This window comes from Vigna unguiculata, chromosome 3 (genome assembly GCF_004118075.2).
Source record: "Vigna unguiculata cultivar IT97K-499-35 chromosome 3, ASM411807v1, whole genome shotgun sequence".
In the NCBI taxonomy this organism is placed as follows: Eukaryota; Viridiplantae; Streptophyta; class Magnoliopsida; order Fabales; family Fabaceae; genus Vigna; species Vigna unguiculata.
The window spans coordinates 4232547-4358414 of NC_040281.1; the positions used below are offsets into that span (position 1 = coordinate 4232547).

Consider the following 125868-nt stretch of genomic DNA (forward strand, 5'->3'; position numbering starts at 1 on the left):
AAATCGAAACCGTTTGAAACCACTAATCTGATATCACGAGTTTATGATCAATTTTAGGAAAAACACATATCTATACCAACTACTTAACTTTACCATTATTTATGTGATGAGAGAGAGAGATTATGACGCTAATCATGGTTCCTCTCACAAACCTTGATTACTTAGGATATCTATTATGTCAAGTCATGATTAGTATAATAATAATTCTATCGTCCGAAACATGCCTCTCATAATTGTGAGTTAAGATCATTTTTTTATTACTTAATTGCTTCCTCATAAATTTCTTAAGCCTCCCGAGTCTTAAGTATAAAACTTAACACCACCTTAAAGTGAGAATTCTATGAAAATGAGTCAATTAGTTGGTGCTTAGTAGGTTTATAATCCCTTCAATTCCAAGTTTAGGATAAGGGTAGGGTTTTTTTTTTTTTTTGTCTGTGAGTATGTTGCAATTGGTTGGTCTGGGTGAGCTTATCATTAACTTAATTTAATGATGGTACTAATTATTCATTAACTTTGTTTAATCAAAATAATGTTGCGTGTACAAAGGCTAAGGAGCGTCATTAATATGTTCCGTCTAATACTTTTTTCTTAAATATTGATAAAAATTTATTAACAGATCGATATATAAAAAAACCATTAGTAAGTTTCATTAAGTAAAAAATTATTTTTGATTGTTTGTATTTTTTTAATACATTTTATTAAATAAAATAATTATAAGAAAATGTGTTAAACATCATTCCTTCCAAATAATAAACAAGTTAAAAGACTTGGTAAACCAAACTGTATTTAAGTTTAGGATAAAATTGTATTGCATTGTTTTTGTGAAAATTATTTATGCCATTGCATATTTACGAAACACCATGAAGGTTTGTTAAGTATTTGAATGAGATGACAACTATGAGTAGTATGAGTATGAATTGTAAATTTTGTGTTGTATTTATGACACGTGATGAAAAAAAAGACTTGAATATCTATTTATGAGAATTATTGGTATGATTCCTAAGAGAATGAGTTATTGGAAAATAACCCTACTTCATGCGAGTATAAAGTAAGTATTAAGTTATAAAACTTATAAACGAGATATCTAAATTTTATTGATAACCTTAATCATATAACTAAGTAGTGAAAAATTGATGAAAATTTCTACTAAAAACTAAAGAGATACACAAGAAGTTACCTATTATATGTTAGCTATGATATGAGTTTAATTGTTTCTAAATGACATGTTAATTTTAAAATTATGAGGAATTTTATGTCTAAACACTTGTTTTAAGTTCCGGTTAAACTTGTTTAATATTAAATAATACTCTATATTTTTTTGAAGTAGATCTTATAAATATTTTTATCTTAATTAAACAATAAATATATTTTATCTATTTCTTTTTATGATGTGATTTGAAGTAGATCTTATAAATATTTTTTTATCTTAATTAAACAATAAATATATTTTATCTATTTCTTTTTATGATGTGAAGTGTTGTATAACTATTAAACAAGTTAGTAGTTAGTATATAGTGTTTTAAAGGCTTCAAATTTTACTATCATCTTTTTAAATATTTTATTAATTATATTATTTTATTTGATTTTGTAGTTTATATGTATTAAATAATTATATATATATATATATATATATATAATTCGAATATCATCATCCTTACATCATCTTTTACATCTCTTTCCTTAATTATCATCGTTATGTTTGTTATTGTCTCGTCGTCATCGTCGTGTTAGTCATCTCTGACTCCTCTTCATTCTTTTTTTCTCTTCCTCTCTTCTTCCAACTAAGATCTCAACTCTTATTGTTATTGTGTCTTCACCATTCTTGTCACCACCATCTACTTTGACTTCTTCTCCCCCTCTTCATTCTCTTTTTTTTTCTCATCCTTTTCTTTGTATAAGAATTTTTATCAAATTAGGTGAAAAATTTGTTGCTCATTTTACCCATAAATTTATTAATAGATAAATTATTTATTTAGTAAAAAGAATTATAAATTATCAATGTAATTTATTAATAAAATCAATTGTTCGATACATCGATGCCGAAAAAAATATTCGTTAAATACATAATTGAATAAAATACTCACCGATAATACAAATTTTAATTTATTAATGAAACTTACCGTCCATCATCGGTAATTAGAATTCTACTATAAATTTAATTTTATAACAAAACTATTTCTATGTATAATTAGCAAAATCATTGTAGTGAAAATTCATGAAGACTTATAATATATATATATATATATGGAATTGCATGTATGGAATTGCATGTTGTATTGTATGTGTTACATACTACACGAGTCGGTGTTTACATTTGTTTTCAAGATTTACCTTTTAAAGAATATTTTTAAATTCAAATAATTATTTTATGATTTTTACTGTTTTTTAAATTTAATATTTTTTCAATTTGACTAATTTTTTAAATTTAATCATTTTTTTTTCATTAATGAAATTATAAAAATTATTTATATTTTATTTTGTAATCATAAAAAAAGTGAACGTTAAGTACATGTATTTTCATCAAATATTAAATTAAATGAATGTACTTTTAATATGTTCAACGAGGTTAATGTTATCACTCAACTAATTAAAGGGAAATATTTATATTTTCTTGTTAGATGGCATAAAAAGGGAAATTTATGCTGCCTCTAAAACCTTAAATGAGGAGGAAAAATATGTTTAGCTAAGTTAACACTTTGAAAAGAAAAAAACAGTGATTTTTACACTGGATTAAATGAATTATTTTCTGATAAAAAGAAATGGTGAATAACATGTTTAAAATTTTTAAATGTAGTATAAAAAATTAGATTAGAAGTTGCAATTTGTGAAGGTAGCTAGCTCCATGACGTGACTTACCTGAGACACAAACGTGCACGTGTTTAAACTGCTTATTTTTTTTGTGGACTGAAAGAGAAGATAGAAGCATGAAATGAAATGGTAGATAGAAAAAGAAAAGAAGAAGAGAGAGAATGAAAAATGAGAAATTAAATGTTTAGAAAGTGTGAGAAGAGGAAGAAGAAAGAAACAGAAGCAGAGCTATTTTTAGACCAACGAATTAAAAGCAGAGACGTACAATTTTGGGAATTTCAAGTCACGCACTCTTTATTACTTAGCTGCAACATTGTTATCACTATTCTTTTTCATCACTCTTCTTTCTTCCATCACTCTTCACAACTTTCTATTTTTTCACTCACCATTTGCTTCATGCACCTTTAGCTTTTTTCAATCCAAATAACATTACTCTTACTTCTGTTTTATTTTTAAATCATAATAATATCAGGGAATTCGAACATGTCATGTCTATTCATGTCTCACTAGATTTTTTTTTTCTTGGAAATAATTTGTATGGTAGATGTGACACGATCAACTTATATTTGAATAATATTTTTTGGTGTAACAATTTACGGAGGTGATGATTGAAAATTGGAAAAGAAAAATATTAGATAGTATAATGTTTGCTTCGTTTGTTTTTAGGTCATAAGTTTGAACTATTAAGATATTAATAAAGGTGGTAATGTAAGTGGGTTCAATTTTAGTTTGTTAAAACTAGGTTTACTTGTCTACGTTAAAAATAGGTTTACTTGTGTACTTTTTATACTTGTAAAAAAAAAATTGGATAAAATGACATGAATAGTTATTTGACATGTTTTATACAATTGTAGTCGCGTTCCATGAGTTTAAGGTGTTGTAAATTTATGTTTTGCCAAATGTGCAGCAGCCAAAGAACAAAACCATATTCAAACAATTAAACCACATGCACACTATCACAGTTAGAAAAACAAAACCACACACTACCATAAATTGTTTTTTTTGTTTATATGAATCCTAATTTTCTTTACCTTCCGATCACACTTAACTTCAATGACCAAAATTTATGCACATGCTGAATTACATCTATACTAAATAAATCATGTCAAAAGTTTAAGAAAGTTCATATTAAAAGTTGTGGAATAGGTATTCCACTCGTATCAATATGTTTAAATAATTGATTAATATAGGTGATTTGGCATGATTTTTTTTCAAGTAAGCATATTTTGCTTCGATTAAAATCCTAATAGTAATTACTTTTTCTTTTCATGATGAATTTTAGCTTTAAAAAAAATAGCTTAAGCAAAAATCCTAGTAAGAGAAGTATAGTGGAAATTCCTTATGTGCTCGAAATCCTATACAAATAGCGATATTGAACACACATTGACTATGAATTTGAAGATGATCCAAATTTTATATTAGATTAGATATTATCGATAATAATATTCATCTACGATCACATCTCATTAAAACCAACGTCACCATATACATCTTATCATGCTTAACATTATGTATTAATCCATACACAATTAATCATAATCCATACGTATATACTTGTTAATTTTTTAAGAATCTAAAACTTATTAAATAAGAGAATACATTTTTTCATGATTAATTATAAAATTCTTAATTTTATTTAATAAACATTTAGTTCCTTATCAAACATGGTTTTAGACAATATTTATTCATCAAATTTATATCTCTTCTTTCTACTATTTAAACCAGTTTTTAGTTATAAAAACAACATAAATATAAATGTTACATTTTTCTCCAATTATAAACTAGGAGTTTTAATTTTATAGAATAATAATTAATATTTTAGAAATAGTCCGGATATAATATAAGCACTCCTCCTATTTTATATAATATTTTTATAGATTGTTGACTTCAAAAAGAAGCAGTCGACATTGCATTAAATAGGTTGACGTATTTACCCTCGGAATGGGTCAACATTTATAAGTTCCTAGGAAACGTAGCATATGTAGAATTTAAATGTATATAGTTTTTTTATTTACGAGTATATATATATATATATATATATATATATATATATATATATATATATTTAACTTTTTTTTAATTGTTCCGATGCGTTTTGTGCATGATCTGAAGCAATGATGAAACATTAATATGAGTTTTTGATTAGGGTAAAAAATAAAATCATTTTGAGAAGCAGTGGGTTGTTTGGATAATAAAGTAATTATAATTAAAAAAAGAAAAAGGTAGGTAGGTAGGTGTGGATAGAAATAAAGTGGGAGCGGAGTGGTTGTCTCATATTTGGATTACACCTAATCTAAGTTGTGGGCCCATTTAGGTTATGCCTCCTCTCTCCTTGGCAATACCAATTCAACCATCCCCAACTTCCACCCTTTGACCCCTAACCCACAGACCAAACTTTCCACTAATTAATTCCATTTTCATTCTAATCCATCTTTAATCTCACTCCACCATACCTTATGCACATTAATTAATTATTTATTACCTTCATATTGCGTTTAATCACAACACATCATGCCACTCCTTATTATTCCTATTTTCCTTATTTTCTTTATTATTATTTTTTAATTTTATGTATAAAAATTATAATTTATTTCTGTCCAAAATTTTAATACATTATTTGTTTTTAAATTTTGAAAATTAAATTATTTAAAAAATTGAGAAGGAAATGAGTTTTTTAAAGTTTAGAAATTAAAAATATATTTGATTCTAATAATAATAATAATGATTTTAATAAAATATTTCTTATGGGGAAAATTGAAATATCTGTTCTCTTAAAAAAGTAACAAATATTAACTTAAGCATTTTAACTAGTTATTTATATCTTCTTCGGTCAAACATAAGATATGTAGGTTTGAAATTGTGAATGAGTTTAATGTAACTTCAATTAATTAGTTGTTGTTTTCTTGGAAGTATATAGATGTAGGGTTAATACTCATATCCAAAGTGATAACTAGGAGTGATGACAACGCTTACTTTTGAATGGAGTAACACCCCTAAAGCATTGGTGCTAAAGCATTTGATACTAAATTAAGCACACGTTCTTGTTTTCTTTCTCAAATTATATCGCGATAATACCATAACAAGAAACTAATAAAATTGAAAAAAAAAATATTTGTAAGACTTTCCAATAACTTAGCGAATATTAGATTTTATAAATAAAATGACGTTACCAAAATTAAAATTATTATATTAAAAATGTAAAGTATTATTATTTATATATGTTAACGTTGATTTTAATATCTATATTTTAAATAATTAAAATAGTTTAAGAGATTTAAAATGTTAGAATGTGATCCATTGACATTGGATAGAGTAGTTAAAAATTGAGCAGAGAAATAAAAAAGAAGAATGTGAGCGATTGTAGTATTGTTGTGGTTGAGATTGGGTCCGTAACGGAAGTAAGGATAAGAAGGTTACGGACATGAAACGGGGTTTGAATAGAGTTAATTAAAATAGTATTTATTTAAGATAAGAGTGAGTGAGTGAGTGCAGTTATTTTGGGAGAAGTGAGTGAAGAAAAGAAAAGGCAAAAATGTGTTGCGTGGCGATTGAATCACGCAGGTTGCGTGAGGACGGTTGGGTAGAGATGGAGCACCGTTACGTCATCATCCACTACGCTGTTCCCCCTTTCTCTCACCTACTATCATTTTATTATTTTTTATTTATTATTAATAACTACCTTAAAAGCATCTTCTCAGACCAATCTATATGTACATCTGTATTTTTATTATTACATTGAAATACTGCACCTTTAAAAAAATAAATTATACTTTTGTATATGCTGTTTTCTTTTTTTAAATATACAACAGTTATGACAGTGATTTATATTAGGTCACAAAATATGTTAGGTTCGATGGTCATTTCTGTTAGACGGGTTAATTTATTGTGATTCGATGAATTGTTTTTAAAATTAAAAAAATTAAAAAATTAAAAATTTTATATTGTATCTTTTAAAAAATGTAAGTATATAATAATATTATAATTTAAATAATTGGTATTTATAAATTAAGTTTGAATTATTAATTATAATACGATAATATAAATAATAATTTTTAATTTATTTAATTAAAAAATTAATTAATCAATTAAATATTTAAAAAATATTTTATATGATTAAAGATGTTTTTAATATTAATTTATATGAATATATATATATATATAAACAAATTTTAAAAATAAAAAAAAATTGAAAAAATTGAAAACAGATAAAAAAGATTAAAACAAATGATGGGTCAGCCTATTCCGATCCATTTGCATTATTTTTCTATTTCTGTTTAATGGGTCAGTTCAACTTGACCCATTTTTGATGGGTCACAGACAAATTTGATCAAAATGGACCAAATTTACCCATTTGGTCACACATAATTTATATATAAAATTTGGATGTTTGGAAAATTATAAAAATACTATAGACTTCTGAAGTGAGGACTAGTTAATTAAGTGTTAGTGAAATTATGAACAAGTTCTAAAATTTGTTAGAAAATTTTTAATATTTATGTTTCACTTAAATAGGTTAATGTTTATATATATATATATATATATATTATATTGACACTTAAATGAGAGAAAGATAAAATTTGATTTTGGTTTTTGAAGTATCTTCTTCAAAAGACATAATAAGTGACAACTATATCTCTGGCTTGTGAGAAATAATGTCCCTTAAACGAGAAAAATTCTCTTTAACTGTGTTTAAAATTTATGTATGAATTATGATTAATATTAATTGTACATGAACTATGTATGTTAAGCATGATAAAATGTAGATGATGATGTTGATTCTAATGTGATGTGATCGTGTGTGGATGAATGTATTTATGTGTGGGATGAGATATATGATGATGATATTTTGGGTGATATGTAATTTCATGGACATGTGAACTTTGGTGTGGGGTTCATGTGTTGATATTCTGAATGGTAATTTGTGTGACAAAATATTAAATATGTTAACTTATTAAGTATGACATATTTAAATTTTATCACATAGATTATATAGATTATTTGTGAGAAATTAAAGGAAACTTAAGCATAGACTTGAACAAGTACAAGTAGGTGCATGAACTAACCTAGTTGAAACATGTTTAATTTTAAAGTGTATTCCAAAAAATATTGTATGACAATTACAATATACATAGAAAATATACATAGAAGATGTGATTAAAGATTCTAAATTTTGACAATGTTTTTCCATATATATTTTGTTGAAGATATTGTCAAAAGATAGAATTGTAAACAATGTAATAAGTATTATATATATATATATATATATATATATATATATATATATATTTTATTTTTATATTTTATTTTTTTTTGAATATTATAACCTTACGTACTACACAAATAAATGATATTGTAAAAGGACAATGATACTTTAACCCACTTTTTTTGACCCACTTTTAACCCACCATTTCAATCACCATTAGATCATATATCACATCACTAAAAAGAATAAAAAAAGATGATCTAATGGTGATTAAAGCAATGGGTTAAAAGTGGGTTAAAATATCATTTTCCATTATAAAATAACAGTTGGATTACCAAATAAATAAGAAATATTATTTATATATAAAAATATATGATATGTATATAAATTCTTTTAAAGGCTTAAAAATAAATTTTTTATTGTATAATAATATAACCACTTTTTTAATTGTGTAATATGTTTATTTATAGATAATATTTCATATATTTTATATCAGTATTTTCAATTAATACATATAATTACAGATAAATTATATACTCTAGTAATTAAATGTTTTTTATATTTACTACTGGATAAATTTGTGTAATTGAAAGTTATTAAAAAATTATATCCACTTCATATAATATTATAGATAATAATAATAATAACTTTTTTACAAAAAATTATCTCATTATTTCAAATATTTTAATTTGATTTTGATTTTAAAAAACTAGTCAAATATAATTATTTAGGTGAAATTGATAATATCAACTTACTTTAGTGAAACATAACATGAATAAGCAACGAGGCCTCACTACCTAAAATTAAATTGTTGACAAAAATAACATATCACACCAACCACTAATGGCACACATTAATATGGCTACGATATATTAATTTGACACCATTAGAGAAAAAGTTAAACGATATTATTCATAAATGAGTTTGATTTAGTTGATATTTTCATTAGGGTTAGTTTTTGATTGAAATCGTCGTATTAATATACTCAGTTTGTAATAAAAATCAAAATAATTTTTTAAGAACAATGATATTTTGACAAATAAATTTTGGCAACTTTTACACTTTTTTTTTATAATCTGATATAATATTTTTTAAGTGATTTTAGAATAAATAAAAAAGGAAGCCAATTAGAAAATGAGAAACATTCGCTTAAGTCCACATTCATTTAAGTGTGTAGCCCTCCTATATCTGCATTTGGAAAAGAAAAATTTTCAGATCAATAATTTTGTGGCTTTATTTTCAGAAAAAATCATCTAAAGTCAATTGACAACTATTTTCAATTTGTTTAGCTTCATTTAACTGATCCGATGATAAATACGGAGAATCTTTCAACTCACTCATATGAATACAATAAAATAACAAGTTCATCCTTCAACATATCTCTTATATCTCATATCTATCATATTTTCACAACTCTTACAAATTTTTGACACTTATAATATTTGATATTGTAATTATATGACCCTAATATATCATATTGTAACATACCTCATAAAATTTCTTAAGTCCGCATCCCAATTAAGTCCACATCAAATTCTCAAGATCAAAATGCAGACTTAAGTGAATGTATACTATATTATAAGAGAAAATTATTAAAAAATTTAGTTGTTAAATTTCTTTTTTTATGTAAACTTTGATTAAATTGAACTCAACTTGAAACCCAATATTGTACTAGGTTAATAAATAAATATTGTGTTGACGTACATGCATGTTTTTGAGGCTAAATGTAGCAATAATCTTTTACCCATCTCATTGAAGTTATTTGATTTTTACGAAGTGAATGGAACAGTGGAATCTTTTTTCCCGAGTCAGAACTCCACTGAAGAACACCAACCACAAGAGTTCTTACCAACTCCATGCTTCGTAAATGTGAAATTTAAGAGAGAGTGATGTCACTTACTGTGATTTCGAAAATCATTTTTTTTATTCAGAATTAAAAAATAAATAAATACAATGTATTCATAGGAAAAAGTTGATGACATGAGAAGAAAGAAACAATAAGTAGGATCCAATAATGTAAGAACATGCAGCATGGTTTATTATTTTATTTAAGGTACAAAGATGCACGAGGGTTTTTGTCTATGTTTTTATTTTACCGACCGAATGTGGAATTTAAGATTGTGAGAATATAAAATAGAAGAAGTTTGAAGCACAAATATCACACTACCAGCCATGGGAAGCAGGTGGCTATCTTCTGTCGCATACCTCTCAATAAAAAATTATTTCTATAAAGTAAAAAAAAAAAGCTTTCATTATCATTATTCATTTTGAGAAAAGAATTTAGTGTATATTAATTATCTACAATGAAGAGTAATATTTTAATAATGAAACATTATCAGGTATTGTTTATAGTTAGTGACATGATTATTGGCCACCATGTTCATCATCTCTGTGAAACTCAACTTTTCAACTTTGTTATCACCTATGCATGACACCAAATAATAAATTGAAAAAAAAAATGTTGTGGGATGGGTGAGATTTTGAGACTTTAGGTGACACTTTCAACTTTCTCTTTCTTTTATATATGTTACCATTGTTATCACTTTCTACGTGATGGCCACAACACACTTTTTTTCTTTTATATTTATACATAAGAATGGACATAATCAACTAGAAGTGATGAAATGTTAAAAAATAAAAGTGGAGAAATATAAAACACAAACATTAATTAATTAACCTGCACTCAATTCTTTCTTCAAATATTTATTTAATTGAAATGAAGATATTCTTAGAAATCTTATACCAACTAAAAATAAGACAGATGTATAATATATAAGTGAGTGTAATTTTCATATTGTTATTGATTGAGTTGGATTTAAAATTCATTTTTTAAAATGATATTATAATTGTTTAAAAGTCTATTTTAGTAATATTTATTATTTGTTGAGTCTATCGCATCTGTTATTCAATTGTTATTAAACCATACATAAATATCTAGTATCAAGTTCAAAATATATATACCTAGAAACTAATTTTATAATATTAGATTATTGTTGTAATTATTTGTTTTGAGGTTTTAAATGATAGTTTATGATTAAAGATAGTTAATTAGATTAAGAAAAATAATGTCCATCTTTTCAATTACCATGCTTGATCATCAAAGTTGATTAGGACACGTAAACAGGCATATAATAAAGACTAAGATAATTATCCTAATTATATATAGTGTTTTCTTAATTTATTATACTAAAGAAGTGATTATGAGATGTTGATGAGACGAAGATAATGGATAATAAAAAATGAGAAGAGTACGTAGTGACGATAATAATTTTGTTTGGTGGGTTATTTAAAAGTGATGTCTACAATGTGTAGGTATAGCTGCTATGCTACTTTTTCCTCTTCTTTGGTAATGCATACATGCCTTGTTTGGTACCAAACATCAAATTTCAAAAAATAAAAGAAGAAGGCTATCACTTTTTTTTAATGTAAAGTTTGTCAGATATCATAAAAATGTCTAAAAAATCTCATTAGAATAGATTTTTTTTAAATAGTGACTCTAATATCATGTTAGAAGTGGATTTTAAGTCTAATTTAACTCTATAAACCAATTTGTAAAATAAGATTTGCACCTCATTTATATATTATGAAATTATCTTATCTCTAATCGATACGAGATTTCTAACCATTATTTATATGATATTAGGAAATATTCAACCTAACTTGTCATACTATAATATATTTCATCTATCATAATTTTTACATATAGATCGTTTCTTTCTCACTGAATTAAATATCAAAGATATTTTTTTATTGTTATAGATATTAACAATCTAGTACTCAAAAGCGACAACTCTTCCTCAAAGACTCAACAAATTCCTGAAAAAACAATAAATATATTTGAATTTAAATAATTTATGAAAAATAAGATAGTTAACGTGGTACCTAGAAAATTGATTGTGACTGTACAGGAAGAAGTGTTATGGCACATTTTAACCACGCATACACACTTGGTGCCACATTTTTCACGTGTGTTTGAATTACTCTGCATATGTGAACTGCACCACATATGTTCTTATTAATATATGGCCTCTCTCCACTGTTGAAAAGTTGAAAGTTGATCAATTTTTTGTAATTATATACATTCATACACGCTACCAAAGAAAATATGGGTTTCGTTTTTTTCTGAGTTTCCAAGAAAAATACATAAATGAAATAAATATATGGAAAAAAAACCCAGAAAAGACGTAAAAGTGATGCTACTTTTCTTTCGGCTTTAAAAGACCAAATTCAACGTAGCTTGATAATAGGTTGAGAAATTATTAGTTTTTACACAGGGTAAATCTCAAATCACACAATACCAATATATATATATATATATATATATATATATATATATATATATATATATATATATATAACAATTTTTTTTTTCAATGGAAGAACGTGTTTAATTATTTGTGTCTCACAAATTTCTGAGTCCGCGATCTTATAGTATTATAAATATAATCATTTTTTATATTTAATATACTCTTGAAAGATATTTTCCTCTGCTTGAAAGTGTCCATTTGAGATGTGACCTATGAGAATAATGAAGATGATTAATTAGGTGCAAAGCTTTATTAGCATAAAAGCTCATTTTTTAATGCACTTAGTATATAATGTGTGTGTCTATATATATAATTAATATTTCAAAGTATTGATTGGCTGCCTTATTACTGTTATATATGTATGTCTAGATAACTGACATAAACATTTATGAGATATTTTAAAAGAAAACTTAATACATGAATAAGTTCTTGACTTCTTTTTTTCAGGAAATTTAATTATATCTATACTTTTTTTAAAATATAATTAGACCCTTATTTTTTTTCTATAATTTTTATTAATTGAATCCTAAATGTTAGTTTAGAGTGACTTGAAACGGCTAGAAATTAAAATAACATTTTGTGACATTTTCATCTCAAGATATCCAATTACAAAATTATAAAAATCAATATATATATATATATATATATATATATATATATATATATATATATATATATATTCTCCAATAACATATTTAAAAAAGATACACAAAGGACACTTAATTTTCTTGGATTTATAATAGTATGGTTTTCATCTCAATTCCTTTCCTGTTAATAAATAAATTTGGGTAATATGTTTATTTACGTGCTTTCCCGAATACATTACTTATAATAATGTTTAAAAAAAAGAAAATATAAAAATATAGTAATTTCATATAAGTTAAAATTAATTTACATTCGTTAATTCTTTTTAAAGAAGCTAATTAACGATACAGTTTCTACAAATTATATATACATAAACTAATTTTACCTCATAAAAATATTTATATTTTTTTATTCTCCTATGTTCACTTAATTAATCATCACTTGTATGAATAATAAAAGTTATAGTTTTGCTAGTTGTAAGTACTAAACATGGAATAGAATGCCAAATATCACATGGCTAAAATCTTGTTTTCACTATTGAAGAGAAATTAAAATTGTATTTTTAATAATTGTTTAGGTTATAATTTCAGGAGAATGAAACTTGTAATAATTAAGTGATTAGAAAGACAATGAGGAACACATCAATTTCTTATTTTCATTAAGACAGTTACTCTCCTATAGGTTAAATCAAGTGTTGAACATTGTTCCATACGATAGTTAATTTTTTTTTTTCCTTTTTCTTTTCATTCCATACTAAATAGTTAGGAATATGATAACCAAATATACTTAATTCGTGATTTGAGTTGTAAATCAAAAAAATTGTTAAAACTTAAAAGTCAAACAAATGATTTAATATAGGTATTTTATAAGCAAGTCATATCAAACAAGGATAACTATTTTACGTGGAACAATGTATTGTATTTATTCATGCATATGCACACATAAAGTCACATCATCCATTTTGACAATTCTTGTTTTTGGGTCAAGAAAATTACAGCCTATTCGATTAAATGAAGAATTGTAACAAAATTTTGTAAAAGTAGTTGTCAGAAAAAAGAAGAAGCAAGAATTTGTTGAATTTAAAGTAACTTATGGAAATTAAAAACTGTTTTTGGGTGTTAAGAGCATTCTGAAAGAAGAACATTGTTTTTATGTTTTAGTCTGAAAATAGATTTAAAATAAGAGCAATCTTCGATGTTAATGTTGGTTTGAAGTAATTGATAGTTGATATTTTTGAAGAAGGGTGAAACAGGTCACATCAGATTTATGTTGTATCCATTTGTGTGGGCATCTATCACCTAAATTCTTGATATAGATCGGGAGGAAACAAAACTGAGAAAAGAATTTCATGCCATGAGCTGTTTTGCTTTAGATAAGGAATTGGGGTTAATTAATGAACTATTGAGGTATATTTTTTTTTTTGAAGTACTTAATTTTGTCTCTATCATCTAAAGTCCAAATACACTATATTAATTAATAATAATCGTGTATTATGAAGATACAGTAAAACAATAATACAAATAAATATGAACAGAGAACCTAAATTCCTCTATTGATTATCATTAGAGATTTTTGTTCTTATCTTGGGTTTCCCTTAAATTACTTATTTAGACTTTTTCATTTTCATTTTTTAGTTCAACTTATAAACAGAGAATTAAGACTTTTTATTTTATAATACAATGAAAATCCTACGTTCTACTTTGGTCTTAATCTTTTGTACAATGAAAACAATTATTTCCCTCCTATTTTCTACTCCAATGATGAAAAAGGGTTTTTCAACTAATTGGTAGAAAAACGTTTGTATGGAAGAAACATTTACAGGAACTATGCTTGGTGCTGTTTGGATGAAACATGTAAAACGATTGTCACATGAACCTCTCAAACTGTTAACACATAATTGAAAATGAAAGAAGATAGTTTTAATTATTTATTTAAGTATGGGAAAGGCATATTGTAATTAAAAAGTGATTAAAATTTTATGCTACGTGATGGAACATTGAACCTAACAATTCTGTCATAATCAGCACTTAATTAAGATTCACGTTTTGGGAAGGTCGTCCCTCCCATTTCTCTTGTGTAACTGGGCCATACTTAATTAAGATCCATGCATTAGCCTCTTTTTTTCTGTCTCTTCGCCTTCTTGTTTTTTTTTTTTTTTTTTTTTTTTTTTTTTTTTCTTTCAAGAACTTTTACATCTGGTTTAATAATAATTTAAGTAACTTATATACAGTCCTGTGTTAGAATAAATTAGAATGATTGGAGTTCCTAATTAAAATAGAGTTGAAACCCCAGAATATGAGCCCATCACATCCTTGAATTATGAAGATGGCCCAATAAAGCTAAAGCAGTTGGTCCAGGCCCCTTTGTGGTTGCATGCGTTGCTTGTGGAGAAGTGACAAAAATAGTGATGTTGTATCCGAAACATTTAGTTTAGTAATGAGTGTTTTTAGTAAGAGTTTGGGCATGTTATCTGCTTGTCAAGAGATTGATAATTTCTTTGTCAAGAGTTTGGGATTCTGTTGCAAGCTTAATAGGAGTGTTGCCTTCTTTATCTGCCACATATGTATTCGCTCCCCTGCAAATGTCCGCAAACTGCCTCAATTTTCCAAACTAAACCAAACTATATAAAGAAAATTAAACACCACATACAACCCAAAAACAGAAATAAGAATAAACAAACAAAATTAAAATTAAAATAAAAAACATACAATAATTGAACATGGTTTAATTAGATTATTGATAAGTTTTAATCTACATTTAGAGAAACGAAATCATAAGAGACTATTCATCCCTTAACTTATAATGCTAACTAGGAGTAATTATTGAGATCAACACGCCTCATTAATCTTCTCGCACAATTGACATCACTCTTTATTCTTATATAATGTCCTGTTTTACTTTCTCATTTGACATGCTAAAAACTTGTCAAAGAAAGGAATTGTTTAGAAGCTCGCTGTGAGCTACTAAAGTGTGAGAAAGTAACAAATGATCACTGGAAATCAACATGAACAAAAGTCCATAGTTCCCTTCATTCTATGTTATCCAACATGGAATTTGACCCTGCAAGCTTTGCAATAGATGCATTGCTCATAACATTTTGATTACATAACCAAACCTTATGTGTCTTGCTTCTTGCTTCTATAAATCAACCAAGTACTTTTCCCTTTACATATACTACAGCCCTCATCATCTTCAACATCCTTTTCTCACATTTGAATACATATCTCTTCTTCTCAAATTACCAAGGGTATTATATTCCTTTTCAATTTGCATACATACCTAACTTCATCTAGTAGCTTTTCAGTTCCCTCTTGCAATCTAATTCACATTGTAATACTAGTGACATTAAAGGACTTGTTATTTCCAAGGAGAACATATATCCTCCTTCATGTTCTGTGGACTCCTAGAACCACAAATGATCAGAGGTCATGTGGGGTGAACACCTTGAGTTCGTTATCCACATAACATCATCAATACCATTAGACACTATAAGAATCTTCAATGATTTTTAACCTTCTTCAACAAAAATTGTTTAACTAGACCCAAACGATTTATTAGACACAGTGATTTGTCAAGGTTAACCTTCTTCTTCGTATGAGGATAGGTGTGACCTTATAATGATAGCATCTAATGTTTGAAACATGACCACCATTCTTCTGTCTAAACTTATATCTTCTCCTATTCCTGTTCATTCTTGGATGTTCTACCTTTTATTGTCAACCCATCTCCACTTTGATATGACTTCATCTTAAAATTCTTGTTTTGTTCTTTCAAATTAAGAGTATAGTTTGAACTGTTGAAGAGAGAGAATCTCCATTCCACACAACAAAGTTTCCCTAAAGTGATGACGTCTCTTAGACAAGATACATACTAACATTTCTTTATGTTCATCTTCAATTTGCACATCAATATTCTCCAATACAAGAATTAGTTTGTTGAACTCATCTAGTTGTTCACGAATTGCTTTTCACTAAATTTTGATACACATCAAATTCTCCAAATCAAGAATTAGTTCATTGATTGGCAAATTATCTAGTCATCAAAATCAGCAAAGTCTATGCTAATTTTGTATCATAACTGTTATTCTCTTTTATTAGGATACACTGCTGTAGAATAATTGTAGATCTAGCAGTTTAGCTAATTTAAACGGCAACATATATGTATGTATTAAATATATATGTGAGAGAATTCTCAAGAGGAGAACACAGTGTTTTACCCACAATCGAAGTGTTTACTAATTACCTTTTCTCACTACTTATTTTTTTGAGAACAATGTTTACTTCAAATACAAATGATTGACCAGACACTTCGTCATGTACAAACTTTCTACCTTAGTCCATAACCCCGCAACAATCTTCTTCTACGATACCTATATCAACATCTTGTCACCAAAATGAAGAAAAAACTAAGAACAACATTGTCAACCATTTTGCTTAGAGTAAGTGTTCCTTAGAGAGTGTAAAAAACAATGTTTTTGCTTATACGAAAAACAACTAAAAGTCATTTATATACCAACCTAAACAATGTTAATCTTTGTTTTCCTTTTAAAATATTTATTTTGACAACTTGAACAAACCATTTAAAACTAACTTTCTTTCAACATATTTAAATTTTGAAGTTATAAAATTATTTATTCCATAAAATAATTGCGGATAAATGACATAATATTTAAAGACAATAATGTAAAATATAAATATTTAATGTAAAACAATTTATGGCCAAATATGTAAACTATGCCTGTTATTTGACCTTTTTTATTCTTAATATTTGGTATTTGATTTTTTTGGTCCTGTTGTCTCACCACCATTATTAAAAAATGACATGACAAATGGAATGTGAGATCATCTTTTAACAAATAATACTAATGATGGGGACAAACAAAATAAAATTTTATATTATGAAAACTAATAAACTATTTTTTATGAAAATAAAATAATAAAATAGATATATTATATAGACATAATATTGAAACCGTTTGTTTATATATTTAAGCCATGTTCTTCCTATGCAATAAATAAATTTAAGTATTTTATGAAATAAAGAACTAAATAAGTATATGCAGAAGATATGATGCGGTAGAGAATGCTTTTTTAGTATCGCTATAGGTTGTAACTTCTTCCTGTAGGCAGAGTAAACGGGAATTTAGGATATAGAATTTTATGACTAAAAATCTTTGGATATATAAGAAAATGTCCAATTAATTACCTCGAGATAAGAACTTTTGCAGCTGCAGTCTTCCCTCCAATAATACAACAATGAAGTGGTGTCCGACCTCTGGAATCAGAAGCATTTATATCTGCCCCAAGCTGTAGGAGTAGCTCCACCATGCCATTGTCACTATTTAGGCAAGCCAGGTGAAGCGCGCTAGAGCCATCTTTTACGTCCTCAACGACCTGATTTTCACTTTGAGATGCAATGTTTAAATTACTTGAAGCCATGTCCAAAGTGTCACCTGCACAGCACCACATTACTTGTTTTTTCCACTACAAAAACTTTGCTGGAGTTGAGACTTCTGAACCAGAAGACATACCAGACAATGCTTGACAACCGATGGTATTCACGTCAACATTCAACTTAACAATAAGCTGGTACACTGCTTTCTTGTCATTTGCACAGATGCTTTCCTGCAACTTTTGCGCTAGTGAATGGATAGGGTGGCTTTCCGTGATCCGGGGAATAAATATTTTCTCAGAATACTGCAATATTAAACTTCAGTCAAGTAATACTTCAAGAATAAGATTGCCACTAAATGCTAAAAGTTTTGTACATGTGTGACAACTAACCCAAATCCTTTTGGTAATATCGCATTTATAAGCAATTTTAAAATCACTTTCCAACCAAAGAGATTACTCTTGAGTTATCTTTCTAAATATAAAACTCATTCTTCCAGTAATAATTGTTTTCAGAAGTAATTCTACCAAATTATCCAGATGCACCCACTCCAGTGCATCTCTCTAACAATCACGTAATGATTCATTTAATCCATGAACTCATAAGCTAACCAAGATTTTTGTAAAATTTCATCTTAAAATCAATTGGAATTAAGTGAAGTTGCATAAAGATATATTGATCTCCAAGAATAGTGAACGAATGGGTTGAGTGAAGACAAGGAGATATTGGATTTAATTTGAGGCTTGACCAATCCGGAAGTTGGTGAAAGAGAAGAGGAAAGGGACATTTGATGTTAGTTCCAAACACCCCCTTCCACACATGACTGCCTAAAGTGGCAAGCTTCCTAGAATAGGCAATTAATAAGATAAGCTATAGGCTCTCATACTATATCATATTTCATCTTAAAACTAATTCACATTAGGTGAAGTTGTCCAATAGATATCTGCGAATGCAATATGATGCCCAATTCTTCGTACTGGAAGCCCAACTTTCAACTTCCAAGAAAAGTCAATATCTTAACATATAAAGGGTATGTTTCTAGATCACCAAGCTATTTCTCAAGTCCTTTGAAACTTTTTAGGTACTAAAATAAAATACGCTTATTAAAGTCGAAAAAGACAAGCTTTACTTAAAGTTGAGGGGTTCGAGTTCCACCCATCTTTCTAACAATATGAAATAGCAAAGGAAACTAGAAATTTTCTTGGAATACCTTTGCATGAATGAACCTTTCCTTTACTAAAATCGGATCGTCATGTTTTGGCTTTCTTGCATGGAAGATCTCCTCTTCATTTTCCTTGGATGAACTACATTGCAGGTGCTTGTTAGCACAAGCCAAGTCAGATAATCCCATCAACTTTAGGAGTACTTACCTAGCAAGGGTGTCAACAGTTTGCAAATTACCCTGTGAATGCAACAACTCCTCCCAAACTGAGTTTGCAAAAAGATTGCCTAGTGATTTAAGCATACTTAAGACAGAGGAATCCCAAACTTTAACATCAAGTGTCAGCGATCTTACCTGCCAAACAATATTTCCCAACTTAGTTGCAAAAGTGAGAATCAAAACAAAAGGAATTCTTTTTTTCCCTTGTACAGATAAAGAAGAAAGTAATGTTAGATTCAGATGTTGAAAATAAATCTATAGCCTAAAAATAAATATTTAAATATTTATGGATTGATTGTAAATTGATAATCATCCAAAACCCGTAGTAGTTTAATATTAAAATTTGAATCTACAAACCCTAATATGTTAACCTATTCTATCTATTCCTTTAGAGAGTGATTTTATTGAATTGGGTATTTTATTTAGACTTGCTTATTAAACTTTTTAAAAAGATTAATTTTATTTAGACTAATATTTTGAGTGCTATTTATTTAGACTTATGTTTTAAGTATTATCTATTTGGGATTATACTGAGTGTAATTTTATTTGAATTTATAGTTTTGGAGTGCAATATATTTAGTTTATACTTTTAGAGTAATTTTAGATAACTTTTATATAAATTTATTTAAAAACAGATAAAATAATCCTTGTAAAAAGGTATCTACTAGTATTAATGGATACCCACAAATATGAAAACTTTGGTTTTTCTTTAGCGGGTACATGGCAGGAAGGTATGTCATATAGGTACTATCTTTACCCGTTATCATTCCTAACTTTGGATTTTTTTTTTTTTAAATTTGACAAACATATTTATCAAGAAGGTATCACATGATTCAATAGTTCACTTAGAACAAGTTGATTGCTTTGCAAATAGGTTCTGATTTGACAAAAGTTTCTCCATAAAGACTTCTAATAGACAGAAATAAAAAGAAAAAAATGAGATTAATTTCTTCATAAATTAAAATTAGCTTATAAGCAAATTTGTAGAAGGTCGTATATAACTTCTCTAAAGTTTTATTTTTTAAGTTGTGATGTTAGGATTGGTAATTCAATATCTCTCACTAATACCATGAACTTTGTTGGTGTAACCACTGAGACAATTGAGGTGACCTCACAAGACTCAACTGAGGTCCCAACACATGAACGAAGATCATAGAGAGCATCACGTCTGCCCCAACAATTTTCTGATTTTGTTGTGACGTGTCCTGGTCCCAGCACGGTGAAATTCGGTTATGAGGGAATGATTGGAAAATAATCTTGCTTATATGCTCTTTTGTTTTTTTCCCTGTACGACGCTTACGCCAAAAAGTGCATGTTATATAGCACATTGTTAATGAAAGGACGAGGAATTTTATGCAGAAAATTACTTCTTCTCTGAAAATTCTCTACTTTCCTCTGTACCCCTGCTTTTTTCTTCTGCTGACTTTGCCTTTCATTGGTGCTTTCATTCGGCTTACTCACTCCATGGCTCTCCTTCTTCTCACACGGAAGAACTCTCTAAAATAAACAAATAGCTCGAGCAACTTCTCTTATCCCAAGCAAATTTTGCTAATGCCCTCCATGATATCTCAGCACGCACTACTCTACTTGAATCTAAATCCACCTCACAATCACACCACCACACCACCCCACGACCCATCAAATTCGATCTCCCAACTTTTGATGGATCTGACGCATTAGGGTGGATATTCAAGGTGAACCAATTCTTTGAATATCACCAAACACCCCCTGAACAGTGTATACAGGTCTCCTCCTTCTATCTTGAAGGCCCAGCCTTGGCATGGTTCCAATGGATGTTTAACAATGGTCTCCTCATTTCATGGGAGGTTTTTTTGCGAGCATTGGAATTGCGCTTTGCCCCATCCAAGTATGAAGACCCCATAGCTGCCATATGTAAGCTTTCACAAACCAAGGGACTCCATGAATATCTCTGAGTTTGAGACTTTTGCAAATCGTATCTCTGATTTTCCTCCTTCCTTTTACCTCAGTTGTTTTATTTCTGGCCTCAAACCACATATACGTTGTGAGATCACAGCCCTCCAACCGACAAACCTTCCCCAAGCCATTGCTTTAGCCAAACTTCAAGATGACAAATCCAAACCCACACCAACCACATCCCCCAGATTCTTCCGCCCTCCATCCACGTCACCCACCTCATCCACCATGCCCACACCCAAACCGCTTCTACCTCTTCTCCCTACACCACCCACAAAACTACCCATTCGGAGACTCTCTGAAGCTGAGACGCAGGCTCGGAGGGACAAAACCTTTGTTTCAATTGCGATGAGCGATATACTAGAGGTCATCGTTGCAAACCTCAATTCTTCTTATTTACTTGTTTCGACACTGAAGACCCACCGGAGGAACAACCCATCGATGAGTCCGTTCCTGAACCACACGAACCAGAGGCAGGCCTCATTAGCCTTCATGCGATCTCAGACCAGTGGAGTCCTCGCACTTTTCGGGTCACAGGGGCCATAAATGGGTACAATGTTCAAATCTTGGTGGATAGTGGGGCTACCCACAATTTTATTCAAAATCGAGTGGCCCAATTTTTACAATTGTCTAGGGAACCAACACCAAGCCCATTACGAGTAATGGTGGGAAATGGTGATTTCTTACCTTGTTTGATCTTCTGTCCCAATGTTAACCTTCACTTAGCCCAACACCAATTCCCCATTGATCTATACCCTTTAGAACTATCATGTACACTGGTTGCAATTGATTAGTCCTTTCCATATGGACTACAACAACCCATTTATGCGTTTCATGTGGAACAATTCCTTGGTGGAGTTACAAGGCAACCCGGGCCCAAATCCCACACTATCTCAACCCATCAACTCAAGAGACTGCACACCACCACTATCTCGGATTTCCGAACCAACCCACACCGCCCCACTGCTACCCAACGCCTCTGAACCTCAATTACAAAACCTTATTTCCAAATATTCCTCCATGTTCACCATCCCTACCGCTCTCCCCCCTTCACGCCTCACCCCAAATTCATCCCCCATCTCTGTTCGCCTATATCGATACCCTCATTTTCAGAAGCATGAAATCGAATATCAGGTTCAAAAGATTCTTGATTCCGGTTTTATTGTGCCCAGTACCAGCCCATTCCTCCTTGTTAAAAAGAAGGACGACACTTGGCGCTTTTGCGTTGATTACAGAGCATTAAACTCCATCACCATAAAGGATAAATTTCCATCAGATTTTAATGGTGCTTGAGGACTCAAGGAAAACTGCTTTTCCTACTCATAATGGTCACTTTGAGTTCAGAGTTATGCCTTTCGGGCTCTTTAACGCCCCTTCAACCTTCCAGGTAACGATGAATGATCTCTTTCGCCCTCACTTGCGTAAGTTCATCATTGTATTTTTTGATGATATTCTGGTGTATAGTCCCTCTTTCGATTCTCAGATTACACATCTTGACATCACCTTTGGTCTATTGCACTCAAATCATTTTAAGTTGAAAAGTAGCAAGTGTTTGATTGGTCGACATTCCATTAAGTACTTGGGGCACATTGTTTCTCATCACCAAGTTCAGCCAGACCCTGATAAACTTGAAGCAGTTCACAATTGGCCTAAACCTACTACGATCAAATCGCTTCGCGGCTTCTTTGGCCTTACGGGATTCTACAAAAAATTCGTCCAAGGATACGCCTCCATCGCTCATCCGTTGACCCAGTTGTTAAAAAAGGACACATTCCTATGGACCGAGGAGGCCCAATCTGCTTTTGAAAAGCTCAAGCAAATACTCTTGCAGGAACCTGTCCTAGCGATCCCTAATTTTGAATCCACATTTGTTATTCAAACTGATGCTTATTTCAGCAGGGTCACCCGGTGGCTTATTTCAGCAAGCAGTTTTGTCCCAAATTGCGCAACTCATCCACATATGTGAGAGAATTATGTGCAATAACATCTGCTACCCAAGAGTGGCATCAATACTTGCTTGGTTGCCATTTCATAATCCAAACAGATTAGCGCTCCATCAAGGAGCTTATGCATGAGACTGTTCTCACCCCAGAGCAACAAAAGTATCTTTTTAAATTGTTTGGCTATGACTTCGAAATCCAGTATCGTGCATGCAAATCTAATAATGCTGTTGATGCCCTCTCACGTACTGATGTTACTGCGAGTTCCTTGTTGGTCATGACCATTCCTCAGCTTGACTTCCTGGATGCCCTTAAATCATCCCTTACTGCAAATGATGAATTTCAGGATCTTAAGGGTAAAATCTCTGCTGCACCAAGTGATTTTCCTCACTACACAGTTCATCAGGATTTCATCACCTTCAAGGACAAGCTATGGCTTCCTTCATCCAATACTTTTATTCCCTTCTCCATGAATTCCACTCAACACCAATGGTTGGGCATACGGGTGTTGCTCGCACACTTAGCAGGCTGTTAGCTCATTTCTATTGGAAGACTATTCGTAAGGATGTTCAAGATTTTATAGCCAAGTGTTCAGTTTGCCAACAAACAATGATACCTACTCAGTGACCTCCGGAACTTTTGCAACCCATACCACTACCTTTTCGTTGCTGGGAGGACCTCTCCTTGGATTTTATTGTGGGTCTTCCATCATATAAAGGTTTCACAACAATCTTAGTGGTGGTTGACCTCTTCTCCAAAGAGGCCCATTTTGGTATTCTTCCCCAACCTTCACAGCCCTGACAGTTGCTGAGTTGTTCATTAATATTGTCTGTAAACATAATGGCATCCCTCATAGCCTCATTTCAGATCGCGATCCGATTTTTCTCAGCCAATTTTGGCGAGAACTCTTTCGTTTGAGTGGCATTAAGCTTGTCAACAGCTTACCACCATCAAACAGACGGACAAACCGAGGAGGCAAACAAAGTGTTGCAACAGTACTTACGTTGCTTCGTTCATCACAAACCATCTCAATGGGGCAAATTCCTATCTTGGGCAAAGTGGAATTTCAATACGTCTGTCAACTCCTATACGGGATTCACTCCGTTTGAGATTATGTTCGGCTTTCCACCACCAACGATGCCTTAAATCATCACTCAGGACACCTCTAATGCTGCAGTTCAGTATGAACTCTCTTCTCGTGAAGAGATATTACGCAAGCTCCATTCCAACTTACAGAAAGCCCAAGAATCAATGAAGCATTGGGCTGACTCCTCCAAACGTGACCTCCATTTCAATGTTGATGAATGGGTCTATGTTCATTTGCGAACTCGCCGCAAAGTCTCTGTCACTGGCCCATTTTCGAGTAAATTGCAGAAGCGATATTTTGGGCCATTCCAAATTACCAACAAGATCGATGAGATAGCTTATGACTTGGCGTTGCCCACAACAACAAAAATACACAATGTATTCCATGTCTGTTTGTTTCGACCTCACAAGGGACCCCTTCCCTCTTCCCCTCTCCAATTACCATCAGAGATTCATGATAACCAACCAGTTCTAGAGCCCACTGCCATTATTGATTGGAAACGGGATTCATCTTCTATGGACTCGCCTATTCTAGTCCTCGTCCAATGGCACAACATGCCTCTCGAAGAAGCCAGTTGGGAACCATGGTCCCAGTTCAAAGACCAATTCCAACTTGAGGACAAGGTGTTATTCAAACCAGGTGAGATGTTAGCATTGGTAATCCAATATCTCTCACTAATACCATGAACTTTGTTGGTGTAACCACTGAGACAATTGAGGTGACCCCACAAGACTCAGCTGAGGTCCCAACACATGAAGGAAGACCACAGAGAGCATCACGTCTGCCCCAACGATTTTCTGATTTTGTTGTGACGTGTCCTGGTCCCAGCAAAAAGTGAAATTCTGTTATGAGGGAATGATTGGGAAAGAATCTTGCTTATATGCTGTTTTGTTTTTTTCCCTGTACGACCCTTACGCCAAAAATTGCATGTTATATAGCACATTGTTAATGAAAAGACGGGAAATTTTATGCAGAAAATTACTTCTTCTCTGAAAATTCTCTACTTTCCTTTGTACCCCTGCTTTTTCCTTCTCCTGACTTTGCCTTTCATTGTGCGTAAGCTAATTTTAGCTTATGGAAAAATTCATTTCATTTTTTTTTCTAATTTTTCCCTTAAGTGCTTATTTTTTTCCTAAACAGAATACACGCAATATATATGCTGCATTCTTGGTTTAGATTGGCTAAGTGTTGTCAATTTCTCTTGGAACTTGTTAGATGTTAACCTTAGAGTAATAAATTTAGTCCCAAACTATTCTGCCATTGGTACATGTACTTATTTCCTCCTAGAATAACTTGACTAAATAACACGACCATTCTCCATACATATGTAGACAATAGAAATTAAAGTAAGGGCTGAGGTAGTAGATCTTCTAACCTTGTCAAAATTCACTGAATTTTGACAACGCATGAACCATATACAACATTAAATTGTAAGATAAAATGTGCGGTCTCAAATACTTACTTTTGATATATGTACACCAAGATTACGATGAACACCAGAACACTCAATGCATATGAGGATGCCAAGGTTTAAGGATGCCCAGTCCGGTTCAGGTTTACCACAATCAGCACATTTATCATTTCCGCTTACACTTCTAAGAACATCAATTGGCTTTTCAGTTCTCATAGTGTGTGTATGTAAGTGCATACTTCTAGATGAACGTAAGTGCTTATTACGGGTGGGTTTATCTAATGCAGACTTCGCTTTCAAAGCATGATCATCATCTGGATAACTTTCTGACTTATCAATATTGTCATCAGAGTTAGAGTCGTCGTTTTCTGAGTCAGCTGACGGAGGCTGTCACATAATTGTTTTACAATTGTATTAAAATTGAAATGGGCATCAAAAGATGCATTTAAAAAGAAAATATCCATTATGTACCGTTCCCAGTGTTTGGACAGTCAACAAGGTAGCAATTACTCCATTTATCTTTTGCATCCAATCCATCTGGTCCACTGCATTTTCTGCCTGCAGTTCCCCTTAGTAACATTATAGGTAATAACTAATGCCAAACTATAAACTAAAAGCTTTGGAATAGGTACCTGCAACGTATAGTTCTTTGTAGGCGAAATAATTCTGAAGCAGAATCTCAAATCTGACTGATCAGCATCAATCTTGATTGTTGATGTTAGCAGGTTAACTGTATGACGTGCTATAGATCTTTCATCATGGACGCCTCCATGGTAATGAGAAGAAAGCCATCGACTTAGAATCCCAGAACCATTTTCAATGCCACTATTCTTCTTTGGAGATGGTTGATTGCTGCCCTGAAACGGAATGCTCAGCATTTATTTAAAAGAATGAGCATTACCTAGTTTACTGTACTAAAAGTGCAGTTCTAGTTGGTGACTTACATATGACCCGTTCCATGGTTTGCGGTAGTAGTATAACATTCCCCGACTGTCAAGAACAAAATACCTTCTTTTCCAATCAGCTCTCAAATTGGAGGATCGTTTTGAAAGATGTCCTTGTCGAATGATTTGAACCTATTATTGTGACTTTAAAGTGTCAGCATAGCTGAGATATCAAAGTTCATAAAGATACTTAGCATAAACTTATTTAGAAAGGGATGAACAAACAAAAAAAAGGATGGGACTTGGACTAAAAAACGTTTCTTTTGGCCAACATCAAGACAAATTGAGAAGTTGAAAAATGAAGTGGAAAATAATCTTATGAAAAGAAATGTCATGTTCTAAAATACCTTTCCATTTGCTGCAGATTCCATTACTACATCTGCAGCCTCATTTGATATCCTAGAAAATGGATGTGCAGAGTCTCCAAGAGGAGAACCATAGGGACCACTCAAGGACAACCTACTTTCTTCATAAGCTTGTTTCTTGTAGTCTTGCATTCTTTGATAAAGTTGAATCTGCTCGTTATTGAAATTTTCTCTTGACTGATGTACATAATCCATAATCTGCAAGTAAAATATTTTGGCATTTTAACCCTCCCTCTTAAGCAAAAAGTTAAGAAAAAGGTTCTGTTTTCTTAGCAACCATAAGCAATGTGCACCCTTTGTGCAAAATATCTTGCCTCACAAGAAGGACTATTAGATCTCAGTTTCTTATTCTAGCCACTAAATTTAGCCAAATCATTTCAATAATAAAAAAATACACCTCAGATACAGGACAAAAAACCTACCATTTAGTAAAAATTTCAGGAACACGAATTATAATTCAAAAAAAAAGTTTTGTTTTTTACTTGAAAGCAAATGTGTCACTCTGGTTAACTGGTGCACTTCAAGTCTGGATGACCCTTCAAATTATACTAGCAATTCCATGAGTTAAGCTAACCTAATAGTCAAATGATAGATACATCAATTATGTATTTCGGCCTGCTTGCTCCTCATTGGCTTTCAGTTCTAGAAAAATCAAAAAACAAAATGGCATCTATTTATCTGTGGAAAAGAACCACATGTACTATTAGCAGTCAAGTTAAAATAAAAACAGGGAACTAATAACATCTCGCTATCTGTGAAAAGAACTATGCCTACTACTATCAGCAGTCAAGTTAAAATAAGAAATAGGGAACTCAGCAAAACCTCATTGATGAAAGGTTCCATCTGATGCAATAGCTGATACCCCTGCAAGAGAAGTGTTTTCAGATTCAGTATACGTGCAATATTAATACTTGTGGAGAAAGTTCCATATATGTGACTATGCCATACACCTGTTGAAAGTATCGAAAATGAGCATCCATAATTCCAGTTACAGCCTCTAAAAACTCGAATCTCTTCTTCACCTCAACGTTATTAAGAGTGCTAACCTAGACAAGTAAGTACATCATGTGGTTAATACCTAACAATGTATCTTTCATTTTCTAAGCAACATCTCTCCAGTGCTGCTTAAATTACCAAATTGAAACGGGCCTCCTCAAATGATGCTCTTGCCTCTTGCAGTTCCTGGAATGTCTCTACCAAATTAGATTCAAAAGGATAACAGTAACTCATGACATGTAATTTGATTAATTTCAAAATCAAACATTCCAAAGAAAAGTTGTTGGAAATACCTCTTCAATGACAGTGGCAATGTCAATCTTAGTACTTTTTCTGAGTGACATAAATTTTTCACGTGCCTGTAACACATCCATATTGTTTGCAGGTTATGACCAAGATAAATGTAAGTAACCTTTCCACAGCACTACATACACACAAATTTACATGCTCCTTCAAAAGTACTACAAAATCTATTTGAACTTTTGAGATTTAATTCTCCAGTTAAAATACAAGTACTTCCCGAGGGTTGTATCCCAAGGAATTGTGTGGATTGATCATGCAAAAATAATAAATTAAAATGCATGTACTTCGAGGTTCTATGAAATGGCAATTACTAAATGATAGCACTTGAAATAATGGCTTTTGATTTAAGAAAAATTGAAAACTTCTAATATGAAACTGCAAGGTCAATTTCCAAAATTCATTTAATTATACCCATTATAATATGAACGCTTTCTCTCTCGAGAATCAAATCTTGATGCATCAAGATAAAATTTCAACAAGTAAAAAAGAATTTAAAAGTATTAAACCCTGATGGTCATTTACTAGGAAGCATCAAGACAATACAAATATTCTGTGAATTGTGAAAAAAGAATTATATTTATTATTATCATACTCCTGGATCGGTTAAAAGGAGAAGCAATTAGGTTTCTTATTTAGTACATTGTATATATCACAGAGATAGACAGGTGGCGGAAACAAAAGTATAAGGTAAAATGTATTTTAGATCCATCGTGATTTAGTTTTAGTCCTTCGATTTTAAAATAAGTGGTTTCATTCTTCGTTTCTCGATAAAGAGGATTTTGCCACCAAATCCTCCTCATTTCAAAAAACAGAAGGACCAAACCCACCAGTTTTAAGTGTAGGGTCTAAAACTAATTTTGACCCAAACTCAAGAGACTTAAAACACATTTTACCCAAAATGTATAGATGCAGAGTTCACAACACTGTAACCTTAGTAGGAAAATGAGGACCTGATCATATACAAGGGAGGATTTATCAAAACGTTTTCGAGCTTCCTGCAAGCAATGCTTGAAGTGTTAGTTTTATAAAAATAAGTAAAAACTATACTAGTAGTCAAGTGGATGCAGAAAAATATGAATGTATTCTCATATAGAAAGCAAACCTCAGGTCAAAAAGTGTTTACTTTAAAATTGAACATTGATAAATTTACCATGAATAGTTTTGATTGACATTCTTCTTATGAAGTTATTTAATCACACATTCTATAGTAGTTATAGCTTCAACTCCATTTTTTCCGTGTATCAAATAAATTGCAGCTAGATGCAAAAAAAGAGGTTACAATTAAATGAACAAAAGTCCGTCTAGCTCAGTTGGTAGAGCGCAAGGCTCTTAACCTTGTGGTCGTGGGTTCGAGCCCCACGGTGGGCGTTTTTAATTTTTTCCTGATAAAAACATTTAAATGAACAAAAGCACTAAAAGTTGGTACCAATTGAATTTTGGTCAATAATACAGTGTTCCGGTTTTTTTCTTCATTTAAAAGTCATTGTAGCTTCAGTTAGTTTGTTGATGTAAGACACTGTAGCTGTATGTCTTGGTGAGCTTCAACACTATAAATACTGGTTATGAGCAGAAGCTTATCTAATATTGCATTTCAACACAGAAATTTTTTTATACATCAATATACCAGTCCGTTTCCTTTCAACTATATTACTCATAGCAACTACCAATTAATAACTGTCCAACAACAAATAAAACTCTAACTGACACACCAATTGCACAGTCTCTATAACATTTTAAATAATGAATCAAGCCTTACTAAGATTGAATTGCCTTTGATTCCTCCTAACATACACCATTAATGATTTCCCGACTAAAAATTCTGTCTTGGTACCAAATAAGAAAAAAAAAAAAAACAGAAATCCAATTCTTAAATATTCCACAAAAAGAAAGCTAACAGAATTAAAACATAAAATAAAACTACACTACAGTGTGTGCGCGTGTGTATTTGTAACAAATTGAAAGCTAAATAGATTCATATTCAAAAGGAGTTGGAGTACTAAATGTTATTATTCAATAATTCATGTTAGAGTTTATAATCATCTGTAGCTATAATGATTAGTCAATATTAGGCTACAAGTTAGCAAGTGATTATTAATCTCTATGTTAGGCTCTAATTCACCCCTAATTACTCCCTTGATGGCTCCACTAAATTACTTTGTCCACTCTTTTCCCTGTGTATACGCTCCTGATTTTATTGATTATTTAAGGAGTTCTTTCATTGCTGCACAAATTAGTTAAAAAATATTAAACTATCCCATTTTGATATTAGTTCAAATATAAATATATAAAACAGAACTGGACAACTGAAGTCAACATACAAAGAATTGGACAATATCACATTTCATTATATTTCATATTGTGAAGTAGAATTTACGTTTTGTCACATACAAAAGAGTTGAACATAACTTGAGAGAGGAAAGCCAATATCATATTGTTTAACAAATATTGAGAGAGAAACTAGTGGAGCTAAGCCATATCATTAAGTATGAATTCCTACTGTTCCATCTATTAATGTATAATAATCGACGCTATTGTGTAAGAACATTACAAAAACTAAGGTTTAAATATGATTTTAGTCTATATAATTTTTTTTAATCCATAACCCTTCCCAAAGGTTTTGTTAAGATGAGAACTTTAGGTCTATCTTAACCTTAGAAAACTGGCTTGTAACGTTAGGTTGCACCTATTTATATACTTTAAATTGACTTTATCTCTGATCGACGTAAGATTTTCAACAAATTTCATTTTTTTTTTTTCTTCAGTCACGGTTCCTTACAAAAAACATGAAAGATATTGTCATCATGTGCCACGTACGCAAAAGATAACATCATCACAGATCATGTCACTATAAATGCCACATCAATATTGCATGTCAACAATGTCATGTATTCATGATGTTAGAGGGGTTAAAAGATGAATCGGTAGGAACGAAAAGAAATTACAAGAATAAAAATAAAAGGAATACGTGAACAAAAATAAAAAGGTTACGTTTTCAGATATATAAAACTAAATATTAAATAAATAATAAATAAATCAACAATATGATATATCACTGAGCCATAGTTTTTGTGCCTAAATTTTGTTCTTTTAATCTTTGTATTTTCTTTTCACTTTTAGTACTTGGAATACTTTATTATTAGTCTATCTTGTTAGAACAAAAATTGAAACAATTAGAAAAATGAAAAAGAAAAAAATAATGTTAAATTACATGGACTAGAATCTTATTCGCACTATACCTTGACTTCATGGATGTCAACATTGACAATCGGTTGTAACCGATGATTGAAAATGTAATCTACCTGAGAAGAAAAATCAATTTAATCAGTATAGTAATATCAATTACTGTAATGCCTTAAATATAACAGAAAGCGGGAGGGGGTGCCGGGTGGAGAGAGAGTTTTGAACAAAAATAAGTAATAATAGAAGCATAAAAATACTTAAGGCACAAGTTTCCTAGGTTAATTGTTTATCTTACCATCATTGGTCAAACTTTATTACAAAACCATAGGATTTGGGCACGTAATAGGTGTTTATTTTATGAAAAAGCCCTCGATGCTGTGTGAAAGAGCCAAAATGATTTAGCATTTTAGCATGGAAAGAGGACTTACGTTAGGGTGAACAAACAATTTCAGATGCTGCGACCATGGCCTGATTTAAGGAGTTGCGTATATGGATTCTGACAAGTGAATTGAATCCATAAAGCTCTATGATGGGAATCTATCACGTTAGGTTTGGAGAGAGATCAGACTTATTATTCTATGAAATAGGGAGAGTTGTACCAAGTTTTGCTCCTAGTTTTTAAATGCGCTTCAGACCTGAGTACAATAAATTCTTTATCTTCAATGACGCAAAAGTAAAGCTAACAAGAACATCTCTATTCGAATTTAATCAAGATGCTAGAACTAAAAAACCAAGATAAATACCTAGGAAAAACAAGATGCTTTTTTTCTTTCTTAGACTCCAATCTAGGTTATTTGCATTGCTTCTAACAAAAAACCTTAGGTTATGTCCACTCTTAGGAACTTTGGGACAAATTCCACAACTTCAATGCTTACATCCAAGACAAGAGGCACGGCAATTACATGTTGAATTGTGAAATGCAAAGAAAGGAGGTAAAATCATTCCTAAATGTCGTCTTCATTTTTAGGCCTTAATTTCTCTTGTTTCCATTAGTGACCTTATATCCTATCAAGATCATTACGATGCAATTCTTGCAGTCCTACCTTGGGTGAATATGAAACAACCATTTATCTTATTGCAAGTAAATTTGATATATTTGCAGTGGATGAGATTGACACTCTTTTGCTGCTCGAAGAATTAGAAAATTTACAGCAAGAACTTATTGATTCAGTATCAATAAACCTTAGTCCGGTTAGAAGACTACTGTTTAGAATATGAGTTTGGGCCTAATGTTCACGGTCTTCATGCTTCCAAGATTATTTTCATTTTAAAATTACAGCTGTACACAGACAAATCTGTCTGTTAGACTATCGATAGTATTTCATTGGATGTTACATTTTTATTATTACCATTTAGGTAGATGTTTCAATTTCTTGCAAATGTTCTGTAAATATTAGTATGGTATCATCTATTGTGAAACTTCTATTGGCTATGGTTAGTGTTTTTCTAACAAAATATCAAAGCTTCAACTCTGTTGTAACTTCAATTATAGTATGTTAATGAGCTGTTAACTAAGTACTTGTAACATTACTATTTATACTAATGTTGCAATCTGATACATATGTGTGAGAAATAAAATTTCAGATTCAACAATAATATATCTTGTTCTCGTATGTGTGTGTGTGTTTAGTTTGTGTTCTAACAAGAGGCATCCAAAGCTATCTTGATTGTGGACCTCCGTGTGATGCCCACTAGCAAGTAATGTTTTCTGCTAAGAGGAACATTTTCTTGCCTAAGTTTACTATATGTTTTGCAGATCTTTTTCATGTGGAATCCTGCAAAGTTCAAAAGTGTCAATCATGGTCTGTTCTAATGCGCCTTTACCAACTTGTCTATTCTTGATGGCAACAACTTTAACCAATCGTGTATCTAGAAGGGTTCAATTTTTGTTTTCCAAGAAGTGTAGGAAATTACAAAGAATGATATTCAAAAAGTGGACGAAGGTGCTACCGAGTAACAGAGAGAAGTTTACAAGGAGTCCAAGAAGGAAGATAGTAAAACTCTCTTCTTGATCCACCTATACGTGCACCACGTCAATTTTAAGAAGATATCTTTAGCCAATTCAGCAAAGGTTATCCGCGTTCTGGATAAGTCACATGGCAGTGCTGATAAAATCAAGAAAGTGAAGCTTCAATCCTTTTGCAAACAAGTTGTTCATGACTGATCAAGAGTAAGTAGGAGACTACTTCAACCAAATTCAAGTGTTAGTCAACTAAATGAAGGCTTGTAGAGAGAAGTTTTTAGATCAACAAATAGTGAATAATGTTTTCAGAACTTTGACACATTAGTCAGACCACATTGTGGTGGCAATTAAGGAATCAAAAGATCTTGAAAAGATGAAGGTGGAGGAACTACAACATTCCCTTGAAGCTCATGAACAAAGGCTTTTTGAGAGAGTTTTGGTTCAGGATTTGTAGGCACAAGCTTCTCAAAAAAAATGATGGTGGGGTCAGCAAAACACAAGAAGGGAAAGCAGAAGAAAAAAGTGGAAGATTTTGGTAAAGATCCAAATAGATTCTTGAATAAGAACTTTCATATCACAAATGAAGATCAATCTATTAAGCCTTGGGTAGTTAATGAGCAAGGCTATGTCATGTATCAAGCAAAATAAGATGAAGGTTTATGACTAAGAAAGTGTTATCTAAATGTTGTGTCTAATGCAGACCACGTGGTATGTATTTATTACCAATTTATAGAATCAAATACCATAAATTCTTACCTGATAATCAATAATCAATGATCCTAATTTCCTAGAATCTGTAACAGTTGATGACGAATTATATTTTAACAACAAAGAAACAATATCACAAATAGTAAGATAAAATGGCCGGAATGGTTGGGTTGGAAAAGCATGTTGATTGATCATTGCTTAGGGTATAGAAATAGCATTGCTTGAAGAACAAATTTCCTATTAGGGTTTTGCACAATCCGAAGAAGTAAAATGAAGATCTTCTTGAAGAAGGTGACCACTCGCTAAGGTTTTGGGTTCTCGCCTCTTCTGGTGAGATAGAGCAGCTAGGGTTATGGGAGTAAGAAAAATGGTAACTGATTTCCCTGTGGTTTAAGTCCTGCGAGTGACTGGACAATGATCATCTGGAGCCATCATCTGGAGTCTCTGGTTTGGGTCTCCTGCTTGTGGAGGTTGTGCTGGATGGTGACCTTAGTTTTTATTGTGGTTTGGTTAGGTTAATCTGACGTGGGGGCTCAGTTTTTGGTTGTGAGAGGTTTGTTTGTCCTTCAACTGGTCATGGTGGCTTAGGTTGTCAGATAAATAGACTTTGATGATTCAGCCAAAAGATGAGTATCGCAGTTTGGCCATGACAGTTACTGAGATTCTTAGAGTGTAATATCTACTTATTGAGCTTTAAATTTTATTCTCCATTCCAACTGTCTTTTGTGATGATCAAACCACAGTTGTACTGTTTCACAATCCAGTTCTTCACTAAACATGTGCAGCTTAACATCTTTTTTCACTCGAGAGAAAAACCTTACTGTGTCTCCTTGTTTCTTACATCACTGTAGAGTATCAGGTCGATGATATATCAACCAAACTCCTCTTCAAGTTCCAATTCAATGCCCTAAAAGACAAACTCAAAGTGGCCTCCAGTTCACCACTGCATCCACCATGAGTTTGAAGGGTGGATGATAGGGTGTAAGTGTATTATACATTTGCAGGGAGCTTAGTCTACTTTCTAGTTAGTGATGACAACTATTGAGTTCGTTACAATAGTTGTCAGTTAGTTCACTTTGTCAGTTATTGATCTCCATAAATACTCACGTAATTAGAACTCATTAGAACGAAAAGGTTATTAAGCATATTCTCTGAATGCATATTGCATTTTCCGCACAACATTACTTTTCATTTGTGGGGAAATAATTTTGGCAAAGGAAATTATATAAAAACATTCTATATTCTCCACTTGATTTCACTCATCTTCCTCGGTATATGTGCACCTTCTACCTCATCTTCTAAAATTACTGTTCTCATTGTTTTGTTTTTGAACACTGATACCATGGTTATCAAATTCATGAGTTAACTCGTTCGTTCGAGTTTACATTCCCACTCACCCCGTGGGAGTTGACTCTGAAACAAACTCGTTTTTGAAGCAAACTCGGTAAACTCATGATAAACTCGGTCGATATTGCAAGTCTGCAACCGAGTTGGCGAGTCAAGGGGGTTTTTTCTTTAAACCCAGAACGAACCCGATTTTACTCGTGTTACGGTTCATGTTGATGTTCTTGTTGGTCGTGGTTGCCTTGCTCTAGTAGCTTGTGCCTTGTCTTTGGTGGTCAATGTTGCAATTGCGTTTGTGGGTAGTCTCCGCGTGCTCGCGTTTGTCGTGGTCTGCTTACTTCCTCTATTGCGGTGCTGGTGAACATGGTATTGGGAGAAGATAAAATTTAAATTAGGGTAGGGTTTCTACTGGGCTTTTGGGCCTTAAATTTTTAGTTCTAAGTCCAGTCACTTTTTTCCTTTTGTTACATAAGTTTAGGGACTTTTAGTATTATATTAAATATTAAATATCATAGGTATAATTAACTAAACTATTAAAAAATAGGTTTAATCATGTCCTTGGTCCCCATTTTGGAGGCAAAATATCAATTTTGTACCCTTATTTATTAAAGTCTCAATTTTGTCCCATATTTTGTTAAAATGTCTCAAATGTGCCATTTCTATTAAGTTGTGCTAGATGCCTTTAACTGAACAGTGACATGGCAAGGTTGACCAATGGTGGAACTGTGACAAGGAACAAAGCATAGTAACGTGGAAGGGGAATTTTTTTTTTTTAAATAATAGTGAAATTAATTTAGGATTAGGAATCAGATGCAATGCACGAAACTGTTCACGCTTAATATCATCATTACTCCAGGAAAAAGAGCTTCCAAGGAAATATTGATTTTCAATATAGATGAAATTCTTGGCACGTCGAATCGCGTGAATATAAGCATCTTGAATGCTATGATCAATGATGTTATCCTTCCCACTAACAAACCCTGCTTTGGCAGCATCTTCAGAAGTATCTGGGAACCGAAAAGCAGCCCCACCATCAATAGATCTAAATAATTCACATTCCAAGTCTCATGATCATCAGGAAAAGTTACTGGCGATGGGGAATAATGACATCTTCAAGCTCTCTTAGTGGAGCAAGTATATCCTTCCCACCTTGCTTTCTCCATCTCTGCTCAAAGTTGAACAAAACATCCCAAGCTATCGGTCCTTCAACCCGTGAGTGAATGTCATGCCATGGTTCCCTGGGACCACTTTTTGTGATTGTAGCACCAGGAAAGTTAAGCTGATGAAAATCATCATGGTGTGTTGTGTCCAGGGTTCTAAAAAGTGAGTGGAAGACAGTGTCATATCTTCCATCACAAAGGTCAAGACCCCCAACAAAACTCACAATTCTTCGCTTCATCTACATTGAAAATCAATATTTCCTTGGAAGCTCTTTTTCCTGGAGCAATGATGATATTAAGCGTGAAGAGATTGGTGCATTGCATATGATTCCTAATCCTAATTTAACTACACTATTATTTAAAAAAAAAGTTATCCCTTTCACGTTATTGTGCTCTGTTCCTTATCACAATTCCACCACTAGTCAACCTTGCCATGTCACTGTTGAGTTAACGGCATTTAGCCCAACTTAACATAAGTGACACATTTGAGACATTTTAACAAAAAAACGGACTAAATTGAGACTTCTCTAAATAAGGGTACCAAATTGAGATTTTACCTCCAAAATAGGGACCACGAACATGATTAAACCTAAAAAATAGTTAGAAACATATTTAAAAATGTATAATATTATAAACTAATAATAATAATAATATTTCAATAAATAAATAGAAAATGTATTTATAATATCATATACTAATACATTATTATATTATTTATAAATATTTTAATTTTTTTTGTCAAAAGTAAACTCCTAATACGATCCGAGTTTACGAAGCTCTTACGAGTTTACATAAACTCTCGAGTTTAACAACCTTAACTGATACAATGGATAGAAGTTCTCCAAAGTTCAAAATCAGTCCACTCTTGACAGGTTAAACGACTTAATCCTTTATTTTATCCTTCACTCTGATTTTGTTCATCTGTTTTGTCTCCTACTTCTGTCACATAAGGATATTGTCCAATCCAAGGTTGTTAAACTCGAGAGTTTACGTAAACTCGTGAGTCTCGTAAACTCGAATCATAAACTCGTAAGAGTTTACTTTTGACAAAAAAAATTGTAATATTTATAAATAATATAATAATGTATTATTATATGATATTATAAATAAATTTTTTATTTATTTATTGAAATATTATTATTATTATTATTAGTTTATAATATTATACATTTTTAAATATGTTTCTAACTATTTTTTAATAGTTTAGTTAATTATACCTATGATATTTAATATTTAATATGATACTAAAAGTCTCTAAACTTATGTAATAGAAGGAAAAAAGTGATTGGACTTTAAGAACTAAAAATTTAAGGCCCAAAAGCCTAGCAGAAACCCTAGGCTAATTTAAATTTTATCTTCTTCCAATCCCACGTTCACAGAGGAAGTAAGCAAACCACGGCAAACGCGAGCACGCGACGGAGACTACCCACAAACGCGATTGCAACAGTGACCACCAAAGACAAGGCACAGGAGACCAGAGCAAGGCAACCACGACCAACAAGAACATCAACATGAACCATAACACGAGTAAAATTGGGTTAGTTCTAGGTTTAAAGAAAAAAACCCCTTGACACGCCAACTCGGTTGCAAACTCGCGCGATTTCGACCGAGTTCACTGAGTTTATCGTGAGTTTACCTTGTTTGCTTCAAAAACGAGTTTGTTTCCAAGTCAACTCGCACAGGGTGAGTGGGAATGTAAACTCGAACGAGTTAAACTCACGAGTTTGATAACCATGGTCCAATCTAATTTTACTAGTTTATTTGCAGCTTCAAAGAAACTAAACACCTGCTCTTAATGTGACTTTCACTGCCTCCAGATCTCATCTTGTATGTATTACTTAGTAACAAAATTTAGACTTGAATGTATAGACTCTATGGTTAGGTTAGGTTAGGTTAGGTCACGAACCACCCAAAAAATACCCTAGATGTTCTTGTTAGAGGTGGGACATACTAACAGTTCTTCTAACATCGTTTCAACTTAGGCAGAAAAATATTTGAACATCTCCATATACTACCATCACTTAATTCTTGTTCCAATTCTGCCAATTCTTGATAAAGATTTTCAAAGTATTAAGGACCTATACATAATAAATTTGGCTGAACACGGTCTTCACATCTGAAATATTCCAAACTTCAAAATAAGTTCAGCCTGAGTAATTCATCCTATGGGATCTTCTCCACTCAACCTGAGCAATTTTATCTTCTTGACTAACATGATTGCTAAAATTTCCTTCCTTTTGGCTGCAACTCTCTTCTTCCTGCACCAACAACGGTCTCTACATCTCAGACAGAAGCCTCTCTTTGCATCTCACTCTCTCCTCCATATGCCCCATGGTAGCTAAAAATTATTTCCCTTGTATCCACCCACCCATCTATACATCTTAGCCATTATAAGACCATTGACCTCAATAAATTCACTTTCTTTTTGCTGGCAACTCTACAACATCTAGAAATATAACCAAATTATACTACATAAATCAGCGCAAACCTTATCTTACATATCAGTTTTATAAAGTCAAATTAGACTTAAAATTCATCTTCTAAGATAGTATCAGAATCTATCCTATTGAGGTTTGCTGGTTCTATCATGTCACGCGCTATCAAACCATTTGTTGTCAATATAAGGGAGCGTTGGAGATCTCACATCTCATATATATTGCCAAAAGTCTATCTTGACAATTTAATGGGTTTATCATACTACTCATTATAGGACCTCCCACAACTTTCTAACCTCGCACTCAAGATACTCAAACCTTGGTGTAAAAGGGTGTGTTAGAAAATTCACATCATTTAAAGATATGATCAAATTATGTCATATAAGTACAAACTTCACTTTATAAATTAGTTTCATAAGGTTCAATTAGGTTTAAAGTCCTCTTTCTAAAACTGTTGATCTAACAAGTTATATCATAAAGTAATAGAACACCAATAACCAGTTGAATATTGAAAAACAAAAGAACTGATACAACAAAATAGAGCGATGATATTGTTTTGAACTATATATATATATATATATATATATATATATATATATAACCACAGTTGTTCACTTGCATAGTTATCCTAAATTGAACAATATGCAGTAATTGCCATTCTACAAACTATAACTGTCCACTCACTGTTATTAAATTAAATACTGTAAGGCATAAATGCCATTACATGCCCTCTTCTGGAATAAAATTTCCAACTAGGAGTTTCTCGGAGCAGTGTTTCCAATTAATTAAAAGATAAAAACCTACCCTTACAATGCAATACACTGGTAAAGAAAAAGAAAAACGATTACAGATAAATCATTACTTGTAACCGGAGCAGTTCCTTGTATGTACTGATTTCTCTCAACGCTAGAGTAAATTTGGTCAAAACAGGTCCTGGGAATACCAAACAAATTTATCAAAATCAATAGCCAAAGATAAAATTTCATTCAATGAGACTTGAGGCAGTATTACCTATTTTCATAGGAAGTACATGGGTCAAAAAATCATGGCAGAGAGTAAATTAATCAAACATGCTTTAGAATACTTAAGCAACTTCAACCATAACTCCTAGCTCATTTACTGGTTTAAAAGTTAAAAGTATTTTGCAAACAACAGAGCATACAAAGTAACGATATGACTTGTTATACTCAACCTAATTTTCATTTGGTTCTATAAGACAAGGCAAGTGGGAGGGAAAGACCCACAAGGCTTACCTCCCAAAGCAATAAAATGAGGATCATTCTGCCCGCCTCCGAAGCTTTCTATGGCACTGGCAAATGCGATGTCCCCATCATATGCCTCTCCAAGACCTTCCCTAAAAAGTGTTAAGAATACCAAGGAATAAGTTTTAGAATGCAAGAACTGTGGCTATATAATCAGCCATAGGTGTCAAAATTATTCCTTGATCAGATCAAGTGTCATGAAACAAACTGTAATGGTTGCAATAAATGTAGGTAGTATCCAAAAAAACAAACATTTTTTAGAATCTCACAGTTCACACAAAGCAAGAAAACCATTTGGCATTAACTTTCTTTCTACTAGTTCCAGCTCTATTTTCTAATACAGCTTGAGATCTAAAGACCTTATGCTGTCACTCTGTTTGGTCATACTTTTACACGTACGTCCAAAAGTTGAAAACTTGCCAAAGTTATATTGAGCTAAAAAAAAGTTTAGATATGCTTTAAAATATCTTGGTTAAACCATGAAACAACTAATACAAGATAGAGTTTTTAGCTACTTGGTTGTTTAAAACTTTTAGGGTAGAACCATGATGTAAGAATCACAGTATAAGGTAATTCTTCACTCTTGGCAGATTTGCTTGATTGGTGTCATACTTATCACAACTTCAACCAACCAAGACAAAAAACTAGTGTGGTTTGAATAACGGCATCTATTAAATAAAAGATAGAAACATGACAGAATTTAAACAACCATACCCTTTCTCTAAATTATGTTAAACTGTTTAGTGGCTTACAACACTTAACGTTAAGGGCCTCTGATGAAAAAAGGAAGTAACTGTTGTGCTATCATGAGGCCTTGCAGGTTTCAAGTTTCAACATGCAGTTCCCAGAGTGGAAATGAGTTAAAGGAAGCTTATCATGAGAGCAAATGAGGGTAGTTTGCACTTTCTTAATTTATTTTTTAATTTTATATTTATTGAGGTAGATGCCTTATTAGGTAGGAGTATAATGATTACCTGAAAACTTCACTTACTTTACTTCTAACCGTCATTCCGATGTTATTCAAAGATAAAACCTAGAGGAACTAAAGTTATGTTTGAGTAAACTTCTCTATGATAATTTATTATAATGTATGGTTGCAGAAAAATGGAACGAATGAAAATTATTTTTTTAAAAACTGTGTTATTTGATATGATTTTGAAGAGGGAAGAAAGGTAAAATTTCTTCTCGTCTAATTCTTCTTCCTCATCGATGTTGGGAAATTTTAAAAAGTGAGGAAGATGAGTTAAAATATCATAACTATAATAATTAAAATACTCTTATTTATGTTTTGAACTTTAAAATTAAAGACACTAAAGTAAATTAGTTGTTGAAACTCCTTCTCTGTCCACCAAACAAGAAAATGGTTACCTCTCCATTAAAATACTATTTCTCAACACCTTCCCCTGACCTCCGTCCCATTCAAATCTCTCTCCTTCTTTCTATTCTTTTAAACCAAGAAATCCCTATAAGAAAATAAAATGTATTGAACTACTCCTATGAACTAAAATCAATTTACGGACCTTAGTTTTTAAACAAATAGGGCAAGACAAGCCTTTATAAAATTTAAGTAAATAAATTTATTATAGTTAATTTTAGCCCATGGAAGAAGCTAAATTCATCTTAGCTTATCTACTTTTTTCTACAAGAAAATAAATAAAAGGTTTATCCAAACATTATACAAACGTCCAAATTCAAATTAACAACGAGATGAATGCGAATAAAACTCACGTATACTTTCGACATCCTTTATAGAACTTGCAGCATCTCACGCGCAACGATTCTGCACTTTCCTCCAAACACTGCATCTGCATCCACAACCAGCCACACGATTTATCAATTCACCACCCTATTTTTCTCTACCAACCACGAAACACGTTCTCGACACTTTCAACAATCAACACAACACAACACGTCTTCATTAGTTTAAATAAAAAGGGTTAAATATGTGTCCTTCGAAACTTCTCACCAATTTAATCCTTCACTTTAATCCTTCACTTTTGTAAATGTACGGATTTAGTCCTTTTAACGATATTTTACTAAATTTATCTAAAGTTTCAGGTGATCTTAAGATGATATCTGAATTATTTATATCTTTTAACTTTTTGTTTAAATGTTAATTCAAATATTATAATAAAATACATTTAAAATTTTAAAAAAAATTAACAAAATTTGATTTAAATAATTGAATCATGCAATTTTTAAAGATAAAAGATTAAATTTATCAAAAAATTTCAATAAGAGACTAATTCTGAGACGCAGAATGCGTATTAGCTACCAAACCAACGAAGACGCCACGAAAAAACAACAAAAGCAATCAACGAAACGGAAGAACAAAAGAATAACCTGTTGGCGGAACATCGGAGTGTCATCCAGATTCGCGAAATGCATTTTTTTAGAAATCGTGCTCGAATTTGGCAGAGAAGGGGATAGCTGTAACGGTTGGTTTCCAAGAGAGAAAGAAAAAAGGAGAATGAGAGAGAACGCGAAAGTTAAAAAAAAATAATGAATATTATTTATATTAACATTTGGAGGGAAAGAAAGAAAAAGGAAAGAAGACCGTTAATAGGGTTCGCTTTGCGATATTTTATCTCTGTCGTTCACTTGAAATTCACGCGCCCTCTTTTCGTTTTCCCATATCGATTGTTGCAATAAAAACGACGTCTTTTTTCTGTGGATTGAAGTGGTACAAAACGACGTTGCATAGGAGACACGTGTCGCTTTCAGCCATGGGTTTAGGTGGTGCGTGCGTGCCACGTGCATGCATCCACCGTTTTTATGCTTTGGTTGTCTGCTCCGGCTACTGGTGCATTAAAAATGGATTCATTTCATCTTTCATAATATACATTCATTATTTAATGTTACATGTGAAATTCGGAGGAGCATCTACAAATTGATCAAACAGTAGAAAAAGACTACACATATTTACCTTATCTTAATTATATTATTATATTATATATGTATCTCAATTATAAATAAAGTTGCATCTCATTATTATTAATTGTACATCCACCATAATGAGAAAATACTGAAATATTTTCTCCTCAGTATACCACATCACTACTATTCTCATCACTATTGTTATAATTATCTTCGATGTACAAGAAGAAGAGAAGAAACGCTTTAAAAAAATAATTTCATAATATATTTCATGAGTTTTAAAAAAATTGTTTTGAAAAAATTGTTTTTGAAAAACTTATTAATAAAGTTATTACATATATAAATAAAGTTATTATATTTGAAATACATTTGACATGTATTTCAAATGCAATAAAAAGTTTATCTAAAATATTTATTTTTTCAGGTAAACCTGACCTAGAAATCATGTTCTACAAAATTTCTGAAAACTTATTCTATAATTTTTCTAGAACAGTTAGTCCAAATAAAAAACTTTTATGAAGTGTAAAAAGTAATCGTTTTAAAATTTATAGAAGTGTAGAAAGAAATAGTATTAAATTAGTGAGAGTATTATATAACATATGAGAAAGCGATGCAAAAAAATATCTCAACTACTTATTAGTGTCAATGTTAACGCACATGTAAAACTTCAGGTCTACCTAAAATGTCAATCCAATTAGTTCCTCAAGAAACAATATTGTGCTATTGTTTTGTAATTTTTTTTATAATGTTAGTTTTGTTATTTTTATTCGATATAAAATTTAAATTTACACTTATATTACACTCAATAACATTATTTTTAATTACAAATTTTAAGATAATGAATTTATTTTCAATTGATTTGAAGATGCCAAGCTAAATGTCATAATTCTCGATCATACTAAGACCTCTAACAGTAGATTAGAAATTCATTTCACAGATAAAAAATATGTCTATAACAATATATAAAGAAGATACATTATTTTGTGTCCATATTTCGATATTTCCGTTTTACTCTTAATTATTATTTTTAAAATTAATTATTATTTTAAAACCTCTTTTGTCTTTAACTGTTATGTTCAAAAAAAATTTTGTATACATGTTTTATTTTTTCAAATTTTACATTTAAAAACTATTTTAATAAGTAATTATATATTTTTTATTCATCTTAACTCAAATTTTTTAAAAAATTAAGAAAATAGACACGATATGGCTGGGTGTTCACTAGCTATGCATAACCAGAATTTAAAACCAAAACTTAATATCACCGACAATAGCTTTTCGTTGAAGAATACCATGGTTAAGAACAGAGTTGCTTCTTTTCGTGGCTAAATATGACAACACTCTATTATGTCGAACATATTTCAACCTCAAATTTTGATGTTCCCAATCTCCGCATTACCAAAAATGACTTGTCAATGTTCCACTTGAGAAACAAATACTTTGGGAATATCCATGACAAACATATTACATTATGTAACTTCTAAAAGAAATAGAAATATTTTAACAATGATCTGAGAAAGCCTATGCGAATTAGATTTACTACTCATTCCACTTGAATGCTTTTCCATACAAAGCTACAACATATTCACTCCGAACATTTATTGCATATATCTAGAATAAATAAAGAACACTCGTACTTACGCTGAAATATGAAGCATTCAGACTAGAGGTAAAAATATATTCAGCACAGCCTTTGCTTGATACAGGAAACGTGCACGCGAGACGGTTCCGTTTCTGTTTGACCTACGCTGAGCGTACGCGAAAGTTCTAAGCACGGCAAATGTAAAATCAACCTGGATATGCCGCAACGTCCCGTTTAGCCAAATTACGTGCCCGACACCAACTAACATACATATATATATGTATGTATTGTGTAGTACATAAAAACAATGGCATGCGGTATGGAATAGGCAAGTACTTTCAGATTTCTTAGATATTGGTACAGAAGTGCCCAAAAAATACAGGAGTTGTCGATGCTATCACTGTCTTTTCAGAAGTCAACAACCTAGTACAGATTATGCAACAGACTGATAGGAGCTCAGTTTTTTCTCACCATTTTCTAGCTTAGTTGAAAAGGACTTTTATTGTGCTATCACCTCATCAACAGTTTCACATACAATTCCAGAAGACCTGCCTCCTAAAATATTGCACTTTCACGAATAGGTTGTGCTGAATAAGGCAACTCTGATATCTTTAGTTTGCATTTCTAAAAAAAGAATGGTATAGTAAATTTTAGGTTTAAATGTTTCCCTCAAAATCTGAGTCAAGTCTCCACTTCCAAATGTTTAGACCTCCCAAAATTTGTACAAGATATCTCAAAATTCACAATATTCAACAAAAGAATCCACCAGATCAGTTGTCAATAACTAATCAGTTTGAAGAACAAAAAACCTAATCAAATACACCTATCCAAATATTCTACTCATAAAGCTGCCCATGGCTTTCCTATCCTTCTTCATCCTATTTTCAATAGCTGGGAATTCAATCATGTTATAAGCCAGATCCAGCACAATAGGATTTCGGGAAATTGCCTCGAAAGATGGGGGGAAGCCTGTAATGCGTGGTGTACACTTCACATTTGAATCACCCACAGCAGATTCATAAACTTCAAGTTTCTCAAGAAGGAATTTCTCCAACTGTAACAAGCATACAACATATATATCAATAAATGCTCAAGCAGATACTCCTGAGATATTACAAATTCAATAGGATCAAAATACCTCGTCGTATGATAATGCATGAACAGAAAGAAAAAAAAAACAAAGGGATTATTGTATAAGTAGAAACATATGTACCCGCTCAGTTCCGGTCAATGATATATTGGAGACCTTTTCAGATAGATTTTCTTGAGTCTTTTTTTCCTCTATGATCCCCAACGCATGCTCAATACAAGTGTTAGATCGGCACTCGTTGCACAAGTCCTCCAACTCTTTAATCATAGTCTGGGAAACCGAACAAACAATGAAAAAAGTAAAGAAAATACACAGCCATTCAAATCAAATGTGGGGGCAACAGTAACACAGAGGCTTTGTGTATAATGATTCGATCATTATACAAGATACCTATGTTTACTTGATTAATTATTTCCCGTTAATAATATTTTATTTCACTCAACTTCATGGTCTAACAAGTGTTTAAAAGTTAAGTTAAGAATTAAATGAGCCAAAGAAAACTTTAGCACCCAACTAGATAAAAGTTGTCCTCCTGAAAAATTATTGTAGCGCAAACAATAATGCTAGCATTCATCAGTGAGGTGTCCAAGTTACCCAATCTGATCCGGGAAAACAAAAGATTAAAATTACCTTATTATCACCATCTAACATTTGAAACTTTTTTAAAGTATCATCAGCCAAATTGCGAGCACGACAGTACAATGCATATGCTTCAGCCCTCATCCCAGCCACACTGTACGACTTTGCAACATAAAAGCACCTGCATGTAAGTTGCAAGCACATATTAATACATCAAGTTAAAAGCATTAAGAAGATAGATCATCAAAAAGTATATTTGTCAAGGGGATTGTTAAGATCCAACATCAAGTACAAATATAGGCAAAACAATACATATTGAGTTTGGGCAATCGTCAAAAGCTTGTAAATTTGTCCTTATTTTCTTTCCTTAGAAGTATATGAACAGTTTTCTAATAAGGCATAAGAGGCTATTCAGTTTTAACATTGGACTACCTATAGATGCTCTATCTCACAAACATTGTACTTCATGTGTCTAATTCCGGGGACAGGGGAGGGGGAAGCCGTTGGTGGTATTAGTTAGGAATGTGGCCAAAATACTCGTTGTAAAATATAGGCAATCCTTCTCTCTTATGCTAGCTCTTGACATTGAATTGAGTGAAGCTCAACTCACTTGCCGAAGAAATGAACTTAGGTCCACCGATATAGGCCCAGAACAAATTTAAAAGGGATGAACAGCACGGATGTTTGGATGAAGAGTAATTAGTGTTATCTATTTACAAAATCCCAAATACTTTGGGGTACGTATTTATTCTAAAAATAATACTTGAAAATCCTAGCTATCCAAAAAATGAAATATTGTGTGTACCCATGTGTGCATTTAATAAGCAATTAACTAAAGCAGTACGAAAATATTTGCTCCAAGAAGGAAACCTCTGAGCTCGAAAAGCCAAACTTTTGCCTGAACACACTTCAGCAAAACTAACTTCTTCTGGTTTTTTATCCCTTCCAGAACTGACTAAATCAGATAGATCAGCTGTATTCTGCCAAATGGATGATTGATATTAGCATTGAATTTCAAATTGATGAGCACGTAAAACAAAAATGCAGCAGCCTGAAAGTCGTTGTGCAAAGAAGTATTTGTTCAATTCATGCAAGTTTACAACAAAAAATGGATATCAACCTGTAGCAAGAGATCGTATAAGCGAACAAGCTCTTCAGGTTTAGTGACTTTTTCATTTTTATCGTCATGCCGCTTTGCTAGTTTGCTTTTTGCAACCTTAACCAACAAGAGGTTGCGTTCAATGGTTCTTTCTCCAAGCACAGCACTCACAGCCTTATCCAGACCATTCAAATCATCTTTCACATTTTCTGCACTTCCTGTAGTGGCCTAAGACGAAAAGAAAGTCAATACTAATGAGTAAAAACACTTTTATGATGATTCTTAGTTAACAGCAAGTAAGTTCCCATACCAAATCAGCACGAATATAGCCCCGGGCTTCATGATATGCAGAAAAGATTTTGTCAAAAATAACTAGTCTTTTGTCTGCTGGAATTGAGTCCGCCGATGGACCATGTATATCTTTCTCCAACTCCTGAGCTGAGAAATATATGCAGATAGGAAAATTACTTGATATAGGCATATAGCTAAGAAAAATATTCAGATAGTAGCATTACATGATATCGACATAGATCAATAAGGAGAAAACACCATATTTTAAATCAAACAACAGGCTACATTTTCAAAAAATGAAAAAAAAAATGTTGCCTATTCATGAATCACCATTATACAATCGAATGCATTTTACATGAAAATAAAAATCATGAATTCAGCTCCCCAAATACACACTGTTAGGTAAAATGTAATGTTTTTGAATTGATAAATACACTTATCAAATCATGGACAAGAGAAAGAAAATAACCCAATAGTTATTCCAATAAAATTTTTGCAATATGAAATGAAGCCTTGGAAGAAAGGATTGCAATTCAATGTTAGTTCCCAAATAAATTAACATAACTGGTATTCACATTGGGAGAAAGGCCATCTAGTGTGGGCAACAGTGCAATAACATCATCACAGCACATGATGAAAGAACACAACAAAAAGGAAAGAATCTCACACAGGGTAGTTATGCCATTTTGCAGAATGGAAAAAGAGATGGGACAAAGCTGAGGTTAAGACACAGTAAAATCAACAGAAAACTTTGTTTTCAAATTACAAGACTATTAATTTGTAGTAGAAAAAAGAAACCAACCTTTCAGGATGGAAACCCTTGTTTTGGCATTTGATATAGGAAATCTGTGGCCAAGCCACAGGAATTCTGTCATGGAGGCAGCTTGTTGAGATCTTGCCTCAGCCATTACAGCCTGAAACAAACATTATTCAATTCAGTACTTTTATCATAGGAAATAAATGAATGAATTCAAAAAGTACCCTACCCGATTCAAGTAATAGAATTGGATAATCATAAAATGGTGTACCATGAAATAATAGCAAAAGGTGGCTACTATGATACATTTAAAGTATGGATGGGCGAGACGGGGAACAGAGGGGTTTTAATCAAGGGAAGGATAGGTCCCCTTGTTTGGTTTGGTTCACAAGAAACAGAAGATAAACCATATTTGGTTCACAAAGGGAGGGAACAGAAAATATAGATGATAGAGTGTTCTACTGTCATAAATAGTAATGGAGATGAGGATTAAAATAGAATTGCAGAGAAATTTAGTCTACATGATTCAACATCTATAAAATGCTTTCAGTGCCCTCCAAATCACACTAATATTGGAGACAGAACACGTAGGGAATGACTTTAACCCATCATTTCCCTCCAACCAAACAATTACAGGAAAGCATGATGCACGGGAAATACAAAAACTTTCTACCTAAGGACTCTGAAGTAAAGCGACCAAGCATCAAGCTAAATTTTCTGGTGAAAAATTAGGACTTCAGAAGTTCTTAAGTGTGAAGGTAGATAATTTCAGAAAGTTTATCAAAAGTTAAAAGATCAGCATATGTGGACATGATTGTGTCCCTCCACTGGACAAGAAAAAATTGAATAGTCTATCTTGTCTCGATGCAACATTTCCATATGAATGTACTGATTTGCATATATATTACTTGTTTCCTTTTTCCCATTCATATAAAAGAAATTTATACCAACCTCTAGTTTCGCTTTAAAAAGGTCTAATGCAGGACCTTCCACGTCACCAATTTGTAAAAGTTCAGAGGCCGGTAGATTTGAATGGCCAATTTTGTGAAGGCAGTATCGGATACTAGGTTCTAGCTCCTCAACTCGTTCACGACACAAAACTTGGTTATCCAGATCTCCATATTTCCCTAATTCCTCATATACAGCCCTATTAAATGAGGAGAAAGTTAAAAACTTAAGCAGTGTGAGCTAGAAAAACAGAAGCATCCCAAAACCTAGTATGCTAGATCAATTGGTCACAAATTAAACAGGTGTCTGCTGAAAGAAAACATATAATAGCAAATCATTAACAAAATTGTCTCCTTCCAGCAAATATAAGATTGTTCCATTTTTTTATCTTGTCTACTAAAAAGAGTATCTATTTATCTTTTCTTCTAGGCAATATGTATGAATCATGGAAGCAGAATCAATGTACCTAGCACTTTTGAAGTTCTTTAAAGCCACGTCCCAATTCTGATCTTGCTCAAACAACAAACTCCCTTTCATATAGGACTCGTAAGCCTAAAATTCAGAGGACAAAAAGGAAATGAATGTTCATTTTTTATCAACAGAATATAATATTTACATTTAAAAAGCATAAGTCACCAAAAAAAAAATTAAAAAATGATTAATAATCATCAAACAAGAACACAATAGGACAAACACATGAAATTTGAATTAACCATTATACTGCAGATGTCTTGATGGATAAAATATATTTTATTTCCTGTAAATTACTGCAGGTTTTGATACGATTACTAATATACTTCTTTTGATTTTAAATTATCATGAAACTTCCAAACTAGCGTCAATATTGTTGCTCCCTAGAAATAAGTGGCAGAAATTCCCAATTTGGAACAATGTTATTCATGTAAAACCAATGATATCAAATTTCTTATCTATTCAAAATTGTACATACATTTTAACATTGCTTAAATTTATTTATTTCATTCCAATAAAATCTGGCTTAACTGTTCTACAGTTTATAACACTGCTTAATGCATATTATTAAGGATAATTCCTAGCACATACCTTAATGTGTAAGTTCAATTTGTTTAAGGGAGCAAAATTTGCAAAATTTTATAGTGTTAAAAAATGAAGAAAAAAAATGCTAAACTGTAATTTTAAGGACAACATTGACAAATAAATGTAATTGGTGGATGAAATGAGTTAAGCCTACCATGTTAAAAAAACTTAAGCAATATTTTTCTTTTTTTTATGACTGTGTATTGATATCTTATATTTTTTCTACTTACTACTACCTATTAAGATCAAAACAAACGTTTAAAAATTTTAAATAAAATATAAAGAAAATGCATATAATTCCATAAATAAAAGGAAATCATAGACATTTGAAATGCTCGCTTGTTGACCACCTCCGAAACGGTGGAGCATAACAAAACTGCACCAAGAAGATAGGGGAACAAAATACTGCAGTAAACTAATCATAACCAGATGGGGAAATAGAGACACACCTCAGCTTCCAAAGATGTTCTAGAATCTGCCTTGACCGCACACAATTGTGAAAACAAAGTAGCCCATTTTACTGCTTTCCGCAACCTACCAATCAAATATATACGTTGACTCGCATTTGGACCATTTGGAAGCTGCCTTTTCTCCATGGCATGACTCCAAGCTCTCTCTGCTGTATACAGAATTAGATGAAGAAACCTGATTTGAAACCATAACACTTCCAATGTTAGAAATAAATGTCCAATTAAAAATGTAGCCACAGATTGATTTATTTTCTTTCTTTTTTCCATAAATTACAGAAAAACATTCTAAGAACGGCAAGACAAAGAAAAGGTTTAAATGATGGTTTTGTATAAAAATTTAGGTATTTGTGATGGCTCCACTCATGGACATATCCCATCGGAAGAAGGGGGACAGGGGCGGGATGGGAGGGGGGATGGGAAGTGACAAGGAAGATAGTGGAGAATTTTCCATTAAACTAGATCCTAACAAACATGCCTCGTGGGGCACAGGAGTGTGAATGTGAGTGAAGAGAATATTTTGCAATTACTAGGGTTGCTTGGGTATTTCCTAGTCAGTTTTATAATAAATTCAATTCTTACTGCAGATTGTTTTAGGCTCAGGTAACAACTTGCATATAATCTTAGCAACAGAAAGCTGATAGAGATATCTATGCAATTCAAGAGTGCAACAACCCCAGGGAATTATCAATAGCAATTAAGATAGTAAAGCCTAACAACTAACATCCAATTAGAGCCCTTTTAATATTCTTTGCCTTCCATAAAAATTTCAAATCAACTACAAAAAGGTGCCAAAACTTGTGTCAGGAGAGAAATACCATAAGTGAAGCATACCTTACTTCAGAGACAGTGGATTCAGTTATGGTCCTTTTAGCATATTTGCCACGACCATGGGTAAACTTTAACGACTTATACAACCTCCTCAAACGAGCTGTGCAATACCTCCTACAATGTTGAGCAAAAAAGTAGATTTATTACCAATCTATACATATTTCAGCATCTTAGTTAAGGCAACAGATTGGATAAGTGGTTTTGATAAGGTGATTGCATAACTAAAATGGAAAATCCTCAAATGCTAGAACACTCGAAGTCTAGAGCACCAAGGAGCACAAACCATAAAGGAAAAATGTTCTACACAGCAATCAGGATAAAAGCAAAGATGAAAAATCAACGGACACTGTGTCTCCCAAATGAATCATTCTTAGGGATACAAACAAGGTTTTAAAAAGCATCCGCAACCGGCCACTAAGTCAAGGTCTCTTGACTTACTGTAACAGTAATTGCAGCCGCTTGACGCGTTTACACGAAATGTCAAGGAGCAACGAAACTCCTCCCTCAACTTAAAACCTTTGATACAGATTTATAATACATCTACAGACAGAAATTAAATAAAATAAAATGCCATTTGATTGACATCGTGGTAGCAACTACACAAGTACATACCTATAACGAGTGTAATCTCCGTGGCGCAAACCATGCTGCATTTGCGCCGATTTCAACAGCTGCAGCACTGATAAATTTTTAAAACAAAAATATCAATTACACCAATCATCAAAGTTCCACTACTAAACGCGGTATTTTCGCTTAATTGGTAAAATAAAGACCGTAGGAACATGAATTGAGCAGCATTGGACAGCGAAGGAAAAGACAAACCGTTAACGGAGAATTTGGGAACGATCTGATCGGAATTATCCGGTTTCGAAACGTCGATTTCCATAGCGGACACTTGGCTCTCCTTGCCCATTGAGTCTTGATTAGTTCAAATGGATCACACAACCAATGAGCAAATGATAGAGAAATAGAATTGAAGGCTCGATCGATTAACAATCACAACGCTGCAACAGATCTTGAAATAAGGATATCTGGAAATGAGACAAACCTGGCTCGCGAGGGTTTTTGGTGTCGTGAAAGGGTTGAGGTTGAAGCAGAGAGGAGCCCCTGCGAACGTTACTTGCATACACTGACAAAAGAAAAGGTTCCGAAATGAACGAAACTGTGGGTGAAGGAAATAAGTGAAGACCGCGGCCAGTTACCAAAAAAGTGTAGTATACCCGTATGTTTAAAAGGGCCGGGCCAGCCAACTCCGGCCCAGTTAGCCTGAGGGACGGTTTGGACCGGTGATTAACCCGAATTTTACTTTCCTAAACTAAAGTAGTAATAAAAGAATAATAATAAGAAAATACATATTTAAAAAACTGTTTAAAGACAATATGTAATATGATCAACTCATGATAATAAAAATACAGCGAAAAGGTGTTAAAAATCATTTCTAACATTTAAAGTATTATGCTTTTTACATATTTTAATATATTTATTTTCTTACAATAGTTTGATTAGCTATCTTTGCCATTTTCTTTCTTTCTTTTGTAAATTGTAGACATAGGGACAATAGAATCTTAAATATTATAATTTAATTAATTTATGTTTTAAGAGTAACCATTATAACGTTTTTTTTACAGTAACGTATTTTTAAACAACTTTGGTATATTTTTGCGTAGAGTGTGCGTAAATAAAAATACAGTGTATGTAATCATTCAACAAATAGTATTGTCCATTGAATTAAGTATGATAATTGTCACAAAAATCATCAAATTAACACTCATAGGTTATGCAATCCTTCAAATTAGTATTTTGCAAATTTTAGTAATTGCATTAATTAACTATCTACTATTTGCAATGTACACTGCAATTTAAAAATGGATGGAACAATCATCTTCCTGGGTACATACATCGGTTTAATGACTTTAATTTTAGTGTAAATATCTATAAAATTTAATTTTAATATTTGATCTAATACTATCTTTTATTCAACGGACATAAAATTTGCGTTGAAGTTCTTAGGAATCTTAAGCATGACATGTTTGTAATCTTATGTAATGAAGTTGTTTGTGATTTACATGTCTTTTAATATATTTGTTTGACAAATTATAAATGACGTGGTTTGTAATAAATGTTTGAGGTTTTTGTTAACAAGGATACTTTAATGTATTAATTATCATTGTCATGTTAAAAAATGTGTGCTTAGGATTATAGAATTCCGTTAATATAAATATAAAACTGAGTTATGTTAAGGACAATCACAATGGGGAAACACATGTAGTTAGGTTTTGAAATATGGTCATACCAAGTAATTCAAAATCGAAATACTCATAGTCTGACAAATTGGAAGTTGGGTATTATACAAACATTAAATAATAAAAATAAAGTTATTAGTATAATAAACATTACCGGTTGAATAATCATTTAAAATTTAATTTTATAAAAATATGTTTTTATATATTTTTTAAAAAGATTATTGCTTTTTAAAACATGTACTTTGTAGTATAATTTATTTGAATTTATTTTTATAGATACTAAATTTATCATATAACTTTTTTTTGGATGATATTTTAAGATCAAATTGTATATATCAAGTAAAAATGGATCATGTCCGTTTTAACTTAACTTATTATTTATTATCCTTGCATAAAATTATTAATATTGCCTTTGCGTATGCACAACTACTGTACTAGAATAAAAGAAATAACTTATCAACAAAATATAAGATCCTAACTTGTTTTATTAATTATAGACTAAAATTTAATTTAATTTTATATCTAAAGTAGACATATCAATTTGGCCTACCTAACAAAATCCTAAATTAGGTTAAAGGCCAAAAACGTTCACATGAAAAAAATGTTTTATTGAATTCACAAGATCAAAATGTTCATAAAAAGTCATATGTAATAAGATCAGTCATGTATTTCTTTTAAAACATGAAAAAATAATAATTTTTCAAAATATATTATTGGACATTCGACCTAGACCGAATCGTCTCGACTTTTTGTTATGGTCAACCTGTTTCGACCATTAGATCGAATTGTCCTATTTTGACCATAGACCAAGATCGACATGTATCGACCTTTAAATTGATCCAACCAATTTCAATACCCGGTCTAATTTGGTTTGTGTCGTCATGTAGCCACCACCAATCCTAATCTTCCACTCGAGCAAGCCTATATTAGAATTCAAGCCTATGTGGCATGTTTCGACCTTCAACCCATAACAATTCATCTTAACCTTCGGCACGAGCTGACTTGTGTTGACCTTCAATTCAAGATGACTTGTCTTGATCTAGCCTGACCTGATTTGTCTCGACTTTTGACTCGAGTTTGTCAATCTCGACCTTCAACTTAGATTGGTTTGTTTTGACCTTTAGCATGAGTTGACTCGTATTAACATTCAATTTGAGCTTGCATGTCTCGACATTAACCTTGGCAGTCTTTCTTGACATTTGATTGTGGTTAACCCCCTCTACCTTGCACGAGCAAACATATATTGTTATTTCGTTTGTGTTGGACTTTAGCTCTAGTCAGCACATCTCAACCTTTATCTTGGTTTGGTCTCGACCTTCGGCCTAACGATCTTGTCATGACCTTTAACTTAGCAGTCTTGTCACGTCTTTTAGCTTGGATGTCTCTGCTTGACCTTTGTCTCAACCCGGTGTCTAGACTAACTTGATTGAACTTTAAATTTGAACGAACTCGACTCAAAATTTGGTTTAGATAAACTCGAGCTAAGCTTCAAATTAGGATGATTTGATTATACCTTTAACTTAGACTGAAAAGATTATTTTAAAAAATTAATACAAATCTTATAGTCGAGAAAACTGACCCAACCCACTTTAATATCTATTTTATAGGACGACTACAAAATATTTATTATATATTTACTTCTACAAATAAGTCCTTTTATCTCAATATCTCAATTCTATAAATTACCTTTGTTTTTGGCTCTTACAAATATACCATTATTTAGTTTAATTCTTAGAAATATATTATTTTAATTTTAGTCCTCATAAATATGTAGCCTTTTTATATTTTTACAAACATGTTACTTTTAGCATTTCAATCCTTATAAATACGGTATTTTGTATTTTAGTTTCTAATAAATGTATATAACTATGTATATGTATATAACCTAACTCGTCGATTATATTATTATAGTTAATTTGACCACTTTACTAACATGATATGTTTACTAACATGATATGCAATGAGGTAACTATCATATCGTTACCATTAAGTATAGTTAAAATTATATTTCAATATTAATATGAATTATTTTCTTATAAAAACTTGTATTTTAAAAAAATATGTTAAATTTGTGTGTTAGTTCATGTTATTTTGTTATCCCACTCTAATTTCAACCCTTGATATTTCTTTATTAAATAAACAAACGGTGGAAAGTTTAGGTGCAGATAGTAGAACCGGAATTGTGAAGTAGGGACCCACGAGAATCAGCAAAGACATGGAAACTCGAATGCTATCTTATCCTGGATAACATTTCAGCTACTTCCTCCACTCTTCGGTCCTTCATGCTCCACGCTGTCACCGCCCGGTAACCTCACACAAACCCAAAATGGCGTTCTCGTCGTCGCTATGGTCTTCCCTCATTGTTCCAAACCCTAACAGAACCACCATTTCCCCTCGATTCTCTCACAAACCGCACAAACTGCCGCTGTCGCCGGCATTTGCCATCCCGCCGCTCTCGACGGCAACCGCGGCCGATGTCGCGGGTGCTATCGACGGGACCACAGTGGCGGTGGTGAGCGGGGGGTTCGTGGCGGCACTGGCGGCGGTGCTGTCGCTGACGGACCCCGAGCGGCGGCGGCAGATGCAGGCGGAGGAGGTGGGGGGAGGAGACAAGGAGGTGGTGAGGGAGTACTTCAACAACTCCGGGTTCCAGCGGTGGAAGAAAATCTACGGCGACACGGACGAGGTGAACCGGGTTCAGCGCGACATTCGGTTGGGACACTCGAAGACCGTAGAGAGCACGCTGAACATGTTGAAGGACGAAGGGTCGCTTCAGGGCGTCACGGTTTGCGACGCCGGTTGTGGGACCGGTTCGCTCTCAATTCCTCTCGCGAAAGAGGGTGCTGTCGTGTACGCCAGTGATATCTCCGCAGCTATGGTTGCTGAAGCTGAGCAACAGGTTACCCTGCATTCCTGTTTTCTTCTTCATGATAACGGCGCTTAGTTTGTTTGATTAGTATTTATTCATACTTTAATATTTTTTATATATGTTAATTCTGAAGCTGATAATTTAATATCTTAATAGTGTTTCATGTGCACAGCGAAGAATTAAAGGCATTTGTTAACATGACATGGAAATTTTTCAAAATTGATAAATATCCAATAAATTAGTGAAATCTGATAAATACCTGTATAGTGGATGTGAATATGGGTATAATACAGGTCCTAGGTACAGACAAAAGCCTTTCTAACTAAGACTTTGAGCACGTGACACGTATAAGGTTCGGGATTGTGCTTTGTGCTCTGTTCTAGCAAACTATTAAAAATTGTAACCTCGAGCTTAGTGTCATGTTTGACTCATTTATGTACTTGAGTTTGATATTAAGCTTAAATTTACCTGTTTGATAACCTAAACGAGCTTGATGAAGGAGTTAACAAATTAAATAGTCGATGAACATTAGTAAGATGAATAGCTGAGGTACCCCCTTCCCCCTGATGAACACGTCGGAGAGATGAGGTCAAGTAATAAGCCATTGCTGAAGTAAAACAATGACTTTCCATTTGGTGCAGGCAAAAGAACAACTTGTAGCCAGTGAGAATGGATCCGCCCCTGTGTTGCCAAAGTTTGTAGTGAAGGATTTAGAGAGTTTGGATGGGAAGTATGACACGGTGGTCTGCCTTGATGTTTTGATTCACTACCCTCAAAGTAAAGCTGATGGGATGATCGGCCACCTTGCTTCACTGGCCAACAACCGATTGATTCTGAGTTTTGCTCCGAAGACGTTTTATTATGATATACTAAAGAGGATTGGAGAGTTGTTCCCTGGTCCTTCAAAGGCAACAAGGGCATATCTTCATTCCGAAGCAGATGTTGAAAGAGCATTGAAAAAGGTTGGCTGGACCATAAGGAAGAAAGGCTTAATCACTACTCAATTTTACTTTGCTAGGCTTATTGAGGCTGTTCCTATGTAGTGGGACTGAAAGGTAAGTTTTGTATAATTGGAGGAAAATGTAAGCCATTATATGTTGTGATTTTGTATGCTATTATTCTCCGCATATAATTCTATCATGTATATTTCTTCTTAGTGTAGAAGATGCTGATGAATTGAGGCTATGTTTAGTATATTGTATATCTCAGAGATAAACCCGCAGCAGAAACAAAACCTATGGTAAAATATAGATCCCCCAAGATTCGGTCATGTTTGGTTCTAGTCCTTCCATTTTAAAATAAGTGGTTTTTCAGTTTTTTTTTTCTGAGATATAGTGGATTTCATCCACTATCCTATCCTTCATTTCAACCTAGCGAGGGAGCAATTCCTCCACATTTCAGAAAATACAAGAATCAAAACCACCATTTTTAAAATATAGGGACTAATACTAACTTTGAACTAAACTTAAGAGACTTAAAACACATTTTACCTAAAATCTATGGATACAGAGTTCACCACACTGTAACCTTACTAGGAAAATAAGGACCTGGTCATACAAGGGAGGATGTATCAAGCTTATGAGCTTTCTGCAAACAATGCTTGGTTTGGAGCACTACAATTATAAAAATAAATAAAAACTATACTAGTCATATGGAGGCAGCAAAATACGATTGGGTTATCAGATACAGATACCGAAAGCAAACTTTGGGTCAAGATTTGTTCACTTTATAATGGAACCTTGGTATGAGTAGTTTTAATTGACTTTCTTCTTTTGAATCTATTTAGTCACACTTTTTACAGTAGTTATAATTTCAACTCCATGTTTCCAATAACCTTGATAGTTTCACCATGAGTAGTCACACACCAAATTCATAAGCTGCCAGTAACATTTTAAATAATGAATAAAGCCTTACTAGATTGAATCTGCCTTTGATTCTTCCTGACATACACCTTTAATGATTTCCCAACTAAAACTGCTGTTTTGGTACTAAATCAAAACAAAAGACATAACAGAAATCCAATTCATAAATATTACGAATAGAAAGCATAGATTTTGTCATAATAAATACTATTAGAGTCCTAATATCTCTTGCAACAAATTTAGATTGGCTACTCCTCCATCTCATTGTAAAAAACGCATTCCACCATGGATATGTTGAAGAATATGCTTATACAGATATCGTTCCGAGTTAGGTGTCCTCTTCCGGAACTAAGATGGTATGCAAGTCACAGCAAGCATTATGTGGATTGGACTCTGTTTGGAAGATTTAACTCGGCTATGAGAAGGTATGGTTTTGACCAAAGCAATGTAAACCATATTGTATTATTAAAGCTGTGTAGAGCACTGAAAGGTTTGTTTTGTATAGTTAGAGGAATTTCTTCGTGTAAATTGTAAGGAGTTCTGTGTCGTTATTTTATATCCTATTATTCTCCACATATAATTCTATCATGTATATTTCTTCAGTGTAGAAAATGCTGATAAATTGAGGCTATGTTGTTTTCTGGGGGAAAATGGAGTGAAGTGGTTCACTGTAAATTTGTGTGCAGCTGGTGAGTAATTGGTCCATTAGGTTGGTGGAATGGAGGCAAGCTACTCATATGCTGTCCATACAGAAGTAATAACTACTATCACCGAAGGGGAATAGTTAGCTCCTTTATTACATTTTCGGTAATAATAATAATAATAATAACAACAAAATCAGAGATGTAAGTCAATTAATTGACATGTTGGAGAAAAATTCAAGTAGAGCACCTTTTTTATTCTGTCTTTAATAGTATCTTAATTGTTGATAGATATCTCATACCACTCTCCTCAGCAAGGACTCGAACCATATCTTGCATTAATATTTTAATTTATATTAAATTTACTGTAAACGTGTTGGCAAGGACTCGAACCATTTTTCATTAGAGTAGAATATTTATCGGTTTTATTAATGGCTAATTTCACGAAAAAAAAATGGCCTTTATGGAAAAACATAATAACTTAAGTTAAAATTGCAAACTACTTCTGTACTAGTTAGTAGTAATAAGAAAAAGGTAACAGTATTTGCAACAATTCTTACATGCACACATATAACACCCATTTTTATTTAATCAATTAAAATTATTTAATGTTTGTTTTTATTTTGTCTTATTTTCATTTTAGTGAGTATGCAAATAAGAGCAGTTAGATGATATGTGTCCACCTAAGAATAACGGATTTGCAATCTGCATTTAGAGTTAAAAGAATAAACTTTCAACTTCATGAAAACAAATGATCTGAAGAATAATTCTCCCAAAAAGCAAATCGGTAAAAGAAGGTACAATAATGATGATTAAATCTAGTGCAATAATTAGCAGTAATATGCATATCCTTTGTGATGTGAATTCATTTACAGCTTATCAGCAATCTTTGTGAGAGCATCGGTGAGCTTGCCAAGGGCTGCAACTAAGATATCAGTTTGCTGCTTCTGCTGGTTCCTGGCCAATTCATAATTTATGTTCTGAGTTCCAAGATGAGCTTTCAGTATCTCACTGTTTCTCCTAAGCAATTTCGTAACACTGTTGTCGAAATCTGTGTTGTCCTCACTACTGTCCGATGATAACTTTCTCTTGTATCCATGCTTGAATGCAGGTTCCCTCTGAAAGCCTGAACCAAAATACTTTCGTTCAGATTGCAAAAAGCAAAGGTCATTAATTCTGGAGCAAAATTTACTGTAGTTGGACTCTCCATCATTCGATCAATCACCATCGTCCACATAAAATGAGTGATCAAACATAGCATGATTTCGATTGGCTGACCAAGTCAATGTACGACAAATACGCGAAAAAAATTATTTCAACAACTACAGCAATATTTTCACGTGCAGTTGATAGTTTCCAATTCACAGCAACAGTTGCATTTAAAGAGCCTTTCAGGGACAAAAAAGTTCTTTGAAAAAGGATTCAAAAATGTGGACCAAACTCTACTATAAACACTAACATTGCATGAAAGTCGAACAAAACTGATAATCATATACTACTCAGCAGAAGTGAATTGGTTTTGGTTTTACAAGGATCATAGTTCCCTTGGCAAGATGGCGGTTGCTGCTGCTGCTGCTTCTTCTTCTCTGCTTATTAGTTGAAAGCAACAAGAAAAGAATTACTCCATACGAAAAGGGTACACGACAGGTTAATCATTGCAAACTAAAATGGTCAATATTCTGAGCATGAAACAACATAAAAAGGAACATATATTGTAACTCTTCAAATTCACAAACAAAAACGACAGTGTAACATGTTACTTGGTACCTTGAGTAGGCAGTGAGAGTAACGTGGTGTTTCTGAGACTCCCAGTGATCCCTTTCTCCTTGAAACCTGGTGGCACTTTCAAAACACCATTGGCCATATTTGCAGCTACGCTGGTCTCCACATTCTCCTCTTCGGTGCTCCAACTCATTTTCTCACTATCAACGATTGCTTCATCATCCTCCTCCTCATTCTCCTTGCACTGTTCCGGACCCACCACCTCCGCAAAACCATTCTCCACTTTGGGCACCATCTTCACCAGTGTCAAGGGAAATGCAACAGTGGTGCACACCCCTCCATCCAGCACATTGTACACCACCGAGTCAAAGAACCCCGGAAGCTTCTTTTCCTTCCTCACATCATTTCTCATGATCCAAAACGACTCACTCTCCTCCTTCACCCCCGATTCCCACTTTTTTATCTTCCTGAAATCGGTGAGGAGATTGCCCCACCGTTTCCTGCACTGAACCGCTCCTCTCTTCACCCCACGTTGCTGACAAAACGACGACACCATCTCCCATTTGGGGTCGGTTTGGATGAACCCCGAACCTGATCTCAACCGACAAACTTGTTCCCCACTTTCCACCATTTTCTTAGACTCTATCAGAACAAGAGTTTCTTGTCTTGTCCACCGAGGATGTCTCGTGGCTTTGATTCTTCGTGTCTTGGAGTCACCCTCTGGGGGTGTCTCTCCTCCAACTGGGGTAGTAGTTGGAGACTCAGACACACCTTCGCAGATTTTCTCTGCTGATTCTTCTGCCATCATCACACCCTTTGTTTCAGTGAAACACTCTGAGAATTAAGATAACAATAGGGTGATACATATAATAAAGACGTGCTTTTATTCTACTCAATGAACTTCCAAAGAGGTACGATATTTTTCGCTTACGAAATTTCTTTCCACGTCAGATTATTTTTTCACATAAAAAAATTGTAATACCTGCAGTATTTTATTTAGAAAATTAAAAAATTATAGTTTGAAATTGGATAATATTGTAAAATTCAATTCAAAAATTACTTGTTCTACGCAAAAATGTTACAACATATATAATAGTCGTCATTGATCAAAATTTCTTGAAAATTATAATGTTTAAATTCTGATTACTTTTTATTTTATAATTGTTAATATATTTTAATTATTGGAATAATGTACTTTAAAACTTGTGATTGTAATCCTCCCTGTTTACTTAATACATGTGTTGTAGATAATGTATGTGTATCTTTTCTTGACATATATTTCCAATGTCCTTCTCAAAAGGCATAATGAAAAAAATTCATATACATTAAAAAAGATAATTAATAGTAATAAATTTATCAGTAAAATAATTAATTATACAGGGAGGATAGCAATAGTGGATTATTCATTTTATAAGAGAGAAATATAGCATTGTCCGTATTTATTATTTATGGACTAAAATGATTAAGTTTTTTTTAATAAATTAAAATTTAATGCAATAGATAGTTAGGATAAAATTTTATTAAAAGAGGCAAAAATAAATCTTATTTAGGACAAAATATATTAATTAACATTTAAGTTTTCTTTTAGGGTAATTTCTCAGACTACTCTTTCCTTATAACCAAAAAGTCTTTAAAAATAGTCAACGGCCCCTCTTTAAGGTGCCCTTTCCTTCCAAGTAAAGTGCTTGATTCCTAAATGATTTTGAAATTAATATATATATATATATATATATATATATATATATATAAATATTTATAAAATCTGGTTGTAGTAAAATTTCACAGTTTCAGTTTAGATTTATCTTATCAAAAATAAGAAAAAATAGCAAGTATTTAAAGTTTTTCTTTATTGTGTCTTATAAAAACTATTACAATAACTTTAATTTATTACTAATGTAAAGGCTAACTACTAAACAATCTAATCAGATTTTATTGCTATTTGAATTAGATTGGTTGTTTCAATTTTTGTAGCAGAGAATCTCTTATTTTGCCAACAAATAATTTGTGTTAATCAGAATAGTAGTAGAATAGTAGTAGTAGAATCTTGAACTAAGATGCAAATCGGTCTTGATGAATGACGATAAGAGTGTGTGTGAAAAAAATAAATGGTTTATAAACTTGATAAATAATAAGTTAAGTTAGATTTTAATTCATAAATTAGTTATAATTATAAGTTAACAGTTAGTCAATAAAATAGTCTTTTTGGTTAAAAATATTTGTAAAACCATATTTGTAAAATCACATACAAAAATATAATTAAGTTTAATTATGTTTTAAGTCAATGTTAAATTTAAAAATTTATAATTGAATCTAAAATAAAGTTTCATAATATATTGAATACTCAATAAATTAATAAATTTAAAACTTTCAATTGAATATCGTTGTTACTTATTTTGTTAATTGGATTGCATGATGTGGTTATTATTTTGTCATATCATCTTCTTTTTTATTTGTCACATGTAAATTTTATTGTTTTAAAATTTTAAAATTTTAAGATTTTATAATTTTATAAATATGACAATATGACAATACGATAACATGACAATATAACAATAGGACGACGATATAAGATGACACGAGGAGACAATATAATAATATAACGATATGATGATATAACGATATGACAATATAAAAATATGATGATATTACGATATAACAATATGACAATATGACGATATAGCAATAACATGATATAACGATATGACGATATGACAATATAATAATATGATGATAATGATATGACGATATAACAATATAACAATACGACAATATAATCAGTGGCTGAACTTGACCAAAAATTGTAGGGGTGTCAAATTATATTTGTTATATATAATTTTTTTTTAATTAAAAAATAATAATTTCTTTTAATTAAAAAAAATAATTTTTTTACATCATTTTTTTTATTCAAAATAAGCATTCATGACAATAGAATCTAAACAATATAACAATAATATATATGAAAGAGTAACATAAAGTTTATCATCAACAATAATATAAAACAAAAGTTACCTTTATTCAGAGTGCTCATTTACGCTCTTTCAATGACTTAAAATCTTCAATAATTGAATCAGAGCTGAAACTAGTTGCAATATCCCTTTCAATATAGATTATCATAGTGCTTGCTAAAAATTCAGTCTCCATCTTATTTCTCAACTTGTTCTTGATTATTTTTATTGCAGAAAAAGATCTCTCAGGTGTAGATGTAGAAACTGGAAGAGTCATGATAAGACGAAGTAATCTATCTATCAAGTAGTAAACTTCAAACTTTTTTGTTGTTGCCAAACATGTACATAACTCTTGTATTGTTGATAAATTCTTCAAATTTGAATCTTGACGAGCATCAATAATGAAATGTTGAAGTTAAAAATTCAAATTAATCTTCTCTTGCTCATTGAAATCCATGGGATAATATTTTTCCACAAGAGTGCAAATTTTATCAATATTAAAAGCTTTATAAGCATCCTTAGGATCCAAAGCAGAGCTTAGAATTAATAACTCCATTGCTTGGTCATTAAATCTACTATTTAACTCTTGTAATTGCTCATCAATGGTAACAAAGAATATTTCAACTTTGAAATAATGCTCCACTATAATATGATCCTTTTGGTGACGAGAGCGTCCTTGCCTTACTACATAAGAAGCCCCAAAATTAGGCACCTCAATATCATGTTTTTCACAAAAAGAAGTCACATTTTTTAATAACTTATCCCAACCATTTTCTCTTAAGTTTTGAATAAGTCCTTTTGTAGAACAAACTAGACGCATAGCATTAACTATATCCTGATATTGTTGTTGTAATGCTTGACAAAGAACATTTGTTATTCCCATAATTTCTCTCATCAAATACAAAATCAGTATAAATTCAAATGAGGTCAAGCTTTTGTAAGCATTATCAGCATCACCACGTTATGAATAAGTAGATCCATCAACAGTAATTTTTTCTAGAACTAAACAAGTTGCATCATACATATTGATCAAGCTACAAATAGAAGAGAAATGGGAGCTCCAACAGGTATCCCCAGCTTGTTTTAAAGTACCAATTTGATTTGCCCCTTTACCCTTTTCAAGCTCATCAATTTCTAACAAATATGCAATTTCATCTAACTTGGCAGCCTGTAACTCATCATGACGTTTACTAGAAGAGCAAACAATATTGACAATGAAAGTCAATTTTGAAAAGAATTGGTGAATTGGAATAACTTCTCTTGATGCAGCAACCAAGGCAAGTTGTAACCGATGAGCAAAACAATGAACATAATATGCATAAGGACAATCAGTCAAAAATAATGCTTGTAATCCATTCCATTCTCCTCTCATATTGCTAGCACCATCATACCCTTGACCACGGATATTAGAAACATTAAGATTATGTCGAGATAGTACAACACACAATTCATTCTTCAAAGTTATTGTTGCAGTGTCTTTAACATGCACAATATCAAAAAATCGCTCTTGAATAAAACCATTTTTATCAACAAATCTCAAAACAAGAGCCATTTGCTCTTTTTTTGATTCATCACGAGCTTCATCGACAACTATACAAAACTTGGAATCCCCAATTTCCTCACGAATATGATTTTTCACTTTACTAGAAAGAATATTCAATAACTCTTTTTGAATTTTGGGTGAAGTATATTTGGAATTGAATGGAGCATTTTCCAACACAACTTTTGCAACTTCATCATTGTATGATGCTATGAGTTTTATCATCTCAAGAAAATTAACTTGGTTCCTCGATTCAGTACTTTGATCATGACCTCTAAAAGCACAAGCTTGAAGTGATAAAAAATGAACCGTGTCGATTGAAGTCTTGAGACGTAACCGATTCTTCATAATTTGATCTGAGCTTTGCACTTCCAAAACATTCCTAATGTGACAATTTTGATTTAACAAATCTTGACAAGCAGACACTGCAATATTGTGTGGTGAACAAGGATCCTTCCCAATGTGTTTAAGGAAAACACAATTTTTTCCATTATTAACTTTCCTCCAATTTTTAAAACCTATAAAATAACATTCAAAAAGTTAAAACATGTTGATGACAATAAACTTATTGCCAATTAGAATTCAATGAAAATAAACTCAATTACCTGTAACAATGAAAACATCTAAGCCAGGTCGTCCGCTTGGTTTTTTACTAAAAAGATAGCACGGTAAGCAATATGCAGCATCTTTTAATGGCGAATACTCTAACCATGAAGGAAATAAGCTAAACCATGTGTACTGAAATTTTCTTGGATGATCATCTTTACCAGAAAAGGGATAATTTTCTAGACGCATTTGATATGGGCCCCATTTTAGATAAGCCCTTCGTACCTCATCAATTTGATTTGGTGGGTATTGCCAAATTTGAATACGCTTTCCCGGATCACGTTCTAAAGTATTTTCAAATTCATTATGTGTAACTTTAGGAACCTTAGAGAGTTGTTTTTCATTTTCTTCAATATTTGGATTCTCATGAAGTTTCTCAATTTTAGACGACGTAGATGCATTTTTTTCATCTTCATCACAAGCCTTCCTCTTGAAAAAAGAATCAATTCTTTTACTCTTTATCATAATTTTTCTAATATAAATTTTTCACCTCTCACCTATTTACAAAAAAGATAAAATTATGAATACCTCAAATTAAATCTTAAAAGCAAGACTCAATATTTTAAGAAAACTAATAACTTCTAAATCATCAGCTTCCCTTACCTTAGAGTAGATTCCTAATCTTGTTCTTCCCTTACACAACTTCAAAGCTTAAAATAGTTCTATCTACACAAAGAAGAGTTTGATCAACAATTAAAGCATGATTTTATGATCTCTAATAGATAGATATATGCCTAGAGCGTAGAAAAGCCACATACAAGAGGAAAACATATTGCTTCAAAAATAAAAAGGAAAAGATGAACTTACTCAAAAGAATAAATTGTTCGGTCCAAAATGTTCCTTAACTCTTCAATTTTGCCGTAGTGCAATTTGATTTTGAAAATAATAAGGAATTGATAGTGAAAATTGAGATGGAAATAAAAGGGGAGAAAGAGATGGAGGCACAGAAGAGAGAAAACAAATAGAAAAGTATAAGAAATTATAATAGAGAACAAAACGTGATTTTTAAATTTTGAAACAGATTTTTCAAACTAAATTAATATAAATAAGGTAATAATATATAAATAAAATAATAATATATAAATAAAGTAATAATATATAAATAAAGTAGTAATATATAAATATATTTTTTTAAATATGTAAAAAATAAAATAAAATAAAAATAATTAATATAAATAGAGTAATAATTTTTAAATATATAGAAAAAAAAGTGAAAACAAAAACGGTTGGGGGAGCCGTGGCTCCCCCTGTCCCTTAATACTTCCGCCCCTGAATATAATCACAACATAACGATATAACAATATGAGGATATGACAATATGATGATATAACGATATGACGATATAATAATATGGTTATATGACGATATAAAGATAAAATTATAAATCATAAATTATAAAATTATAATTTAATTTTTTTTAAATAATGAAATAATAAATTTATAATACAATTTCTTGAAAATTTACGATATGAGTCTCTAATAAATTTTTATATACTATTAAGTACTCAATGCGTTTAATTTCTTCAATTTAATCCTTGTCGTTAATTTTTTTTCTAACCTAGTGATGTGATTGACATGGGTATTATTTTGTCGTGTCACATTGCTCAATTGTCGTCAATGTAATTTTATTATTTTAAAATATTATGTTCTGGTACACTCAATAAGTCTCACGTTGCTTAGGAGTCGAGGTTAAATATTTAAATACTCCTTCTTTCCTCCACCCTCTGAGACGTCTTCTAAGGAGAAAATCATGATGGAATTTTACGATCCAAAGTGGATCATATCTTGGAAACGCGATGGTTTCCTACTGTTGGACGAACTTGGGTCGGATCCAAAATATTTATTAAATTTGCAAATATGAATGATACACTAATAACAGTTATAATATATCACTTTATCAAAATTACACAAACAACAAAATTAAAATAACAATAATACAATTTTAACATAGATCTTTATCTTTTGAACTTCAAAACATGTCGAATGGTGATAAAAAAATTATTGGAAATTATATTTAATTTTTATATTATATAATTATAGTGAAAAAATTATATTATATTAATGAATTAGAAAATAAAAAATAATTATATAAAATATAACAAAATACTATTTTACATGATAAAAATAAATAAAAAAATATTAAAACATTATTAAATGTGTGTTTTATTAATAATTTGAGAGATTATTGAATGAAATCGCACAAAGGAAAACAAATATATAATTAAAGATATGATAAAATGAAAAAGTACCATAGAGATCTAAGAAAACTTTTTCAATACCAACATAATCAATGGTGTATAAATAACGAAAAATTGTTGTAGCGAAACAAAATAGTTCTTCAAATGAAACAAAAATTAATAATAATATTGTAAAAAATGTAACTTTTTTATATTACCTAGTAAATGAAAAGTTTATGCTAATGAACACTTAATTGAGAGTGTTAAACATTCTGATGTGAAAAGAAAATACACAATAAATAAAATATTAAAAAAGAATAGAAATATTCAAATGTGAAACACAAAAAGTATTTAATTAAAATACATTATTTGAACATAATTACATAAAAGGTTATGATTAAGTGAAAAATATGTTGGAGATTAGCGATAAAACATACTTCTCTCTAATTTTTTGTTATTTAACAAGAAATCAGCGATAAAAAGATTCTATAGCAAATTTGTGAGCAAAATTAGCGAGTAAATTTATTTCTTGCTATTTAGCAAGGGATCCATGACAAAAATATTTCATAACTAATTATTGAGGGACATGAAATATATGGATTGTTTGGATATGAAATTGTTGATAATATGTGATAAGAAATTTGTATCAGATATGTGATTGTGATGTGATGAGAATGAAATAAATTTGAAGGAAAAAGTGTTTTACTCTTGTGTTAGGTTTATTAATTAAAGGTTTAGAAAGGAATTATTTAGACTCTACCGGCTATTCTGATTCATATAAAAAGGAATATTTAGTTAGGGAAAGTGTATATATGTTCTTACGACAAAATTTGAGTTCAAAGAGAACATTTTTTACGTATCACAGTGAACAAATCCTATCATATAAGAAGGCTGGGTAACTATGATATTTGAAACCATTTCTTTTCACTAATATGAGGGATAAAATAGGTTAATGGGGGAAGTAGTGAGAAAGAACTTGTATGTAGGGTATAAAGTAAGACTTGAGAAGATGAAGGTAAATATGTTGCAATTTCTAATCGTACATTGTTTGTAAGGTAGTTGATGAGAAAACCGGTGTCGGAGAAGGTGAGAAAGAAAGTGGGGGTGTGTGAAATGTGAAAAACCTTGACGTATGCTAAGAGTACGTGCGCAATAAAATTTAATTCTATATTATAAAACTATATAATAAAATAAAATTTATAACTACTTTAACACAAACTAACTAAACAATGAAAAAAAAATGGTTATATAGTCTTTAAAATGCAATCAAAAACATCCTAATAACATCCTAGTGAAGATCTCTCACATTGGGAAACAACTTTATAAAATAATTTATAGATTTATTTATTCTTGAATCAACGATTGTGAGTTATCTTTTATTTTTTCTCACTTCTCCTCCTTTGAGTAGAAGGCAAGTGCAGCCCTTGCAGTAAGTAAAGAAAATGACAACAGTCACGTGCAATCCGCAGAAATTATTTCAGTGTCAAAGAGATGTGGTATAAGAGAAGAGTTTTAGGTTAGGAACAAATTTCGAGTAAATAAAGCATGATACTTTAATCCATTTTTTTGTTTTTTTTTAATTCATTATTTCAATTATTATTAGATCATTATATTATATTATTAAAAATAAATTAAAAAAATATCTAATAATAATTAAAATAATAAATTAAAAATGTGTCAAAAAAAATAAGTTAAAATATCATTTTGCATAAAAAAAACTATGACCTCCGTTTAAAATTAATAAATCTTCCATGGGAAATTTCTTCAAACTTCAAATTTTACATAGTCCTCAACGCAATCATTCAGAACAGTTATTATGAAAAAAAATACATACACATATATATATATATATATATATATATATATATACTCTCGTAAAGTGAAGTACGTGCCCCCTAACTCTAGGACCATTCTGAAGTTTTCGTGTAGGCCCAACCTAAACGATTTCAACATATTCAAAAACATTACAACTTTTTACTTTTTTTTATCCATGAACTAACCTTGTTTTGATGTTGGTTTTATCCTTAATTACCTTTTTTAACTTTTATGTTCCTGAATACTGTAATTGGTTGTACCATGAAGATGTCGGTGGTGGAATAGCGTGTAGCTTCAAAAAGTGGATTACTCTTTGAACAATATCTGCCATACATGTCTCACAAGTGTTAAAGATAAGATCCTATTGACTTTTGGGCCTCTACTATTTTTATCCATAGTATTGATTTGCTAGCTATTGCACCCTTCAGTACCCTTATTAATTATTGTTATCAATAATCTTTGTATTATTTTTATTTAATTATTATTGTTATTAGTAATTCATTTAGCATCTGTTATCTATTGCTATCTTCCACTAATAAAAATGGGTTAAAATATAATTTTCCAATTATTTTTGTTTTATATTACTATTTTCATTATCTTTGAAAATACTACCACAAGCTTCACCATCAACATTAACATTCATTTTTTATCCAATTAAAGTGCAAAAATTTCCAAATTATTTGTATATCAAAAAAATTTAACACCTTAAAGTTTTTTGTGTTTACATGTGCATATCTATTAATTTCACGAAATATCACATCGTACACTTTTTTATATAATAAAAGGGTAAAAAAATTAATTAAAAATATTTAGTCTAATGATTATGAAAATGATTTTTTAAAATCTATATTAAAGTTATAAGAAATGTATACACAAAAACATATTTATAAAAGAAAACATTTACGTAATTTGTTTTTTTCCTTAAAATAACTACTTTAGTTCTTTGTATATCATAGCATTATTAATTATTATATATAACATCGTGCAATTATTTAATTTAAATTGTAATTTTATGTTACTAATATAACTAATAAACTATTTCAATTTTGTCATTATTTAGTTGATTACTTAGTATGTACTAACTATATATCTTTATTTTAAATCAATTATTTAAATATCCAAAGAGCCAATTAAATAATCTCACCATGTTTTCGGGGCTCAAATTGTCTTTCCAAACACAATTCACTGACTAAAGTCTCGAGACAATAAAATAAAGATATAATTAAATAGTAGCTCAATCAATACAACTTGTAATGTCCCTGGCCTACTGATCTAACTCAACCAATTTATCTTAATTTTAGATGATGCTATATATTTTCACTGGAAAGATTATACAGTACTGTTTATTCATTCATTTTAGTTTTTAAGCAAATAATATTTTATTAAAATTTACAAAATATTTATGAAAGTAACTGTATCACATTTTAATGAAAAAAAAATTGTTATTACCGTGGAAATTTAGAAGATGGTTAGCATTGAAAATTATAATAACTGGTTTTGGAGGATGATAGATTATATAGCCAAAATTATAAAATTGTTAATTCCATGACTAATTCAATTTTGTAAATTGTTCATGAAATATTTGTAATTTTTTTCATCAATAAATGACGTTGTTCTTTCTAAACAATGTCTATAATAATATTGTTTATTGATTATGTTTGTTTTAGGATAGTTTAATGTCCTATTTGAATTATATGTTTAAGATTGTTCTTATTGTAGTTTTCACTTATTCCGAATCTAATTCTTCAAACAAACTTTTTGTTGAGATGCAAGTTTGACATTGCTTTTAGTTTGTTTTTAGATTTAATTAGTTAATACTTAAAAAAATAGTAGAGTCAAATTGTTCATAACTTCTTTGAATCATATTCAATTCATATTTTGAAAAATACATCAAAATATTTTGAAAATCCTAAAAGTTGCGAACAATACCTAAACAAAACAAAAAATAAAATTGGAAAGAATAATGCTAATCCAATTTACTTTAAACTTAAGTAGTATTATTTGTTGATTTATTTTGATATGACAAACTGATTTTAACACTGTTGTATTAATCTTTGTACCGTATACTGAGTTTAAATGTTGATTAGTTTAAACATCTTTTATAATAGTAATCTAAATAATATTAATATTATTTTTATTTTTTTACCAACGCACACAAATCTAATTTAATATACTCAGCAATGCTGCTTTTCTCGTAATGCTCTATAGAAAATTCCGCTGCACCTGCAACCTAATTATTTGTAAAATCACCTTCTTCAACACTCAATAAAAGAAGAGAAAGAATAACTGATATAATAAAATTAACGAAACAACCACAATCATTTATAGAAAGATTCTTTTGCCTCTAAAGAATAAATCTAATTTTCTGAATCATTGACTTCACACCTTTTTAACATCTACACATATATCAAAACACCTAAATAAATAAACTAAAAACAAACAAAAGTCTTAAAATTTTAAAACAATATTTAACCACGATCTTCCTTACACAACAATTCCACAACTTCTACCAAAATTTACCTTAAATCTGAAAACAACTTCAAAACCCCAAAACAAAAATACAACTAATCTTAATTTACATCATCATTCATAGAACATAGGACATAGAACATGTTGTTCTGTTTCCACATGTTGCATTTAAAAATCAGCGAGTGGATACATTTGTTTAATCAGAAATTGGCATAAAAAGATGAGAGTTTCAGAGTAAATGATTGGCCATGTGAGATATAAGCGACAAATTGTTTATGATTGGTGGATGAGATGAGATGAGATGAGATACACACTACCCAAAGTAAGAGAAAGATGCCACATACATACCCCAATTCAAGTTTCTTCCCTTAATAAACAAATACTTATAACAGAAAATAAATAAATAAATAAAATTTTTATCTCTCTATAAACAATTAAACAATATATTAAAATTAAATCAGTATCACATTGAATAGAATAGCTAATATTTATTTTTTTATTGTTTTTGGTGAACAGTTACAATATAAAAAAATCGTGGTCACTGATCCAAAGCAAAACATTTTCGTACACGACACTCACCTTGATGCGCAACAACAACACAACAGAGATCCAATGTTCAATATTACTATAATTCTTTTTCTTCTTTTTTTTCATAATTTATTCTTTCATTTCCAAAATTTCTTTTACATACATTATCGTTTTGGTTGGCTAATAGAAATAAAATGGAACAAATATTATATTCTTCTTCTTTTTCCCAGAAAAGAAGGCAAAATTTGTTTGCATGCACATGGCAAAGCATTATATACCTTTTATTTTATATAATATATGGTTCATAGTAACAAAAATGTAATTATATTATTATATATATAACAATAAACCAGTACCTGTTTACTTTTAATGCTTGCTTTTTTTATAGACTTTTTTTTTTACCTTCAAAAGTTAGCAAGTTGCGAGTCATTAATTAATAAATTAATTAATTAGGATTACTAGCAGGTTAGAAGATTCCTATTAAGTTAATTGCCGGATACTGACAAAACACTTTATTGACTATTAAGTATTAAGATTATACATTACCATTTTACGCCAATCGATAATTTTTCAACATTAGATTACTGTATTAGAAGAATTTATTTGATTCTATTTTTTATATATATAATCAAACATAGATTAAAGTCTAATACATCATACGTATATCATATTTTTAAGTAATGAATGGTGGAGAGGGTGTATCAATCTACATTTATTCTTTTCATTCAAAAATTTAACTATTTAAATCTTATTTATAATAATATTATTTCATATTAATTTAAGTTTATTTTAACATGTTCGTTTCAAAATTAAGTTTATGTTTCTAAATTTGTAATTTGATCCAATTAGCTAATTTCAAATTATATATTTTTTATAATTTTAAAAAACTAAAATTGTTCATTTTAAATATTTTTTATTGTAACTTTTTGCTTTTGGTTGAATATGGTTTACTTCATTAACAAAATGTCCGTTTGAATTCAATATTATGCATTACATAAATTGATGTGTATTTTTTAAATATTGATATTAAAGAAAATAAGAATATTTTCGTAGATAATAAAGATAGACAAATAAATAGATAAAGCTTTTATACTAGTTCCCGTTACCACAAATCAACAAATAAAAAATATATAAAAAATAATTAAATACTAAGAAAAAAAAAGTAATGCATACAGAAAAAGAAAGAGAAAAAAACTTCAACTAAAATCACCAAACATCTGTAACCTCAATCATCATGTTATTAATTATTATTGTATATGATAGTTTTCTCTCTCAAATTAATAATTAAATTTTAAAATATATATTAATTATTTAATATCAAAATATAACAGCCAAATTAATTCAAATAAAACTTAATATGAATTTATCAAATATAGCAGTTTTGATTGCATTTAAATTAAATATTTATAAATTTTAAAGTTTAAACCAATTTGATCTTATTAAATAAATTTAATTTTCAATATAATTTTTTACTTAAATTTGTTTGGACCTGTAGTCTATTACAGTGAATTTTGGTGCACCTAAGAAATATCACAAAAAGAACAACCGAAGGAAAATTCTAAAATACTATTTTCATGATCCCACACCACTTGCAAAATTGGACCACTTGATTATTACGTTTCTTCAACTATTCAACACGTGTAGAACATTGGAAATATTAAATGAAACTTCGATGACCGATCTAATCATGTATTTGATGAGACAATTAAAAAATTTATTTGAATAATTTGAAACTTTTTCAAGAAAAATGATATATTTAAATGAGAAAAAAAATGAAAAATTTTAGGAATGTGTTTTAAATAACAAAAATAATAAATTTTGAAATTTACTCGATAAAAATAAAATTTAAAAATTTTCAAAGTTGGAAAATTTATAATTGAATAAGACAAAAGAATTTCACAAATTCAAAAAGTTGAGTCAAATAAAAGGTTAAAATTAGTCGGTTCGGATCAAATGTTGGATTAACTAAAACAAAGTTTGAACTAGACTAATCTAAGCCAAATGTCGAGACAACCCAGACTAAGTCAAAGATTAAACAGAACTGATTTGGATCAAAAGTCGAATTAAGTTAAGTTAGACGATAGAGTTGAGTTTATCATAAAATAAAAATTAAAATAACATTATATAAAATTTAATATTTTAAGAAATAAAAAAGTTTCATAAACAATTTAATTCATTATATAAAATTGAAAAAATTCACTGTATTTTTTTCATATATATATATATATATATATATATATATATATATATATATATATATATATATATATATAAATTAAAGTTCTTACCGCTTATATTCACTGTATAAAACAATAACAAAAAGTATTCACGTATATTTAACATGGGAAAACCAACCATAACCTTTTCTCTAACGTATTATTATCACATTTATATTATATTACATACACAATCAAATAAAATAACATTCGATAAATAATTATATAAAATCATTCTCAATTATTTAACAATTATAATAAACACATCTGTTGCCTAATAAGAAAATCAAACAAAATATTTTAAAGATTAAATAATTTCTTAAAGATAATATTGAATTTGAACGGCTGAAACTCATTTACGAAATCAACATTGATTCATCCTATGTCATTTAGTTTAGTGAAATACAACATTAAAAGTATAAAATATAACATTAACTATAGTTATACAACATTTAAACTATTAAAATTAAATTCAAACCAGTAAAACATATTATGTGAAATAGAAGAATATAGTTTGAGCAAGACACTTTCCTTTCACCACAAATTTATCACTTGAATAAGGAGTTACAAAAAACTTAAAACCTTATTCTCATGTTTACATGTTTATATGTTTACATTATCATAAAATCCAAATTGTAAATGCTGTAAACAAACATATTCATACAAAAAAAGTATAAAAATACAATTAACATGTATATCAAAATATAAGATTCTCTAATCATTATTCTCTTAAACCATTAGAAAGTTTGAGTTACTTAGATACTATTTTATCCATTTTTTTTTTAGTTTATTTAATGTGATTTTTTTAGCATGTTCAATAAATTCAAAAAAATTGACAAAGATTCAAATTTTATTGTAAAAAAAAAATATGTATAAACAGAGTCAATTCCAACTTAAAGTTAAAATAAGTTAAGCTAAACATAGACTTATGTTTGTTGTAAAATAAAAATTATTTTATTTTATCCAAAAAAATTAAAATTTAAAATATTTCAATTATTTTATCCAAACTAATTATTTAAGTAATAAAAAAATTATAAACAATTTAATTCACTTTATAAAATTAGGAAAAAAGAATTTACTGTATTTTTTCATATATATATATATATATATATATATATGTATATGAGATAGGATGTATTTTATTTTTTATTTTTTATATGAAATGTGAAAACGATATAGATTAATGATACTGGAAATTAATAATCAATTAGATAAAGAAAATACATAAATCAGGTGAATGTGATAAATATATTTAATAAAATTGTTGATTATTTGTGCTAGAGTTCAGATTACTAAATTCAGACAATGTAATAGTTAATTGTGGCATCTGGGGAAATAATTCCAAAAAATAGTACCTATTGATAATTTTTTTTTTTTTTTTTTGTATTTGAGGTAAAAAGACAAAGTTTTGCAAGACTAATGTAACATCTATAAATCTCTGCTGTTAGAAAATCAAACATTCTTATAAACAGAACTTACTTTTATCTTAATAATACGTAAAATACAGGACTTAAACTACTACGTATACAAAATTGAATTTTTTTTCAATACATTTAATCAGATTTGTTAGATCCAAATATATTTAATAAAATCATGATTGCATACTTTTTTTTCTAATTTTTGACACGAAATTATAATTTATTTGTGTTTTAACTTTTATATGATTTAAATTTTAATTTTAAAAATAGATAGATATAATTTTTTTAATTTAAGATTAAACATTCTGAATCACGCGCAACTTTCATTCTCATCGTCGTTTCACAGTTTTCTAACACTGTATTTAAGTCTATTTTCTCTTTATTTTCGTTTATCCTCAACCAACATGTTTTGGTATTCACTTCTTTTTTTTCAACCTTGTTTTACGGTCTTTCCAACGTTATATTTATGTTTTTGTCTTGTTTTACTATTATTTTTTTATTTGATAATGAAAGTCAAATATGAGGTTAACCACAAACTTATGTCATTTAAATACTAATACTATAAAAAAATCAACTCTATTATATAATCATATATTATTATCATTATTGATATTAATGTTTTTATGTGTGTGATAATTACGATAATAGTCTTAAAAATTACATTTCCAATTTATGTGATTGATGGTAGTATAAAATTAATTACGCAATCAACATATAAAATTTAAAATTAAATTGTCAACAAATATATAAGCATGCATTTTATGCTAGTTGTATAATATTTTTAAATATTTTATTGATTATAATCTATAATTATATATAAAGATAATTAATTCCTTTTGTTTATAATTTCTTATTTTTAATTTATCCTTTCTAATATAATTTTTTTTAAGGCTAACAGTTATTTTCGTATATTTTTTATAAAATTATTTTAACAATTACTTTTTTTTTTCATTCATTAACACAATTACTTTTCTTTTTCTTTTTTCTTTATTTATTTTATTTTTAATAAATATAATTTTACTTTATATATTAACTCAATGATACATCACTTATTAATATAATATTATATACATTTAAAAAATATATACACACTGCTTATGTTTACACTAATAAAAATAAAAATAAATACATATTGCCTATTTTAGTGAGTTTTTTTATTGATATTAAAAATAACAAAAACACTAATTGTGTGACATTTATTTTGAAATACAATATAATTTGATTTTTAATTATTTTGTAGTTGATAATCATATTATATTTGAAATTAGATCAAACATGAATATAACCTTAAAGATGTATTAATATTACAATTTTAATCCATATATTTTACATCCTAAACCTTTTAATTACAAGAATAATAAATTTTATTTATTTACTATTTATGATTTATCTAACAATAGGATTCATATGAATAATAGTTAACATAAAAAGGACCACATTTGATCCTTCTAGAATGATGGGTGTATTTGGAGTTGAAACAAGAAAGTAAGGGAGAGAAGTTTGTTTCTTGAAAAATTACTAAATTATTAATGACATTCTTTTGTTAACTGTTTTTCAAATAAACAGTTAGGATAACTGTTTTTCGAATAAACAGTTAGGATGTCTACAAATACATTATTTGACACATTTGATGTATCTATATATTTGAAATTTTGTTTTTAGTTTTGTCTTTCAAACACAAAAAAGTAAGACAAATATCATGTAAGATCATAACATATCAAAATAGATACAAACACTTTATTAAATCCAGAAGAACCTCTGTATACAAGTTACTTATTTACATCTCCAAGATATATATCAAACTACAATAATCAAATATTTATTTATTATAAATTTGATTGTTTCACAATGATTATCGTATTTATTTGGCATATACAAATAAAATAACAAATATTTGAAACCAAACAAATATAATTGAATAAATAAGTAAGATAAATGCATAACTAGAGACAAAGAAAATGATCTAGACATAACTAAAGTTAAATATAAATGCTTAGTTACTCTTGCTTCCCGTTTTAGTTAGAAAGTTTCAAATTAACATTCGTTTAAGTTCGTGCTCAATAGGTAATTTAAACAAAAAAACTACTAATATTGTTAATAACATGTCATATGTCAATTTGTTGTATTTTTTTTTTTATTTTCTTTTTGTAAAAAAAATGTTGCCCACATGTTAGGTAAATATAAATAAATACAAACACTAGTGAATAAGTAGAGGTAAATATAACAAATAAATAAGACTATTGTATAACTTGAGGTAAATATAAATAAGTAAACAAGACCATTAAATCCAAAATATATAAATAAATAAAACCAACATAGCTAAATGTAAATACAAATAAATAAACATAAATTAATGCAAAACTTGAGATAAATATAAATAAATAAACAAAATCAGTGCTAACTAAAGGTAAATATAAATAAATAATTAGAGTCAATGAATAATTATATGTAAATCCAAAAAAACAAATAAATAAGACTAATGTACCCAAGTGTAAATATAAATAAATAAAGGGAGACTAATGCAAAAAATAGAGGTAAATATAAATAAACAAACAAATAGATAAATTAAAGTCAGGAATACATCATGTGTAAATATATTTATAAAATAAAAAATAGATAAAATAATATATGTATTTGAAGTGAAACTTCATCTTCATATTTTATGATTATAATTTTTTTTTTCATTTTCATCCTTATGTAATGTATGGTTTAAAATAAATTGCACAAAAGAAAAAAAAGACTTGTAATCAAAGTTATGATAACAAATAATGTGTAATGGAAATATATGTGAAGTTTATGAATATAGAATAAGATAAACAACCATTTTAATCAAAGAAAATACGTGACAAAAAGAAGGGAATAAGTTTTTCAAATGAAGGAAATCTAGGAGGGAGATGAAAATAAGTTTATTAGGTTATTTAATAAAATAAGTGTTTGACCTTGTAAATTGGAAACATGTATAGGAGAACAATGACAAATATAGGAATGAATGAATATACATGACAACAATACGAATATGTACATATTCGTTCTCGTTCCGATTATCAATTTAAAAAATTAAATATTATTTATACTCGATTAATACAATGTTTTTTTATTAAATTAGCATAAATTTAAATAATATTTATAAAAATGAGTTTATTTATTATTTTTATATATAAATATATGAAAAAAATGAATATTAGTTTTTCTGTTTGTTATATATTATATTGATTACATCAATGTAAAATCACACACTCCATTATTATTATTATTATTATTATTATTATTATTATTACCCTATACATTACAAATTTAATTTGTCTTGTCATTTACTTACTTGTCTCCATACTTGAAGAGATATGATAATTCAAAGTATTGTATTAATACATAAAAATTAAGTAATTGATGAAAATAATAAATAAATTTTATTGCTGAAAATATGTTAAAAAAATACTAATATTTCTTAATATCTTGCGGTAAAGAAACAAGAAAAAAAAACATTAATGTCATTTAAGTAAAAAAAAATTAAACAATAAAAACTCAATTAAAAAAATATAAATTTTTAATACTCAATAAATAATTTTTACTTTTAATAAAAACTCAATTTGTTGTAAAAGAAATAAAACTCAATTAAACTTAAAAATAAAATTAAAAGAAATACACAAAAAACAATAGAATACTTTTCTTTTTATGTGTATATTATTTTGGAAAAATGATGCTTCAAATGTTACATCATACCTACTGTATGAAGTACTATTATGATATATGACTATTCGCTAGTATAACTATTTTATTGGGGGCGTTCCGACAATGCAAAATGTTATTCTTAATTATTAAAATATTTATATCTAAGTTAATTGTACCCATAATATAAGATTAAATTGTATATTACTTTTAGGGAAACGTATTTCCCAATTTCAGAAAACCATGCAATTCTCGTAATGAATATGAAGCATTGGTAAGCACGAGTCACAGAAAACACTGAAAATTTACAAGTCAAAGTCAACACAATAATAGGAACTTTATTATAGTTCTTAAAAAGAGTTTTAATATATTCTTGTAAATATGTTTTTTGTCAGAAAAATTTAGAAAAAGTCATAAAACCTTTAAAAAAATTAATACATCTTTATCTTTTAAATAAAAGTTAACAATTATAATTGAAATATACTTCGTTCATCTTTTATTACAGTTTTAATTTTTGGGAAAAAATAAAGTTGACTAATATTTAGTATAAATTATTTTTTATAGTATAAAATAAACATTGAGAGTTCAAAAACTAAATAATTGTTAATAAATAATAATTCTACGTATAGAAGAGTGTTGAGATATATGTTTATATAGAAAACTTGAAAGATGAGAAAAACAAAAGTAAAAGTGAAGTTGGGTACGAAATGAAAGTAATTTTATAAAGTTTATGGATGAAGAAAAGAATGGAATAAAATAATTTTACAAAGAAGAATACGTGGACCTGTTAAAGAAATTAGAATACATAGGATAAGTTTCTAATTTGTAACATTTGTTTTCGGCAAAAGTTGTGTCATGTGCGGTCTTTAATTTTCACTTTATTTTCAAACCCGAAAAATACACGCAGAACACGACCAGCGCGTATTTAGTATTTATTATTGATTCTAACATATTTTCTTTTTTAATTTGTTTGATTTATTTTAATTAAAGCCAACTAACACACTTTTCCTCTCTCTTTCCTTCTTTTCCTTTTTTTTTTCATGTCACAAGTCTCTAAAACTCTCTTCTTGGGTTGTCTGATTCTCTCTGAACCACACAGCGTCACCGGCGAGCTTAATCTCGCCGGAAAGTTGCCCTATGTTGGCCGGAATACACTAATATTTCGATTTGAGCTCTGAATTCTGATTCTGTTTCCCTTTTTTGCCACTGTTTTGGGTCTCTGGAAACAACCAGAAATAACAAAAATTGTTTTTTTTTTCCTTCGTTTTATTCTGAGTGAGATTGCAGGGAAAACAATGCAGAGAGGGGAGATGAGATTTTTGAAAAAAAATCACGAGATCCCCTATTTCTGAATTCTTCATGTTTTAGACCTCCTGCAAGATTCAATTTTTTTTTCCTTTTTCTCTCTCCTTTAAAAAGTGTGGTATGAGAAGGTAGTTGGATTCCGTGAGGTAGATTTTGGAGTTTTTTTTGGTGCTGGAGAGTTGGTGTTTGAATTGAGGTAAGATTTCTTTCTTGCTTGGAATATTATAATCTGTGTTTTTTTTTCTTCTAAATAGCAATTTTGGAATTATCTCATGGTGTTTCTTACTTTGGTGCTATGAGCTGTCTAAGTTCATCATCACCTATTCTTCCATCGAAAAATTGAGTTTTTGCACTTGATCTGTTCATGTTCAAGGTTTTTCCTGTAAAATTCCCTTACGAAGGTGCAAACTTGAAAACTTAAGCTTGATTGCGGTTTTCTTTTCGTTTGTTTTGGTTGTTTTCCTAAAGGGAAAGTGGCAGTTGTTATTTAAGCGCGGTTGAATGGAAGTTTCTATAATTTCTATGGATGGTTTTGTTTCAATTTCCTGCATTTTCTTAGCTGCCAAAATGGTTCAATTGTGTTAGGTATTTGGTAGGTAAGCTACGAGTTTTCTTCTTTCCCCCCACTAAATTCCCTTTTAGTTGAAGATACAACTATTTTTTCATTGATCTCGTTGGCATAGTTTACTTAGCTAGTTCTCTCCCCCACTTATTTCTTATAATAATGAATAGCTTAAGATCACTTAAATGTTCCGATTTTTACAAGAAGTTTTTGTTTTTGTTTTTGTTTTTGGTTGGGGGGTTCAGCATCAGCGGTTTTGATTAGAGTGCCATGTTCACTGTTATCTGCACTCTCACTTGTCAAGTGACCTTAAAATTTATTTTGAATGTATAAGGATGAGTGTAGTTCAAGGAAACTAGCAAGCGGAGACTTTTTCAGCAATACTACTCCTTTTTCAGTTTCTCGGGACTCAGGCTGCAGCAGGATGCCTTTTCAAATCATGGATCACAGAGGCGTTTCTGCTTCATCCCACTTTTTTGAAGACGTTTCCTTTCGTTCTGAGGTATTTATTGTCATTTTAGTTTCTTGTGAACTGTTACAAAAATGTGACCCCAACAATTTAATGATCATCAGATCTGTAATATCCCACTTTTTAAAAATGTTATTTATCTTCTCTCTGACCTTCAATGCTATTGCCTTTATGAATCGTTGGTTTTCTAAACTTGTTTTTTGGGCAGAGGAATGTTGGATTACGGAAACCGATATCCATTAATGATCATTACCCACAAGGTGAGGACCGATCAATCCTTTATTTGTTCAAGAGCAGTTCTATATGTTGTAGTACTGGTTTGACCTCCTATACCCTCATTAATAACCCAAGATTTATGCCTAAAGAATATTTATTATTTTGACATTTAATGAACTATTCAGAATTGATTTGTCACTTTTGTTTGATTTTAGGATAACTTTTCTTTATCTGTATTTTTCTGTATACTTTATAGAATAGCTCGGATCTCAATTCTGAAATGTGGTAATGCATTTCCATTTTAGGGCTTTTTAGCCGATGTTTCTTTCCCTTCTGTTTTTTACATCTTTTTAATGTTTGGGTGCACATGGACAAGTGATTAGCAATGTAAACTAGCAATTGGTTATAATGTGAGCAATCACAGAAATTCTAAAAGTAATATTATTTCCATTTATGGTGCTTAATTGATTATACTTGAGCATTTTGGTATATTTTAGTCAATTTTCCTCTCACTTTTTTTCTTTGAACAATATGTAAATGTTTGGTTGCACCAGAATCTGATATAATGATCATCAGTTCTCGATCAATATAGTAGAGCACTTTAAAGTTTTAACGAGTGATTAATGTCAAGCCATAAACTATTTTTCCTGGTTGTGGTAATTGGTTCACACCTAATTGCTGCAATTTTTACTGAAATAAGGAATGCATTAGTCTACACCTAAGTTCACGCAACAATGTTATTTGAGGCATTTATTTTAGCTGAAAAAAATGAGGGTAGTTTCAAGAAGATAAATACTGCTTTCTGCTGCATTGGAACTCATAATGTGCTTTTGATATAGAGATTATCTGTGATTTCGTGGGTTTCATTTTGTTGTACTAATTTTGAAGGTTGTAGTATCCCCTCAAATTTTTTGTGTTTGTCATACATGTATACAGTGTTTTTTATCTGCAAAACACAGTAGTAGTTGTTGGATAAGTAAGTTGTTCTGTTTTCTTTTTATCAGGAAGCAATGGAATGGTAGCATCACCAGGAAGCATTTTGAACAATACACCACCCCTTGATGTAAATGCAAAAGCTGGCTTGCTGATGTCCCAGGCTAGTCTACCTGGGGATAGTATGGATTCCAAGGAATCATTGAATTATCGCCCCAAATCATTGTCTGATGCATCTCTGCAGTCGGCGTCTACCTCATATGGCTTAATTGGGAACAAGATTGTTAGCAATGCTGGCCCCTGTGAAAGTAGTTTATTCTCGAGCTCTATGTCTGAGATATTTAGCCGAAAGTGTAAGTATTTGTTTCATGCCTCCTGCATGCATGTATGATGATGGGTACTAATGTCCTTGCATCTGTCTATTGAGTTTTTTTATCTGTTATGTTTTTCTGATTTTACTATAATTAAATTGATATCCTATTTGTCTGCTTATTTGCATATCTTGGTGCAGTACGGTTATTTGGAAATGATGTTCAGTCTGATAGGACAATTGCTGCTGGTTTCCCAGAGGAACCATGTAAATCTCTTAAAGAAATGGAGGCTGACACTATAGGGAATCTCCTTCCTGATGAAGATGATTTGTTTTCTGGTGTTGTTGACGAGTTAGGATGCAGTTCTCATGCCAAAACAATTGATGATTTTGAAGATTTTGATCTGTTTAGCAGTGGTGGAGGCATGGAGATGGAAGGAGACGAACATTTAAGTTCAGGAAAAATAATGAATGGTCTTGATGGAGATTATGGTTTCTTTGGAGGTTCTAAAGGAAAACTTCCTTTTGGTGAACAGCCTTCTAGAACACTTTTTGTTAGAAACATTAATAGCAATGTTGAAGACTCTGAGCTAAAGGATCTCTTTGAGGTGCGTCTATATTCTTGTTTGCTGCATGATGTTATCTTAGATTTTTCTGGAAGCATTTCATACCAATATTCAAAAAATGTGATCTTTGTTCTGACAGCAATATGGGGATATCCGAACCATTTATACAGCCTGTAAGCATCGTGGGTTTGTCATGATTTCTTATCATGATCTAAGGGCAGCACAAAATGCAATGCAAGCACTTCAAAATAGGCCTTTGAGGTCCAGGAAACTTGATATACATTATTCAATTCCTAAGGTATAATATTAATAACTTATCCTGTTTGCATAATTCCATTTTCTTTTCTGTCATTAGAATAAAATTGGTTGTTATTGTTCTTATCATGTTAGCAGTTGCTATCTGTTATTGTTCTTTTCAGTTGCTTTGTATGCCTACTTTTTATATTTTGGTTATAGATGTATTTTAACTTGAAGACATGTTAGGTCAATGCTCCAGAAAAGGATATTGGCCATGGTACACTGATGCTATCTGGACTTGATTCATCTGTTTTAAATGATGAGCTTAAAAAGATTTTTGGATTTTATGGAGAAATTAAAGAAGTAAGTTGTTCATGGTTGGTTTCCCCCTGTTTTAGTTGCTTGTGTTATACGAAGATAATGCAAGCTTAGTTACACATTTTGTCCTTAATTTCAGATCTATGAATATCCAGAAATGAATCATCACAAATTTATTGAGTTTTATGATGTCCGAGCTGCGGAATCTGCTCTTCGTGCTTTAAATAAGATTGACATTGCCGGGAAGCAGATCAAGCTTGAACCTGGCCATCCTAGGTTTGAGATATGCTCGCTATACCCACTGTTTTTGTTTTTTTTTTTTGTTGATTTAATTTCTTCTCTATTTTGTAGTAGCTTATCTGACTTTTTCCTTTATTTTATGTGTGCCTACAAAATGATATCATGTAGATGATTTTAATTTGGATATGCATGTCTACTTGTGTAATCCTTGATTACTGTCATTTTTCTATTGACTTTTACAGTTAATGCAATGTAAAGTTGTTATAGATCACTTGGATGCAAAAGTAGTTCTGCTAAGAAATTATTTTCTTCAGTTAACAAACATGGTAACCTTTCTTTTGTAGTTTGATGCACCAGTCGCATAAGGGGCAAGATGAGCGAGATTTGGGTCAGAGTATTATGGACAATTTACCATTAAGATCAAAGGGTAAGATTTTATCTGCTTTACACGTTTTTTTTAGGAAGCGACTCTTGGTCTCACTAGACATCATTTACAGCAACAGGGTCTTCTGCAGTAATTGGATCTGGGGTCTTGGAAAATGGATACAATCAGAGGTTTCAATCTGCAGTGCGACAACCTATTAATGCATTTATGGATAATTCATTCATTAATGTGAACAACTCTAGTATTCACAATCCTGTGAGAGGGGCATCTGCTGGAAAAGTGTCTGTAGTTTCTGAGTCTAATGGCTATATTGATGCAATGAAATTTGCATCTAATTCGAGATTTCATCCTCATTCCTTACCTGAGTACCGTGATAGTTTAGCTAATGGTAGTCCTTATAACTTTTCTAGCACCATTAGCAACTTGGCTAACAATATAGGTGCTGGAGCTACAGAACCCTCTGATGGCAGGCATATTCAGGGAATGGGATCAACTGGGAACATAGCAGAATTTAATGCAGGAGGTTAGTGCATTATCGTATTTTTATGTGCTAAGAGCTTTGTGTATAACAGTTTTATATTCAAATCCTGATGTGACATTGTTGGTTTATTTTGGCTCATTAGGAAATGGCATACGCCCACATGGACTTTATCATATGTGGAACAGCTCCAATTTGCAACAGCAACCTTCATCGAATAATGTGCTTTGGCAGAAATCACCATCATTTGTTAATGATGCTTGTTCTCCAAACCTTCCACAGATGTCAAGCTTTGCTAGAACACCGCCACATTTGCTGAGAACACCACATATAATGGACCACCATGTTGGATCAGCACCAGTTGTTACAGCCTCACCCTGGGAAAGGCCAAATTCTTATTTGGGAGGGTCCCCTGATGCTTCTGGTTTTCGCTTGGGCTCTCTAGGGAGTGGAGGTTTTCATGGTTCATGGCAATTTCATCCCCTGGATTTTCCTTCTCACAATGTGTTTTCTCATGTTGGTGGGAATGGCACTGAACTGACATCAAATGCAGCAGGGCAGAACTCTCCTAAGCAGTTATCTCATGTCTTCCCTGCGAGGCATCCCATGTCTTCATTGTCAAAATTTGATCCTACCAATGACCGAATGAGAAACCTTTATCACCGTCGAAACGAAGCAAGCACCAACAATGTTGACAAGAAGCAATACGAGCTTGACCTAGGTCGTATATTGCGCGGGGAAGACAGCCGAACTACCCTTATGATAAAAAATATTCCTAACAAGTATGTTAATTGCCACCACAGCTTTTTTACTTTTCCTTCAACTGAATGTTGTACTGGTAAAACTGTTACTTTCCCTAAAGCCATTATTTTGTTTCTAAAGATGGTTTTATGATTTAGCAAATGTTGACATAGAAAGATGTTTTACATTTAATGATTTGTCCAGGCTGTGGCAGCTGAGCATTTGGCATTTCTCTTCTTTTGAAGTCTCAGTTCTTGCTTGCTAATGTTTCCACGGACACATTTATGCATGTCTGCTCATTTGACATGCTTTTTTTATCTTGATCAATCAGATTTTAGAACAGTGAAGAATTCATACTCTCTTGCATCAGTCTCTTGATTTGATCTGCTTCTGTTTTTATTTGCTGTTTGTTTGGTAGGTATACTTCAAAGATGCTTCTTGCTGCAATAGATGAGCAATGTAAGGGAACTTACGATTTCCTCTATTTACCGATTGATTTCAAGGTAAGTATTTTTGGTTGATTGGTTTCCTTTTGCGAAGAAATAGTAACATGTTTCTAATTTGATTCTACAATGGTTGCAGAACAAATGTAATGTTGGCTATGCATTCATAAACATGATTGATCCTGGTCAAATTATTCCCTTCCATCAGGTTATTTGGATGTTTTCATGTATAATTTAGTTTGAACTATTTGTCATGTCAATGTGCTAAGAATTTTGAGTCCCCTGTGTTTGTGGAACTAAAGAAGAAATGTTTTGCAGGCTTTTGATGGGAAAAAATGGGAGAAGTTTAACAGTGAAAAAGTAGCCTCACTGGCATATGCCCGAATTCAAGGAAAAGCTTCTCTCATTGCTCATTTTCAGAACTCAAGCCTGATGAACGAAGACAAGCGTTGCCGTCCTATCCTCTTCCATACCGATGGCCCAAATGCCGGTGATCCGGTAAATCAAGTTTATCATTTTAGAGTTTAGAGTTTAGGGTTTGTCAGAACAGATATATATTCTTCCGATGATAAAACTGATCAATCCTTTTGTGAGTGCAGGAACCTTTCCCCATGGGTGCCAACATCAGACTGCGAGCCGGAAAATCTCGCATCGGCGGCGAGGAGAATCGAAGCCAAGGGAGTCCTTCAGCTCTGGCAAATGGAGAAGAGTGTGGTAATGGAATAGACTCTTCAAAAAACTAACCAATTTAGCCTTCCTTGGGCACTAACTCTTCAACATTGCACCATTATGTCATGATGCCAACCCCAAAGTCTGTATATTGACATTTTCTTTTTATGAGAGAGAGCCAGGAGGAAAAAAGGCTCACAATTTTTTTGCCTATAGAGGAGCCTTGAACAACACAAGTTTCTGAGGCTGAGGTACATAACCAGAATGATGTAACTCATTGTAGTAACTTTCCTTGTTTCCCCTAAATTTTTCCATCATGGAGTCCTACTATCTTCTCACAACTTAGAGAAGCTCAAAATTTTTGTTAGCTGTCAAAGGACAATGTCACCATTTGCATTGAGCTCCCTTCATAATTCTGGGATGCAACTTCAAGGGGCCTTAACTGCAGATTTTGTTGTTCATATGTATTTTTTTCCCTTTTAATTTTATAACTGTGGGGCGTTTGTGCCCTTATGGGATCAGTTTTTGTCTATAAAAAGGTTAATGTCGAGGAACATCTTTTACTTTATTGTTATTTTTGTTGCATTTGCAATCTTTAAGATTCTTGTAGCCATACCAAATTCCGCCAACCACTTTTTTGTTTCTCAGCCGTCAATAGTGCTAACTCAGTTCGCACTTATTCTTTGTTTGAAGATAAAGAAAAAGAATAGTTTTCTTTTTTCGAAAGTAATCATAAAGATTCAAAAATATTTTTACTTAAAAAAAAAATTTCTTTCCTCGTAAGGTTTGGGACAGTTTTAATATTTTCTATTCATGGATTTGCAGATCAAATTCTAAACAAAGAGGAATTAAATATTCTAACTTGTGAATAAAATAACAAAGGCCACCATCGACAATGATGCGTTGAGAAATGATACCACACTTTCAAACATTCTTTCAAACAGTTATGGGTATTTTAGATTGGTCTAAGTTTTGGTAGACTACACCTATTTCACAATATTCCTTCGCAGATCGTAAGAGGTTGTTTCTCAATTAAAATATAATTAGAAAAGTATATTTAAAGTGTTACAAAAAAATCAACTCTAATTCAAAGATTCAAATGGGAGAATTTATATCTAAAGAGAAAATGAATATTAAATTTTATAAAAAAGACTCTAGAGTACCATTTTCAAAAACATATAAATAAAAATCATACATTTATTTTATTTTTACTCGTGCTTAAATGTAGAAAACATTATGTAACCACAATTCACATTTTACATAACTTTATAAAAAATATCAATCCAAGGTAGAATTATACTTACTAAAGCATTTTTTTTTTAATAAAGAAACACAATCTAACATCTCCTTTAAGTCAACCTTTTGAACATATAACTAAATTTCACACATTTAATAAAAGCATCACAAACAATTCCAACAAAGGTCAAAATAAAAACACTAAAATCAAACCTTATTTATTCAATCAAATTGAATTATAATACCACTTAATTTTTCAATTTTTTACATACTACTACACGTTTACTATTAAAATCACTCATTCGCTCACAATCTAATATAAAATTTGGAATAAAGATAGATTTTACTCTGCCTTGAATTTTTGTAAGTGGAAATAAAAAAATATTTTAAATGTATATTTTTTTCAACCTTCCAAAACGATTTTTAAAGGGCAATACCATTTCAGAAACTAATGCCGGAACTTGTTCTTAACTAAACTCTAGATTAGTATTCTAAAGAAAATGAGAGTTTGATTTTATGCTACTTACAAAAAAAAAACAGAAAGAGAAGAAACAAAAGTAGCTATGCATGCAACTAAAGAGGAATTCCTTCAAGTTTGTTATATATAATACTCCATTTTTTTTTTAAATCACTTCAATTTTCTTAGATTAAAACAACTAAAACGAAAAAACCTAAAACTATTATTATTTTTTAGGAGAAAATGTCCTAAGAACACCGTTTAAGACGTAGTTAATGAATATTGAATTTTGTAAAAATTTATAAATAACTATAATATTAAATAAATCATAACTTTAATAATTATTAGTGTACTTTTATTTTATTTAGAAAACAAAAATTCATAAATGTTATATATTTTATAATTGATAATTTATTAGATAAAAAATAATAATTAAATAATACAATAATTATATTTTAATATTGTTAACAATTAAAATATAAATAAACTATCAAAAAAATTGACAGAGAAAATAAAATAGTTTATTCTTTTAAAACATACAATATTATGTTAATTATTTCTTTGTTAAAAAACAAATAGTATTTTATTTTTTTGTTAATTTAATTTTTTGTGTGTTTAATTATATTTTAATTTTTAACAATATTAAAATACAATTCTTTTATTATTTAATTACTATTTAATCTTTTTTATCAAATAAATTATCAATTACAAAATTAAATAACATTTATTGATATTTTTGCCATCTAAATAAAATAAAAGTATATTCATAATTATTAAAATTATGATTCACTTAATATTATAATTTAATATTATAGTTATTTATAAACTCTTACAAAATTTAATATTCACTAACTACACCTTAAACATTATACATTATCTTTAGAACACCCGTTAGCATGCACTTATTTTGACCTTTTTATATCACTTTAATAATCCTTTATTAAAATTTAAAACCTATGTAACTTTCATACATACATTAAATACATTAACTACAGCATTATAGAACTCAGATATTACTAAATTTAAAAAATTATTGGATACACTTATTTTCTTTTTACAGAAAAGCAAAAACAAATTTATCATTATCTTGCACATGTCTCGTAGTGACCAATTACCTCCCCTAATTATCAGTTAATACACCTTTCATTTTGCACATGTCTCGTAGTTGGCGGTTACTTCCCCTAATTAATATATCAGTAAACACACCTTAATAACACAATTAATCAATCAGCGTCTTCTCCGCCACTTGGTTTCTATCAAATTTTGAAGCCAAGGAAGAAGAACAGTCACCACTTCCACTGCAAAATGGGACTCCATCCCAACCCAACGGAACACCACCAAAACGGCGTCGCCAGTAGCAGGCAAGAACACGAAGAAACATTGCTGGCTCTCATCGAACACCGTACCCGTGACGTCAAACATATCTCTTATTGTATCTCTTATTACACCTCCCAGGTTCGTTGGTACCCATGATGTTGTTAAGCTGAATTTCAAGAGTTTGTTAAAAAAAGATTTTCTTTTAATGAAGAGAGACAGACACAGACAAGTTTTACGTGAAAGAAGTGTCTTGTGAGTTGTTTGATGGAGGAAAGTGACCTGAACTTGTTTGGGGTGTTGTTTATTCAAAGAAAATCCAAAAAAGGTTGAATCTTTGTTTGGAAAACCTTGAAATGATTGTATGTTTGGATACTATTTGCAGCTTGAGGAAGCAGAGAAGAGTTTGTTGGAATCTAAATCAAAATTGGCTCGTTTACGAGGTCTAACTGGTGCAAGTTCATCACTTGTTGACACTGAACATGTGAAGATAGAACGTGAATCAAAAATCGGTTCTTTTCATAAAAGTGACGGTTCTTCCAAAAACCACCTTCGGTCTAAGTTACGCCTTGTTCGTGTGGGTTCAAAATTTTCGCATTCAGTACCGTTGGCACCTTCTTCTTTTGCTAGGTCAACGGTAAAGTCTGATAACACTCAGAGAATCCCTGCTGAACAGGAAAGCATTGAAGTCCAAGGCAGAGGATGCAAAAGGAGGTTTTTTGGTAACTTAATTGTTGTTTTGGTGTAAATTTGGTTACTTGTATCGATAACTAGGCTCACTTTGGCATGTAATTCATTTTCTTTTCAGAACAGAAAGAGGCTGAGGAAGTGATACCGTTGATATGTAAAAGTTCTTCACCAGAATCAGTGCTTTATCAAGCAAGCAATCACTTCTCTAGTCAACACAAGAGGAGAGTGCGATGTATTGCTGTGTGTCCTGTAAATGATCACCAATTTGTCACCAGGTTTAAAATAATATCATTCTTCGTGAAAGCATTTTGCACATGTTTTTCATTTGATTATGGTTTTTTCATTTAATGAAACTACTATGTGATATGTTAAGAGAGAAAGAAATGAAATTGACATGTAGAAGTTCTCTAGTTAATAGAGAAGTCAATTTATTTTTTTCTTCCTATTTTTTTATCTCTTAAAAGTTTGTATAGAGCTCCTTAATGGAATCATAACTTTTTGTCATTTCTTTATCATCTGTTTAACATTTTTCTTGGTAAAAACAAGTCTGTTACATAATTTGATGCTTGCTTCTTCTTTTTTTGTGAATGATTGCAGTGCTTTGGATGGAGTGGTCAACTTGTGGGAAATTCATTCGTCACAGTATGTCTTCGTTTTTCTTTTGAGCCTTTTTGTTTTAAAATTGTTCTTGTATTGTTATAGCTACATAGTTGTCGACTATACAAATCAAATAATCTTGTATTGTTCCATTCTATATATGAAGTTTTGTCGGAATTTTGTAGGTCTGGAGCTTGTCTTCTCCGAAGTACAAATTGTATATCCCCACAGCAGAGATGGCCAGAAGACATAGTTTGGCACCCAGACGGAAACACCTTGCTCTCGGTATATAGTGCTGATGGTCGAGACTCTCAAATATCAGTTACGGATTTCGGTAGAGTAAAAACTGACGGGGTAAGAAATTTGGATTCTCTATTTAGTTGTTCTGTACTGTTACCGTATAGGACATAACCCAGTAACTTAGTTTAGAAATATGAATTTAGAATTTTGTTTTCATAGAGATTGTTGATGTTATGCAAAACATGGATGTAATTGACAGAGAGCGAACCATGTAAGTTTCTTAGAGGACAAACCTCACGTGACGGGTGTCATAAATAGCATTGCTTTTCTGCCTTGGGAGGAGAATACCAGTTTTGTAACCGGAGGAACAGACCATGCTGTCGTATTGTGGCGTGAGAATGGCCATAACAAATGGAAGCCAGAAGCATTGCACAGGAATCTTCACTCTTCAGCCGTCATGGGAGTATCTGGTATGCAGCAGAAGCAACTTGTGCTGTCTGTTGGCAAAGACAAGAGAATCTTGGGGTACGATGCTAATGTCGGAAGAAAAGATTTCATGCACCAAGTTGACAGTAAATGTTTGAGTGTTCTGCCAAATCCCTGTGACTTTAATCTATTCATGGTTCAAACCGGGTAAGTTTCATCTGTCTTTAACGAATCATTATGAACTTTGACATCTCAGATGTACTGACGTTGTAAAACATAAATTTAGGACTCCTGAGAGACAGCTTCGATTATTTGACATGAGATCAAGAAGGTCAGAAGTTCATGGTTTTGGATGGAAGCAAGAAAGCAGCGAGTCTCAGTCAGCTCTGATAAACCAAGATTGGTCCCCAAATGGAGTATACATAACATCTGGTTCAGCTGATCCTATGATTCACATATTTGACATAAGATATAATGGTCACAAACCTTCCCAATCTATAGAAGCTCATCAGAAACGAGTCTTCAGAGCCATGTGGCTTCGCTCTCTTCCCTTACTCCTTTCCATATCATCTGATCTCCACATTGGCTTACACAAAATTGTGTAGGACACGTGAATAAATAAATCATGATGCTTGAGCTTCGTTAGATTGTGTTCAATATTTGTTGAACAGTGTGATTCGGTTATAGTACGGGTGATGTGTGGTGTTGTGCTTTAAGGGAAACATTGCAGTGTATGCATGTTCCTTCTCCGAAGACATGCATGCACCTTTTCTCTCATTCATGTTTTTCTTTTGAGAGAGGAAAGTGAAATATATGGAAAAAATGATTAAAAAAAATAGGAAAAGCGGCAATCCTTAATTCGTATTTTCTTCTTTTATTGGATAATAATAATAATGATGACGATGACATAAAAAAATATATGAGAGAAAGATAATTAACATTTTAAAATTAATTAACATAATCAAAATGTTGATATTATTTTAAAATATAATATAAATAACTTAAATAACTATATACAAAATATTGAACATATTTATATAATCAACATTTTTATTAAAAATGATTTTAGGAGCATGTTGGTCATCAACATTTACTCTTTTTGTTGTTTTAGGGACAACCATATTTGTAGTTGATGTCTTTGATGACCTTGTTGTACCATTTTTTCCTGCAAAATAATCGATGATGTAAATAAGATATAAGATATGAGTTATAATTATATAATTAACACTACAACATTTTACTTATATTTTAGTTTAGACCTTGGTTCCCATGCCCACCTTTATTCATCGTCCCAATCCCAACATTAAGTCTTCTTCAACATTTTTTTTTTAAATAAATATGTTTTAGTTTTTCAATTTTGATGTAAAATTGCAATTTGATCACATTCAAAATTTTGATATATTTTGATCTTCAACTCTTAAAATGAATGAATATAATATTTTTAAATTAGAGATGTTAACTTTATCTTTGTGTGTTAAACGATTTTTAAGATTAACATTTGAACTAGAATGTATTAAATAGTATAAATAACTTAAACATTCACCCATATGGTTACGTCAAACCAATCTAATGCAATTGAATTAAAAAAATTATATTTATTTATAAAGTTTGAAAACAAAATAATATTGAAATTTCAAACAACTATGAATGTCAATTTTGCGTTTAAATTAAAGACTAAAATTATATTTAATATTTTTGTAATAACATGTTAGAATATTGTTTTCTTAAAAGAAAAAACATGTTCAAATGTTGTTGAATTTATTTAGCAATTTCTTAAGAATGTCGTGGATGAATTAAAACAAAAGGCGAAAGGAGCAACTTTTTAAGAATGTCGTGGATAAATATTAATTGCGCGTTTAGTTTAACGTTAGTGTAAAATCAAAGTCATGTCACTTTAAGAATATAGCTCAGTGAGTACAATGCTTGAGTTAAACTCACTTTCCATGAGAGTAACAATAATGAAAATCGAACTAACTTAATCATAGGATCTTACTCAAAAAGTGTTTTAGTCATTAACTGCTTTCAAGGCGTGAAAACAAACTAACAAAGATAAAAAATGAAAAAAAAAAACAAGAAAAAAACATTAATCATAAATATAAAAAATACAAGGCAATTATATAAAAATATAATTCATTTATCATAAATATTTTATTCATATTTATGTATTATCTATATATTTTCTAAATATCCGTATTATTACTATCACGTAAAAATAATAATTATATAGTAAACATTTTATTTATATTGACATATATTTACGCTATATAATTAATCAATGTTAATAATAATATATTAATTATTAATATTTTCATATTATTATAACAATTATAAAAATGATTAATTAAAATAAAATCATTAATGATAAGCAAACATACATAACTTTCTACTGTCTTTTTCTTTATCTTTTAATGTTTTTACTTTCTATTATATTGTTTAAGTAAAATATTTAAATTTTTAATTTCTATCTGTAAAAATATTTATTTATCAATATCTATTTTTAAAGTAATTATAACAAAGTTTATAGTATATGATTTATTATTTTACCATGCTTGAAAAATTGTGCTTAAATTGTTAATATATTTAACCTAATCCTTGATCTTATTTTATAAACCATATACTTATCTTATTTTTTCGTCGTAGTAAATAATTTCATTCATGCCAAACGGCTAGAAGTCGTGCTTAACACGTAATATAATGTAATAACGTAATTTGGACAAACATGGAGAAAGGTCATTATTGGGCATGATTGTGGCTTGAGATCTTATTTTAATCTTTCTAAGTATTCTATTTTTTTTTTTTTTATCAATTCAAAGTTAAGTTTCAAAATAATGGATTGATAGGCAAATTTAGGGGGACAATTTATTTTTCTAAAGAATTGAAAATATTTTATTAAAACTTTATGAAAATAATTAGATTATCTAAAGTTTTCAAATTTTATGTAAAATTTAAAAATTTTAATTTTTTCATAAAATTATGCTTCATTTTCCTATTATCTTTCGAACTTGATTTCAGTTAGATTGACATCAATTTGATTAAGACGGAGAAATTAAAAAAATTCTTATCTTTTTTTTAATTGCATATACTTATATTTATTATTTTATGTTAGATCTTTAAATTAAATATATTTTTAATTCTTTAAATTTTAATAAAAATTAGAATTAATTTATCTTGACACATATCATTATCTTTACTTACTGATATAACAATTTTATCATTTAGAATCATCACTCACATTGAAGAACCAAGTCATATATATAACTTGACCACTATCAATAAGAAATTCACCATTCAATTTAGTCAACAATCACAACAAATTTAAATATCCAAATTCCTTTACATGACTATAGAGCAAGACTAAAAAATCTCTTATGCTCTAAGTACTCTTATTCAACAAGAAAATAATATATGTACAAAAAAAAACGCATATCAATGATATGACTATATCCTAATTATAATTGAACAAAGATCAATCTAAAGTTCTTAGACAACACATACAACTCTAAGAATTCAACAAACAATCAAAATTTCTCAAAAAGACTATAAGGAGAGCAAAATATGAATTTACTCTATTAAACAAACTCATCCGCTAGATAGGTAGACCTCACCGTTTGAATCCGATCTTCAAATAAAAAAAATTAAAAAGATGTTAGAGAAGGAGAAAGAATCTATATTTTAGAGACATAATAGCTTTTATAAAATGAAACTTGATTTAACTAATATTTATTTATAACTTAACAAATAAACTTCATAAAATTTGATTAAAATGATTAAATTCACACATTTTATAAAAATAAAAATTTAAATTAGTTCTAAATTTAAAAAATATAATTTTAATTTTCACTGAAAATTTAAAAAAATGATATTTAACCTATTTCATTTACATAATAAAAGATAAAGAGGTAGAAAAAAAAGACACAAATAATACAATAGGTTTTATTATTTTAACAATTTAGACCCTTAAACATCCTATTTTATTTTTATTTTCACCACTGTTAAAAAATAGCGAGTAACTTAAGTTTATAATTAATAGAATATATTTTTCTTAACCATCAATAATTATGTAAGAACGATGATATAAACACTGTCATATCATTTACTTATAAGAACAAATTTGTCAAACAATATTACACAACTAAACTTCATTCAAATATTAATTGTTTTTTTTGTTTCATTTGTTAAAAGTTGTTGAAACAAATATTTAAAATAATTTGTAATAAGCAGGTAGAAATAAGAGCAGGAAGGAGTCTAATCATGTGCATAAGAAAATAATCATTGTTAATAATTGTACATTACACAAAGACGGTGAAAAGCTGCAAATACCTATTTCGAGGTTAGCATAAGTCAACGTTAAATTGATTATTGTTACTAATTTATTTAAATTACTTTTGACATCTCAAAAGATTTGCGAAGTTTATATATGATTAAATAAAAGTGATCATTAAATTAGTCAATACATTTAATGAAAATAAAAAAGATAATTTATTTTATTATATAAGTTTAACTAAGTGAAATAAATGTTTAAAGTAATTAAAAGAGTTTGATAGAAGCTTTTTCTTCGTTGTATGTGGATGTTTTGACAGGAATATAGATTATTTGTTAAGATTTTTGTATTATTCTTTTATTGTGTCTTTTATGATATACTGATTATTGTTAATTTTGATATTTTAAAATATATTAAAAAAATATTTAAAATATTAACATTATATATTTAAAAAAGTAAAAAATATTAATAGAAAATTTGAACTCGTTTGAAAGTAGTTTAAACATATACAAGTTTTATCGATAACATTTTATTTTTAAAGGTATAACTATCATAAGTATGTTCAATAATAAATTTTTAATGTTAAAAATATGACTAATTTGAAAATAGATTAAAAAAAATAATAACACACCAATATTTAGATAATGTTATATATAAATTTGTACACAAAGAGTAAGGAGAGAAAAAAAGAAAAAGAACAGATAATTTGGTAACGTGCAGAGTAGATACATAATAGGATATTCCGGGTCTTAAGGTTTCTTTTCTCGGTATTCCTTTCAATTTCCACTTTTTTTTTCGGTCTTTCCAGTCACCTACTACCCGTTTACTTCAGTCCATGGGCAACTGCTGCTCCGACGTCGCCGGCGGCAAAATGGCCGTCGGCGGCACCGCCTCCGACCACCTCAACTCGGCCAGCGGTCCCAACGACGCCGTCGATAACTTCCTCAGGTCTCGCGGTTATAACGGTCTCTTCTCTCAGATCGAGGTTCTCACTTTTTATTCCTTCTTTCTCTTGCCACTCTTAAGTCGCTGTACTTCAATTCGCACCTACTTGAGTAGCTCTTTGAATCGCTTTTCTCTCGCAGTTGTCGTTTTCTGCTTCTGGCTTGCGTGATCGGGATATAGTCTCCAAGGTTTGTCATTTTAGCCATTGCACAAATCTCAACCTCTTTGAATGCATTTGAATTGCAGTTTTTTTTTTTTTGTTTTTGTTTTTTGTTTTGTTTTAATGAATGAGGTTCTGATACAGTTAGGGATAGTCTCTGGAAATTCCAATGCTCAATTGACGATTGAGATGATTTAAGTGAGGAGATGGTAGTTTTGCTTTTGTAATTTTACAATTGTTATTTTCTTTATCTGTTTTTGTAATTTTCTTTTATAGCTATTTATTTATTTACTTACTTACTTACTTAGCTGATGTTAATCTCAGTTTCATACCGGCTTATTCGTGTTTTGTTTCTGAACTATTTATCTTGCACGCTCCTCGTTATTCACGTACTGTAAAAATTGATAATAAGAAAGTTCTAGAGTAGTGATATAATTAGTTGATTTTAGTTATAGAAATCAGGGGAGGAGCATGTAGCTCTTTGGGGGTGAATTGCCATCTCTAGCAGCGACTTTGTTTGTTTTGTTGTGGATTCTGAGAAGGGGTAATGTCATGTGTTTTAGTTGTATCGTATCATTCTGTCATCAGAACTTACTTTTTGAAAGAGAAACATCTGAAGGGTCTAAATCTAGCTGAAAGAGGTGATGGAGTGTACTCATTCATATGAGTAGATGCGTTCTTGAATGAGAAAATCATAGACTGAGATTTGAAATATGCCTTTTTGTTAAAAAATTAGTATTTGGGAATCGGCCTTATTCGTGTGCGCACCACAGAATTTTCATATCAAAAGGAAAATTCAGGTTAAATGCAAGTTGGTTCTCTTATGTAGAAGATGTAAAAACGTTTCCCTAACTCTTACTAGAATACTAACAAGTGAATTTTTTTGACAAAATAATTTGTAGTGAGCATGAAGACTGAGACAGAATATCTTAAAAATGAAATCTTAAACTTTATTTTTGTTCCAGACAAAAAGAAAGTATGCCTGTAACGCATCCTTACATGGTTGTAAAGGATGAAGGCATATTGAACTAGACCTTGTTGAAGTAATTCAACAAACAAACTACATGGATCAACGAGGTCATTTTCAATTGTCTGTTTGGATGTAATGATTATGATCCTTTAAGTAAAGTGTCATGCTTTTAATAGCTAATATTCTCATAAATCAAATGCATGATTATTGTGTGACCCTTCATCTCTGTAGAGTGATCCAATGCTGGTTCTTTACGAAAGAGGAAAAAATGGTGCCCTGAAGGAACTTGGCCGGACAGAAGTAGTTCTGAATTCATTAAATCCTAAATGGATTACTAAACACACTCTCACTTATCAGTTTGAGACTGTTCAGGATTTAGTGTAAGTTTAAATGTTGATATTTTTACTTCGAACAAGGCACATGAACATTTTGCCTGTTTCACCAGGAACTGTTTTATAAAATTTCTTTCATAACAGGTTTCGTGTGTATGATGTTGATACTCAGTTTCACAATGCAAGTGTAAAGGTATAGTGTTTTTATGTCATGCACATTTTAGTTTTCCTTCTTTTCTTGGTAAGATAATGGTTCTAATATATATTTTTGCCATCAAACTAGATAATAGTCTACCATTTCCTGTTTCTGAGAGTTTTTTTTTTTGCTTGCTTAGAAATGGCTCAATGATTCTGAGAATCTTGCAATCTTATTTGTGTTAACTTAATTAAAGAAAATTACATAAAAGTATTGCTATTATTGTCATCTGACTTCAGATTTCACATGCAACTGTTTAGACTTCAAATGTATTTTATGCCTTATTATATGATGTGGTGTATCAGTTACATTTTCATTATTTTACCTCAGAGACTCCTACATTCACTTTTCTTTAGTTCAAGGTTTTTATTCTGTAGGGAAAACTTGCATGCTATATGCTGCACTGCTACCTTTTCCGTACGGATATGTGAATTCACAGTTCTGAAACATTTTGGTAGGGCAGTAAAATTTTTGCATATTGGATGAGATTTTTTTTGGTTGCTACTATTTACACAATTAGATTCCTCACAGCCTTCATTGTGCATCTCTGGAGATAACAACTGAACCCAGATTTTACATTTTTTCTAATGGTTCTGATCATGCACAATCTCCTTGCAAGGCTGTGCAAAAATTCTTCGCAAGTTCTTTCCCTGAAAGTGTATTAATTATGTATCTGGACCTTTTTACTTGCTAGTTCATTAGATGTGATAACATGTTGATAAAGCATGAGGGTGTAAGTTCACATTATAAATGTTTGTCTGTCTTATGCAGATGCTTAAGCTAGAAGAGCAGGAACATCTAGGTGAGGCAACCTGTGCATTATCTGAGGTAAAGTAGAGACTGTTTTTATTTACGGATATCTGCAACTAAAGGAAAACTCATTACACACTCAATAAAGCTATATTTTTACAACTAATCTCTATCTTGCGCTTTTGCTGTTTTTCTCCCCAGTTAATTGGGCAAGTACCAAACATATTGAAAGCTTTTGGTTCCAAGAAATGTATACTAAAAGTGTGCTGTCCTATTGATTTCTGAAGTTAAATAGCATCCCAAACAAATGCATCCATCAACAGTAACAAATTTTGCCATGCAGATAATTACAAAGTTTGATCGATCAATGACATTAGATTTACACTCGGAAGATTTTACCACATCTACCCAGTCCCGAAACTGTGGAAAGCTCTTGGTGTATGCTGAGGAATGTGTTAGCTCAAAGACAACAATAGAGATGACACTCAGGTGTTGTGATTTGGAATATAGGGATCTCTTCTCAAGAAGTGTATGTGTATGTTTGTCTTTTTTAACTTTTTGTTAGCCATTATGAGGAACATCAATTATTAATCAAGAATTTTTTTATGTGTCCCACAGGATCCCTTTTTATTGATTTCAAAAGTTGTGGAAGGTGGTGGTCATATTCCAATTTGCAAAACCGAAGTTATAAAGAATGATCTCAACCCAGTATGGAAGCCAGTGTTCTTGAATATTCAACAAATAGGAAGCAAGGTATAAAACTTGGTAGAATCATTTACTAAATATTAATAGGACTGTAAACAAATGTGATATAGAAATCCTCAATATTCTTCTTCATTCTAATATGTTTGGTCAAGTATAGTCCATCTATGATCTAGTACAATCGAGGGAACTCCAATTCGCAAAGACAAGGTCAAATAAAAGGAGAAGAAAAACTCCACTTGAATAGGAAAAATGGACATAGTTGACCATCGTAAGGAAATATGAAGGAGGCCGAAAAACCAACTTGGAAAATGACAATTCTAAGCTACAAGCAGAAAGAAAATATTGTGGAGTGTTAGGATTCAAGGTGGGTCCAAGTCTGACATCGGGTAAAAATAGTAAGATAACTAGTATATAATTAGAAGGACCCATAAACTCATTGTCTTAAGATTTTTGGATTGAAAATTGTGTCCTGGTCTCTTATATGGACTTGTTCATGACTCATTAGTACTGAATCTTTGGTGTCTCCCCTCGATATAAAACCTAATAGTGTTATCAGAGCCGATTGTTCATCCTTGTGATGGCTTAGACGAGTATGGTATAATAAAGTAGGTAAAGAATCCTAAAGTTTAAGGATTGAGATACTTCTTGAAGATTGAGATAGCACAATCTTCCAATGGAATTATAATTTTCCAAAGGACTTATACATTGGATATTTTAGAGGAGATTTGGCTAATGAATTCCAAACTCATTGACACACCTATGACTCCAAATGCTAAACTTCTACCAAGTCAAAGTGAGCCACTTTCTGTTTTTAAAAGATACAAGAGACTAGTTGGAAAAATGAACTACGTCACAATCAATCGTCCAAACATCTCCTTTGTAGTTGGTGTGAAAAGTCAGTTTCTTAGTTTTCATGTCTAGAACATTGGAATGCAATCATTTGCATTCTCAAGTCAGTTTCTTAGTTTTCATGTCTAGAACATTGGAATGCAATCATTTGCATTCTCAAGTACGTTAAAGGAACCCCAAGAAAATGTTTGTTATATGGACAAAATAATCAAGTTGTGGATATTCATATGTAGATTGGGCAGACTCTCCTACTAAGAGGAGATCCACTTTCAAATATTGTGTCTTTATTGGTGAAAACTTGATTTCCTAAAAAACATGAAGTAGAATTGAGTGGCATGATATAGTGCAGAAGTAGAGTGCAAAGCTATGGCTTTTGCCACCGGTGAGTTTATTTGGCTCAAATAATTGCTTAAAGAATTGAGATTTGGGGAGGTTACATCGATGACTCTCATTTATGAAAATCAAGCCAACTTTAATATTGTCTCAAATCCAATTTTTCATATGAGGACCAAACATATCAAGATTGATTGTAACTTCATAAGAGCAAAGATTTTAGGTGGAGACATTACTATTCAATTTGTTAATTTGAGTGATCAGTTGACAAATGTCTTCACCAAAACAATTGCATTATACTAGAACTGATTACATATGTAACGAACTTTGTGCATATGATTTATATGCTTCAATTGCGGGCGAGTGTTAAATGTATTTTATGTATGGGCTTGAACCCATCTCTATACAATGTGTGTGTGTATGTGTAATGCACATAGGGATTCGACCACAAATAATTTCTATATCTCTCTCTACATATAGTGTTGGGTTTTAGTTAGTGTTAATTTGTAATGAAGGTATGCTGCTGGTATACAACTAAAGTCCATTGAAAGCATGCATACGTTGTTGTCATAAGGGCTGCCCGATGCTTGAGATGTCCACCAATATTGAATGGGAAGTGACCAACAAGCCCGAGTCCTACAACCTTATGGTTGCACAAAAAGGGTCATTATCCATTTATTGTTAACATAAGGAAATTTGCCCCTGCTTCATCACATATTTTATCTTTTATTTGGGGTTCTTTTTTGAACTCTGGTATAGACATGCTGCTGTCGTACTGGAGCCTATCTCATTCTCATTTTTACTGTATACAGGAAAGTCCTTTGATAATGGAGTGCTATAATTTTAACAGCAATGGCAAACATGATTTGATGGGGTAATGAACAGTTAACTTTTTCAGCTGTTTGTTCTTTGTCCCTTAAATCTATTCCCAGGATAAAATGAATATTAGGGTTGTTTATTCTTGTTTTATCAGAAAAGTGCAGATATCTTTGATGGAGCTGGAGAAGCTTTATTCCAGTGGCCAAGGAGGAAATTTATATTTGTCTGCTGCTGCTGGTCATAATTCTCATAACAAGGTTTTAATATATTAAAATAAGTTCATTTCAATCACTATTTCCTCTTTATTTTCCTGAAAGTTTAACTCTAATGCAGATGTTAAAGGGCCGGTTATACGTGGACAAATATGCTGAAAGTGTTCAATATTCTTTCTTGGATTACTTGGCTGGGGGATTTGAATTGAACTTCATGGTGGCTGTTGATTTTACAGGTATATATTGTGTCTGATAAATTATATTCTGGGTTGTAACAAGTGGCGTAATTAATGTTCTGTATATATGTCTGCATAAAATAGTCTTAGAGATTATATCCTAAATGTACTTTAACTGCTGATAACCAGCTTCAATTCTAAGAAAATTATCCAAATCACGTAATTCCTGAGAGAAAACTCTAAATTAAGCTGCTGCATAAGAGTTGGTACAAGAGGAGTATTGTTACCTGTGATGACAATGAGTTAAAAAATGTTGACACTTGTGATGGCATTACATACGATCAAGGTTTCCCTTGTGAGAGTATCAACTAGGACAAATCCTTGTGTCATCCTAAAAATCCTGAAAATGTACCCTTTCTAGCTTGTGTCAAACTTGCTTCCTTGAGACTGCAACATGCTACCGTAAGACATGCTTCCTAACACCCAGAGAGTACTAAGATCAGGATAAGTACCATATAGGTGTTCATAAGATGATTTATTTTGAAGAACGTGAGATAGAATTCTTTTATAAGCATGAAGGACACTATGTGACCAAAACATTTTTGGAAGCTTTTGCTTGAAACGCCAAGGCTCCTCTTACTGAAACCTCCTCTGGAGTTCGAGGTTATTGTCATCACAAATGTGTGAAAATGTGAATGATGTGCTGCAGAGTTTTATGTATGGTCTGTAGAGCTGTGTTGTCAACCTGGAATCAGTCATCAAACCTGCTTATTGAATCTTGAAAACCAGTCTTGTAAAGAACTGGTAGAACTTGTTCAAAACCAGGCATAATCTGTTTGCTTTATATTTTAATAAAAAACTCAATATTAGTATGATTGATACAACTTTAATCCAGCTGATAGTTGATAGTTATATTATTTATATTTTTTTAGTTTCTATTTATATTTGCTTTGTGTGGTGTTGAGTTTAAAGGTCTTCTTACATATTTGATTTTATTTTATGTTTAATTTTGAATATTGTATTTTATGAAATTTATAAGAAGTTTAATTCTCAATATCACGAATTTATGAATATTATACTATTTTGTGTTTAATATTGCTTAATATTGTATTGAAATTAAAATCATATTTTTTAATTATTACTTGTTCAACTATGGTTATATAATTGAACCTCTACTTTCATTAGTTCAAGGACCGGTTCAATTTTAAAATTTCTAACATGGGAAACTTTCATCTAATATTCTGGCCGGTGGATGCTATGTGTTTTCATTGACTTAACTCCTCTTGTTTACCAGCTTCAAATGGAAATCCACGCCTCCCAGATTCTTTGCATTATATCGATCCTTCAGGACGACCAAATGCATATCAGAGGGTGAGGAATGATTCTTGGTTTTGATTCACAACTTTATATGTTACTGATCCATATTGTACGGATATTCTTTTCCAGGCAATTTCGGAGGTCGGGGAGGTCTTACAGTATTATGATTCAGACAAGCGATTTCCGACATGGGGATTTGGAGCACGACCAATTGATGGTCCTGTCTCCCATTGTTTCAATTTGAATGGAAGCAGCCATTATTGTGAGGTAGAAATGTTAAATCTGATCTTGCTTTTGTTTTCATCTTAAGATAGTTTAATAATAAATATAAGTCTGTCTTTTTGCAGGTGGAAGGCATCCAAGGAATCATGAAGGCATACACAAGTGCCCTGCTTAACGTTTCTCTTGCAGGACCAACTCTTTTTGGACCTGTCATAAGCAATGCTGCAATGATTGCCAGCCAATCTTTAGCAAATGGCGGAAGAAAGTACTTTGTCTTGTTAATCATCACAGTAAGAGTTGGAATATGCAGTTTTCATTACTATTGCTTTTTGTCTGTGAAAATGTATTAGTTATAATTTTTGGTAGGTGGAATGGCGATTCCACTCATGAGAGTGAGAAATTGTGTAAACTGAGAAAGGGTGCATTAACTCGTAATTAAGTTCACGAGGCACTTCACATTTTAAAAACTTAATCACTGCACAGGGAATATCGATTCCACTGTGACCCACATCGTATTTTTTTCCTAGTACAAAGTGGGTCAAAAAACTTAAAGCAATTGGTTAAAAGTGGGTAAAAAAAAGAGGGTTAAAATATAATTTTCCTTTGTGTTAATAGCTGACGCATACCAATATTCGCGTTCCGCACACCTAGAAAATTTGCCTCCTGAGAACCTTTTACATTTCCAGATTTTTCCGTCAACTAGCCTTTTCTAATGCCTGTACTGAAATTTATTTAATAACCTTCCAGGATGGAGTAGTGACAGATCTCCAAGAAACAAAAGATGCTCTCGTTAAAGCATCGGATCTACCATTATCAATCCTTATTGTTGGTGTTGGAGGAGCTGATTTCAAAGAAATGGAGGTATATACACTATATAACATGTAGCACTTTATAACAGTTTGAGCTGTGTCTGGTATGCCACTGCAGAGCTTTATGTAGTTTTGTTGAATGTCTCAGATTTTAGATGCGGACAAAGGAGAAAGGCTTGAAAATTCATCTGGTCGCGTTGCTTCACGTGATATAGTCCAGTTTGTTCCATTTCGTGACGTTCAAAGTAGGTATCAGTTTGTTTGCAAATCATGACTACTTTTTCATAAATGGTGTCGAACTTAGCAATCTCTTGCAAACTTCTTCCCTACTGCAGGTGGAGAAATTTCAGTAGTTCAAGCACTTCTAGCTGAATTACCTACTCAATTTTTAACTTACGTGCGGAGCAGAAGTATCCAACCGAGTGTCTAGTAATGTAAAGTCTGTACATTTACAAATTTTCTATTCATTGATATTGTGCAATTTCCACGCCGTTCCATTTTCGGTATCTTCAATCGAAAAAAGGGCTCAAGGGCAGAGAACTCATGCTTTGTTCTAATTGTTAATGTTGATTAACGATTGAAGATGAGTTCGACAGTGTTCCATCCTTTCATGTTTTTGGGGGCCTTTTCGGGTTAATTCGGCTCCCAAAAAATCTACTCTTGTACAGAGAGTAACTCAAATTTCTCATTATATGTTCGAAGCATATTAAATATATTTATTTTTTAATGAACGAATTTAAAAATATGGAAGTAGTAAGAAATAGAAAGTGAGTTTACTTTACTCATTGTTGACGAGCCTTCTAGGTTATGTTATGTAAACTATCCTCTGTAAGAATTAGATCTAGGATGCACCTTTCATCTTCAAGATTGCAGTTCTTGTTATTGGGAAAAGATACACTCCTAAAGGGATGCCTACAACAAAACGGTGGTGACCATATTCATCTAAATGTATTGAATTCTCTATCTCATACCCGTGGTTTTAGTTTGAAGTTTTTGTCCGAGTATAGGGTATATTTGTATATATTCTTTTTAGTGTTTTAATATTAATTAATTAACCTTTATAAAAAAATTATAGTAAAGAAAATATGATATAATCAAATTAAATATAAAATGGACATATTTTCATTTTTTTAGTGCCAATTATTTTTAAAAAAATATTATAATTGTATAAATTTTAAATTAGAATATTAAATAAAATTAGATAAAAGTGAAAAAATTACATGAAGTATTACACAATTATATATAAATAAAATTTTATCACAACAAAATATTTATTAATTTTACATAGTATGACAAAAAGGATTATAAAGTTAAAAAATATTTTTTAAAAATTATAAAAAGAAAACACATATTCAAATTTTAAAATATTTTAAATGTCTCTTTCTTTTTTCTAAATTATAATGAAATATTTTTTTATACATTAATAACTTTTATAATACACCTCGAATGAAATTGTATAAAGGATAAGAATTAAACTAATAACAATTTAAACTTAACACTGATATCTCATTTGTTGAACTTCAATCTATGTTGGATGATGATAAACAAATTCATGACAATGATATTAAATCATTATACTACAATAAATGAATCGTCTTTATACAATTGCAATGATAAAATTATATTGATGAGAAAGAGTTAAAAATAAACATAATTATATAAAAATCATCTAATCAGTTTTCTACATGATAAAAATAAACAATAAATAAAAATGTTAAAAAACATTAAAACTGGTCGAATATGTATCATAGACACAATTTGATACACCATTGAACAAAATTATACAAAGAAAAATCAATGTATAATTAAGGATATTATAAGATGGAAAATATTTTGCATATTTAAAACAAAAATTAAGTATCAAAGAAAATAAATAAGTTTTTTTTTTTGCATATTACCTATTAAATGAAGGGTTTATGCAATTAAACACATAAAATTAAGAGTTAAATATTTTTATGTAAAAAATAATAATAAATAAAAATGTTAAAGAAAAATAAAAATAATCAAATGAGATACGTAAAAACTATTTGATTTAGTAAAGAAAGAAAAAAGAATGTATATTAAAAGAAAAATAAATTATAAAACTAAAAACTAAGAGAATTATGGTTGCTTTTTCTATAAAAGTTATCCTCTATTAGTTCTTTTCTATAAAAGTTATCCTCTATTAGTTCGTTTCCGAAACGTAGCCATATTTGATTTTGTAAAAAGCAATATGACCTCACATTGGTTAACTAACTCCAATTATAGCATAAGTTTATTTTAACCAAATTTTACTTCCTTTATTTATAGAAACGTGGATAAATCTTTTTCTTACAAATATGCACAAAAATAATCCGTTATAAAAGAAATATAACAAGTTAATATTGATTAGCACCATTACTAAAATATATTTTGTCTTAGTAAAATCTCTTTTAATTTTTTATATTTTAATAGTTTGTTTTTCTTTGTCTAACTCACATTTAAGTAATGTTTTAAATGTTATTTTTTCAATAATAACGATGATTGTTGTTTCAATTTGGAGTAATGTTTTAAACTATTTTCTTTTACTAATTTAAATTGTGGTAATTTTCTTATTAGATTGGTAAGAAAAATGAATATCAATTATGTACATAATAAAACTAAATCGATCCTTATCACAATTAATAAAATAAACCTAATCACATGTAATTATGCGGCCTTACTATCAGTTTTAATACTCCAAATCCACACTAATTTATAATTTATCTGTGGAAAAGGTGTGTTATATATTTTGTCAAATTTGATTTTGATTATTGCATTCTTATATTGACGAATTACTTTTTCCTCTTTTAAAAATATATAGTTGAATTGTTTTTATATTTACATTTAATATTTATTAGTATGTTTTTATTATCACATTTTCTTAATTTAAGAATTAATTTATCAATTTGAAATTACATATAGTAAAAAAACAACTTTTTTTCTTAAGTTTTATATCGCAAATGAATTATACATGCTCAAATTTTCATATAATCATATATTTTACTTTAATATTTTTTTGAACTTGCACTCTAAGTTGCCATGTTTTAGGACATCTATAATTAAATAATTGAGAGTAGGAGTTTAGGAATCGTTAGCAATATGTCAAACAATGGAACGACATAATTGATATAGTTTTGACTTACGTTGTTTCATCACGTGATCGATGTTAATGAGATGATAAAACTGGTTTTGACTTTCGAACTTGTGTTTAAAAATGGGTTGATGCATTGTTGTTTTTAGTTATAAATGTGGATTGTTATCAGTTTTTAGTTTCAAACATTGAAAAGAGGAGTAGACATTAGTGTGAGGTGTGACAAAAAGTGATAAACATTAATGGAATTAAACAAAAGGAAAAAAAAACACATTCGAAATGTTTTAGCTTTAATATATATAATATTATGGCTTTATTTTATTTTATCAATAATAAAGAATATAAAAATTAAAACAATATTAGAAGCACTCCAACTTTTATACATTTATAAAACATAGGTATGGAAATACAAATGAAAGACAAAACAAAAGAAAAACATACCAAAAGATATCCATTCACACAAAAAAACATACAAACAACTACCAAAAAGACATGATGTTTTTCAAATTCTTTATTATAACACTCCTAGGCTTGTTAACTTAATCCAAAGATGACATAAAGTGATATGAGTAGAAAATGTATGCATGTAAAATCAAGGTGAGACTAGTATATATTGATTTAATGCATAAAATTGAATATAAGTATCAATTTGAGAATGAGGACCTCACATTCGCATTTTTATTAATTATCCACATTCAAGCTTTAGCTTAAGTTAAGTTAAACACAATGGTGTTATGATATGGTTTGAGTTTGAAGTCAAAAACTAGACTTTTTGACACATTTAAAGAAATTAAAATCAATTTCAATTTCATCCGAATCAATAATATGTTGGAAAGAAACAATAATCATTAAGTGTTATTCTTTTATTTTAAACAAAATATTTTACTTTTTATAGTTTTTTTTTTTTAAAAAATGATATATTTTTTTTATCTTTTAGATACATATATTATCCTTTTTTTTATAATTTATTTAAAGACCTAGAAAATAGTTTAAGAGTAATAATGGTTTTTAAGAATTTCATTCAATTATTTTATTCATAAAAATTTTTAACTATAAATAAAATTTTCTATTTCATTTCATAAGAACCATTATCTCTTTAAAACTTTTTCTAAACATACACAAATATATCTATTAAAATTTATTATGGAGTTTTATTTTATTGTACTTATATTATATTCATAATTATCAAAGCATGATAATAAATTTATATTCTACTTTCTAAGGGTAAGGTTATATAATTTATTTATGGATATGAACTAAAACTGAAAGTATACTAGTTATAATAATGGCATAGTATGGCTTTTTATTTAAAAATTTTATATAGATTTTTTGTGAATTTTTTTTAAACTTATGATAAAAAAATCAATTAAAATTACAAAACATTGACTAGGTTTACTTTTAAATTTTATATTAAATAAAAATTCTAAGGTTCATACGTCGCTTTTCCTTTTCCTTCTTTCTTTATTTTTTTTCATGCAACCCTCTCTCTTTAGCTTTTTCTTCCCAACGCATCTCTAATATTAAGTAATTTCTCATTTATTTCATCACACAAATCCTATCATCTAGTAGGTAATTAAGTATATATAACTTTAGTATTGGATCAAAATTCGATTTAGAGTAATTTCTTTTTTTACTCCAAAAGTATTCCTGTTGGTAATTTTTTTATTCTATAAGTAAATTTCACTTTTTTATTGGCTTTAAGTTGAAAATGTTATTATTATCTTCACCGGATTATATTTTGATTTGTGTTTAGGTTAATTTTAATGGTCTTTCATTAGTCTCCAAATTTTTTGATGTATTTCTAGTTCTGTTTTAATTAAATTCGCTCTATGTTCTAATTAATATGATTGAGTTTAGATATATATGACCTGTAATGATATTTTTTATGTATGTTCTAATAATCACTTTCAAATAAAAACCAACTTAGTATTTATGGATCACTATCTATGAGTTTTTGTTTTTTAATATGTTATTCATTTTTTCATACTTGATGTAAAACTTTTACCAATATTTTCTTCAAGTGTGAATTAGGTTTTATCAAAAGTTATTATTATAACGAGACGAAATGTGCTTGCTACACCTATTTATATCAAGACACTACCCTAACTATTGTTGGATTATTATTGTAAGGGATATATACATCTCCATTTGAGTTTGTCATAAGTTAAATTGTCGACTTTGTTTGGATTATTATAATAAGGGATATACTTGTCTCCATTTTGAGTTTGTTATTGTGATGTCCCATTTAATTAATAAGCATAATTAAAGAAACGTCACGCACAAATAGTATAACAGCGCAGTCCTGAAGTCTTAAACACAACCCCTACAGTCCTAGGTACACCATGATGCCAAAAGTAACCAGTTACAACATTCAACCGAAAACCCCAAAGGAAAATTAGAACAGTAAACTAATACATGGGCCATAGCCCGAAAAGAAAACCCATCAAGATACGGATCCAATCCAAGCGGACTATGCAATGGAACCTCCATCACCCTGATTATTTCGGGGAGTTCTCACCTCTGCTCCCATCAACAAGTTGATGATCATTGCAAAAGAAAAGACCACACCACAGAACATACAACAACAAATAGTAGGGTAAGCTAGAGTAGAAATCAATTTGTCATGCAGTCACATACTATCACCCAATTCAAGCAATATTTATAAATCATCCAACATGTTATGACTTTCTCAAGCAATACACTAGACCCTGACTCGACTCATCCGGATACATATAATTTGGTCGGATTCGGCGGATGCTTGCACTTGTGGTGGATACCTCTGCTCACCCCCGAGCTGCTCACCCTTGAGCTATGTGTTACAAGTGTTACGAGGAATCAATCCCTCACGCACAAGGTTAACCCTTAATGAGTTTCAGGCCTCCTGCTACTCTCACCACAAGGGTTAGTCCGCTCTAAGTGAGACTAACTGACTCCTTAGAGTGTCAGGATGCAACCTTACCTTGAATCCTTACCAGACCATATAGATGGGGCACCACCATGGACACCCACTAAGAGGGGCCATGGAATTACGTCCCGACCACTGAAGCACGACCCCGAGATCCCACCTAGAGATCTCAAGGATTTATGCACTGACCATCGACCAATCATGTTCATTCAATCAAGAAAGAACTATCATGCATATATATATATATATATATATATATATATACACACACACACACACACACACACTATATCAATCTTTATAACCAATCCCCTTCACGTTCCAGATCAATCCATACCAATTCCTCATACTCCATCCATGAATATACCATTCCAACTCATCTCGTTACCATGCCACTTTAATATCAACCTCCTCATTAAGATCACATGCTAAGTTCATGCCAAACCCATTATTCACAATTCATGAATCACATTACTCATGCATCTTTATTTGTCTCATGCATTTAACACAATACTCAAATCCAAGCAAGCATTAACCATTCAAGATTCGAGGAAACAATCACACATCACACTGCCTCGCCCAGCTCCTCGCTCAGGCTGAAGGGTCTCGCTCAGGCGAGCCCCCTTCGCCTAGGTGAGGGCTCGAAGAGGGGAACAATAGCCTCACGCGGGATCTTGCTTAGGCGAGACCCCTCTCGCTTGGGCGAGATGCTCGCTCGCTCAGGAGCAACGTGGGTCACTTAAGTGACCGCTCGTGTGAAGCAGCTTGGGTGAGCCCCTGTTGATCTCGCCTAGGCGAGACATGCTCGCTTGGGGGAGAAAACCAATGCTCATCACTGTTCTCTCGTGCACAAACACTCAACAGGTCACAAATGGCTCAATACTACCATACATAGGTTCGCATCAACACACCAAGCATATTAAAATGATGAAACAGTAGCACAATTAGCACAACACAAAAGAAAGGGCGAACCCTAGCCTCCCGTACCTGGAAAATAAGCTAGCGGAACACTCCGACACGCACACAGTGAGCACGATTGTCCTAAGGATGGCCAAAGCGTTGAAACAAATGGTAAAACAGAAAAAGGAACGAGTTACTACCAAACCCTAACGGTAAAAACGGAAATAGGCCTAGAAAAGGGGAATCATGAGCTTAGGAGTGACTTACGTGGAGCGAAAACCTGACTTGAGTTAGCTTGAAGAAGGTTGACGACTAACCCTAGCAGAGAGTTGCGGCTGCTCAAAGGAGACAAGGAGGAATGTGTTTTCTGAAAAGTGAATGAAAGAATGGAATTAGGGCAGATTAGGGTCTGAATCCCCATTGGGCCAACCCTTAGGCCCATTACATTAGGGCAACCCTTTTAATTTAGGGCAGAAAAGGAAAAAGGAATTTAGTGGGCCTTACAGTCATAGAACAAATCATCGAATTTAATACCATTATTCAAATTTTTATGGGAAGGATCGAGAGATATTTAGAATTTAAAGTGAGTCTAAATTCAACACTAGGTAGAAATGATAAAGTTGATCGATATATATGATATCAAATCACACTATAAACACCCTTAATAAATGTATATCTATAAATAAATATTTTATTTGTCTTATAATAATGTATTTTTTATTGGACACTCTATGATGTAATATAACCTTAAAATTATTAAATGTCAAATTTCAAAGAAAAAATTATAATTACATAAATTTTAAAATGAAATACTAAATGATATTATAACGTGAATATTTGAAATCGATAGTTAAACATTTTTACATACAAAAATTAAACAAAAATAAAAAATATTAAAAAGGAACCTAGACTATATGCTCTATAAATAGTCCAACTAATTTTTTAAATTCACATGCAAGTCTAAAAAAATTACACAAAAATGTTGAAACTTGATTGACGTTGAAAGCCTCAAACAAGTGAGAAAGAAAATGAAGAATTATATATATATATATATATATATATATATATATATATATTATATTATATAAAAGAAGACCAAATATAAAAATAACGGCAAAGCTTTTGTAAATCATCTAATAAACAAAAAAATATTTTAATAATATAAAATAAAATAAGTACATGATGAATGAAACATACGTATAACATCCTTACATTCATAATGATATTAAAGAATTAAGAATCACTTATATTAGTAGTCATGGTTAATTAATATAAAAATTATCCACTAAAATTAAATTTAATTCAAATAATATATATCCACAAATACATACCTCCGAAAATCAATGTACATGAAATCAAAGTAACAAGATTATTGTATAATAAGTTGGTAGTAAGTAATAAAAGTATTATTAGTCTCTTAGAAAAAGACAAACACGAAAGGAAAAGGAATTTAAGAAATTGAAGAATTGTTTCAAAAAGTAAACGAACAAAAAATAAAGAAAAGGAGGCAGAAGAAGACTTTTGAGTTCCTCTTTCTTGGGTTGATTTATAGTCCTCAAAATTTCATATTCATTTAAAAACCCTAGCTTCTTCTTCACTCCTCCTTCTACTTCCGTTTCTTCACCCTTTTCCACCATCGCCTTCACCTTCCATTCACCCAAATACTTCATCGTACCTTTCACGTGATCGATATCTGAGTTGCAAAAGTGGATCCAAAACATGGAAAGAGGCCACTTCAGGAAGAAGAAGAAGAAGAAGAAGAAGAAAAAGCGTTTCCGTTCTATTTTTCTCGGTCTAAGCAAGACGTTTCAGCTGTGGTATCAGCTCTTGTTGAAGTTATTGGTGGCAATCCACCGCCAAAAGATCCAACAACACTCTCTCACTCCACTGCTGTTCACAGTAATTCCGACGAACCATCACATCCACCACAACTCCAAGGTATGTTCCTCCCTGCGCCATCATCATATATATTATATATACAACACATTTTTCTGTCTTTTTCTTGCTTTCGTAATTGATTTGAGGAGTAATTAAGAACCAGGGAATATTGGGAATTAGAATATAGGGTTCATCACTTGATGCAGGAACAACTATTATGTTCCCCTGTTGTGTTCTTCTCTCTCTATCTTTGGTGAAACCAGAAAAAGATATACTGTGTTATTACCTTGTGTAGCCAAAGATAGCAATCTTTAGGGTTTCTTGATTTGTCTCTAAAAATCATCGTGTGCTCCTGCGAGTTAAGGTTCCTGCATACATGAATGTTGTTTTGTTTGCACCAATGTTTTGTTCATGGTTTTTCTCAATCTTGTTTCCCATGCACTCATGGAAAAATTGCATAAAAAGATTCCTCTTTACACCTTTTAATTATATAGGATCCAGGATACTTAACAACTCTTCCTTTCTTTATACTCACATTACTCTTAATTTACTATTGTTTTAATGCTTTTTTTTTTTACATTATTTAACTATAGATACACCCTTTATTATATATTTTTTCAAGTAAAGTAACCATATCAAGAATTGTATATATAACTGTTGACAAAATACCATCTCTGTTAATTATAATCATGTTTAATAAAATGTTAATGATGTGAACTATAGAAAGAGAAAGAAAGAAGTAAAGGAAACTCTTTTTTCAACAGATGATGCAAGCGTAAAAGAAATACAATATTGAAATGATTAAAGTTGTTTTTTATTTACTATAATGTTATTAGTATACACAGTTTTAGATAATGATGAAAATTGATAATTTCTTATATATTTTTCTTTTTCTTTTTCCAAAATAATGGTATGATTGGTTGAAAAGAAAGAAATAGTGAAAAAACTTGATTTTAATAAAAACTAAAATTGTTCTTTCATTCCTTCATTCTAAACATATGCTAATAGCTATGAAAAATATATTCCAGGACGTATAAGTAGTATAGAATGAGATAGGTAAATGAGTTATGACAGTTGAAGATTTATTGTGGTGTGTGTATTATTTGGTAGTCAATGAACAAATACAAAGAATTGTGTGTTATTTGTGTGTATATACTAAACAACATGTGGATAAGTACGATGTTATAGTGTATTTATAATAGAATCTAGTTTAAAGATTACATCGTAGTGTGGAAAAGCTGAGTTAATTAGAACATTGAAGTTGTCGATGTGTGTGGTTATTATCAATGTGGTTATTTAGTTTTGAAATTAAATATAAAAGTAGTTTTTTTTTTTTTAGCGTAAATGAAGAAAAAAACTTTTAAAACGCCAGCTTCAATACAGCTTAATTATAGAATGTGAATGTAAGTTGTACTACAATTGTATATTTAATAAAGGTAAGGAAAATAAAGATCTAATAAGACTAAAAGAAAGGAGTACTTTATGGACAGGTGTGACTCATTTTTCTCACTCTCTTGCGCCCTAAAATGTCTTGCATTCCTATGTTGTTAACAAAAGAGAGATAAAACCATTTAAATTTCTCTCTTTTCTTCTTCTTTTTTACCATAAAATGATAGTTTAATTTTTTTTTTACTTAGATAACAAAATAACCTTAATATTGCCAAAAGTCTTGTGTTAACAATTAGTAAAGACACTTAGTGGCAAATTATAAACTGATATAATGTAACAAATTCAAGTGAGGGTTTAACTACCTCTTCTGAATTACGTTTTGTAGGTTAAAATGATGTAAAATAATTAGTTATACAATAATTAAAATTCAGAACATATAATGTTCATTTTATGTACTCCTTTGCAGTTTTTATATTTTTTAGAGTTAAATATATTTGAAGTCCTTAAACTTTGACATAAAATTTAAATTTATTTTGATTTTCAAACTTAAAAAATAAATAAATATACTGTTGTTAATCCAACAACATTAAATCTATTTTTACGTGTTAAATAGTGTTTCAAACTAACATTTGAGTTTAAAAATGTCAAACGGTATAAATAATTCAAATGTTATAGTTTGAAATGTCGTTTAACATGTTAAAAAAACTTAACGCAATTGGATTAAAAGAACTATATTTATTCATTTGAAGACTAACTATATCAAAATTTGAAACATAAACTAATTTCAATTTTACATCAAAATTTACTAAAATCATAGTCATATTCTTTATAAAGCATACTCACCAAATAAAGAAAAGGAAGAGAGAAAAACATTTTTGTAAAAGTGTGTATAAAAGAAAATAATATATGAAAATTAATGTTCACAAAAAAATGACAAGGTTTTTTGTTTGCTCAAAGATAAAGAATTTTTTTTTTTTTGTAAGCTAAATTTTTCATTAATAACAGAAGTGAAGAAGTTGTGTCCAGATTTGAACTCATCTACACATGTCTTACACACATCTTGCACCTAAGATATTGATAAAAAAAAATGAAATAACTTGTGCCCTCTTATATAATACGTTGTGTGTGGAGCTGAAATTACACAACTTTGTTTGCCCACAGATAAAGAAGATACCACTTTATTACATACCTTTCTTACATGATAGGATTTAGTTTTAGTCCTTCAATTTTTATTTTTTTTTTCGGTTAAATTCGATTCTTATAAATTTTAGAACTACATAAAATTAATAAGTCGTATAACATAATTCTAGAGAATCCAGACAAGGCCATGTTATATACCATCTCATAATAGTTGTTAAATGTGACATGTCTATACACACATTATTAACTTTGTCTTGAATTATTTGGATACCAAAACTAGTAATTTTTATTTTGAAAAATTAAAGTCATTATTGAAAGAGTCATATAGTTTTATTCCACTAAAGCACTTTGAAATAATTAATGTAAAATTTAAGAATTTAAATATAAAACCAAAAATATATCTTTCTGCTAACTATCAAATAAAATATCCATTAAAATATAAGTTTTATAAGACAAAGTGTAAGAGATAAATTAAAACATTATAAAAATAAATTAAGATATTATAAAATAGGCTTTGAGAAAGAATTGTAGCTAATGTATGTAAAACAAAAAGTGTGGAGTCAATGAAAAACCACTTACGACCCTGGAAGTGATTATAGTGTTAAGTTATTAAAAGTAGTATATACGTGAATGTGACTTGCGTGTGCACAACGAAAGATGCTCGCAAGGTGTTTGGTGAAATTCATGACTGGTGATGTGGCTGTGTGCGAAGGAAACGCAAAAAGACAGTACAGAGGAGTGCGACAGCGACCGTGGGGGAAGTGGGCCGCGGAGATTCGCGACCCGAAGAAAGCAGCCAGAGTTTGGCTCGGAACTTTTCCCACCGCGGAGGCTGCTGCACTTGCTTACGACGAAGCAGCTCTCAGATTCAAAGGAACCAAAGCCAAGCTCAATTTTCCAGAAAAAGTTCGTCTCTCAGGGGAATTAGGTTACCTCACAAATCGTCCACCGTCATTGCAACCCTCTTCAACTCCCTTCCAATTGCTTCCTCCTCACACTGCAACTAATAATGCTGCTCCCATTCTTTGTTCCTCTTCTTCGCCATCGTCTTCAACCTTTTCGATCAACTCCGCGCCTTCTTCTTCTGAACCTCCAACCAAACAACAAAAACGTTGACAACTTCAATATGCATCGTGTCAAGGAAATATTAGTCGAAGAAGAATGTTGCAAGTTCAAACAATTCAAGTGTGTATTTTTAAAATGTATGACATGATATGATATCAATAATGCGCATGAAATAAATTAATTAACTGTGTATTGTCCGTCAAATTTTGATAACAAACAGCACACAAATAGAGTATTAGAGACTTGAGTTTCAAATGGATGAACGAAAGAAGGTAAGAGAAGTTGAGAAGCAGAAGAGGATTGAATAATACGAGCTTTTTACCTGCGTCTCATAACAACCCTGTCGAGTCAGTGTGAAATATTCTTGTAACAACCATTTATGACTGAAAGAAAAATAAATCTATGGAATCAATGCTATATATATAAACGGTAGAGATATAAACAAAGTTGTGTAAAAACATCTCCCACAAAAAAAAAAATTGAATGTTATTCATTTAAATTCTTTAAAGTTAATATTCATGTATATAAAACCGATATTTTATTGATGAATAATTCTTGTAAACTCCTATTTAAGTGGTATGAGTTATATATAAATGAACGATGTAAAAGATTTGTTTAATATTTTTGATATGTAGTTAGTTCAGGATTTTTGTTTTGTTGGGAAATATGAGATATGCGAGTGTGTAAAAGGAATAAAAAAAACAAAGAAGGAGGTTTGAACACGGACGAAAACGCTGACCTGAAAATGTGAAAAAGAAAGGGCGAAAACCGCGTTACAATGATGATGCGCCGGGCTTCCAAACTAAAATCTAGAAGACACTGAACCAACAGTTGACCAAGTGCACGGTCTCAAATATTCCTTGTGTCAGACACTAAATTACGAACTCTGTTTTCAGACCTATTTAGTTTTTTTTTTTTAAATTATTGATGCTTTAAACATTTTTCCTATTTTTAAAAATTTAATTCCCGTGGAAATTGCATTTATTGGACTAAAAGGATGTTCGTAATTTGATTAATACTAAATTAAGTCGAACACTGTTTTTACAGAAAAAATACATTATTCCTCGAAATTTTATCCTGAAATCGCTTTTGTCATAAGTTATAACAAATTTATGAACATTATTGGTTTTTAAAAATATGTCCATGGATCTATGCATAGGAGGAATAAATGTAAGCAGAAAAAAGTTGTGGATTCTAATTTGTTTATTAGGTCAAAGTAGATATTGCTTGAGCTCACAGTCTTATTTGTAACGTATTCTGTTTTATTAAATATATAATTTTTATTCTCTTATTTTAAAAGTAATTATTTTAAAGTTGTCTATCCTCAGGGTCAAATTAATATATTCAAGATTACATGTTTGAACGAGTCAATTGAGATAAATCAATTTATAAGATAGATAAGGTTGAAGAAACTAAATTGATCTGTTATCATAGATATAATAGAGTATGTCTAAAAATTTGGATAATTTATGTGTAAAAAAAATAAAAATGGAAAGAATATTTTTCGCTCACTCGCATTAAATAGTAATCATTTAAAATTATATGGTTCTTCTTTGATACGCGTCTTAAATAAAAATATAAATATAGCCCACAATACATTAAATCCCTATTTTGCTGATAAAAAAATAAAAAACATTGCATAACTGTTTAATATACACGTCAAAGGTAGGACATAAACTTTGTTTTCGGAAAAAGAAACTTAAACACTTAAAAATCTTCTTAATAATTTATTACGACAATATTGACAAAAAAATAAAAAAAGTTTGATACCTTAAAAACACCAAATATTATTAGGATGAAGGTATTGTTAAATATAAATTGACATGTGCTATTAGAGAAAATACACCTATCCTTAATAAAATTTATTTTGGTTTCATAAATAAAATGTTTAAAATACATATTAAAAAAATGTTAACATGAATTTGCATAAATTTTTACATATACTAATTTGAGATGGTACGTGGGTCGAGTCACTCCATCTTTGTATATATCTTACTCAGAATGTAAAAGGTGGATAAGACGAGTCCGTCTTGCATAAAAAATATGGGTTAATTTTTTTTTATTGTCTTGTATATCGTTTTAACTTAGTCCTACGGACGAGTTTAGGATAAGAATTATTTATTATTTATTTTTATTATTTTTAATTAATAATCATAATGCATTGTGTCTAAAGGAAAAAAGAAAAAGTGTAGTTTAAACATGATTAATAAAATAATTGTTTAAAACAATAATAAGAATTATACTTATTTGAATCTTCATTTTTTTTTAGCTATTAAGATTTTTATTGAAATTATAACAGTTATTAATAATCATATTGGTTAGGTCCAAATATTTATTTGAATCCTTAATTAATAACTCTTATTCTTTTATATATATATATATAATGGTTACAAATGATCATTCTTGCATCATGAAACATTTGTCTTTCCATTTAATATTACAAATATATAATTATTTTGCAATTTAAATTTATGTAGTCCAACCTATTCCATTATTGGCCGCTTGGAATGCAAGTTATGCATAACATGTTAGCAAAATCAATAAACTCAATTCGTCTTACATTTCTTTTTTCACGAGATTACGAACCATCCCGCCCAACACAAATTACTATTTGAAATACTAATATAATACTTGACTATTAATAAACTTTAAAATATTTATCTAAAATAAATTTCAAATAAGAACAAATTTCAATTTCGCATTAAAATTTAATGAATAAAAATATATACAACCTTAATATAATGATTAATTACTTTTGTTCTTTAAATTATTTGTTAATTTAATGAATTTCTTAATGTTACTTGTTTTTTTAGTTATTTATATGTATTTCTCCTGATCTTTTCCTCTTCAATATTTAATTTATTTCTGTACTCCATTAACTAATTTCAATCTTACCTATTTTCTCACCCAAAGTTAATTTAGAAATGTTAGAACATAAATTTAATACTATATATAATTTTGGTGCTAGCAAAGAGTAAGATTGAGTTAATTTAGAAATGTTAGAAGAGAAATTAACAATATATATAATTTTGGTGATAAGAGTGAGGTGAAAGGAGAAAAAAAGTAGTGGATGAATGAATGTGACTCTATTTTGCACCTTAGAAGTTACGATATAAGAAGTGAGATATCTCTACTGAAACACGTTGTCGTCAATTTAAGTTGAACTAAATTTGGATTCATGTTATGGCCTTCTTCCTTTTGCTTCATTTTCTTCTTTTGTCAATTTTTGCGGCATTGTTGCCGTATTATCTACAACTACAACTCATAATTCATACCAATTTTCAACACCTTCCTCCATTATTTTATTTTTTTCCTTTTTGGTAAAATATAATTTTTATTGCCTTATTCTAAGTTTTGTTGTACACACTTTTTCTTCGTATTAATATCATTATAAAGTAATTGAAAAGGAGAAAAAGATAGCTTGCCACGCGTTTTTTTTTCTTCTTTAAACATATTAAATGAATTAAGGGAGTGATGCTTGTCGATTTGATAACTCTTTACGTTGATCATATTTATAAAGTAATTAGGAATGATAAATAAATCCATTATTATGGATATTGTTTTAATTTTAAAGATTTTTTTTATTGATTGGTAAGAAATAATTTTTTAAATTGCATATAAATGTAACATGAGTACGTATGTGTCCACTCTGTCCCAATAGCTGTCTCCACAAACATACACATTCTTATTTTAAATTATTAAAACACCATTAATTTATTGAATAATCTGGCAAACTTATATTAAATTTTATTTCCTTACTTTCTGTTTCCAAACATTACTCTTTCTATCATTTTTTACCTTAATTTAATTCTTATTTAATACTTTTTTGATATCTATATAATTATAATTTATTAATATTTGACATTTAAAAAGAATATGTATTTTCTGACATTGAATATGAGATCATGTTTTTGTGATTTTTTTATTTTTTTATTTTTTATAAAAAATATTTAATAATAAAAAAATAATTGAATATAAATATACGTGTTTTTAAATCAAAATAGGGATGTGACAAGATTTTAATACTTGTTAAATATAAAAATAAAAATAAGAATGAATTTTCACTTTAAAATTGAAAATGAAATTATCAAACTCAGATTTCATCCTAAATATAATAATCTAACATTATTTATTTATGCATTATATTGATTCTTAAAATATCAGTTTAGTTATAGACTAGTGAATTTTGTGGACTGAATCAATAAACTCGATCTCATCATCACGGTTGGAATGCGATTTTCAAAATTATGACCTGAAAATTTAGTCAATCTTGTTTAGCTCGCTTATCATGAACAAAGTCAACATTGACTTGGTTGCCCCAAGTGTTTAAGTTTTGATTGCTTGTCATTGTTCATTCTTAAAGATTTTTTTTTTGGTCTCTCTATTTAATTTTTTTAAAATTTCAAAATATATATGTAATTTGATTTTTTTTTTTAATTTTTATGGATGGTATTCTTCTATTTCACTTTTACTTGTCACATACTTGATGAGTTTATATTTTATATATGGATAGTTATTGAGAGATTGTGATTCTATATATGTGATATTAGTTTTACACATAAAATATTTATATCAATTTTAATCCAAAATCTTAAGACAAATGGTTCATGGGTTTTTTCTCTTATCTAGTGTTAAACTTTATCTTTTTTACTCAATGTGAAACTTTGACTCACACTTCCCAACAATACTAATATATAATTCAAAAAGAAAAAAAAATTGTCCATGCGTATTAAAGATAGCATGGGGAAGCTATCTATTGTGCATAGGTCCATACGATGTTGTTGAAGTCACCTATCAATATAAAGAGTCTCTCCTTGGTTGGATAATTGTCTTTGATTTTTTCTTTCTTTATGGGCTTCTTGATCACGTTCAATAGTTTAAGAAAAGTGTAAAAATAGTTTAAGAAATTAATGAAATTGACGAGTTAAAAAAATTAAGAAAAGTGAGAAAATAGAATTAAAGAAAAAGATTTTAAAAAGTTTAAGAGAAGAACTCAATATGATGATTAAAATTTCACAAAACAAATTTCAAGAACTTAATTAAAAATTTAAAAAAGGATCAATAAGATGCTAAAAAACTTTTAAAAAGAATTTAAAAAAAATAGAAAATAAAATTCAAGAAAAGAACAAAAAGTAAAAAAATTATAAAAATAAATAATTGAAGAAGTTAATGAAAATGACGAATTAAAAATATTTAGAAAAGTGAGAAAATAGAATTAAGGAAAAAGATTTTAAAAAGTTTAAAAGAAGAACTCAATATGATGATTAAAATTTCACAAAACAATTTTCAAGAACTTAATTAAAGATTTAAAAAAGGATAAAGAAGATGATAACAACTTTTAAAAAGAATTCAAAAAAAATTTAGAAAATAAAATTCAAGAAAAGAACAACAAGTAAAAAAATTATAAAAATAAATAATTGAAGAAGTTAATGAAAATGAAGAATTAAAAAAATTAAGAAAAGTGAGAAAATAGAATTAAAGAAAAAGATTTTAAAATTTTTAAGAGAAGAACTCAGTATGATGATTAAAATTTCACAAAACAAGTTTAAAGAACTTAATTAAAGATTAAAAAAATTATCAAGAAGATGATAACAACTTTTAAAAGAAATTCAAAAAAATTTAGATAGTAAAATTCAGGAAAACAACAATAAGCAAAAAAAGTGTAAAAGTAAATAATTGAAGAAGTTAATGAAAATGAAAATTTAAAAAAATTAAGAAAAATGAGAAAATAGAATTAAGAAAAGATTTTAAATTGTTTAAGAGAAGTCCTGAATATGATGATTAAAATTTCACAAAAGAAAATTCAAGAACATAATTAAAGACTAAAAAGAGATCAAGAAGATGGAAACAACTTTTAAAAAGAATTGAAAAAATTTAGAAAAAAAAAATTCAAGAAAGGAACAAGTAGAAAAGTTTAAAAATAAATAAGGGAAGAAGTCGATGAAAATAAGGAGTTTAAAAAATTAAGAAAAATTAAAAAATAGAATTAAAAAAATTAAAAAATTAAAGAGAAAATTACTAAAAAAAATAAAGAAGGTGCACACTACTTATAATGGTAAATTAGGAAAAGAAAAGGTAAATCCATAGTGATGTTAGTTAGTTTGATCAACTTTATCTGGTGTTGGTTTTCAAAAATATATAATGATGGTTAATTTAAAAAAAATGTAAATCAATTTTTTTTACGGATATTAATCATTAAGAAAGTTTATTAATATTCTTCGCACAAAAGTAAAATATATGGTTGAATGTAGTTTTAAAAAATATTATCAAAATATAAATTTTAAATTTAACTAAATTCAGAAAATCACCTTCAGTTTGTATAGGAAAGTTTTTAAAAAGGTTAATTATGTTTTTTTAAGAAAGAAAAAATAACTGGGTACGTTTGCGACTAATTATACCTTTGTAATATTTAAATTTAGACGTAAAATTAAAATTTACTTTTATTCTAAATTTTGATATATTATTGTTTTCAAACTTTAAAAATAATGAATATAATATTTTAATCCATCAAAAGTTAACTTTTTTTATGTTAAACGATGTTTGAAATTGACATTTAAAATAAAATGTATAAAAAGGTGTAAATAATTTAAATGGTAAATCAAAATGTTAT

At 30.3% G+C, this 125868-nt stretch overlaps 8 protein-coding genes, 1 long non-coding RNA gene, 1 other non-coding gene and 1 pseudogene across 14 annotated transcripts; 6 read left to right on the forward strand and 5 right to left on the reverse strand.

Annotated features, from left to right (window-relative positions):
• Window positions 1-15197: 15197 nt before the first annotated feature.
• Window positions 15198-43218, reverse strand: LOC114178384 (ADP-ribosylation factor GTPase-activating protein AGD1-like). Its single transcript, XM_028064249.1, has 20 exons — window positions 43052-43218; window positions 42437-42513; window positions 40700-40800; window positions 40309-40379; window positions 31893-31955; window positions 29607-29651; window positions 28647-28712; window positions 28492-28539; window positions 28308-28403; window positions 28180-28221; window positions 27340-27555; window positions 26993-27124; window positions 26681-26905; window positions 26520-26606; window positions 26100-26435; window positions 19665-19810; window positions 19505-19598; window positions 18434-18599; window positions 18109-18355; window positions 15198-15478 (listed from the first exon to the last, which is right to left on the reverse strand). The coding sequence occupies exons 1-20, from the start codon at window positions 43094-43096 to the stop codon at window positions 15370-15372; spliced, it is 2412 nt and encodes an 803-aa protein (XP_027920050.1). The 5' UTR covers window positions 43097-43218; the 3' UTR covers window positions 15198-15369.
• Window positions 29952-30024, forward strand: TRNAK-CUU. Its single transcript has one exon. It is a non-coding gene; the product is annotated as a tRNA-Lys (tRNA).
• Window positions 43219-45786: 2568 nt separating the features above from the next.
• Window positions 45787-53474, reverse strand: LOC114178890 (signal recognition particle subunit SRP68). Its single transcript, XM_028065033.1, has 14 exons — window positions 53334-53474; window positions 53108-53203; window positions 52898-52964; window positions 52289-52399; window positions 51437-51632; window positions 50398-50483; window positions 49935-50130; window positions 49029-49140; window positions 48246-48373; window positions 47957-48163; window positions 47707-47816; window positions 46888-47017; window positions 46381-46527; window positions 45787-46221 (listed from the first exon to the last, which is right to left on the reverse strand). Exons 2-14 carry the CDS (start codon window positions 53196-53198, stop codon window positions 45991-45993), a joined length of 1812 nt encoding a protein of 603 aa, XP_027920834.1. The 5' UTR covers window positions 53199-53203; window positions 53334-53474; the 3' UTR covers window positions 45787-45990.
• A 3243-nt stretch (window positions 53475-56717) lies between these two features.
• LOC114179454 (magnesium protoporphyrin IX methyltransferase, chloroplastic) lies at window positions 56718-59832 on the forward strand. 2 transcript variants are annotated; one of them, XM_028065798.1, is made up of 3 exons: window positions 56719-57427; window positions 58039-58452; window positions 59503-59832. In XM_028065798.1, the coding sequence occupies exons 1-2, from the start codon at window positions 56855-56857 to the stop codon at window positions 58438-58440; spliced, it is 975 nt and encodes a 324-aa protein (XP_027921599.1). In that variant the 5' UTR covers window positions 56719-56854; the 3' UTR covers window positions 58441-58452; window positions 59503-59832. The 2 variants fall into 2 exon arrangements, with proteins under 2 accessions (XP_027921600.1, XP_027921599.1); XM_028065799.1 differs by lacking the exon at window positions 59503-59832 and having other exon boundaries at window positions 56718-57427; window positions 58039-58598.
• An 830-nt stretch (window positions 59833-60662) lies between these two features.
• LOC114174887 (trihelix transcription factor ASR3-like) lies at window positions 60663-62441 on the reverse strand. Its single transcript, XM_028059621.1, has 2 exons — window positions 61668-62441; window positions 60663-61026 (listed from the first exon to the last, which is right to left on the reverse strand). Exons 1-2 carry the CDS (start codon window positions 62428-62430, stop codon window positions 60770-60772), a joined length of 1020 nt encoding a protein of 339 aa, XP_027915422.1. The 5' UTR covers window positions 62431-62441; the 3' UTR covers window positions 60663-60769.
• A 2205-nt stretch (window positions 62442-64646) lies between these two features.
• On the reverse strand, window positions 64647-71040 carry LOC114178389 (annotated as a pseudogene).
• Window positions 71041-82014: 10974 nt separating this feature from the next.
• On the forward strand, window positions 82015-89448 carry LOC114176833 (protein MEI2-like 1). 4 transcript variants are annotated; one of them, XM_028062012.1, is made up of 15 exons: window positions 82015-82503; window positions 83204-83371; window positions 83547-83598; window positions 84559-84840; window positions 84999-85405; window positions 85503-85661; window positions 85847-85963; window positions 86058-86194; window positions 86503-86585; window positions 86656-87066; window positions 87167-87803; window positions 88181-88265; window positions 88345-88413; window positions 88524-88703; window positions 88805-89448. In XM_028062012.1, exons 2-15 carry the CDS (start codon window positions 83294-83296, stop codon window positions 88946-88948), a joined length of 2841 nt encoding a protein of 946 aa, XP_027917813.1. In that variant the 5' UTR covers window positions 82015-82503; window positions 83204-83293; the 3' UTR covers window positions 88949-89448. The 4 variants fall into 4 exon arrangements, with proteins under 4 accessions (XP_027917813.1, XP_027917814.1, XP_027917815.1 ...); XM_028062013.1 differs by having other exon boundaries at window positions 83268-83371; XM_028062011.1 differs by lacking the exon at window positions 82015-82503 and having other exon boundaries at window positions 83199-83371.
• A 2361-nt stretch (window positions 89449-91809) lies between these two features.
• LOC114179634 (protein tipD-like) lies at window positions 91810-94479 on the forward strand. Its single transcript, XM_028066048.1, has 7 exons — window positions 91810-92022; window positions 92267-92603; window positions 92690-92846; window positions 93169-93213; window positions 93354-93522; window positions 93668-94041; window positions 94121-94479. Exons 1-7 carry the CDS (start codon window positions 91873-91875, stop codon window positions 94437-94439), a joined length of 1551 nt encoding a protein of 516 aa, XP_027921849.1. The 5' UTR covers window positions 91810-91872; the 3' UTR covers window positions 94440-94479.
• A 4331-nt stretch (window positions 94480-98810) lies between these two features.
• On the forward strand, window positions 98811-107795 carry LOC114174901 (protein BONZAI 1-like). The gene is made up of 16 exons (XM_028059635.1): window positions 98811-99080; window positions 99181-99228; window positions 100402-100550; window positions 100647-100695; window positions 101470-101526; window positions 101792-101977; window positions 102067-102201; window positions 104148-104209; window positions 104309-104411; window positions 104488-104602; window positions 105837-105913; window positions 105989-106126; window positions 106207-106371; window positions 106829-106942; window positions 107039-107135; window positions 107226-107795. The coding sequence occupies exons 1-16, from the start codon at window positions 98931-98933 to the stop codon at window positions 107318-107320; spliced, it is 1740 nt and encodes a 579-aa protein (XP_027915436.1). The 5' UTR covers window positions 98811-98930; the 3' UTR covers window positions 107321-107795.
• A 7394-nt stretch (window positions 107796-115189) lies between these two features.
• LOC114176190 (ethylene-responsive transcription factor ERF113-like) lies at window positions 115190-119565 on the forward strand. The gene is made up of 2 exons (XM_028061143.1): window positions 115190-115724; window positions 118851-119565. The coding sequence occupies exons 1-2, from the start codon at window positions 115506-115508 to the stop codon at window positions 119307-119309; spliced, it is 678 nt and encodes a 225-aa protein (XP_027916944.1). The 5' UTR covers window positions 115190-115505; the 3' UTR covers window positions 119310-119565.
• On the reverse strand, window positions 115313-118583 carry LOC114176191. Its single transcript, XR_003602976.1, has 2 exons — window positions 115951-118583; window positions 115313-115736 (listed from the first exon to the last, which is right to left on the reverse strand). It is a non-coding gene; the product is annotated as an uncharacterized LOC114176191 (long non-coding RNA).
• Window positions 119566-125868: the final 6303 nt, after the last annotated feature.

Bases quoted from the DNA above. Each gene is read 5' to 3' on its own strand.
- LOC114178384 (XM_028064249.1), bottom strand. From the start codon at position 43,096: ATGCATTTCGCGAATCTGGATGACACTCCGATGTTCCGCCAACAG. The intron at 28,540-28,646 runs GTATTTCCAACA...GAGACATTCCAG, and splicing joins TTGCCACTGTCATTGAAGAG to GAACTGCAAGAGGCAAGAGC. The intron at 19,811-26,099 runs GTAAGTATTTGA...ATTGTTTGGCAG, and splicing joins TTGGTGTACATATATCAAAA to GTAAGATCGCTGACACTTGA.
- LOC114178890 (XM_028065033.1), bottom strand. From the start codon at position 53,198: ATGGGCAAGGAGAGCCAAGTGTCCGCTATGGAAATCGACGTTTCGAAA. The intron at 52,965-53,107 runs GTTTGTCTTTTC...AAAATTTATCAG, and splicing joins TCCCAAATTCTCCGTTAACG to TGCTGCAGCTGTTGAAATCG. The intron at 46,528-46,887 runs GTAATTTTAATC...TCGGTTTCCCAG, and splicing joins TGTTAGATGGTGATAATAAG to ACTATGATTAAAGAGTTGGA.
- LOC114179454 (XM_028065799.1), top strand. From the start codon at position 56,855: ATGGCGTTCTCGTCGTCGCTATGGTCTTCCCTCATTGTTCCAAACCCT. The intron at 57,428-58,038 runs GTTACCCTGCAT...CATTTGGTGCAG, and splicing joins TTGCTGAAGCTGAGCAACAG to GCAAAAGAACAACTTGTAGC.
- LOC114174887 (XM_028059621.1), bottom strand. From the start codon at position 62,430: ATGATGGCAGAAGAATCAGCAGAGAAAATCTGCGAAGGTGTGTCTGAG. The intron at 61,027-61,667 runs GTACCAAGTAAC...ATTTTGGTTCAG, and splicing joins ACTCTCACTGCCTACTCAAG to GCTTTCAGAGGGAACCTGCA.
- LOC114176833 (XM_028062012.1), top strand. From the start codon at position 83,294: ATGCCTTTTCAAATCATGGATCACAGAGGCGTTTCTGCTTCATCCCAC. The intron at 84,841-84,998 runs GTAAGTATTTGT...ATCTTGGTGCAG, and splicing joins TGAGATATTTAGCCGAAAGT to TACGGTTATTTGGAAATGAT. The intron at 87,804-88,180 runs GTATGTTAATTG...TTTGTTTGGTAG, and splicing joins ATAAAAAATATTCCTAACAA to GTATACTTCAAAGATGCTTC.
- LOC114179634 (XM_028066048.1), top strand. From the start codon at position 91,873: ATGGGACTCCATCCCAACCCAACGGAACACCACCAAAACGGCGTCGCC. The intron at 93,214-93,353 runs GTATGTCTTCGT...GGAATTTTGTAG, and splicing joins TGGGAAATTCATTCGTCACA to GTCTGGAGCTTGTCTTCTCC. The intron at 93,523-93,667 runs GTAAGAAATTTG...TGTAATTGACAG, and splicing joins GTAGAGTAAAAACTGACGGG to AGAGCGAACCATGTAAGTTT.
- LOC114174901 (XM_028059635.1), top strand. From the start codon at position 98,931: ATGGGCAACTGCTGCTCCGACGTCGCCGGCGGCAAAATGGCCGTCGGC. The intron at 99,229-100,401 runs GTTTGTCATTTT...TCATCTCTGTAG, and splicing joins ATCGGGATATAGTCTCCAAG to AGTGATCCAATGCTGGTTCT. The intron at 107,136-107,225 runs GTAGGTATCAGT...TCCCTACTGCAG, and splicing joins TCCATTTCGTGACGTTCAAA to GTGGAGAAATTTCAGTAGTT.
- LOC114176190 (XM_028061143.1), top strand. From the start codon at position 115,506: ATGGAAAGAGGCCACTTCAGGAAGAAGAAGAAGAAGAAGAAGAAGAAA. The intron at 115,725-118,850 runs GTATGTTCCTCC...GCACAACGAAAG, and splicing joins ACATCCACCACAACTCCAAG to ATGCTCGCAAGGTGTTTGGT.